Source organism: Triturus cristatus, chromosome 7 (assembly GCF_964204655.1).
Source record: "Triturus cristatus chromosome 7, aTriCri1.1, whole genome shotgun sequence".
Lineage (NCBI taxonomy): Eukaryota > Metazoa > Chordata > Amphibia > Caudata > Salamandridae > Triturus > Triturus cristatus.
Window position 1 is genome coordinate 1,126,441,300 of NC_140590.1, and position 140,062 is coordinate 1,126,581,361.

At 41.9% G+C, this 140,062-nt stretch overlaps 1 protein-coding gene and 1 long non-coding RNA gene across 6 annotated transcripts; both read right to left on the reverse strand.

Annotated features, from left to right (window-relative positions):
* Positions 1 to 5,661: 5,661 nt before the first annotated feature.
* On the reverse strand, positions 5,662 to 6,640 carry LOC146811209 (uncharacterized). The gene is made up of 3 exons (XR_014965799.1): positions 6,576 to 6,640; positions 5,838 to 5,870; positions 5,662 to 5,688 (listed from the first exon to the last, which is right to left on the reverse strand). It is a non-coding gene; the product is annotated as an uncharacterized LOC146811209 (long non-coding RNA).
* A 15,756-nt stretch (positions 6,641 to 22,396) lies between these two features.
* LOC146811210 (uncharacterized) lies at positions 22,397 to 105,237 on the reverse strand. Of its 5 annotated transcripts, none has more exons than XR_014966699.1 (18): positions 105,089 to 105,195; positions 103,821 to 103,898; positions 97,336 to 97,376; positions 96,371 to 96,436; positions 95,994 to 96,059; positions 95,435 to 95,488; positions 90,295 to 90,336; positions 86,422 to 86,496; positions 83,864 to 83,929; positions 79,332 to 79,364; positions 68,778 to 68,810; positions 66,150 to 66,182; positions 65,665 to 65,697; positions 56,063 to 56,095; positions 55,870 to 55,902; positions 25,318 to 25,341; positions 25,160 to 25,221; positions 22,397 to 22,594 (listed from the first exon to the last, which is right to left on the reverse strand). XR_014966699.1 is itself a non-coding variant. In XM_085618242.1 (18 exons), the coding sequence occupies exons 1-17, from the start codon at positions 105,135 to 105,137 to the stop codon at positions 25,213 to 25,215; spliced, it is 768 nt and encodes a 255-aa protein (XP_085474368.1). In that variant the 5' UTR covers positions 105,138 to 105,195; the 3' UTR covers positions 22,397 to 22,594; positions 25,207 to 25,212. The 5 variants fall into 5 exon arrangements, 4 of the variants coding, with proteins under 4 accessions (XP_085474368.1, XP_085474369.1, XP_085474370.1 ...); XM_085618242.1 differs by having other exon boundaries at positions 25,207 to 25,221; XM_085618243.1 differs by lacking the exon at positions 25,160 to 25,221 and having other exon boundaries at positions 105,089 to 105,237.
* Positions 105,238 to 140,062: the final 34,825 nt, after the last annotated feature.

A 140,062-nucleotide genomic window follows, 5' to 3' on the forward strand; every position in this document is an offset into this window, starting at 1 on the left:
CGCTCCCCCTGGCACAGGGATGGCTGAGGGCAACAGACATTATGTTATATGCATATTGCGCCCAAGCTCAGTTCCTTCATCATTGGGTCCACCCTCTACCGTTTCAGACACATTTTGCAGTTGAGCAAGATAAAGCTGCACCCACACTACTACCAGTTGTTATATACCAACCATCTAAAAGAACAGATAATGAGATTGACACAGTAGAGTCACTAAGATGGGGCAGGGAAGGTCTGAGAAACAGAGCCAAATTAGAGGTCCTATATGCACCCTCTATACTGGTGGCGCATAACCCAAGTATCCCCCCGATGGAGGACGATAGAAATCTGACGCTGGCGCGCGGGGTAGGGATAAACACACATTTACAGATCCATATCCTGAGAATACATTTTGCCCCTTACTGGCAGTACAAGAAGGAAAAACACCAACTTTTTCAGAGTTGTTTCTATATCATCGAATAAAAGCGGCCTGCCAACAAGCAAACACCACATTCCCTAGGCCCCCACCCACGCTACATGTACTTGAACATTTGCCCAACTCCACGCAGACTCATCACAAGATTATATAGCAGCATGCAAAACACTGCTCCGGTGCTGATCCCAAAAGCACTGATGAGAGGGAACACTGAAATAAATCCTCCAAACTCAGAAGAGCAGTGGAAGTTCTGCTGCTCCCAGCTATGTGTGCTCTCTTGTAATTATATGCTAAAGCTAATACATTTTAAGTTCCTACATAGATTCTATTGAACACCGACCCAGCTAAACTGCATGGGACTTAGGCCTGATGCTAACTGTGGGAGATGCAGGGCTGAGCCGGCGACTTCTCTGCATCTGGCCTCGAGTTGCCTTCCCGTAGCAAAATACTGGGCTGATATCAACGGCATAATTGGGAAATCCCTAGGAACTCTGGTAGACGCTACACCTTTGACAGGCATACTGGGATACGTTAAAGATACTCCTGTGAGCACACGGAAACTACTTGCAATGCTCCTACTCCTGGCAAGGAGACGAGTGGCTATGCACTGAGGGAAGATCAAGGCACCACTGATTAAAGCCTGGTTGCAGGACATTGCCTACTGCCAGACCCAACTTGCCCTATATTGGAAACTTATGCCCCCTGCCTCAAGGCCAAAAGATATATTGGATCCAATCTTGGAATGGATACGCACAAAACAAACTGAAGATACTGATAGTACTAGTCCTGATATGGTGGAGTCAAGTACCTAAATTAACATTACTCTACACAAAAGGTCCTAAATAGCAAAATACACAAATGTTGCTTTTACTGTGGTAGTTAAATGAAGCAAAAAGTGTAAAAGCATAATCGTATAACATGTATAATAATTAAAGTGCAATCTCTTCTTCAACTTGCTCTCCTGTAAGTTAGTTGTTCGGTTGTTGTAAAGTTGTATCACATGCAGGTCATCTACTGACATTGATCGATATGTATGTTGTCATTGTGTGTGCAAAAATGCCAATAAACAAATAAAAAAATAAAAAAGGTATTCAATTGCTTGGTTTCACCTAAAGGACCCCCTTCAACCTGCAGCTCCACCCCTACTCACCTATAGCATCTTCAAAAGGACAATGCTTCAGAAGTTCAACCAGCAGCCATTTGCTAACAAAAGTGTTCATTAAATTTGTAAAGGGAGCCGTTTCATCGTCCCCTCACTCATACCAGTATTTGCATCCCCTGCCCTCTAGCCATTGGAATGCAGGTAATACACTTCAACTCTCTGGAAAGCTATCCTCATCTTCCATCTCATGCCAATGCAAATCAGAGGTATTTAAATGTATTCCACTCTGCTGTATAATTAATACTCTGAGTCGAACCTGAGGATGAAAGGTAGAATGTCTTTTTCAAAGTGTACATTATTTCCCAGGTACTTTCTCGAAATATGCGTCCAGCCATTATCTTTCACTTTTCACTTTCTGCCCTTGAGCTCATAAACTGACCTTAGTGGATCTTTTGTCTAGCAGTAGTGTAGCAACAAAGAGATGGTTTTACCTGATTCTAGTACCTATTAAAAATTTCTGATATAGCACAATCTTCACAATTAAATAATGTTGCTTCTTTATACATCCTTGCATCCTCAAACAGCATGTTGTCTCAAAAATATTCACTACAGTCCTTAAATCCGGCATTTAAAAACTTCCTTTGATTAAAATTCTGTTTGCCGCCTCTCCTTTTTTCTTCTCTCTTTCAAATGTCTCTCTTCATCCCTTCCAGGCTCTGCATGCCTCCTCTGTCTGAGGACAACCTACTATGACAAATGCATGTTTGACTATTCTCTATTTCATCAAATTTCTCCCAACTCATTTACAAGATCACAATCTTCCCTCCTTCTGCTGAAAGTCATACCTCTGCAACCTAATCATAATTAATCTCTTCTAACTCCTGCATTTAATCCCATCAACCATGTGCCACAGACCCATACAGCCATCACATACCTAATCACCGACCTATACAGCCACTCACACACATACTCTCAAATGTTACAGGATACTGTTAGGAAATAAAAAAAATGTAAACCTTTGAAATTCAGTTGAAAAACAATGTTTACAGGGACATTATGGATAGGAAATAAAATTTAACAATCCTTCAAAATTCACTTATAAAATCAAAGATTACAGTGTTGTTATAGTTAGGAAATAGAATTTAAAAAACCTTAGAAATTCAGTAAAAGAAAAAAGTTACTGGGACTTTATAGTTAGGATCAGATGTTACACGCAAAAAAACATGGATATTCAGCATTTATAGTTACCTGAGCTAACTATAACTTATACCCCCGCACTGCACTTCTTATGATCTCGCCTAGTACATCACTCATGACATGATCAGTGACATCCCTGATGACATCTCAAATGACATCACTGCTGGCATCATCTAGTGAGTGTAAGTGTTTTGTTAACATTTCTGATACTTTAGGATAAATACTAATCTACCCTCTACGTTAAATTACTATACTCTCTCTACTACTGATGAGTAATACTATTTCTAAAGTGTCATCTGAGTGGCTGTGTGACTGTATCACTGTGTGAGTGGATGTCTGAGTGGCTGTATAGGCATGTGAGTGGGTGTGTACCTGGCTGCATGGCTCTGTCAGTTGATGTGTGAGTGGTATCCATTGTTGTTTTAAAATATGTTCCTACAGTGATGCTAATTTTCCTAGGGTGTCCTTATGAGAGAAACAGTTGGAACACAGCGGCCTCAGCCACGTGTGTTCTGACATTGCAAGCCCTACCATGCTTGCCTTAACCACACATATGCCTTGACAGTGCATATGCCTTAACCACGCATATGTGTGATCAAGTTGCTGGCTAGCTGGCCGAAGAGCAGGAAGCAGGAAGAGGAAGGATTGCAAGGCGGTGAGGTAAGTGGGGTTTTGGGGTGGTGGTAGTTTGTAGGGGATGGGGTAGTTATGGGGGCTAGGATAGTTTTGGGGGCTTGGGGGTCTGGTAGTTTTCAGGGCTGGGGGGTCATGAGTTTTAGGGCTCAGGGTAGGCGACATCAAAGGGAATGTTTATAGGCTGGGGGGCCGTTGGGCTGGTGCAGGGGGCAGGCGGGGGTAGGTTTTAGGTGGTAGGACTGGTTTTAGGGCTCAGGGTGGGTGGCTGGTTTTGGAGTACTTTTTAGGTGGCTGGGTTTTAGGGCTCAGGCCAGGGGACAGGAAAGGGGCAGCTTACAGTTCGAGGGGGCAGTTGGGCAAGGGGCAGGGGGAGGTGGGGAAGGTTTAAGAGGGTGGGGATGTTTTTAGGGCTCAAGGAGGGGGCTGGGGTTGGAGTAGTATTTTGAGGAATGGGGGTTGGATTTTAAGGATCAGGATAGACGTAAGGGTAGTTTATATGCCTGGGATGGATAGATTAGACAGTAGGGGGCAATTTTTAGGGATTAGGGCAGAGGGGCAGGAGTGTGATCTTTACCACACATGTCCCTTTACAGTCATGTATTTACCATAAAATTGCGTGGTAAAGGCATGCGTCGTAAAGACACGGTCATGGTTAAGACCTTGTGGTAAGGTATGAGTTGTATAGGCATACGATGTTCCATCACTCAAACTCCATATGGATACTTTTTCCTAAAGACTGGTACACCAATGCAATTTTCCTTTCCGGGAAGCTGGTTTTAGACATTTGTTTGCATCACTTACTAGCAGGTGTGATCTCCACCTACCAGTTTAAAATAATTACCTCTTATCCCATGCTCTTCTGCCTTTAATAACGTATTACTCTTTTCAACTGATTGGCTCACTAAAAGAATTGACATAGATACAGGAATGGGATGACACAGTGTGCATATATATGTACGGTATAGTCACACCTTTAGTTATGAACTTGAGCAGTAGCTTATTGATCTGCCATTAAGTGGTCTCAATACTCCTGAGCTTGAAACACGGAAACTTTGACTTTAACTAAAATCACAGGAATCACCACTAATGTAGTTTTATCTTTTTAATTTATTTAAACAAACACTGTTGTATTTAAACCACTATCCTTGTCATCAAACAGAGCTGATTTTTTGTAAAACTTCTAAAACTTCTAAAACTAGTGGATAAAATGTCATGTAACAACCAAGAGTCGTGAAGCCCTATCTCAATGGAAATATGCTGTCAACAGCCCCTACTCATAATTTTTGTACAATGAAAAGACATGAGTAATATAAATGTATAATTTATATGATATACATGTATATATTTTCCTTATGGAGACGAGAAGAAGGCACTTGTGTGAGGGGAAGGTCCATACGCTGGTAGGTGAAGCTCCCTTGGCGGGGACTGGAACTCCTCCACTAACGCCATTTCCTCACCCTGGGAACACCACCCGTACGATGGAGCTGGGCACTCTGACAGGCATTAGCCTAAGCAGCGGTGGCATCATGGGACCTGACAACTGTTTGTCAATTTGGATCACATCGGACACTGAAACTCGAATTTTGGCAGCATGAACATGCCCCTGTGAGCCCCTTTCTCCTTTTTTCATTTGGATATTTGTATTCAACATTGAACTCGTTGTCGAGCGGCACGCTCTTGGAGACAAAGGTATTTAAAAGGAGAAAAGAAAAAGACTGGGCTAGGCTGGCGACTATGCTTACATTTGATTTTATTTAAATGGGCAGAAATGCGCGATACTTGCTTTTAAACAGACATTATTGTGCTGCCTTTATTTGCAGTTAAAGGACGAACTGAGCAATCCGGTCCGGGTTTTTACACAAGAAGTGGCAAGGCATGTTGGGACTTTGTGCAATAAGTGGAATTGAAAGCATAACTTTGACCAGCACAGCAAGTGAACTTATCCAAAAGCGGTTTTATTTGCAGGATTTTCATTGTTGTGACTCGTGGTTGGAATAATGTATCTGTGCAGAATTGTTAATAATTATGATTTCCCACGTGCCTGAATTAACCCAATCGTTGCAAACAATAGTCCATCTTCTATCTTTAGTGTCTTGGAGATTTTAAAATGAGCATCAAAATGGCGCATTTTAAGTTGAGAAAGGCAGCGAGTCTGCCGAAACGCGTCCCTCCAGTGCCTGTTCTGTTTTTTTGTGTCTGATGTGATTGACATAATAAACGGGAGCAAACCCATGATGACGAGTGCCGGCTCCTTTACTACAAAAGGTTTTAGAGATATTTTCATTCTTTTTTTTCATATATTTTCCTTGGTGTCTGGCTCCTATGTTCGTAACACCTTTCTAGAGGACAGCATTAGTAGAGAGGAAGGTGTAATACTATAAAATATGATTCATTTATAGATCAAAAGCAAGCCATATGTGAGACCAACAGTTTTCAGCAGGAGTTCCCCTTCACACTTCAACGATATAGAATCCGAGATAAAGCTTACCACAAGTCCGGTTAGTGCATTTCCAATACCGCCCTGGGAACAAATACACATCAGGTTAGCAGGGAATGAGACACATTGTTAAGTCTTCTGCAGGCAATATATGTTGGCGGGACTTTAGCAGTGACATACCTATCAAAGGTGCAACAGACAGTAAGGTTGGGGGGGGGTACCTTCAGATTTCCCAATAATCATGCTGGCATATCTTGTTAAAATACATTATGAGAAGCAGAACAGGTGGGCTTAAGAGCCAATGGAAAGAGAGGATTTTTAGACGTACTTAAAACACAATAGTTTTCAAACTAACCACGTTTTAGGGCAGAGACTAGAGACAGAGAGAGGGAGAATGTCAGTGTGTGTTTGTCAGTGTGGGCATGTAAAGATCCAGGCTTAAATTTGACAGTGACTTCACCCTACCAGACTGAAAGCATCTATACCCAATTATATACTACAAATACAACCCCCTCCTCCCCCCAAAGCTCCGCCCCTGGCAGCAGGTCCAAAGGATACTGAAAATGGTGAACAATAGCAGCAGCATAGATTGTGACATAAATCTAAATATGATGTTTATATTGGTGAGGTGTAACGGCCTATTCTGCAGGGAAAAGAGAAAACAGCAATACTGGGAGGAGGGGGTGGAATATTGTAAAACATGATTGCATTATCAGTCAGAATCAATCAAATGGGGCTATCTGTTTCTTGCAGGCTCCCTCGCCTGTGCTCATTCAAGGTAATGCTTACCGCAACTCCACCTAACAAATTAGCAGCACCGCCCTGCAAGACAAAATAAAGAATAACTGAGCAGCTGGCTGCCTCACTGTAATGTCTGCTATCGGGAATCGGTGTGGGAGGGACTTTGCCCGAGGAATAGACGTCAATGGGACAGCAGTTGCAGTGGCTTAAGGGGCCCAATGCATCTCAGACATGGCTGTTTTTACTAAACAATTGAGATTTTGGGGTTTGTTTTCAATCCTTGCATGTGGGCCTATGGCACCCTTTCTGCACCACTGGAATTTGGTATCTTATGGGCCCACACATGCATGTTGTGTTGCAGTAGAGTCAACTTTTCAGTTATTGTATTTATGATGATGAACAGTAGTGGCAGGGTAGATTGTGACACACTTCAAAACATGCAACAGATATGGTCAAATGCAACTCAAGCACGAAAATATAATTTCTTCAAAATAATCCCTAATGCACCTATAGAATACGATTTAAATTTGTACCACGATTCCAGTGAGCAAATGTTCTGCACCACCCTGGAGGAGGTAAAAAAGTCTGAGTTAGAAGGGAGAACAAAACCTGTGTTGCAAAATTTCATTAAGTGCTGTAGGGTGGTCTGTCCTGTGAGAATCATATGTAGCAATGAGCATTTGTTTCACTGTGATTAACACTACTCTATTTATTACCACAGAAAAATGACCGGAAAACAATTTTAGCAGAGAAGAATGTCGCTCACTCCAAAACATGAAGGATGACCACCTCTCAAGGCTCAGATGGAATTGCTGTTGCACTGGCATAATTAGCAAAATTGCATGTCATTTTTTATACCCAAATGTGAACTATTATGCCACATTGCATGATTACATGTTGTTAGGAAAATTTGCCATTTGTGGTAAATTTGGTTACTGTGAATGTGCAGGAAGAAAGCGAATGACATAATGAGAGCAGTCTTTGTTTGCAGATTTTTGCACCATTTCATTTCCATCAGAGCAGAATGCATATTCCACTGATCTATGAACATATTTTAAATCAAAGTTGCACCCACCTGCTAAAGTTCAAACGCCACCCTTTGCAAGTAACATATCAGCATTGACAAAGTGAGAGTGACAAATTGCGAAACCTATCAGGAGATAGATACCATGTAAATGACAAGAGTGGGGTTTCTATATATTCAGCAGTGGTATTTACCCCTCTCTATGATCTTGGCCCCATTATAGAGGCCTGTATTGCAGGATCAGGTATTTCTGTGAATGTGACACTTGAATGTGGACAAACCATCATTTATGAGTAAAAAAATTCACTTGTACTCATGCATGGGGTTGCACATACTTAAATTCCTCCAGTGAGGCAGAATGTCCTGTAGGAATAACTCTGCTCATTAAGAAATGTTATGGTTAATCAAGGCCAAGGGGTTTCTACCAAATGAATGTCCTTGAAGCGTTGTGAGTACTCACAAACGTTTGGCAGGCACGTTCCGATTAGGAGATTTCTGATTGAAAACCACTGTTCCACATGAAAAGTTGCAACTATTCTTTATATGTGAAAGTTTATGCAGGTGATTCATCGTGAGACTTTTCAGTCGCAGGTTCATGAAGCAGGGCTAACATTCTATGGTCCGACTACATGGGAGCAGATTTGCTACATTGACATTATATTATCTGTAAACATCTTCTTTTCTGAACGTAAATTCACATTTTGCAAAGAACAAAGGTTGAGTTTTCAATGAAGAGGAATGTATTACACACCCATGCTCAACATAGGACTGTAAATACATTTCTGAAAGGGGCATGTTTAAATGTCAGGATATGAAGGCAACTCGTAACCATAAACATACAAATGTATATTCGAGACCTTGATGAATTCGGCGATTCTGACCATCACACAGTTTTACATGAATGTGTAATGTTATAAGAAAAGTTAAGGGTTGTGTTTTCTAAATTTAAGTCTTAATAAAAGTGCTAGGACTGGACCAAAATGACCACATTATTGTCTGTTTAATTATTCCCTCACAAGCAGAATGCCCATACGGAATAATATGTAATGCAAAAGGTTGAGACTAATACAATGTTTTGCAAAAGCATGCAGTTTAATGCACTTTACATAATGGACTTTATATAATAATGAAATCCTTATGCAAGCACCAAAAAGAATGATGTGACTTCTAGACTTTTGTTCCCAGTATTGATGTGCGCATAACAGAGGACTTTGGGCCTAATTTAGAATTTGGCAAATGGGATAGTCTGTTACAAATGTGACCGATATCTTGCCTACCATATTACAAATGCCATTGAACATGCTCTACGATAGCCGACTGATAAGGGAGTCCCTTCGGGATCTCCTGGTCTCTGGATCATCGTTCTGGCATGGATCACAATGCAGCCCCTCCATCTAGCCACGCATGTTTCGGAGTTGAGTGAGACTATCGCTCGATCTCCCATGGCAGACAGTGGAGCCAAGGATCATGGAACGGGGCATTACAGCAAGAACAAAACAGCAACAAAGGAGAGGGGTAATGCAGGAGACCACCAATTTGGCGGTGAAGCCCACTCCAGCGGGAGGGTGGTGTGCTTTGTGGCCCGGCCTGGGCTTGTCTGACGTGTGCTCCCGGGTCCGCTGATGTGCTCCCCCATGCCCAGTAACCAGTGCATAGAAGGCTGCTGAGCACCATCGGGTGTTTAGGGAGGCTGCTGCTGATCTTTGGCCTTGTGACTCCGGGTCCAATGCCAATGCCCTGCTGTGCCCAGCCAACTGGTACCAAGGACTCTATTTTGGCTGACATGGAGGCCCCAACTCAGTGCCAAAGGTGAGCCGGTGTGCCGGTGGCCCCCTCTAACTTGGACATCCCTGCGACCCAAACCACTCTGACGCTACCCCTCCCACATCTCAACCCCCAGTCTATGTGCTGGGTTCAGCAAAACTGAAGCAAACTTCTGTACCCCCATCGACACCCTACAGGCCCCCGGGCATCTCTGCTGCTGCCTTGGAGAGGTTTTGGCAAACGGGACTACGGTTGTGAAAGACATCTGAACATCACCAGCTCTAGGATTCCTCCAGGAATGCAGCCCATGAGTGCAACAGCCCCTAAAGGCCTGCCTGAATGTGCCCTTCAAGAACTCCAGCAATGGCCAGATCATGCTCTGTAAAAATGTGATATATATTTGTCCAACCCTAATCGCTTCAACTCTTCTTAAAATGTAATCATGGGTGAATTTGAATCTTGCATATATGTAACTGTAGTAGACATTTGTACTTACTACCATTATTACGTGAGTTTAGATTTTTTTGTTTCGTATATTTTATGTTATTCGAGTACTCTGAAGTCCTTATATAATGTAACTGATTCTATTGTAAAGCACTCTGACACCTTCGGGTAAAGTTTGAGCTATATAAAAACGCATTAAATAAATCAATCAAATGTGACAGATATGTGACAGATATCCTTTCCTCTTATTACACGTGCCTTTGGATATAAAGTACTTGTAATAAGGTGGACAAGACATTAGTCACATTTGTGAAGCAGTAGCCTGGCCGCCGAACTCTAATTGAGGCCTTAACCACTAGAGTTGAGTTTAAAACTCATTGTACAGAATGGACAATATTGGAGAGACTTCGCAGCAGGTGGTCGATATTCCTCACTTTCTTAATAATAATTGCAGAGGTATATTTCTTACCATGTAAAATTGTTTTAAACCAATTATTCAACTGTACATAGCACAGACTCCTGTTGTCCACTCCTCTTAGGGACCCAATGGATTTGCTTGGTGATGTACTTATAATTTTTGAATCACCTATTATGTAGTAGAGTTTATCATATATTTTTTGGAGCACTTTCTCACTTGGTCCTGATGAATTGCCACCGACCCATAAGGGCATAGAGCAAGAAACATGTCGACCTTTCTACTTCCCTAGGGAGCATTATAATCCCTCGGGGGTCACCTGTTTTTACCTAGGCTGGTATACCACCAGAATAAAATGGTTCATCGTTTGGCAATACCATACCTATTTTAACTCACTACACCATCACTCACTACACTTGTTGCACCTACCCCCACGCACCAATACGGCTGTCTCTAAAAAGATCTCCGAAAAAGAGCCCCTTCGCGGGAGCCCGTCGGGCATTGCAGCGCCGGCCCGACGAGGAGCACAGCCCTATGATGAAGCATGACACCTTGCTAGGTGTGTGAGGGCATTCTATAGAGACTAATCGCTCTCCCCCCTTTTCTTAACCCCCCTTCTCCTAGAGGAACTGCACTCCTGGTTTTGTTCTCGATTAAAAAGCTCTTGGTTCCTCCCTTTTTGAAGCGATGCAGATTCCAGGCCAGGCATACTAAAACAAAAACAAACTCAGCGTCAGCTGGTTCCTAATACCTCCTTTGTCAGCCTGCATTTTCATTGTTGCATATGTGTGTGTGCTCTAACAACCCCCTACTGAAACATCTTGTTGCTCTTTAGAGAGTACCTAGGACAAACACAATGTAGAATATTTAGCTGGATTTTGTTGCTTTTATTGCACAAAACGCAGTAGTTTCAAACTATTTTTATTAAAGGGGTGACATCAAACACATACTTTTTTTCCAATTGCAGGCCTTGTCTATGATTTTTCCCCTCAAATCTTAGCGTACTAGCGCATTTGAACACTTGCATTCTAAGCTGCACTTACTTTACTACTGCAGTCAGTGTAATCTGAGCCGCTTCATAAAAGGTAACAAAACCTGAATTTTCTAATTGCTCTCGAGGCCCATTGTTATCTGTTCCTTCTTGAATGCATTTCCAAAAACGTCTTGCTTCTACAATTCCCAATGCACGTTTTCAAACAGCAAAACTACAGCATTTAACCAAACGCCCCCTTCTGAACATCATATGTAAACATTTGCTTTACTTTTTACTGCAGACAAACCAAACCTATAATGCTGTACAGAAAGAAATGCTCTCAAAAATATGCTTTTCTTTTTTAAAAAAAAGCAAACGTGCTATGCAAGCTTCTTTAAAATAACCAAATGAAATACCAAAGCATTTACATGCGGGCTATGTCTGCTGCCCAGATCCTCTCGGACAGGCCTGGAGACCGTATGGGTATATACTAATTAGATGTCCTTAAAAATGAAAAGACATCTGACCTGAATACAAGTAAGGAGGACACATGTAATCATGCTTTTACGTTATTTTCACTCCATTTTATTACAACAGGTTAGGTTTTCCCACAGCCAGTTTTACCGGGTGTGGAAAATCCTGACTCGATGTTTGCAGCAAGTAAAACTGTAGCAGCAAGTCCCATTCCCCTTTTCTTCCATAAATCATATTTCAATCCCTGTGTGTGGTGGATCTGCTTGGATGTAATCCATTCCAGGTTGTTTCCCTCATCTGGGCATAGGAGACAAACATATATGTCTTTCTTTCTACTGCAAAGGAGGAATTTTAAGAATCGCAAGATTGTACAAAAGCCCACGGTTCATATTGTGTCTTGGCTTGGATTAGATCTCAGGAGTACAAGTGGATTACAGATGGATAAGGCAAAGTATTTCTTCAATATTTTGTCAGTTAACTCCATTGAACTTAGTGAAAAACATGGGTATGTTTAGAATTTTACATAATAAGAAATGCCAAAAAAGTGTCAGAGCTCAGTGTGCGTGCAATTGTTATGATGTAAAATGTGTGTTTTATATATTCCTTCCCACTTACACATTCGTGAGCTTTATTTAACTTTTAAACTAGGTGGAATTTCCTTTAGGTACACTTTGTTTTGGGATGTTGAACCTAAGTACCATGCTGAAATCACTAGCATTCCTGAATCCCTTCCAAAATCCACCAGGAATTAATTTCACAAGTTAATGAAATATAATCCTGTAAACTGCTCTTTTATGCCCTATTTATCAACATGGAATCTCTAGGGGGCTCCTCCAAAGACCCCCATCCATCCTCTGTTGATGGTTTGAACTCACCTGCCAAGTTTGCGTCAGTGCTTTACTTCTCCAGTCAGATTAGGATGTCAGGATAATGCATGTTTGAGAAAACAGACCCAAAAGATAGAGGTTAGCAATGGATGGGCCAGGTTGAGGTCTGGTTTAGGGTTCCAGGTAGCTGGTGTGATAAGTGCCCTAATAACCCAGAAATATTAGACACACAATTGATCGTGCGATGGAACACTAGCAAGAGAAATCATAGGACTTGTGAAGCAGTGCCTAGCACTGTACAAAATGTTAGAAGACTTTAAGTAATTCCAGTGTGTAGTTGCTTTTGAATCCTTCAGCCTCTTGCGTAGGCTCTATGAGTTACAAGTACTATCCAATTAGTGGCGGCATCCACTACATTGCTTGTTCCTGTTGGTCAGAGCTTTCAGAGCATTCATTTGACCATTGCATTTTCCCTTGCTACTCTCGTCTGCTTTTCAGGTTTCAGTTGATGGGTCAAGAGAGATACTTGTGATAGATGAGGATCATAGTAGGAGGTGGAGGCATAGATTCATTTTCATTGTCTTCAGAAGTTGATTCTAGAGGTTTAGAGCAACTCCTTGATCTTCTGTAAAAGTTCCTTGGTTTCCCAGCAGATCGAGCCTGCAAATGCTTCAGCAGGGTCCGCCTAAGCTTCAGCCATTCTCCTTTGCTCAGGGACTCCTCTGGGAAGGTGGTGTCCAGAGGTTGCCTGCCTGTTGTATGCTGGATAAATAGTGGTTTTCACGCCATAGTACAAAATATTGAGGGTCATTGTTAGATTTGTACATGGTCCTAAAGAGTAAGCCATATTGAGACACATAATGCAGAGCAGCAGTAATTAGTCTGTCTGCACAGAACTACATAGCTCCTACATGTGCCAAATTCAAGAACTGTTGACTTTGCATTTTTTTAAAGGTGGTGATGCCTGTTTTAAGTCATGATTCAGAGACACCTAAAGCATAACTTGGCATTGTATATCAGCTGAATGCTGCAGTTGCAGGATTTGTAGTGGTTACAGTAGACAGAGTATAGCTGTACAGTGCACACCAACTAGTATATTTTTAGCGGTTAAGTAGCTGAAGGCTTACTTCCATGGCTTGGTGATGATTATGTGTAGAAATCTGCTTATGCTATAGCTCTGTGAACACCATGGGATGTAATATAAGTTGCTTTATTCTTATTTACTCTGCATTCTGATGCTCTAGAAAGTGGCGTGGCCTGCACTTTTAGCCAGTGATGGGGAATGTAACCTTGTAGGTGAATGAGTGAATAGCTGCAAGATATTGTCTCTGATAAGTCTGTGTAGTATTGCTCATATAACCTCTGCAGTCATGAACTTCAGTGTGTCTTTGAGGTTCGACATGGGAGATGATGATGGTTAGGAGGTTGCCTTTTGTGTGCTAAAGAGTTGTATGAATCTCCTTTTCCACTGTACCCTTTCATATTCCAGTGGCCGCTCCTCCGCTAAGGTGGAGGAGCATTGCCCTACTGCCGCAAAGCAATGAAAGAAACAACAAATTACAATGATAATAACTCAAGGTTATTTTAATTGTATTTGTTCCTGCTGCAGTTTTGCAGGCAGGCGGGACTGCTCTCTTCCCAGAGCAGTATAAGAGTGGTTTGCCCACTCCAAGTGCACAATGATTGTTTGGCTTGCCCTCTGGGGCCATCCAAAACAGTCATGTGCACTTCTCGTGTTCTCCATGCAGGCTGCATTATAGCCTGCGTAAAGAAGATGCCCAGGCACCCATTCCCTGGCTGAGCGCTGATCCACCTCGCTCAGACCAATCACAACGCTGCATTGCAGCATTGTGATTGGCTTAGAGGAGGGAGCCGAGCTGCTTCCTGTTCCAGCCCTGGAAAGGAGAAACTGAGACGACGAGTGGGAAAGCGGCGAGAAGGTACGTTTAAAAAAAATGCTTTAGATCATGCCCACCAAGCCCGCCCACCACTCCAGATCCGTGCCGGCCACTACTGCCCTAGTCCCATCCTCTTCCTCCATTCCTTGAGTTCTGATATGCTTCAAGCAAAGCAGAGTTGCATATATTTGAGAACTAGGGTTCCTTATAGTTGGGTGGAATCCCTCCATCTCATGAAGCTTTGTCTGTGTTTTGTAAGGGCTAGAAGGAGTTGGTTTCATTCAGTTATAATATGTAGACATTATCACTGTTTAAGTATTATTTGTGCGAGTTGAATAGGTATAATACTTCATAAGCCATAAATAGCTTTAACCGAATCAAAGTCTCTATTTCACAGTCTTTTAAACCTGAAGGTCCATAAGCAATAGCTCTATCTTGTGGATTCTTCCTGAAACTGTTCCGTATCCTGATGAGGAAAAAGGGAACACATTACCACACACATTAGGATTCCAAAGCACTGAGTCTCATCTCTTTCCGGTTATGCTTTATATATCATCACTACATCCTTGTAAAAAACTCTAATTGGATACCTTCTTCCCGCTATCAAGCCTTTGAAACTTTGTCTATTTTTATTTGTTTGTTTATATGCTCGACTTTCAGTGGTTCTGTTTGTTGTATCCTAAGACAGGGAGCCAGAAAGGGTTTTGCAGGTTTCTTTATTAGCCTCTGGTTCAGGATATTAAATGTGTACAACAGACCAATAGAATGATGTTCCTTAGAATCCAGTGCTGCTCAGCCCATCTCCAACTGTCACCACTCATCCACACAGGCACCCAAGCATTCTATTCATCACAGTCACACCAACATTCCAATACCAACTCTCACTCTGGCTGAGCAGCAGGGAGATAGCTAGGCAGGGCAACCTCCATTAACACGAAGAGTATATGTCACTGTTGCTCCTTGAAAAAGGCTCAACCTTCCATTCTGTGTTGATACTCATCATGGCTACATTGGTTATTCTACCCAGGGCAATTGGCAAAGCGTCTGCAATTCACCTATACACGTTGCTTCTTCAGTGGCCGGCATCCATCTCAACCACATGCTACTGTCACACCTGTCTCTGGAGCTGAAAATGAGTGCTTCCATGTAGCCCCCCCATATTGATTTTACTGTTAAGGTGGTTTGTCTATTATGTCAATGAGAGAATGCCATAATGCCATTGTAGTTCAGATATTCCCTGCATAGAGGCTGCACTGTCCTGGAGTGTCAGCCTTCCTCTTGCAGCACTTTTAATCCACCAATGGCAAAGCCAATAGTTCCAGTATTGTCTGTCAGACTTTTGACTTTGTCATAGTTTGTTTTGTTTTGTCAATTTGGTGAAGCGGATGGGCTCTTAACAATATGGAGCATGAACATTAGCTAAAAGCAACAACATTGTTTAGACCTTGCAAAACAACCTTTGCCACAGCAGCCTCTGATAGAGAAGGGAGCTACTTTGTGTGGATGTTCTCTTTGTGAAAAAGTGGAATGCTGTCATTCAACCTAAAGTTAGCCACTGGTTGATGTGCCCCATGCTGAACTTTAATGGGCGGTAAGGACTGGCTAAAAGAAAAAGGTCTTAGTGAATGCAAGCCCTAAAAAAGTATGCAGTGCTCTAAAATGGACTCTTCAAAACAATCCAAGCAAACATTTGTAGGACCCTATTTATTTCATAGTTTACACAAACAACCATCACCTAGCAACAATTTGTGCACCTACCGACGTAGCCTATTTCTGCTTGCCTCCGTGGACCAAACCTTTTAGCCCTAAATAGCCAGGTCCGACCCTGGACCCTTTAAGTACATAAGGTTATCGATACAACATTGAAGCCAGTGGAGCACTTCAAGAGCAAAATGATAAGAGACTTTGTTTGCGTGTTAACACTATCTTTCTTGTAAGCTGTTTCTTAAAGACACAAATAGTAAGATTTCTCTTTGGTATTTCTCTCTACTCTTACTTGTTATCCAGTATTTTATGTCATTTATTTGGTGAAAGTTAGGCTGTGTTTTGTTCTCTACTTACTGGAGGTGTTATTCATCATCTCACCAGAACTCTGTGACCAACCCTAGTGTTCCTAGATCCCAGAGCAACTCTGTCTACTCAATCAGTGATTGGCTCTTACAGGTTTGTCATTGCATTGGATTATTTGAGCTTCTCAAATATATTTTCAATTTGCCTTGGCATATAATTTATTGTATTGTAATTGTATTTATATAGAGTTTAATGCCATGATGAGTTATTGAAGTAATACACAGTAAGTAGCACACTGCTCCGGAGCCCAAGGTTAATGGTTTATCCAGTGGTGTTGTTGGTTATTAGGAGTTGTCACATGTTCTAAAAACAATACATTTCATGCAGGTGCTCTAGTTCGATCTGTGTTGTATTACAATTAATGCCAGTTAGATGCTATCAATAGTGGGGGATGTGTTGTTTCAGGCAAATAGTTGATAAAAAATAGTAGGATGGTGAAGGTTAGGTATTGTTAAGTTTCAGAAGTAGTGTCACAAAAAAGTAGAGGCTGTGATCCATGAAATGAGGTGTAAGCCATTTTAAGAATTACAACAAAAGAGATTAAGATGGACAGGCATGTGAATGAGAGGAGGCTAATCTCGGAAATAGAAGACATGCAGAGAATAGAAGGTGAGGAGAGGATAACACTTAAGAAAGAACAGGAATCAATTGGAAGGAAGTCAGGGTCAATTTTGCATGCTGACTTTTAGAAGAACTGTGGGAGAAGGCTTTCTGAGATAGCAAGCAAGCAGTCTGAAGAAATACACTATAGAATGAAATAACATTATATATTGATCTCCATGTGTAGGGCAAACCACTTAACCATGCAGGTTCAAGTGTAAAGATCATATAAATATTAAAAATTGAATCCTCCTTGATGTCAAGCATAGCACATCACTTTTATACATATACTGGATACCAATCTTGGAACAGGGTCAGTACTGCATAAATCGAAGTGGCATAGAAAAAATAAAAAGCTTCAGTAAATAATCTTCTCTCACTATTCTCTATTAAAGGTTGTTTCACTCAATGACACTGGCTAGAAGCATCTTGTCAATGTGCAGTTAGAATAATACCTTGTTTAGTTACTGAATCACATGTTGTATGCGTTTTTGTGGGTGGTCACAGTGGGGTACATTAATTGTACGTATTAGTGAATCAGAGTAGTAGAAGCCTGTTCATTTTATTATAGAAGTACCTGATCTGCTCATGTGTACAAGATGAGGGTAAAGTCAGACAATGAAAGTATATTGCTGGCTGTCCTGAAGCTGGAGGGTGGAGCTCTAGACACTAAATTGGGGACAGAAGAAACAGGGCTCTGCTAAAAATTTGATTAGGTTCATTGCTGAGAAGGGGCTGCTAATCAGTCTTTTTGTACCTCTGACACTTGGTAATTGGTGGCAGTGAAGCGTGGGACAACAGTCTCTATAGTTCAGAGTGAGTAGTGTCCATTAGGTGAGGTCAGAATGTTCTCTCTTTACCGTCTGTGTGGCTGTTGATATCCAAGAGTGGAATGTTTGCACCTCTTTCTGCTTCTGTTGTGGGTACGTCAACTGGAGGTTACCTTGGTGAAGGTGTTCCACTCTGCACAAAGGCTGTGTCTGCAGAACAGCCTGCATAGTGACTTCAAAATGGTGCAAAGTGTCCTATGCATATGGGTAAGGCTCCCTAGGTGTTTCTTTCTGCAGATCCTTTAGCAAGACGGTTGACTTTTCCAACAAAATCAAAAAGATAATCATTTTTACACTGTCCCTTTAACCACAATATGAAGTCAAATTTGACACCTATTACATAGATGCTACAACAATAACTGCACACTACTATATCACTTGACTGTAGCATCCAAGATGGACTATGACTTATTACTACAGAGAACGAGCTGAGAGGATTTTACCGCAGTAGTGCTCAAATATTCCGATAACATTTGTTTAGCATTTAAAGGCTTTACTGACGGCTGGCCTGGAACCAGCACTGCTGACCTGTCTGAATTCCTTGAACAGAAGGATTAAGTGAAAGAGAAAGGGAGCATCATTAAGTAGACTCTGTCTGTACCACAATGCCACTAGAATTATATATTCAAGGATGTGCTGATGACTGGCAGGTCCCATAAGCTCTCTCTCTCTCTCTCTCTCTCTCTCTCTCTCTCTCTCTCTTTCTCTCTCACTCTCACTCTCTCTCTCTGTCTCTTTCTCTCTGGTTAACCAAGGCCCACAGAACTATTCTAAAGACTAATTTAGATGAGTTTCCTTTTTGGCTTCTGTGATAGTGATTATGGACTTATTGAAGATTAGCGCCTCCAACTGGACAATGGTTCATGTGTTTTCATTTTCATTCCCTTTCAATAAATACTGAAAATTATTTGTATTCAGAGTCATAGTTTCACACATTCGGCTACTAATTGCATTGAGTGTATTGGCAACAGTGTAATTTTGTACCACTATTTTCCGATTACATATACGCAACACTGGTTACATTTTGCCTGGACATTTGGACCAACTAACCAGTGTTTTACTCTTTTTCTTCAATTGGTGGTTGTTGAAAATGCTATTTTTCTACTAATTACAAATAGGTACTGCCCATTTAATTTATTGTTCCACTCGTCAAGTAATGCAAACGTCAAAGCAAAATTACCCCAAAATAGTGAATAGCAATACATTTAGGCCCATATTTACCTTTCTTATGCAGCGCACCACAGCTAACTACCTTGCTGTGCTGCCTGAAAGGTAAAGGGCAGGAATGTGCCATATTTAGCAGTATATGCCACATACCTGTTCTTCCCTAACACTGGGGCACTTTTGGCTGCGTAACGTCAATGCAGGCACCTCTGCATCATGATAAAAGGGTGCCTGCGTTGTAGGAAGGATTGTTTTTGTGCAGGAAGGGACACCTTCCTGCACAAGAACTATCTTGAGAGCCATTTTCCTCTTTCTGTGTGCGCTGCAGAATGCAGCACATATAGAAAGAGGGAAAGTGAGGAGAAATAAAGATATTTCTCCTCGTTGCGCCTCACCTGGGGTGGTGTAGTATTTCAACACATTTCCAGGTCTACCATTTATAGTAAATCTGGGAATGTGCTAAAATCCGTGGATGGATGCATCGGAACACCCATGCTTCACCCATGGAATTCCTTCCTGCGGCAGAGTAATGCAACACAGAAATTTGCGCTCTGTTGCGTTACTGTAGATTTATTAAGCCACTCCACGGTACACAATGTGGCCTTGCGTGGCTTGATAAATCTCATGTAGGTTCTGCGTCAACCTTGCACCCTCTTGCTTAGCATTATGGTGATGCTAAACCTTGATAAATCTGGTTTAGAATTTAGTGGGCAGGCAACTACGTCACAAACATGATGGATATCCCATCCACCATACTGCAAGTACCCTTGGATCTAATGCACTCGCAATAAGACAGATCAGGTATTTATCTCCTTTGTGGCGGAGTAACCTGGCCACTGAATTCAAAATCAGGCCCTTAGTCACACAAGGTTTGCTCCACTGCAGTCGTTTTTCTCTTTGTTTGGCTCTCTTGTGCTGAATGCTTTTCACTCTTTCCTTAAAACCTTATTTGTTGCAATAACTTTGTAAAGTGTACTGGTCGCCCTTTGATGGTGGTATGCATTTACTATAGGCATGCATTTCATGAGGGCGATGAGTAAGCCCTTTTATGGGGAACTACAAAGTGAGAACAATGTCTAGTGCAATCCATCATTACCTCTAAAATTACGAGAACATGCAAGTATGGGGTGGGAAAGAGAAATGGTGTCATTTAGGAAACTGCAATCAAAGTAGCATATTGTAAGTACATTTCTGCAGAGACAATGTGCAGTAATAGAGGCATCTTAACTAATGAATTTACTAACTTTAAAATGCTCCCTATGTATGAAAGGACAGGTGATGAAATTACACTCAACCCCCCCCCCCCCCCCCCCCCAGCTCAGAAACTGTTTGTACAATTAGGGTACCCGTCCCTCCCAATGAGAGTCTTCTGTGCAAAGTAGGTCTGTGACCAAGGTGTGGGGAAAAAGTGCCCAGTATGTGGAGGGCTATTGGAGAATAAACCTCATACATGTATATATATTATTTCCATGCTCATGGTTCCCAGAGGACAAAATGGCTACTGCCATTGTGTAAGAATCTTGGCCCTAGACGTCACCTGGGGGCACTTAGGATTTTAAGGAGAGATTCCTCTAGGTTGGTGGTATTTGCTGTTTCAAAATACCTTATGGTTGCCTGGATCTGGTCGTTCAAAGTGTACCCAAGCAACCAACTAGGAATTGTTAAGGTAGTTATGTAACAAGGATCAGATGAGTTCTTCTCCATTTCACTCTTAATTTAATCTGAACTGCAAGTAGATAGTTCATCATGAAATTTAACCCCTGATATTTATCCATGTATATAAGATAGATCTTTAATTCATACATATTTTAGCAGTGTTTCAACTCAGATGTATAGGTACATGTTATACACTAGCCAAAGAGCCAATTTGATAAAACCCTCACAAATGGATATGGCCCACTGCTACTTTGTTATGTATACACATGTTTATTGCTTTGAACCCATATGTGGGTGTTAGACGTACTAGCCCTTTTATTCTAACACTTGCACTGAAAAATTTGAAAATTGCACATTAAGGTGCATATTTATAAAAGCGTTGTGTCACTTTTGCACCACCTATAGTGCATGACGCAGGGCTCTCATAAAGATTTATGAAGCCATGCAAAGCCACCCTGCATGGTTTTGAGTGGCCTCATAAATCATGAGTAAGGGGATGCAACTCAAATCTCTGTGTCACCATACAGTGCACCCAGAGGGTTTTCTCGCGCAACACCCATGGAATTTGACACTGCCCCATATTTACAAATTGATGTAAACCGGTCAAAGCTTCAAATCCGGAGTCCTCCCGAGATGAGGCGTAACCAGGAGAAATATGTTAATTTCTCCTAATTCTTTAGTCTTTCCATGTGTGCAGCATTCTGAAGCACATATAGAAACAAGAAAATGACTCATAGGATTGTTTTTGTGCATGAAGGTGACTCTTCCTTCACAAAAACAATCCTGCCTGCAATGGAAGCCCCCTTTCACCATATTCAAACGGTGCATACATTGACACTAGGCTGCCAAAATGACACCAGTGCAGGCAGAAAAGACAGGAATGCACTGTATTGCTTAAATACAGTGCATGCCTGCACTTTCACTTTGGCGTAGAGCAGTGCAGCAAGCTGCTTTGTTGCGCTGCCCTTTGTCAAAATGCCATAAATGAGGCCCTAAGTCTTTAGAATTCACAGTTATTCACTAAGTCTGTAGAATTTACTATTTGCACATCCATTTGGGTGGAAAAGATCCTGGTGAGGACACTAGTTAAATCTACACTTTATTATTCAAACATCTGCACAGGCTAGTGTATAAGGTACCCCAGGAACAGCAGGATGTGTCCCGTGTTTAGTGGAAATATAGAATCTGCTGATGGGTTATGTGAAAAATTGGGACTTTAGTGCATAATGTTTTGCACTTTGGAAATTTTGGGATGTATGTATATGGCATCTATAGTACCAATTGGTTTTGTTTGTATTTGCACTTTTATGATCTTGGATTATCGAAATAAAGTCTTATGATGATGATGAAACAGCTCAACCCATTTCGCAGCACTGCATTTTGACACCAAGGTTCAATTTTCCAACTAGCATTATAGATCGCATTCATAAGTACCCCAAGTAGTGTGTGACACTTCCATCCATTTCTGGCCTTGTAGCTCAGAACATTGTGCATCATTGGCGCTATGGGTTTGGACCTTAACATACTAGTAAAATGTCAGAATAGCAGGTGTCAAACATGACCTGGTGTTGCCTAGTGGACATGCTCATTTAGTGTGATACAAGATATGGTGCATCGCAAGGGTACTCTGTTCTCAATAGATGTCTGGTGTTTTCAGATCTTGCTCTCTAACCCTATAAAGCATCACTAAGCAACGGAGGACCCAATCAACACCAGGGACACAGAGAAAGTGGGATGCATTAGCTATTTTATTACACATTATTTAGATGAGACAGCAGGACCACAGTAGAATGTTGGTCAATCACACGCATATCTGAATCTGTAAGCTGAGTCCTTGAATTAAGAGCCAGGAAAGAGAAGAATCAAGCAATTAACATTCAATTCTGTTCAGAATCTTCCAGGTGATGTAGATACCCGGCCAGGCGTTACTAAAAGGAAATTACAGAAATAGCAAATAATTGATTTGTGTGAAATAATAGAAGTACATACATACCTAAAGAAACTACTCAATGAAACACCAACAATCTCAGCATCAGTCAGTTCTCAATGCCTCCTTCGTCAACCAGCATTTAAATTTTTGGACGTGTGTGTGTCTGTGTGTGTATTCTAACACTCCCATACCAAACCATTTTGATGCTCTTTAGAGAGCACCAACGACCAACAACATTGATGAAAATTTAGCTAGTTTTTCTTGCTTTTATTGCACAAAACGCAGTAGTTTTAAAATATTTTTTATCATAAGGGTGATGTCAAACACATACTTTTTTCCCATTATTTCAGGTATACCAAAACTCCTTGAAGTATTGATTGTATCCAACTGCAGGCTTGTCTATGATTTTTTTCCCCTCAACTGTTAGCATACCAGTGATTTTAGACAATTACTGTCTAATCCACACTTCTAAACTTTACTACAGTACTTTTTTAAATTTGAGTCTTCATAAAAGCCGTGAAATTTCCAATTGCTCTTAAGGCCCATTGTTAGCTGTTCCTCCTTGAATGCATTTCCAAAACGTCTTGCTTTACAATTCACAATGCACATCTTAAAACAGCAAAACAACAGCATTCACTGAAACGCCGCCTTCTGAACATCATATTTAAACATTTACATCACGTTTTACTAAAGACAAACCAAACCCTACAATGCTATACTGAAATAACTGCACTCAAATAAGCCCGGGCGTAGTTCTCCGCTTCGCCCACGGAGTGTACGTAGCGCTGCCTGCGTGCCGCCCGCCGCCCGCCTCCCGCCCGCCCTCCTTTTAAAATAAGGTAAACTATGATAAAAAAATAAAATAAAAATGCCTTACCTGCGCAGCGTCCGGGGGCTCCATCTTCCTCGTTGACGACAACTTCTTTTCACAAATGCGCATGCGCGGACGCCCGCGCATGCGCATTTCATGCGAGAAAAGAAGTTGTCAACGAGGAAGAGGGAGCCCCGGGACGCCGTGCTGCAGGTAAGGCATTTTATTTTATTTTTTTATCATAGTTTAACTTATTTTAAAAGGAGGGCGGGCGGGAGGCGGGCGGCGCGTAGTGGGGCTACGCGGAGCGCGTGAGTGTGCATAGATTTGGCCACACTACGCGATGCTCCACGTAGCCCCACTACGCCCACTACGCCCAGGGTTACACTCAAAAGACTTGTTTCTATTTAAATTGTTTTTTTTTTTTAAATATATCACAATTGCTATGTAATCCTGTTTAAAATATCCAATTAATTTACAAAATACATAACAATTGACATTTGGGCTATGTCTGCTGCCCAGATCCTCTCTGAAAGGCCTGAAAACCTAATGGTTATGTAGTACTCAAAGTTGCTTAAAAGTTAAGAGACATAGGACCTGAATACAAGTAAGGAGGAACACATTTAATGCATGCTTTTATTCATTAATTTCGCTCCACCATATTAAAACAGGTTAGGTTTTCCCACATTTAGTGTTACCCGATGTGGAAGAGCTTGACCTGATTTTTGCAGCATGTAAAACTGACCTGAAAAATATCATGAGAATTTTTCTGTAGTAGCCAAGTCACATTCCCCTTTTTCTCTATGAGGGGAAACATACATGTTGTCCCTTGTTAGAAAAAAAATCCCACCCAATCTACCCACCACCTTCAACCACTTCCCATCCCATGTGTGAGCCCCTGCATACATTTACCACCTGGTCAAAGAAATAACCCATGCAGTTGCGACTTCCATATGATGTTATAACTAAACAAATTGCCCTCAAATCGTTATTACCCATGCCATGGATCTAAACTGATTTTACTACTTTGTAATGGTGCTATGACGTGAATTTACCACGTGCTAAATCCATTCCAGTACCATATTACTCCTAATTAGTTCCACAGACTGATGTTTCATCAACACCTGCTGTTGTCCACACAAATATTCCACAGTGGCACATATATTTTCTGGCTCCACCTTAGAACATCTGTGCACTGAGCCACATGGCTGAAAAGGGCTGTAATCTTTTTTTCCGTGGCAAAGAATTCTTAGAATATAAAACGTATCTATACAAATTCAATGGTACATACACATTGGGTGCAACCAGTTCAATATAATGAAGGTATACAATAGTTGACTTTGTAAATGTGGAAGCAGTGTTTATATTCAAGGTGAATAAAACCACTAGTAACAGCGAAGCTCATTGCAGATGAAAAACAATACTCTATCAACACTATGAACATATCACCTCAATATTAGCATGTGCTTGGGAAATGCATCTAAAGTAAGTTTGGAGTAATCTTCAAGGAGACCACAAAGTTTACACTAAATGTAGATTATTGTGGATTGGGTGAGGGGATTGCTTCTTGCTCTGAATTGTTAAAGTCCAGAACTGTGTCACATCACATCCATGGATCCAGTGACATTAATTCATACAGGCTGTATTGAAATATGTTTTTCTTCAATCAAGTGGTACTGTGAACAGAGCTCAGCAAAGTGAAAACAATACCCGCTCCAGCTCTGGATTTAAACCAGTGAAAATGGATGCTACCTTGAACAGTGCATTGTAATACACATAGTAAAATAAAGGTTTTTTACCGGCACTCATAAGCTCTGCAGAAGGAAAAGTAAAGGAACAAGTTAGAATCAATGTCACTTCACAGACATAGATAATTTTGGAAATATGGTTAAAAGAAACGTTTATTTTACCAAGAAGCCTCCACTGTGACCTCCCTGCAAATGGAAATATTAAGAGATCAGGGTCATTGATAGAAATCCTTACTTGGTAAATCTATTATAAAACAGACACAATCTTTGTTTTCCTTACACTTCATTTGAAGAATTATTTTCATATGAAGTGTGGCTTTCAAAATGTATTCCCATCAGAGAAGCAGTTCCCAAAGTGGGACACACAGACCTATTCCTTGCAGCATAACATATCATTACACTGTTGCTGCTCTTTCATTAAACATGATACTCTTTGGTCCTCTTCCTTTCTGTATGTACTTTGTGAGAGGTTCACCAAAGCACCATTAGCACCCTTTCCCCTATCCAGCATCTCAACAGGCCTTAACAAACCTTGAATTCTGACATTTTTCTCTTTCATACTTTAAATCTCACTGATTAAGAGACCAAGAATCTGAAAGTATTCAGTATTAAACATAGAGGAGCAATTGATGTACTCTATTAGACCACACTTTATTATTCTTATTTCTTGGGGCGTTTCATCAAGCAGGGGCTGAGAAAAAGGAAGGTTCCGAAAAGTATGTTTCCCATGTTAATTCCCATTGAGTCTTAAGACATGCCTGCAGCTCGAATCACTGGACGGAAAAATGGGTGCATGAGTGTCTGAGTGGATCTGAACTGGGTTTATAAGTGTCTCAGAGGATCTGCAAGTGGATTCATGAGTGTCTGAGCACATTTGTGAGTGGGAGCGTCAGTCTCAGAGTGGGTCTGTAACTAGACTTGCGAGTGTTTGAGTAGGTCTGTCAGAGGATTAATAAATGACTCAGTGGCTCTTTGAATGGGTGTATGAGTTTTGAGTGGGTCTGTGATTGGATCCTCGACTGTTGGCTTAAGGATTTGTGATTAATCATGAAATTGTCGTGAATTAGTCGCAATCACTGATAAACAAATTAGAATTTCCTTAATTTTCACAACAACTACTTAACAGACTTACACCGGATAACTGAAAGCATGATCTGTGAATCAAAATCTACCTTCCTTCCAAACTCGGTGTAATTCTGTTGATGAAAAAACTCTCAGGATTGTTTGTGTGTAGGTAGGTGCACAAAAACTCCTCTGCATGCAACAAAGGCACCCTAGCACCATGGTGGAAAGGTGCCAGCATTGGCGCTTGGCAGACAAAACAGCACCAGTACAATGGGTTAGGATAGAATTGCGCTGTATTGGATGAATACTGTGCGTTTCCACCCTTTACCTCTGGTGTGGTGCAGCAAGGTGATTAGCTGCACAGCGCTGCATCACAAACTCTAAAAAATGGCCCTTCTACTGGATAGTCAGTCCACAACTAGAGTGAGGATCTCTTGAGCTCTTGTCCAATGAGTGTGTATTCATGTGCTACAAGAGACCTAACTCATTTGAAAAGGCCACTGGATGATGCAGTACTTGACATCAATCTTGTTTAGATGAACAACATATTATTTTAATTACATTATTTTTATTCTGTTTATAAGTGAAATGATGAACAGAGTCACTTCCACAAAGGGCCAGAATTTTGCGGACAGAGGTGAATCCATTGGTATAACAGACTACATTGCACCTACCATAGCGAGGGTCCTCTGCCCACCAGGTTTAGAGGTGTCCGTCAGCCCAGCAGGCATTTCTTAACATTGTCAAGAACTGCTATGGCAGCAGTCCCTGTTACAGTATTAAAATTATGTTACCCTTCATTAAACTTTTTACATGTTTTAGTTTTTTCAAAAAAGAAATCTCAAAGCAGAATTTTGTCTACCACATGTTGGGAGTTGTCTCCTATGCTATGGGGGTCATTTTGCAGTTGTCACTGCCACTTATTACCAAGCTTTACTTGGTGGTTAGAGTCAGTGAAAACTGTCCATTTGATTCTGAATCTGGTGGGCAGTCGAATTGCCAAACTGTAGAAATTTCTCACTCCATTGGGCCGTCAGAAGAGCACATCAGTGAAGCTCCATCTCAATTTTCTAAAGCGATATAGAAAAACAGCTGTAAGGTATTCTACCAAATTTGACAAAAATATATATCTATACCTATATCTATATGAATCTATATCTATATGTCTATATATTATCTCTCTCTCTTTGTCTCTCTCTCTATATATATATATGTGTGTGTGACATAAATCCTGTCTTTAGTAAAATGTATTTCAATTTCTATTTTATATAATGTATAAATTCAATTTCGATAATTTTATAAGGAAGGAATATACAGTAATTGCACAGGTAGCATATGTGTATAAGTTATGCAATTTTGTTTTGTATTTAACAAGAGAACAAAGAAAATGGAAGTATTTCTTTTCAACCTGTGCCTATGTGCGTGGTACCCATGGCAGTATAAAGTAACTTTGTAATGGTGTCTACGCTTTGTGAGGGACGTTATAGTTAGTTGGATATTTCACTCATACAAAACCAAAGAAATTTGGCCATTATAGGTAGTAGAGCTAACTATAACTCACACCCCCGCAATTCACTGCTGATGACGTCACATACTACATCACTCATGACATGGTCAGTGACATCACTGATGACATCACTGATGCCATCACATATGACATCACTGATGACATAATCCAGTGAATGTGTGTTTCTTTAAAGTTTAAATATGTTTTATATATATATATATATATATATATATATATATATATATATATATATATATATATATATATATATATATATATATATATATATATATATATATGCTAAGGTGTATTGAAGAATGAGTGGGTGTATAAGTGTCTGAATGGATGATTTAGTAGGTGCATGACTGATTGTATAAGCGTATGTTACTGAATGCATGGGTTAGTGAGTAAAGTGTGTAAATGTCTGTATCAGTCTGTCAGTTGGTGTATAAGCGGCTGCAGGGGTTGGTGAATAGCTACATGAGTGTCTATATGGGTAATTGATTGGTTGTCTAAGTATATGTATGAGTGTTTGTGTGGGTGGCGGGTGAATCTGTGCATAGATGTGTGAGTGGGTGATCAACTGGGTGTATGGATTCAAGAGTGCATCTGTGATGGACTGTATGAGTAGGTGAGTATGTGTATGGGTGTGTTGGTGAGTAAATGAATGTCTCAGTGGTACATGTGTGAGTAATTACATATGTGAAAGGTAGTATATGTGAGTGTTGGAATATATAAATGACTATAAGTGAGAGTGAGTGAATGTGAGAGTGGCTGTATGGATGCGTGCTTGTATCAGTAATTGTATAAGAGCATAAGTATGTGTTAATATCTGTTTGAGTAAGTGAGGTGGTGTGTGTGTATAACTGTATAGGTGAGTAAATGGGAGTGTGATTAATTATTTGCATGACTGACTAGGTGTCTGAGTAACTCTATGGGTGATTGGCAGTGTGTGAGTGTCTATATACGTGTATGAGTGCATATGATAGTCCTGTACTGATGAGTGACTGAAAGTATGAGTGACTGTATGGGTGAGTGAGTAGATTGGTATGTAGACCTAAGAATCAGTGAGTGGGTATGTAGTTATTGGTGTTGGAGTGTCTATGGTTTTGATATTGTAGTCTGTATTTTGGAGTGGGTGTATCAAAGATTTTATTAGGGTTTGAGGAGGTGCATCAGATTATCACATGGATGATGTCATCAGTGATGTCAATGACCATGTTATAAGTGATTTAATATGTGACATCATCATCAGTGCTTTGCGGGGCGCAAGTTATAGTTACCTCTATTAAGTATAACGGACAAATTTCTCTGGTTTTGTACGAGTAAAATGTCCAACTAACTATAACATCCCTGAAACCTATGGTTTTTTCAGTGAATTTCTAAGGTTTATTAAATGCTAATTTCTAACTATAATGTGCCTGAAACCTATGGTTTTTTTAGTGAGTTTCAAATGTTTTTTAAATGCTAATTTCTAACTATAACATCCCTGAAACCTATGGTTTATTTAGTGAATTTCGAAGGTTATTTAAATGCTAATTTCTAACTATAACCTCCCTGAGACCTTTGTTTTTTTAGTGAAAATAAATAAATAATATATATATATATATATATATATTCAAGACAACAATCAATCCTTCGTAGTACAAAGACTGCGCCGAGCCCCAATTCTGTTTCAAAAGCGTGCTTTTAATTCAAGCAAAGACAAACACTGTCCCGACGCGTTTCGGAACCGTAGTTCCTTGGTGACCAAGGAACTACGGTTCCGAAACGCGTCGGGACAGTGTTTGTCTTTGCTTGAATTAAAAGCACGCTTTTGAAACAGAATTGGGGCTCGGCGCAGTCTTTGTACTACGAAGGATTGATTGTTGTCTTGAATTTGGAGGGGTCGCGACCCTGCCGGTAGCCCGCCACCCGGAAGAGGCAGAGATCTAACGCGAACTGAAGTCGAAACTATATATATATATATATATATATATATTCACTGAAAAAACCATAGGTTTCACACATGTTATAGTTAGTGGAAATTTTACTGATAAAAAACCAATGAAATTGCCCCGTTATAGTTAGCGCAGGCAACTATAACTCACGCGACCGCAATCCTCTGCTGATGCTAATACTGTATTTAGACACTTATTTGCCCATGTCTTCTTCCATACATTTTTAGCTATACATATATTACAAATATTTTTTTTTCATAAAGACACATATGTCATCAGCAGAGGATTGCGGTCGCGTGAGTTATAGTTGCCTGCGCTAACTATAACGGGGCAATTTCATTGGTTTTTTATCAGTAAAATTTCCACTAACTATAACATGTGTGAAACCTATGGTTTTTTCAGTGAATTTGCAAGGTTTTTTAAATGCTAATTCCTAACTATAACGTGTGTGAAACCTATGGTTTTTTCAGTGAATTAGTACGGTTTTTTAAATGCTAAGTTTTTTTCCCTTATAATAAGCCCTGTACATTTGGTGGCCTACGGCCACCAAAAGCACAGGGGGTGGGGTAAGTGTGGATAGTGTTTTTTTCCATTGTAATAAGCCCAGCACATTTGGTGGCCTTCGGCCACCAAAAGCACAGGGGGTGGGGTAAGTGTGGATAGTGTTTTTTTTATTTTTATTTTTTTACCGTACGCTTACCGTAAGCGTACGGTAAGCGTACCCCGTGAAATTGCCGAAAAAAAAAATAAAACCGTTTTTGCACTTGGGGGATGTTTGGGGACTCCCTCCACATGACTATGTGGGAGGGAGTTGTCAAAACAGCCCCTTTACATGTTTTTTGGCTTCCTTTTTTTAAAAATCTCTCTCAGTGCGAGAGACAAAATGGCGGCCGCCGCTTCCTGGTTTCGGCCGATTCGAATGTTTACTAAGATCTAAGAGCCAATCAGAATCGCGCTCGCGCACGCCACCGTACGCTTACCGTAAGCGTACGGTAAGCGTACCGTAAGCTGGCTCAGATATATATATTGATTTAAAGGCTATTTTCTCAGAATCTACTGAACAGATTTACACCAAACCTACAAAAGGCACTTCCTTGACCTAGGGACTACCTCTCTGCCAAATTTTGAGTAATTCTGTTCAGCCATTCGGGCTGTAGCTCGTTCTAAAGGTCCTATGGAAAAATGCATGGGAAAAACGCGTTTTGGGACCCCCCTTTTATCTCAGCCCCCGCTTGACGAATCCCCCCGAGACTTTCAGGGTAGGAGCGGAGCGTAGCGCCCCACCTATTTTGAGAAATTCGCGAGGATTCGTCGACCGGCGCCAAAGTTATTCAAAATAGAATGTTGAGGTTTTCCTATGGAAACGTGGTCCTAACTATAACTACCTACTGGCGACCGCCAGTAGGTAATATATATATATATATATATATATATATATATATATAGAGAGAGAGAGAGAGAGAGAGAGAGAGAGAGAGAGAGAGAGAGAGAAAGAGAGAGAGAGAGAGATGTATATAAATACACATTTAGAAAATAGGAGAAGGAAAGAAATTAGATCAGAAAAATACTGCCACTTCCAGAGCCATAAAACCAGTGCAAGAGAGCCAATGGCTGAAGTTCTCTGTTTGTAGCCATGATGCCATTCAGTGTGGGGAAATGGGTCGCTGATTTCAGACACTGGCTTTGGTACCAAATGAGTCCCAGCACTTTTCTGATCATAGGCACATCCACTTGAAAATAAGAGCACTTCAGCGACAGGACTGGTGGACCAGTTGTTCAGTTTTCCAATGTTTCCAATGGTTTCTTTCCTTCTCACCCTTTTATTGTAATTGTCTTTAGAGCACACTATAGCTCCCCAGAGAGCGCTGAAGGCTGCTTGCCTGCCATTTATTTAATCTGCAGTGCACCGCATCCTGCGAAGCCACAGCCTTTAGTCCAGGCGGCCGTCATGGTATGGTATTATCCATAATTACACTGTATTACCATTCGAAGATGGTCAACACATTGGTTCGTGGCGGCCAGGGCTTAAAATGTGGTGAAAAATGAGGTGGAGTTTCGTAAAGGAGAGTGGCCTTGGAAATTATGGGTCTGACTGATCTTCCTTTCACAACTCATTCATATGAAGTCTGTTAGACACTTGTGCCCTTTTTCTCTTCAAATCTTTAGAAATCCCCATGTGCACATCTTACACCCTATCTCTTTCCTCTTCAACACCATCCTTTCACTCTACTCTGACTGTATACTTCTTCAGTCTCCATCACTTTACCATCCCAGCACACACATACAAATAGCCCCCACTCACCTCTAGGCACTGTATTTGCCCATATTTTGACCTTTGTTTATCTCCTTCACACAAGTTTGCAAAGAATCACAGTTATGCAACAGACATACGTGACTAATAATATTTGCTCTCTGCAGAGAGGCCAAGGATTGGATGTCCATGTATTGTGAGCACCTTTTCACCCATTTACAGCCCCTGTGAGGAACTCTCACTTTCCTCAGCCTCGACTGCAAAACTATCAATCGTAGTCCATTATAAACATACGGATGCAACTCAGCTCAAAGTTTACAATATACAGAGTATTATGCTTCAAAAAACTACAGAAACATAACATAAAAAGTAACAAAAACTTGTAGTGAATGGACGATAAAGTAAAATATGTAAAATATTTAAAAAACGGGAAATAAGTTGCTGACTTCGATTACAATACCATGTTTTAAATTAATTGCACAGAAGTCGATCAGTGTTTTTGTCTGTAAAGTTAAGGGCATACCTAAAGGCCCCAGTGAGGACCCATTTCTATGTTAGCGTTTAACCACTACCAGGTCTGAGACTCAGAGTTACTCTGCCCTCTTAAAGCTCTGGTGGCAGCCATGAAGGAACTTCAAAACTATCAAACACCATGCACAAAACCATTGTAAGATGCCTACCTGCAGATAGGTTTATTTGTATTTATTGAAAGCTCATGTTTGTCCTATGTTTATTCTTTCAATTTATCTTGCATAAGTGTTGGAGTCTGTCTGGAAACTTTCTGTAGCTATATAAGGGTGGGAATGCACAAATGAGTCAATGGATGGATGAATGCATGAGCGCTAAGTTGGGCAACAGAGTGCTAGCATGATGAGTTTTTGAAAGCCTAGACTCATTATTTCTTAGGAGGCAATAATTTAAAAGACAGGCGTACTAGCATCCACAATCCTTTTATTTTGTTTTTGAATTTTAGATTTCTTTGTGTTTTCCTCTTCTCTCAACGCCACCCCTATTTTAACAACCCCCCTGCGCACACACTTCTTCCTACGTTCCTCCTCTTCTTAGCTCCCTCGCCCCTACCTCTCCCCTCTTTCACTGTGTACTCTGTGTCTCGACTTCCTTCCCCTGCCCATGCCCAGCCTCTTTCATCTTTCCCTCCCACACCGCCTCCCCTCTGCCCATCCATCCATTACCAGCAGCTGGTCCAAGGGAAGCTACTGTCTCCGGAGCTTGGCCTGGAGGGATGCTGCTGTGCCCAGACCTCCCAGAACAGCTACTGCACACCCTCACCAGCGACTGACCTTCCCTCCCCCCACCCGCCTCCCGCCGGGGTACCCGGGGGAAAGTGTTCATCCACCGCCTTTGTGCGCTGCGCGGACGTCGCTCCATTTCTTATCTCTCCTGCAGCTAGCTACCTGATGACTCCAGGGGCTGGAGGCATCTTCAGCGCCACCCCCTCCCCCACTGGCACCATCCATCATCTTAGCTAGAAAGAGCCGAGAAAACACAGCCCTGGGGCACTTTCCACAACTTCCAGGTCAGAAACTGATCCTGTGGCAGACAACCACTAACTTTTAAACCATTTATATAGCGCCAACAGAACGGTATCTCAAGGCTGAGAGCTGACGTTAGCATTAAAGCACTTTGGTGCTTCGTGGGCCGCCACAGAATGGCAAGTTGGCCGGATTCCAATCTGCGGTTGTATCAGCACCTCCGCAGCAGGCGCAATAACCCAGCTGGCATCCATGAACGATCTCTCCTTTGGTTAAGTCATTACTGAAATTAGTTTCATATCACATCTATAGGCAACAAATATCCACATGTTTCTGCTTTTCTTCCTATAAAGCCCTTGTCTTTACTACTTTACATAAAAAGCACTCTCCTACCTAGTGCTCAACTCCACCAAGATCCTCTACTTCCCAGCTAGATCAGCCTCCTATGCACTTGACTGACATCTTGACAACATCCAGGAACCTTGGAGTACAATTTAACGTCAAATAGAGACTGGCATCATTCTCTACAAGAACCTTAACAGAGTCATACCTTCACTGCTCAATAACGAGAACATTTTCCAATATCTCCTTTTTTATGCTAATTTGCTACTGATAAATATAGTGGTCTCCAGTAGGCTGGACCACCACAATTCCCAACTGGTGGAATTTTCACATATTCATTTTTTTCTCCCTAATCAAATTATACATTATTTCAACATGAATCTTCAACGTCTGCCAAGACACACACAATCCTCATCACACCAACATCAAGTAAGTGGACAGATGGCAGACAAATCACTTGCATGGTACAGTAAAAAGAATCCAGCCTGGTGTCTCAAGCCATGAACAGTACATCTCCATCCTACCCCTCACAATCTATGAGGCAATGCCTTCCATTACACTCAGCCAACCTTTACCTGCTTACTCAAATCCCCCTTTGCTCCTCCTAAATTCATATATTTCAAGCTCTCTGCCACTTCATTGAAACATTTATTCTAGCTTCAATCCATCCCCTCCCTCACTTAGTTGAAAAACTCAAATCATGTCCACCTGGTTCAAGAATGATAATGCCAGAATAATCTCTCTCCTCTTCCCACAAATACTGCATTGCATAAATATATACCTAATGACAATCTTAGTCAACACGTCTACCAACACCTCCCACACATAAAGTTCTTTAGGGGCCCATTAAAGGATATGAGAATACTACAATGCTCATTGGTTAGCCAGAATGCCCTTATTACGTTGTTTGTCTTGTAGAGCATGTATCTGGAGGTCACCCACCTGGCTTCTATCACCACAATTTCTTTGAGTTACCGAGCAATGCTGTGTTCTGGTCTTTGGCACTGCATTTCCAACTATGCACACAACTTCTGTTAGGACAGGTATCTACTCCAGTCAACTAATGGACAAAATAAAATAAATACTCCTGCTTTCTACCACAGCAAATGTATGCGTTTCCACAATGGAACGCAGCCTGTGGAGGACACTTCTGCAGGCGCATCACCAAGAAACAGTGAAAACCCTGTAAGCAACAAACTTGCAAATGCAGAAATTCCATTGTACGCTAGTTTTTCTGTTTTCATAAGTGCACCTCAGATGCCCCTCACTCCACCTGGCCAGGTGGCTGGGCTGATATTTATTCTACTCAATAATATCCAACAATGCTGGGTTGATATGTCTCAGGTCTGACATATCCCTCTCAATTACGCGTTTGTCCCCTTACCAGATTCTAATGTGCGGATGTTGATTCTTACAGAACCAAAATCCACATGTCGATCAGTAAGCCTGCCGAAGTTTATTGTACAAAAACCAGAGGAGTGCCGTTAGCTGTGAAAAATCCTAAATGCAATGTGTACCGGAATAGAAATTACTGTACAATACCTCAACTGCAATACGCAACAAGTTTTTCTCTGCACACTTGCCCCTGATACACATGCAGTCTCTCTACATGCCCCCCAGACACACATGCAGTCTCTCGACATGCCCCCAGACACACATGCAGTCTCTCAACATGCCCTCCAGACACACATGCAGTTTTTACACATGCCCCCTGACACACATGCAGTCTTTACACATGCCCCCGACACACATGCAGTCTTCACGCATGCCCCCTGACACATGCAATCTTCACACATGCCCCCTGATACACCTGCAGTCTTCACACATGCCCCCCTGACACACATGCAGTCTTCACTCATGCCCCCTAACACATATGCAGTCTTCACACATGCACCCTCTTGCTTTGAACATGCTGAGCATTTCAGATCTCACACTCCATACTGTCAGCAGAGTAACACACAATGAGAGCAAACCCTGCAGAATGCGAAGAAGGCCCACTTAGTCTCCCATATCGCACAGATAATCATTGGCCTTGGCTGAATGAGGGCCACTGAAGGATCTGGAGGCTCCTGGAAGCTGTGCCCTTTGTACACTCCAGTCTCTTACACACATTTACACATGCTCCTCACAACTGCTGTTTCTGCAGATGTCCCACACACTTTCCCACATTATCTCCATACATACCCTAAGCACCACTACCTACACTGCCTCTACTCGTGCTTCTCTCTGTATACCCTTGTCACACACCCTCGTACTGCCTCTACCTGCCCCTAACTCCTTAAACACACTGCCTCTATACCTCCCTCATACTGCATGCACCTGCCCCTCACATACCTGTTCACACTGCCTCTACACCTCCCTCACACTGCATGCACCTGCCCATTGCACACCTGCTCACACTGCCTCTACACCTCCCTCACACTGCATGCACCTGCCCCTCGCACACCTGCTCACACTGCCTCCACATCTCCCTCACACTGCATGTACCAGCCCTCGCACACCAGCTCACACTGCCTTTACATCTCCCTCACACTGCATGCAACTGCCCTCACACACCTGCCACAAACAGCCTTTATGTTTCCCTCACACTGCATGCACCTGCCCCTCGCACACCTGCCACAAACTGCCTCTATGTTTCCCTCACACTGCATGCACCTGCCCCTCGCACACTGCCTCTACACCTGCTCACACTCCATGCACCGGCCCCTAACACTGCCGCTACACGTCCCTCATACTCCTCACTCTGTACGCACCTTCAACTCACACTCTTACTCATAATACCTCTACACGTCCCTCATGCCCCTGCACATTCTGCCATGGCAAGCACCAGAAGCTTGCAAGCTTGGGTGACATTACCCCTCAACACTGCTCGCAGACTCTGGGTTATGGTAAAGCCTGTTCACATCAATCTGTACAGATAGAAGGGCGCAAACATGAAGTCATCTCCAGACAGAGGGGCGCTTCTGAGAAGAAGAAGGGAGCGCTGCTGCGAGCAGTCACGGTAGCCTCTGCTTCCCACCCACAGCTGTGTGCCCCACACTGCCCGCCGCCCCGCAGCCAACCCTGCCCCAGGATTTACCTGCACACTGTGATCAGGTTCTTCCACTCCACTGTCGCATTCCTGCTGATGCTCTTTTTGCGGAAGAAGCTGAGGCTCAGGGAAGCCATCTCGGACCGCAGTCTTTGTTTCTGGCGCTGGTGCGCTACCTCCTCCCTGGCTGGTGGAAGGGCGTGATACCTCAGCGCTGAGAGGCAATGGCTAGCACGAGGCGGGGGCTGGAGTGGTTCACTGGTGTTTGGAGGAGCCCCTGCCGAGCACTGCTTTGTGCGGGCTCCCACCCGCAGGGCAACACAGACAGGTTCTTCTCTGATGCTCCCTCTACACACCAGCTAATCCCCGGGACTTGTCAGGTGTCCCTCCTCAGCACTCAAGTGCTTTTTTCACTGTTATTACATCCAAGCAGCAGGGTTGAAACACAGTTTTGAGTGAGCTACCTTTCAACAGCATTAGTGATGCACTAACCGCTCAACACATTCAATGTCTACCACAAGCAGCCCAGGATCCTACGGCGGACAGGTCATCTTCGCTATACTGATCAGTTGGCAGTTATTGAGTACTGTGCTTGCTCTGCAAGGGTCCAAATACTGAGGTTGCTTTTTCATTCTGGGATTGCCCCCGGGACATGGCCCGCCTGGGGGCCTCATTAAAATGAAGCACGGGGGTCTGCACTTCATTTAAAAAAAATGTTTAGTGGGATTCGCAACCCCCAACGTCAATTCCGCCGAAACTATTTAAAAAATCTATATTTTTGGCCCTAGGGGTCCTTGTGGGACCCCCTGAGCAGGCCTAGGGGGTCAGGGTGTTTCTACCCTGCTTCCTTTTCTTCTTTTTTAACTTCTTTTTCACTGTTTTCTTGTAACTCAGGTCTACTTCCTGGTTTGGAGTGTTAGCAGCCAATCAGAGAGAAGCTTGTGCCTGGGAGGGTTCGTGAACCCTCCATGGTGCTCAGATATATAAATGTTTTCTTTCTTTAATTTTTCAGCAACTACTCAACGGATCTACACCATTTAACAAAAAGGGCTCTTTCTGAACGAAGGACTAACTTTTCGCCAAATTTGGTGTAATTCTGTTTAGCAGTTTGGGCTCTAGCTTTGTCTAAAGTATCCTATGGAAATTTACATGGGGAAAACGTGTTTTGGGACCCCCTTTTTTCTCGGCCCCCACTTGAAGAATCACCCCAAAACGTTCAAGACAGGAGCTGACCGGAACGCTACACTAGTTTTGAAAAATTCGCAAAGCTTCGTGAAACGATGCAAAAGTTATTTGGGAAAAAAACGCTATTTGAATAGCAACAAGGTCCTAATTAAAACTACCTACTGGTGACTGCCAGTAGGTACTATATATAAATATATATATATTCACTTAAAATACCATAGGTTTCACACATGTTATAGTTAGCTGGACATTTCCCTCGTAAAAAAACAATGAAATTCCCCCGTTATAGTTAGTGCAGGCAACTATAACTCACGCGACCGCAATCCTCTGCTGATGACGTCAGATATTACATCACTGTATTTAGACACCTATTTACCCATGTCTTCTTCCATTAATCTTTAGCTATACATATATTACAAATATTTATTTTTCAGAAAGACACATATGTAATCAGTGATGTAATATCTGACGTCATCAGCAGAGGATTGCGGTCGCGTGAGTTATAGTTGCCTGCTAACTATAACGGGGGAATTTCATTGTTTTTTTACGAGGGAAATGTCCAGCTAACTATAACATGTGTGAAACCTATGGTTTTTCAAGTGAATTTGCAAGGTTTTTTAAATGCTAATTCCTAACTATAACGTGTGTGAAACCTATGGTTTTTTAAGTGAATTTGTACGGTTTTTTAAATGCTAAGTTATGTATTTATTATTATTATTTTTTTTTCAGGTTTTTCACCGTGTGCGCTTCGCGCACTGTGCGTGTGCTGTGGGCGCTCGATGCGCTTCGCGCACCGAGCACCCACAATGCGTTGTGCGTGCCGTGCGCGCACGGTGCGCGTACCCCGCGCTTTTTGTCAAAAAAATAAATGTTTTTTTCACCATTGGGGGTCCTTCAGTGATCCCCTGACACAGGCTAGGGGGTCAGGAACTGTCCACCCTACCCCCTTTTCACGTTCTCCACCTTTGTTTTTCACTGCCTCAGACTGCGAGAGACAAAATGGCGGCCGACACTTCCTGATTTCGACCGATTCGAATGTTTACTGACATCTAACAACCAATCAGAATTGCGCTCGCGCCCGTCACTGTGCGCGCACCGTGCGCGCACGGTGCGCGCCTATAGATATATATGTACTTTTAACTGAAATTTTCTCAGGAACTACTGAACAGATTGACTCCAGATATTCAAAAGGCACATCCCTGACCTGAGGACTACCTCTCTGCCAAATTTCAAGTAATTCTGTTCAGCCGTTCGGGCTGTACCTTGGACTAAAGGTCCTTATGGAAAAATGCATGGGGAAAATGCGTTTTGGGACCCCCCTTTTTTCTCGGCCCCCGCTTGACTAATCACCCCGAGACTTTCAGGGTAGGAGCGGAGCGGAGCGCCCCACCTATTTTGAAAAATTTGCGAGGATTCGTCAACCGGCGCCAAAGTTATTCAAAATAGATTTTTCAGATTTCCTATGGAAACACGGTCCTAACTATAACTATCTACTGGCGACCGCCTAGTAGATAATATATATATATATATATATATATATATATATATATATATATATATATATTCACTGAAAAAACCATAGGTTTCACACATGTTATAGTTAGCGGAAATTTTACTGATAAAAAACCAGTGAAATTGCCCCGTTATAGTTAGTGCTGGCAACTATAACTCACGCGACCGCAATCCTCTGCTGATGCTAATACTGTATTTAGACACTTATTTGCCCATGTCTTCTTCCATACATTTTTAGCTATACATATATTACAAATATTTTTTTTTCATAGACACATATGTCATCAGCAGAAGATTGCGGTCGCGTGAGTTATAGTTGCCAGCACTAACTATAACGGGGCAATTTCACTGGTTTTTTATCAGTAAAATTTCCGCTAACTATAACATGTGTGAAACCTATGGTTTTTTCAGTGAATTTGCAAGGTTTTTTAAATGCTAATTCCTAACTATAACGTGTGTGAAACCTATGGTTTTTTCAGTGAATTTGTACGGTTTTTTAAATGCTAAGTTACTTTACGCCATTCGTGGCGTGCGCGCCCACTTAACGCAGTTCGTTCCGTGCACGGTAATATTTTAATTTTTCGTAAGTTTTATAAGCCATGCACAAATGGTGCCCTTCGGGCACCATTTGCACACGGGGTGGAGAGAGTGTGGATAATTTTTTCTTTTATTGTTTTTTTTTTACAATATTTAGTTTTTGTCATCTCTAATAAGCCCTGCACATTTGGTGGCCTGGGGCAACCAAAAGTACAGGGGGTGGGGTAAGTGTGGATAGTGTTTTTTTTATTTCTATTTTTTTTACCGTACGCGTACCGTAATCGTAATCGGCACAATTACCGAAAAAATAAAAATTCCGTTTTTGGCCTTGGGGGATCTTAGGGGACTCCTCAACATGGCTATGTGTGTGGGAGTTGTCTACAAAGCCCCTTTACATGTTTTTTGGCTTTATATTTTAAAAATCACTCTCAGTGCGAGAGACAAAATGGCGGACGCCGCTTCCTGGTTTCGGCCGATTTGAATGTTTACTAAGATCTAAGAGCCAATCAGAATCGCGCTCGCGCACGCCACCGTACGCGTACGGTAAGCGTACCGTAAGCGCACCGTAAGCTGGCTCAGATATATATATTGATTTAAAGGCTATTTTCTCAGAATCTACCGAACAGATTTACACCAAACCTACAAAAGGCACTTCCTTGACCTGAGGACTACCTCTCTGCCAAATTTCAAGTAAATCTGTTCAGCCGTTCGGGCTGTAGCCCTGTCTAAAGGTCCTATGGAAAAATGCATGGGAAAAACGCGTTTTGGGACCCCCCTTTTATCTCAGCCCTCGCTTGACGAATCCCCCCGAGACTTTCAGGGTAGGAGCGGAGCATAGCGCCCCACCTATTTTGAAAAATTTGCGAGGATTCGTCGACCGGCACCAAAGTTATTCAAAATAGAATGTTGCGGATTTCCTATGGAAAAGGGGTCCTAACTCTAACTACCTACTGGCGACCGCCAGTAGGTAATATATATATATATATATATATATATATATATATATATATATATATATATAGTACTATAGTATTTATATGTATTACCTACTGGGGGACTGGGGGTCATCCGTACGTAGTTATAGTTAGGACATAGAGCCTGATTATAAGTTTGGCTGTCTTACCACCATACTGCCACTGCTGCAGTCTCCTGCCCGCCGTATCAGGATGTTCTTGCTGGGCCAGCAGCTGTGTTTTTGATGGCAGGGAATATTTTTTCATATGTGTTGATGTATTTGGGTATATTTTGGTTGCACAAGTGTTAAATGTACACAAATGCATGACATATGAAAAAATACCTACTACCACTACTTTCCTATTGCTGTGGTCCGGATCATATGTGCCCAGTCCAGTCAATGGATACATACTGAAAAACTGACTTACCTGGACTTCGGCACCAACAGGGTCATTTTCTTTGGGGTGAAGATGCTGCTGTGAAAGGGAGCCCTGGAGGAAGGGAGCCGTGTGGGAGACTGAAGAGAAGAAAATGAAATGGGTGAGTATGCACCCCAATTCCTTCGACTCTGCCAACTCAAAGCAGGCAGTCTTCCTGCCATGGTCGGCTCGACAGAAAACCAACTCGTAATTCCGATGGTGGTGAGCTTGTCAAAACCACCCTCTAACAGCTGCTTTTACCCTACCGCCGGCAAGGCAGACGATGAATGGCTGGTGGTGGCAGCAGTGCTCTGGCAGTCCTTCGTTCTACAAACCGCCAACATCTTAATATGGGGGCAGACCGCCAACTAGGTAGCGGGGTTTCCGGGTTTAATGGCAGTTCCCTTACAGTCAAACTCAAAATGAGACCCTTAGTTTCCATAAGAAAAGCGCTTTTTGACTTGCCTATATATTTAGTGCCATTTGATGAATATTCACGATTTGTTTTTAAAGTCCACCAGTGATTCTCGTTGGGTATGGTAAGTTTGGGGGTGATCTGTCAAGCGGAGGCTGAGAGAAAGTAGGGGTCACAAAAGTGCACTTCACATGTTAATTCCAATAGGTATTTTGACCACGACTACAACCCAAACCACTGAACGGAATTACACCAACTTTGGCAGAAAGGTATCTCTTGGTCAATAAGGGGCCTTTTTGTTTTTTTGTGTAAATCTGTTCAGTAGATTAATTGAAAGGAAACCAAATTTGTATCTCTAGGGAAGTGACCGCTCAGCGAATCCCCCTATCTCGTGCAGAGATCTGATTGGGTGCCACCACTTCCATCAGAAAGTGCTGGCAGCCATCTTAGGACTCGTAATTAGCCAAGTCCCAAGCAAAGAGCTTACAAAAAGAGAAGGGGCTGGGTAGGAATACCCATATACCCTAGGTCTGATGCTGGGGCCCGTCAGGAATAAATAACTTCATTTCTTTACATTTTTGCCGTGAAACTTGTGATAGATTCATGAATTAACAGGATAGCGCTCCGGGCAGGCCAGTTCCTGGTAGTTAGTGGCAATGCAAAATTAAAAGGAGGGGGGCAAATGGGGGCCTCCTCCTAAGGCTCCTTTGTGCCCCAGAGGCCACCATCTCCGCTGTTTTTTTTAAAACAAGTACACTGGCTAGATGCGGCCCATGTGGGTGGCTACTGTACGTGTATGCACCCCTTTTATTCTTCCATGTAGGCTGTTTGCTGTGCATATGAATATACTCCTTTCTCTCCTGTGAATGGCATCAGTGTGCGTGCTTTGCTTGTAATCCTTTCTCCCAAAGGAAGTTTTAGCTGTGCTAGCCATTTTTTTTTTCCTCCCAAGTAAGTTGTTACTGTGTGTGCCCATTAATTCCTTTCTCTCTCACAAAATGAGGCTTCATATTACCTTCATTGCACTGACGCACAACGGTGATTGGCAGTGTAGCTAGGGACCCAGCACAGCCTCTCTTGCAGACCCATACTGTGAGGGAGCACACGGCCTGGGGACGGAGAAACAACATTTTTGGAAATAGTCTCTGATTGAGAACGGTGCCTCATCTCATGCTGTTACCCCAGATAGCCTACAGGCTGAAGCTTCTGCCTCCAGATACAAAGAGAAGGATCTTATGCTGTAAGGTAGGACATTTATCGCTTTTCTTTTCTGTGCTCCACCTTTGTTAACACATAGACAAAGGCATGTTACAAGTCAACATGCAAAAAGATAAAGAAGGGAACTCCTTTAAGAACAGTGCATCCCACTGGAGTCTTTCAGAGGCAGGTAAGTGGGGTTGTAAAATTCTTTCCCATAGGCTACACAAGGACCTTCCCAGAAAGACCCGTTTTTGTTTTTTGTTTCTTGGAGTCCTTAGTAAAAAATTGGTGATGGCACCACAGACATCCATACTTTGTTCATGCCCAGGAAACATTTCTTACTTCCAACTTCATTCAGACTGTCTAAGAATGCAGAGCCTGCTCATCTCCCATAAGACACCGACAGCTGAGGCTCCAGTCTGCAGTGTCCAGTGTCTAACTTCACCCCTCCCCCACCAAACTGTGCAAGTTAAGAGGGTTCATGGGGCTCATAATAATGGTGCATTTGAGATAGTGAAGCTCATTTACATTCAGCGCACATTACAGACTGAATGGTCTTTGGTGCCTTAGCAAAACGTTTTAGTATGACAAAACAGGTCACGTTCTATCACTTCAGAAGAGCAGAGATTATAGGATACTGGAGATAATAAATGGTGGGTAGCCGCAGCGCTTGCAAGATGTTTTATGGCCTTGAGGCACTGAACACAGAAGGTTTTATTGTCATCAATTTCAAATCTAGTCAGTTCATTGGCTTCCGAAGCTTACTTGGCTTTTTGGGATTAGTCCTGAAACTGTAGATTGGACATGGGTTTGGGCACCCAATCCGCAACCCATTGACATGCCTCCTGATCTAAGAAGGCTTCAGAAAAGTAGCCACTGCAAATGGCACGGGTGTTTGTGCTAATACAATGTATTCATCTGATTCTGTAAATGTTCTGCTTTGAGCTATTTTTAGCAAAAGGGCCTTTGTGTTGATGTCTAGTTTCCCAAGTGAAAGATCGGAACATACACATAGTTTCAGATTTTTGAGGTAGGATTAAAAGGAGACTCTCTGGGGAATTGAAGGCTGTAACTCCACTACAGGTCAGGCGGGAGACGAGGATGGGCAGACGCAGACTGCCCCTCCTAATGAGATTCAGGATGGCTGCCTTCATGACTGCAAATGGAATTGTCAGCGACAGGTAGGACACGCACTGCAGTGGGAGGGTTCCATCCAGCGGCTAAATTGTAAGAAACAATAGAAGTACAGACGTACTTTCACACAGGATGCTGTACAAACACACACCTACATGCCGTCGAAGCAAATTCACAATTATTTTCCTGCCATTAAAATTGCCCATACCTGCAAAAACAGGAGGACTGTGGCAGCTACTTTTCCTGATAAGGAAAGGGAAATTTCACTACATTTACATTTCAAATGTCTTCCAGGCTGCGCTTCAGAACCAGCATTTGTGTAATGATGCCCCTCACAGCAGGGCAGTCTCCAGACTGGATTGCTCACAATAGAGGCACAAAGAGGTGTGGCTGCTCTGCACTGAAGTGTAATTAAGGTAGACAAAGGCTTGGGGGCGTGGCCGGCCGAGCAGCAAGATGGACGCTCTTTGAGAGTCTCTGCTGGCCGCAAAATAATTCTTCACAATCCTAATAAACTGGGAGCCTAAAACTGCCCTGGATGTAAAGCTTACATCAGCAACAAAGGCCGGAACCGGCTGCGGCACGTATAATTGAGGAGCAACTGCACAATTGTCTGTAATCAGAGCGCAACCCCCGACCGGCCTACGTAGTCAGAAGAAATAGGCAGATGCGTTGCCGCTATGACGCCAAGGCGGGCATGAATATCCTGTTGTAAAGATGACTGGGTGGGCGCAGGCGAGTGCCCACCCGTGACAGCTGCAACTGTTATTGAAATAAGGCCGCTTAACAACTAACTGGCCCTGCCGGAGCCCAGGGGTGGCGTGAGAACGAGCAGTGACTGCTGCGGAGACACCCAGAGATAGAGGCCTAATATCGCCAAATGCCGATGAGGACTAGGCACCTACCTGTGTGCGTTTAATAGGCTGCAGACTGCATCGGAAGTCCGGTAAGGAACGGCTGAGAGTGCCAAAGAGGTCCTGGGACCGTTTTCCACCAGACTGTGCGCGTTAACCGCGGCCGCCGCATTTGACTGCTGTTGCTCTGCATGTTCACAAAAAATAACAAGGGCCCCCTGTCCAATAAATGTACAATTCCTAGGGCAGGGTACTATGCAAGTAGAGTATATTTCCCTAGGCAATATGGTCAAGAAGTTTGTAATCTATCGATATATATGCGCCCCTCTGGTGCAATTTTATTTCCAAGAAACAGAGTGCAACAATGTAAAACCCAAATAACACTTACTAAACTTAAAAACATTCATTTAATGACATATTAAAAAACATTTCATAATACACTTTAAAATGAAAATATAGAATATTAAAACATATTATTACTCTTTTTCATCAATAAACACAATTACATAAGTGAACATTTCTTGGTGGCAGAAAAGGCTGCTCCCAATGTCGGCGAGCCCTGCTGTGGTCCCCCGCCGGGCAGGAACGTTGAGTCTGCAGAGTGAGCCTCTGAAGGGAGAGTGGAGACTGCTGCTGAAATTTGGCCGCTAAACAACTGACCGACCCTGGCAGAGCCCTGGGGAGGCACGTGGCCTGCCCGGGGACGTGAGGTGACTCCTGCGGAGAGCCCTGGCGGTAGCGACCTGATTTCGCCAAATGCTGATGCGGACTGGGTGCCTACCTGTGTGCGCTGAATAAGCCGAAGATTGCATCAGAGGTCCAGTAAGGAGCTGCTGAGAGTGCCAGTGAGGTCCTGGGACTGAATTCCACCGACGATGCGCGCTCGCAGCAGTCACTGCATTTGACTGCTGCTGCACTGCATGCGTCCTGCGTCCCTGGCAGGAGGCTGTTCTCACCGTCGGTAATCGCTGCTGTTGTCCCCTCGGGCGGGATCATTGTGACTGTTGGGTGTGCCGCCTAGGGGAAGTGCATAGACTGCTACTCTGTTGCCCCCGCCGGGCGTGTGGAGATACAGGAGTGAATATTGGGGCTGGGAGCAGGACGTGTCATATAGACCCAAAGTGTGGATTTAAAACATCAACACTGCCAACAAAGAAACAAGTAGTGACGTATTACAGAAGGCCCTAAATCAAGATCTGCCTGCAGGGGCCCGTAAAGGAATTGTCAAGTCATATTGGGCTGGAGAGGAGGCAGAATTGAGCGACACGAAGTCCTAAGCCCAATGTGGACATGCCTGAGATCTGCTCCCCTTCCTCCTTTGACTTTCTGATTGGGGAATTGAATTACAAAATCCTGGCGCCATGAGAAAACATGATACCAAGCAAACAAAGCTAGCCTTTGAAAATAAAAGACTCACTCGCCAGTTGGATGCGGATACAGATGCGGAAACTGACCAGGGTGCTCAGAATGAGGCAGTGGGTGGAAACAAGGACCTTAGATCCCTACTTTTAGACATGAAGTCTAGCCTAAAAACAATGGACAATAAACTCGATCTTCTTACCTCCGAAATGGATCAGGTCAAGAAACAAGTAGACTCCCATTAGACCCAATTAGACCTATCAGACACTCACGCAATGGAAGTGCACAAATTCCAACTTGAAGCCAAGGAACAGCTGCTTTCCATGGACAAACTACTTAATGTAATCAGAGTCAAGAATGATGATCTTGAAGCGAGATCTCACCGAAACAATCTACGTATAATAGGCATTCCGGAAACTACAGCGATCTCCAAGATGGAAACATTTGCTATGAGACCTATTTGGCACAGAACTCTCTGGAATGTTGATAGTAGAGAGAGCCCACTGGACACTAGGACGTAGCCCATCGGTTGGTGCCACACCAAGACCAATTTTGGCACAGTTACTAAACTACTGGGATCGAGACACAGTCTTGCGCCTAGCCAGAGAACGAGGCATCGTTGATTACAAGGGTAACAACATCTCCATGTTCCTGGACTTCAGCCTGGCGGTCCAGGCAGCCAGGAGGGAATTTGTGGCAGTTAAGCGTCTCCTGAAATAAGCAGAGATAACCCATGCTCTTCTGTACCCGGCAAAACTAAAAATAATGCACAAGGGTTCAGTGCACCATTTTAAAGACGCAAAATCATCCATGAAGTACGCAAAACATGTTGGGGGCCACAAGAAAGTGACCAGAGCAGCTGTGGCTGCATCACCTGATGTCAGAATTAGTGATAATGACTGAATCGTGTAGCCTGGCACCGCCAGGTATTGCTAAATTGTCACTAACTTGCTATAAATTTAATTCTGCTATTGCTCAGTTGCAAATATCTCTAAAATGTTAGAATAATGTATAGTCGGCCACTAGCCGGTACTGCCATTTACATTTTGCGTTGTTATATTGCAGGTAGGCTCTCAAACACCTGTGCGGCCACCCCGCTGCAATGCGGGGTTGTACGCTGGTGCATCTATACCTCAAGGGAGATCTCCCATTGAAGTTCGCAGGGCCCTTGATTGGGGATCCTACTTTAGTTTAAAAGATGGGGTGTCGTATACTCAACCTGTTTGGGGGGTTGTTGTTTGCAGACGTAGGGATGGTAATGTTAATAAAGTTATACAGGACAGTAACAAAATGATAATTAAATCTAGAGTAGGAATCCAGTAGAGGATAAATACAAGCTTGAATTTTACACTGGGTTCACCGTTTCATATACCACTAGGTCACATCAACAAGAATCGTTATTGTAACTACCCAGAGACAATAGGCACACTAGATTCTTCACCTAATGCTAAAGCCTCTCATCCATGACGACCCTTAATCTACTTATTTGGAACATCAGAGGAGTAAATAACCACCGTAAAATCAGAATGGTACCAGCTTACTTGACAAGACACAACATAGATATATGCTTTATACAAGAAACGCACTTAAGCAGCATTACGCAAACTAAGCTAAATAACAAGTGCTGGAGCTCAATCAACTCTTCTATCTATTCTAACTTTGCTAGAGGGATGTCCATATTGATCCGACTTGGCAAATATTGGACACATACAGACCCAGAGGGCAGATATGTGGTCCTGGGTAGGAGGCTACATGTGACAAAAGTTACACTCACTGCTATATATGGCCCAAATGTTGCCTCGCCAGATTTCTTTCAAACTGTGTGGGCTAAAATCACCCTGGTAGGACATGACACAGTCATATGGGGCAGAGACTTCAACGCTCTAATAGATAACCATATGGACAGGAGGGGAGGGGCTCGCAGACTGCACCCAAGATCTAACGAGACACTTAACGCCATAATAACAGAGGGACATTTATTAGATATTTAGAGACACAGGCATCCGGATACATCTAAGGGCACATGTATATCAGCACATCATAATGCCTGGTCATGCTTAGACTACTGGTTGGTGTCACCAGACATAGCAGCTTGGACGACAGAGGTCAGACACCTATCCTGAACCTTGTCGGATCACGCTCCTGTCTTGTTGCGACTGACCATGCGCGAGGGTCTCCCTAAGGTTAATAATTGGAGATTCCCTTCTCATGCGCTAACTGATACCATCTTCAGGGAACAAATCATAGGGGATATAGAAGATTAATTCAACACAAACGCAGGAACGGTGCAATTCCAAGCTTCTTTATGGTAGGCCTTCAAGCGGTTATACGAGGGCAGTGTATTTCCAGACAGGCTGGGATATTGAAATCAATTAGGCTGACCATCCAAAAACTAGAATCTAACATAAGAATGCTGGAACTACAGTATTACAGAACGGGAGAACTAAAACTCCTGGGAGACATTAGGGAGCTAATTTCTGAATACGAAGCAGAGGCACCCAGAGAGGTGAAATTTTGGGGCAAATATGCACAGGCTAGATGATATGGCGAGGGAGACAGACCCAGTAAAACTCTAGCTCATATGCTGTGCCCACCTGGTAATGCTATGTTCATATCCGAGATAGTGGATGATAACCACAATGAGGTCAGAGGCCCGCAAAAATTTGAGACCAAGTTACAAAATTCGACACCACATTATATTCCTCCTCCTCACGTACAATACCGGTGGAGGTGCTGACCTATTTAGATTCAATTGAGCTTCTGTGGTTGAGCAAGCGGCACTGGGCCTACCTGGATGAGCCTTACACTGTACAAGATGTAAAACAAGTAATAAACAGCCTGCCCTCGGATAAAGCCCCGGGGTCGGACAGCCTCACAGCTGCATTCTATAAAAGCTACGTAGACCTGTTAGCCCCCCAGCTCCTGACGCTGTAAGGACAAGTGCAGGAAACTGGGATTCTACCCCCCACAATTAGAGAAGCAATCATATTATTACTACTCAAGCCAAGGAAACCGCCCAATGAAAGAGCCTCATATCACCCTCTATCTTTAATTAATACCAATACCAAAATGTATGCTAAATTATTGGCAAACAGAATGCAGCCCCTACCTCCCTGGATCTTCAGTCCCGATCAATCGGGCTTCATCCCAGGTAGAGCTACAGAACACAATCTACGCACCTTTTTCTCAGTACTGCATTATTTAAATCCCCAAACACAAGCCTTGGTGGTGCTTTTAGATGCCACCAAGGCCTTTGACTCGCTAGAGTGGCAATATATTTTTACTATTTTAGCAAGATTAGGATTTAGCCCAACATACATTAACCAGATCAAATTACTGTATACAAGTCCCTCTGCTAGACTTAGATTAAATGGATTGGTCTCTTCGAAGATACCAATCACCCGAGGTACACAACAGGGCTGCCCCTTGTCCCCCCTGTTGTTTGCAACCGCTATGGAGCAATTAGCTGCTAGATTGACGCAGCACCACGAGGACAGGGGACTGGGTTTCTCCACCAGGGGAATCATCGTATCACTATACTCAGATGATATCACAATGTTTATTATTGACCTGCAGACAATTTAAACCCAGTGCTGTGGAAAATCCTAAAATTTGGGGGACTAGCAGGTATACAAATAAATTGGACAAAGTCGGTTCTATTCACACTCACGAGAAACACCAAGCCCTGTCAAACGGAGTACCCTCTGAAATGGGCTGAAGGACCTGTTTGATATTTGGGAATATGGCTGAGCAGCGATATTCAAGAACAGTGTGTCATGAACTATGGCAGGGCAGTGACATGGCTAGAGGGCTTACTTGGAATAGACTACCTTTGTCTTTGGCCGGCCGTATAGCAATAGCTAAAATTGTTATTTTGCCTACATTTTTATATCTATTTATAAATATTCCACTTACACTAACACAGGCTTTCTTCAAGACACTTTAGTCCCTATTAACGTCATTGATCTGAGTTGGAAAACAAGCTTGGGTCTCATGTGAACTACTGATGCTTCCCCTGACACAGGGAGGTCTGAAGGCATCAACCATTCCGTCATATACATAGTGCGCCCAAGCTCAGTTCCTCCATTATTGGGTCCACCCTGTACCGTTTCAGCCTAATTTTGCAGTTGAGCAAGATAAAGCTGCACCCACGCCACTATCAGTTGCTATATGCCAGTCATATAGAAGACCACATAATTAGATTGACACAGTTGAGTCACTAAGATGGGGCTGGGAAGGTCTGGGAAACAGAGCCAAATTAGAGGTCCTATATGCACCCTTTATACCGGTGGTGCATAACCGATGTATCCCCCCAGTGGAGGACCAGTAAGTGTGGTGCTGGGGTGTGGGCTAGGGATAAACACACATTTGCAGATCTATATCCTGAGAATACATTTCGCCCCTTACTGGCAAAACAAGAATAGTTATTTCTATATCATCTAATATACAAGGCCTGCCAACAAGCAAACACCACCTTCCTAAGGACCCCACCTAAGCTACATGCACTTGAACATTTGCTGATTGGCCCAACTCCACTCAAACTTATCACAAGATTTTATAGCAACATGCAAAACACTGCTCTGGTACTGTTTCCAAAAGCACTGATGGAATGGAACATTGAAATAAATCCTCCAAACTCAGAAGAGCAGTGGAAGTTCTGCTGCTCCCAACTACATGTGCTCTCTCTCAATTACAGGCTAAAGCTAATAAATTTTAAGTTCCTACATAGATTCTGTAGGACACCGATGGAGCTAAACTGCATGGGACTTAGGCCTGATGCTAGCTGTTGGAGATGCAGGGCTGAGTCGGTGTCTTTTCTGCATCTGGCCTGGAGTTGCCCACCTGTAGCAAAATTCTGGGTTGATATCTACGGCATGATTGGGGAAAAACTAGGAACTCTAATAGACCCTACACCTTTCACAGGCTTACTGGGATACGTGAAATATACTCCGGTGAGCACACGGAAACTACATGTAATGCTCCTACTCCTGGCAAGGAGACGAGTGGCTATGCACTGGGGGAAGACCAAGGCACCATTGATTAAAGCCTGGTTGCAGGACATTGCCTACTGCCAGACCCAACATGCCCTATATTGGGAACTTATGCCCCCTGCCTCAAGGCCAAAAGATATATTGGGTCCAATCCTGGAATGGATATGCACATAACAAACTGAAGATACTGATAGTACTGGTCCTGATATGGTGGAGTCAAGTACCTAAATTAACATTACACAAAAGGTCCTAAATAGCAAAATACACAAATGTTGCTTTTGTTGTTGTAGTTAAATAAAGCAAAATGTGTAAAAGCATAATCGTATAGACATGTATAATGTAAAGTGCAATAAAACTCGCTGGCTCGATCTCTTCTTCGACTTTCTGTCCTGTAAGTTAGTTGTTCTGTTGTTGTAAAGTTGTATCACATGCAGGTCACCTACTGACATTGATCAATATGTATGTTATCATTGTGTGTGCAAAAATGTGAATAAACAAATGTAAAACAAACTAAAGGTAGACAAATGCTTGGTTTCACCTAATCAATCAATCAAGAAATATGTAAATTGCACTACTCACCCTTGAGATGCTGGGGGGAGGGGTGATGCTACTGCTCGAATAGCCAGGTCTTGAGTAGCCTCCTGAAGGTTAGTAGGTCCTGGGTCTGCCGTAGGAGGATGGGGAGGGTGTTCCAGGTTTTGGCGGCGAGGTGGGAGAACGATCTGCCGCTGGTGGTCGCTCTTTGGATGCGGGGGACGGTGGTGAGGGCGAGGTCGGCGGAGCGGAGCTGGCGGTTAGGGGTGTAGAAGGTGAGTCGTCTGTTGAGGTATGCTGGTCAGGTGCTGTGGAGTGCCTTGTGTGCGTGGGTGAGGAGCTTGAAGGTGATCCTCTTGTTGACAGGAAGCCAGTGCAGGTCTATCAGCTGGGGTGCAATGTGGAAGTGGCGAGGGATGTCGAGGATCAGGTGTGCAGAGGCGTTCTGTATGCGTTGTAGTCATTTCAGGAGTTTATCCGAGGCTCCTGCATAGAGGGCGTTTCTGTAGTCCAGCCTGCTGCTGACGAGGGCCTGGGTGACCGTTCTTCTTGTTTCGGTGGGGATCCACATGTAGATCTTGCAGAGCATGCAGAGGGTGCTGAAGCAGGAGGATGAGACGGCGTTGACTTGCTTGGCCTTGGAGAGTGTTGAGTCGAGGATAAACCCCAGGTTGCGTGCCTGGTCGGTGGGTCTTGGTGCTGCTCCCAGTGCGGTCAGCCACCAGGAGTCGTCCCAGGCTGAGGGGGTGGGGCCGAGGATGAGGACCTCCGTTTTGTCCGAGTTCACCTTCAGGGCCCCATTCAACCTGCAGCTCCACCCCTACTCACCTACAGCATCTTCAAAAAGGACAGTGCTTCAGAAGTTTAACCAGCAGCCATTTGCTAACAAAAGTGTTCATTAAATTTGTAAAGGGAGCCGTTTCATCGCCCCCTCACTCATACCAGTATTTGCATTCCCTGCCCTCCAGCCATTGTAATGCAGGTAATACACTCCCACTCTTTGGGAAGCTATTCTCATCTTCCATCTCGTGCCAATGCAAATCAGAGGTATTTAAATGTATCCAACTCTGCTGTATAATTAATACTCTGATTCGAACCTGTGGATGAAAGGCAGGATGTCTTTTTCAATGTGTACATTATTTCCAAGGTATTTTCTCGAAATATGCATCCAGCCATTATCTTTCACTTTTCAATTTCAGCCCTTGAGCTCATAAACTGACCTGGCTGGATCATTTGTCTAGCAGTAATGTAGCAACAAAGAGATGGTTTTACCTGCTTCTAGTACCTATTAAAAATTTCTGATATAGCACAATCTTCACAAGTAAATAATGTTGCTTCTTTATACATCCTTGCATCCTCAAACAGCATGCTGTCTCAAAAATATTCACTACAGTCCTTGAATCCGGCATTTAAAAACTTCCTTTGATTAAAATTCTGTTTGCCGCCTCTCCTTTTTTATTCTCTCTTTCAAATGTCTCTCTTCATCCCTTCCAGGCTCTGCATGCCTCCTCTGTCTCAGGACAACCTACTATGACAAATGCATGTTTGACTATTCTCTATTTCATCAAATTTCTCCCAACTCATTTACACGATCACAATCTTCCCTCCTTCTGCTGAAAGTCATACCTCTGCAACCTAATCATAATTAATCTCTTCTAACTCCTGCATTTAATCCCATCAACCATGTGCCACAGACCCATACAGCCATCACATACCTAATCACCGACCTATACAGCCACTCACACACACATACTCTCAAATGTTACAGGATACTGTTAGGAAATACATTTTTTTTAAACCTTTGAAATTCAGTTGAAAAACAATGTTTACAGGGACATTATGGATAGGAAATAAAATTTAACAATGCTTCAAAATTCACTTATAAAATCAAAGATTACAGTGTTGTTATAGTTAGAAAATAGAATTTAAAAAACCTTAGAAATTCAGTAAAAGAAAAAAGTTACTGGGACTTTATACTTAGGCTCAGATGTTACACGCAAAACACCATGGATATTCAGCATTTATAGTTACCTGAGCTAACTATAACGTATGCCCCCGCACTGCACTTCTTATGATCTCGCCTAGTACATCACTCATGACATGATCAGTGACATCACTGATGACATCTCAAATGACATCACTGCTGGCATCATCTAGTGAGTGTAAGTGTTTTGTTAACATTTCTGAAACTTAAAGATAAATACTAATCTACCCTATACGTTAAATTACTATACTCTCTCTACTACTGATGAGTAATACTATTTCTAAAGTGTCATCTGAGTGGCTGTGTGACTGTATCACTGTGTGAGTGGATGTCTGAGTGGCTGTATAGGCATGTGAGTGGGTGTGTACCTGGCTGCATGGCTCTGTCAGTTGATGTGTGAGTGGTATCCATTGTTGTTTTAAAATATGTTCCTACAGTGATGCTACATTTCCTAGGGTGTCCTTATGAGAAAAACTGTTGGAACACAGCGGCCTCAGCCACGTGTGTTCTGACATTGCAAGCCCTACCATGCTTGCCTTAACCACACATATGCCTTGACAGCGCATATGCCTTAACCACGCATATGCGTGGTCAAGTTGCTGGCTAGCTGGCCGAAGAGCAGGAAGCAGGAAGAGGAAGGATTGCAAGGCGGTGAGGTAAGTGGGGTTTTGGGGTGGTGGTAGTTTGTAGGGGATGGGGGTAGTTATGGGGGCTAGGATAGTTTTGGGGGCTTGGGGGTCTGGTAGTTTTCAGGGCTGGGGGGTCATGAGTTTTAGGGCTCAGGGTAGGGGACATAAAAGGGAATGTTTATAGGCTGGGGGGCCGTTGGGCTGGTGCAGGGGGCAGGCGGGGGTAGGTTTTATGTTGTAGGACTGGTTTTAGGGCTCAGGGAGGGTGGCTGGTTTTGGAGTACTTTTTAGGTGGCTGGGTTTTAGGGCTGAGGCCAGGGGACAGGAAAGGGGCAGTTTACAGTTCGAGGGGGCAGTTGGGCAAGGGGCAGGGGGAGGTGGGGAAGGTTTAACAGGGTGGGGATGTTTTAGGGCTCAAGAAGGGGGCTGGGGTTGGAGTAGTATTTTGAGGAATGGGGGTTGAATTTTAAGGATCAGGATAGACGTCAGGGTAGTTTATATGCCTGGAATGGATAGATTAGACGGTAGGGGGCAATTTTTAGGGATTAGGGGAGAGGGACAGGAGTGTGATCTTTACCACACATGTCCCTTTACCAGTCATGTATTTACCATATAATTGCGTGGTTAAGGCATGCGTGGTAAAGGCATGTGTCGTAAAGACACGGTCATGGTTAAGACCGCGTGGTAAGGCATGAGTTGTATAGGCATGCGATGTTCCATCACACAAACTCCATATGGACACTTTTTCCTGAAGACTGGTACACCAATGCAATTTCCCTTTCAGGGAAACTGGTTTTAGACATCTGTTTGCATCACTTACTAGCAGGTGTGATCTCCACCTACCAGTATGAAATAATTACCTCTTATCCCATGCTCTTCTGCCTTTAATATCGTATTACTCTTTTCAACTGATTGGCTCACTCAGAGAATTGACATAGATACAGGAATGGGATGACACAGTGTGCATATATATGTACGGTATAGTCACACCTTTAGTTATGAACTTGAGCAGTAGCTTATTGATCTGCCATTAAGTGGTCTCAATACTCCTGAGCTTGAAACACAGAAACTTTGACTTTAACTAAAATCACAGGAATCACCACTAATGTAGTTTTATCTTTTTAATTTTGTAAACAAACACTGTTGTATTTAAACCACTACCCTTGTCATCAAACAGAGCTGATTTTTTGTAAAAGGGATGGTGACATCTTCTAAAACTAGTGGATAAAATGTCATGTAACAACCAAGAGTCGTGAAGCCCTATCTCAATGGAAATATGCTATCAACAGCCCCTACTCATAATTTTTGTACAATGAAAAGACATGAGTAATATAAATGTATAATTTATATGATATAGATGTATATATATTTTCCTTACTGTAGCTCCGGCTCCTATGTTCGTAACACCTTTCTAGAGGACAAATAGAGGACAGCATTAGTAGAGAGGAAGGTGTAATACTATAAAATATGATTCATTTATAGATCAAAAGCAATCCATATGTGAGACCAACAGTTTTCAGCAGGAGTTCCCCTTCACACTTCAACGATATAGAATCAGAGCTAAAGCTTACCACAAGTCCGGTTAGTGCATTTCCAATACCGCCCTGGGGAACAAATACACATCAGGTTAGCAGGGAATGAGACACATTGTTAAGTCTTCTGCAGGCAATATATGTTGGCGGGACTTTAGCAGTGACATACCTATCAAAGGTGCAGCAGACAGTAAGGTTGAGGGGGGTACCTTCAGATTTCCCAACAATCATGCTGGCATATCTTGTTAAAATATGTTATGCCCTGCATTGTATTTTCATATCTTGCAGTTTACTAGTTCACCTGCTGATCAGCCACAGTGTGTGTTTGGAGTAGAATGTTGAGAATGCTGTGATGCTTAGAACGTTGGGAGTCTGACTGGGTGAGGTATGACAGTTACAGATGGGCTGAGCAGCAGGCAGGCTGCTCCTGGTGGGGTTAGATACTACCAAGGTCTGACTACTGGGCTAACCTACAATACCTTAACTTGTTACCTGTACTACCTGTTGGATGTACCAGTAAACCAACTTGCTGTACTACTGGAATAAAGGTACTAAAGAACTTACATGGTTATCAGCGTCTACTTCATGTAAGAGTACAACATATTTTTGGCGACGAGCGAGAGTTGGAAACGTACTCACTGCCCTGGAAGATGGTACAGTAACAAGAACAAGAAAGAAGAAGAATTTTCAAACAGCGCTACTAAAGAAGTAACTCAAGATGTCACTAGCAACAGAAGAAAGTGGCACAGCACTCTTCGCAACCCCACCAGTGTCCTGTATATCGGACAGCCCAAGCAACAGAGTGCTGTACTGTGTGGTTGTGCGTACACCCACAAGTTCTGCGCCTAAAAGGAAAGTTAAAGTCTTGGGAACATTTATCTTCATGTTCTTAGGCGCAGCAAAGATCAAGACAAACATGGACTGCTGTTCAGTGCCATATTCTGAGGATTCCTGCTGTTGGCGCTACTTTGGAGGAGCTTGATGGAGTAGTTACAATTTACAGTGCATTTTGTATACAGCACAAGTCAAGTCTGACATCTGGTGGTGTTTTGAAGGCTTTGAAAATACGTTTTTGCCTCATGATTTTACGTCGATTTTATAAGGATTTGCAGTGTTTTTGATGCATTTATTGGCTGTTTTCTCTCACAACGATGTGATTTAAAAGTTTTGTGAGTATTATGGGCCATTCTCAGCGTGGAGAATTCACACGAAGGAAAGTGTGTGAAGTGTAGTTGCAAGTTGGGGACGACTACGAGTTACGTGGTGTGGCAGGTGAGACATATTTTTGTTTTGTCTTTTTCACATTGATTTTTAGTCCGTTTTGAGACCCCTGCTCACGGTGATTCTCAACCGCCTATTTAAGTTTAAATTCAAACGTTGCACGAGCTGTGCTTGGTGCGTGAAAGCCTACCTTCACGAAGACGCTCGCGGCTTCTTGGGTCTTCTATTACGTCTAACGAAGTCTTCATACTGCTGGTTGTTAGACGCTGGGCACACAGAGCGTGCCGTGAGCCACTCGACGCGGCGTGTAAATACGTGCTGCCATTTTGAGAGGTTAACATTTATTTTTGCCAACCACGTAATTGCCATTGGAGGCGCGTGCCATATCCGCCAACCACGTAATTTTGCCAACCAAGTTTTTTTTTTGTTTCTCCACGAGCGCAGTTCCTTCGATAAAGTTTTATGTAGCAGGAAGATGTTTGAAGTGACCACAAACACCAGCAGATTGTGGTTAAAGTCGAGTTTATTGCTGCTCATCTCATCAACAGCTTCCAGGGAATGAGCTTGTGCTTCAAGCACATACATTCCATCACCCTGGAGCCCATAGAACATTCATGGTGCCATGACAACACCACATAAGCTATTACAATATCTCCCTTCTCTGCATAAATAAGAACAACAAAACAAAAAAACAAAACAACAACACAAAATAAATACATTTCAAAAAAGAAAAGAAGAATAACAAATAGATGCGCAAAAAGCACATCAATAAGCTTAAAACATCCTACAAATACTGTGGGCTGTTACAAATCCATACGTTTGGGAACAATTCTTTTGCGTGTACTCCTCCTGATTGAAACGGAAGATCCCTCTGGAGACATTTCTTTGCAGGACCGACTTTCCCCATCCAAACCAAAATTCCCACCTACTGGAAAGGAATTACTGGGACCCGAAACAGAATTGTCCTTCAAACCCATTCGACACACAACCTTATCAGGGATTCTATAAACTCTGGACACATTCCACCAATTTTTCCCCTTGACTCTCACAGCATGCCGCGAGACAGAATCTACACACACAGGTTGACTGAATTTGGAAAAACCTTTAGGTACTTTGTGTGGGATCTTTATCTTAATCCAATCCCCTACTTTGATATCGTGAGACCACCTCTCTTTTGAACCCCACTCCTCTTGATATACAGAGGTATTACCGCCAACACAACTTTTATGGTTTACCTGAGAAGAAGACAAACCTGAATTAGCTAAAAGTCCCCACTGCCTCATCCAAGCAGGACACATGTTGAACGTGGCAACTCTCCCTCTCAGTAATTCAAATGGACTCTTTCCGAATTCCAAACATGGTGTAGTCCGATGGGCCCACAACATGCTCTGAACAGCTCCCCCAATATCCATGCTACCAGCAACAGCCCATTGCACACAATCAACTAAGATACGGTTCATGCGCTCAATGAAACCATTGCCCTGTGGGTGATAGAGAGCCACACGTTTGTGGACAATACCAGATTGACTTAAGAAACAAGACATTTCCTTGGAAACAAATTGCACTCCATTGTCCGACACCAACTCTTTAGGAAAGCCTTCCCTAGCAAACAGGCTTTCCAAAAATTTGATAACTTTGGTAGAATTAGGCTCAGTCATAAAACACACCTCCCACCATTTACTGTAATAGTCCGCAACCACCAAGGCGAACCTATGCTTGCTGGATAAAACATTGAATGGGCCAATGAAGTCTAAGGCCAGTTTCATCCACGCCCCTGAAGGTAACTCGACTCTTACTTTGGGAGGAGACACAGTCTTGATTACTTTGTCACTGGAACAACAAGTATAGCAATTTTCAACCATACTTTCTATATGCCGATCCATTGAGGGCCACCAATAAATCGAACGAACCCTGCGCTTAGTGCACGTCTGCCCCAGATGACCTTCATGCCCTGCCTTGATTATGCGATCTCTCAAACTCGCTGGAGGTACAAACTTGTCACCACGCAGAATCATTTCATCTTCCTCTAAAGATAATTCATCAGCCACTTTAGCAAAAGGTTGTAATTCAGAGTCCAAATGTTTCTCCTTTGGCCACCCCTGAATAATACACTTTTTAACTTCTTTGAGAACAGAGTCTGCTTTCAATGCATCAAACCATTCATCCTCCTTGAAACACCCCTCTTTACAAACATCAATACTTGCGATCAAACATTCTTCATCTTCTTCTGCAACACATTCTTCTTGTCTCACCGGCAACGGCAATCTAGACAAAAAATCTGGTCTAATGTTTTTCCCCCCAGGAATGTGTTCAACAATGAAATTATACTGAAGAAGCTTGGAGCTCAGCCTAGCTATCCTGGGCGTATGATCTTTTACAAGCACACCATTAAGAATGGGAATAAGAGGTTTATGATCAGTCATAAGCTTGAACGATCTGCCCCAAAGGAAACCTTTGAACCTCTCAACTGCCCAACAACAAGCAAGAAGCTCCCTCTCGATCACAGAATAGTTTTTCTCACTGGGACGCAGTGATCTGGAAATAAAACCAACCGTTTGTTCTGACCCACCTCTCATTTGAGTTAACATGCCACCTAAACCATCCAAACTAGCATCCACCGACACTATGGATTCTAAAGCAGGATCATATGGAGTTAAAATGTTGCAATGGTTCAATTCATTTTTGATTTTTTCAAAATCATCTTGACATTCTTGATCCCAAAGAAACACAGTTCCCCTTTTCAAAAGTTCCCGAAGATGGGCGGTCTTTGCTGCAAAGTTGGAAATGAATTTGGCATAAAACTCACACATGCCAAGGAAAGATGATACTTGTTCCTTGGATTTGGGGGACGGAATTTTGACAATAGCTTCAATCAGACCCACTCTAGGAAGAATGCCTTCACCTGAAATACAATGTCCAAGGTACTCTATGGACTGCACACCAAACACGCATTTACTTAAGTTCCCTACGATACCCTTATCTTGTAATCTGTTCAACACCTCAGATAAATTTTTATCATGCGAAGACTTGCTAACCCCGGCTACTAGAATGTCATCCTGAAACACTACTGTGTCCTGCATGCCCATCAGAACTTTTTCCATGACACGCTGGAAAACAGAGGCAGCGGAAGCTAACCCAAAAGGCATCCGTCGAAACTGGAAAGTGCCAGATGGTGAAACAAAAGCAGTCAAGTGTTTAGATGATGCATCTAACTCCACCTGATGGTATGCTGATGACAGATCTATCTTTGAAAACCATTTGAACCCTTGAAACTTTGATACTATGTCATCAATACGGGGTAACGGGTGAGAATCCACCCAGATATTTTTATTGAGGCTGCGTAAGTCAATGCAGACTCTGAGGTTTCCATTTTTTTTCCGTGCGACGACCAAAGGACTTAACCAAAGGGATGATTCAACTGGTTCGATCACCCCTGTTTCACACATCTTTTCCAACTCCTCTGCTAGGTCATCCCGAACACTCAAAGGTACATTGCGTAGCTTATGTTTACAAGGAATGGCTCCATCTTTTACCTTAATAAGGTGTTTAAAGCCTTTGATTAATCCCAGTGACTCAGAAAAAACTTTTGGAAAACTGCTTCCCCAACTGGAAAAGTCTTTTTCACTCCTTGACTCATTAACAATAGAGACTGGTTCCTTAGTGCCTGGCCTAAGAGTCATTTTAAACAAAGCTTGGTGGTACCACCCAAGGATGTCTAATCCCTTAATAGCTACATAAACTTTCCCCGTGATAATTTTTTCCTTGAACATCAATGTGCCTTCAAAGAAACCTTTAAGTTGGATCCTCCTTCCTTCATAAGACACTGGACTTCTATCAGGAGGTTCCAAATGTCTGTCACCCCAAACAGATTCAAACAACTCTTCCGTGATCATTGTCATGCGTGCTCCGGAATCAACAAGCAATATTAGGACTTTGCCATCCACAACTATGTCTACAATAGGATCTGCACAGTCCTCACCATCATCCTTCACTACTAACATAAGGTCTCTCATGGAACTCACAACTTCTGTGTTACATTCTAGAATGTCACTCTCCTCCCACACAACGTTGACATTCCTTCTAGAGTTACATACTTTAGCAAAGTGACCTTGTTTACCACAATTCCTACACATAGCATTACGAGCAGGACAAACTCGTGAATTAGGAAAATGTGCAGAATAACCACACTTTGAACACAAATTCTTCTTCTGTAGATAGAATTGTTTCTTATCTTGTTTTGCAACTTGCGACTTCCCTTTAACCTCATTGCCGTTTTTCTCACCAGTATTTTTCTCAGGCAAACCATTCTTGTCTGCACTATTTTTACTATCACTTACAGCCCCCACCATTGTTTTATCAGATCTCAGTTCGTTGGACGATGACTGCGATAATTCAATGCTTTTGACAATAGAAATTGTTTCTTCAAGAGATGGGTTTTTTAAAGTTAATAACTTCTGTTGCACTTTTTTGTCTCTGCAACGTACCACAATTTGATCTCTTATGAGTTGAGATGTAAACATCTCAAATTCACAGTCAGATGCTAGGATGCGTAGAGAAGCGACATATGATACAATGCTCTCAGAGGTTTGTTGTTCCCTCGTGAAAAACTTATGTCTTGCTACTACTAAACTTTTTTCCACATCAAATTGTTTTTCTAGCATGTGAATAGCTTGGTCAAAATCATTGAGCGGCTCAACCCCCTCTGCTAGCTCAGGCAAAGGTAAATGCTCAAGAACTGCCTGCCCTTCAAAACCCAAATTATGTTCAAGGATAAATCTTTTACGTTCGGCGCTAAATCTGAGACCTCCAATGGCCCCTAAATACTTGGTAAAGGCTCTATACCAAACTTTCCACTCTACTGGTGGATCCCCTGGAAGCTGTAGAAAAGGAGAAGGGGCTTGTACATTTTGCATGGTGAAAATTAAGATAGAATAATCAATCAACAAATAAATAATAAAAAAAAAAATACCACAAAATTTTCACTGCAAATGTGAGTTTCCCTGTTCTCCCTGAATATTAGAGTAACATATATGTATCACAATATAATTTTTGTTACAATACACCCTATGTATGTGCTATTTTCCCTTTTTTTTAATATAATACCTGAACATGTAACCTGTAATTCACTAAAACTGCTATGAACAATGACACGCTGTAACTAACGAGCATCCACAAGATGGCGCTAGAGTATTAATGAACTGCCAATGTTTGAATCCAATACGAATGAAAATAATAATTCTGTCTGTTGACTGTGCTTTAAAAACTTGCACAACATAAAGCGAAGAGTACCTTGACCCAACAGACTGTCACGTATAACTTTACTGTTCAAACGAAACATCCGATTGTTTCCGTGGCATTTCTGACGTAGAGGAGAAAAAACGGAGTCTTTGGTGTGTTGCCTCGTAGATTCCAAGCGTAGACGTCAGCGCGCACATAAGCGTGTGCCGTGTGGCTCAAAGCACGCTCTTGCTGCACTGGGTGAAGAATCTGGATGACAGGGAACAAACACCATGGAATCCTTGAGGTGGATGACGCGCGCGACTCAGCAACGGTGAGTACGCGAGCACTTTCAAAAGATAATAAATGTAACAGGTATTACCCGCTGATGTCGCTGAAACATCCAACCTTGACCACAATTAACGAATAGATCACCAAGTCTCTGCTGACGAAGAGTCAGACCTTTACAGTGCTACTCGCACAGGAACGTCGATCACCATTTGTGCACCTTGTAAGCGTGCCGTTTGGTTTACTTTCCAGAGGTCAGACGGTGTTATTTGATACATCGCCGGTGAGTTGCAGTTTTGATGCTGATCCTTTCAGTTGCAAAAGCATTTCGAGGCAGAGTTTTGATGTCGCTTCATGTGAACTTGGGGAAAGTCAGATTTTCGGAGGTTGTTCCTGGTACACGACTTTGGGGCTGAACATATCTAATTGGAGAGTTGGAGACTGCACAATATGAATGGCGTAAATGTTTTCGGGTGAGAGATCGCTCACCGGTGTGGCATACAGTTTTAAGATGTTTTGCATTTAAAATGTTTGCAAATTTTATGTAATGTTTTTTTGGAGTGTGATTTTCCACAGTATTTGTTTCCCTTCATATGGGTAGGACATGTAATGTCGGGGTGGTAATCACAGGTTCATCTCTAGTTTCAGGGGTGTGGTTCAGTTAACGCTCATCGTATAGTTACAGTACCCTTAGGCAAGGGATGCCCTATTAGTGTTATTGGGCAGAGGCTACACGTATGCCTGGTTTAGTTAGTGAGCGTAAAGTTGAGGTGTTTTGTCCTCAGTGGTTCATTCTCCACAGGTTTAGTGCCCTTACGCAAGGGATGCCCTCTTAGTGTCTTTGATGGGCTGTGTTTACACGTTCCCTTATTTTAGGGATGGGTATGGGTTTGATTCTAGTTCCTTCCCATTTAGAGTTATTGGAACCCCTGTTCTGGGGTGGGTATGTGGTCATGTTACACATTAAGCGGTACACGCGGCCTTTTTATTGAGGCGAGTTGGTGAGTGAGATTTCTACTCACAGTTCCCATATTTTAGGGATGGTCATGGTCTGGGTACGAGCCCCTTTCCATAGTGCGTTACACGCAGCCTTGACTAAGGTGGGTTTATGGGTATTGTTCCCATTCATGGTTTACAGATTAGTTCTTTTTGGTAACCCGGACGCGGGTCATGTTTTCATGGTTTCCACCAGTTAACATAACATTGTACCCTCTCACAGGGTTGGTTTAGATTTATGGGTACGGTTCCCCTACACAGGGTGTATATGTTAGTTATATGGTCCCATATTCATTGTTATAGTCTTGGACCCTTACATTAGGGTGGACTTTAGGGTCATAATCCCGAGTTTCTGTACCTCGCATGAGGAGTGACGGTTTGGTTTTAATCATCTTCACAACGTAGGTAAGTTTCCTTTTGCTAGGAACTGTGCTTTTCATTTGTTCCCTTTCTTTTGGGATTGTACTATAGGGTTGGTATGTGTCGGTTGGGTCCCATGCTTTTCAAGGTCATTCCTACTCAGGATGTGCATGCATGGGAGTTAGACTCAAATACAGTGGCAAGGTGGTTACCTTTTGTCTAACGCAATGACACTTTCTCATTTTGTTTTTGGGAGAGGATGGGTTGTTGTACTCAATTTTACAATTGTTGTATATTATCCGTTCTCTACTTTGAATGGTTCATTATCTCTCGTGATGTTCTTAATTGCACATCCCTGGTTTTGATTCATTCTTTTCATGGGTAATTTTGCTATGTTTGAGATTTGGCAATATGTGCATTATGCTTCAGAATGTTTTTTTAGATTGAGTTGGGTCGTGGGGTTTGTTTCCCTTTTTGCTATATGCTACTTATTGTCTCATTCTGTTTTGTTTTTTATTGCCTTTGAATCTTTCGTGTTGTTTAACACTTTTAGGCATCTCTGAGTTTTGAATCATTTTATTACAAGTGTATTTTCGTTTGTGTATGGTTTGCTCATATAGCATTGTTGTATTTCCATAGTACAAATGTCACTTTCGTTTTTCATTTTAAAATAAGGGGGATATGTTATGCCCTGCATTGTATTTTCATATCTTGCAGTTTACTAGTTCACCTGCTGATCAGCCACAGTGTGTGTTTGGAGTAGAATGTTGAGAATGCTGTGATGCTTAGAACGTTGGGAGTCTGACTGGGTGAGGTATGACAGTTACAGATGGGCTGAGCAGCAGGCAGGCTGCTCCTGGTGGGGTTAGATACTACCAAGGTCTGACTACTGGGCTAACCTACAATACCTTAACTTGTTACCTGTACTACCTGTTGGATGTACCAGTAAACCAACTTGCTGTACTACTGGAATAAAGGTACTAAAGAACTTACATGGTTATCAGCGTCTACTTCATGTAAGAGTACAAAAAAATACATTATGAGAAGCAGAACAGGGGGGCTTAAGAGCCAATGGAAAGAGAGGAGTGTTAGACGTACTTAAAACACAATAGTTTTCAAACTAACCAAGTTTTAGGGCAGAGACTAGAGACAGAGAGAGGGAGAATGTCAGCGTGTGTTTGTCAGTGTGGGCATGTAAAGATCCAGGCTTAAATGTGACAGTGACTTCACCATACCAGACTGAAAGCCTCTATACCCAATTATATACTACAAATACACCCCCCTCCTCCCCCCAAAGCTCCGCCCCTGGCAGCAGGTCCAAAGGATACTGAAAATTGTGAACAGTAGCAGCAGCATAGATTGTGACATAAATCTAAATATGATGTTTATATTGGTGAGGTGTAACGGCCTATTCTGCAGGGAAAAGAGAAAACAGCAATACTGGGAGGAGGGGGTGGAATATTGTAAAACATGATTGCATTATCAGTCAGAATCAATCAAATGGGGCTATCTGTTTCTTGCAGGCTCCCTCGCCTGTGCTCATTCAAGGTAATGCTTACCGCAACTCCACCTAACAAATTAGCAGCACCGCCCTGCAAGACAAAATAAAGAATAACTGAGCAGCTGGCTGATACACTGTAATGTCTGCTATCGGGAATCGGTGTGGGAGGGACTTTGGCAGAGGAATAGACATCAATGGGACAGCAGTTGCAGTGGCTTAAGGGGCCCAATGCATCTCAGACATGGCTGTTTTTACTAAACAATTGAGATTTTGGGGTTTGTTTTCAACCCTTGCATGTGGGCCCATGGCACCCTTTCTGCACCACTGGAATTTGGTATCTTATGGGCCCACACATGCATGTTGTGTTGCAGTACAGTCAACATTGCAGTTATTGTATTTATGATGAAGAACAGTAGTGGCAGGGTAGATTGTGACACACTTCAAAACATGCAACAGATATGGTCAAATACAACTCAAGCATGGAAATATAATTTCTTCAAAATAATCCCTAATGCACCTATAGAATATGATTTAAATTTGTACCACGATTCCGGTGACCAAATTTTCCGCACCACCCTGGAGGAGGTAAAAAAGTCTGAATTAGAAGGGAGAACAAAACCTGTGTTGCAAAATTTCATTAAGTGCTGTAGGGTGGTCTGTCCTGTGAGAATCATATGTAGCAATGAGCATTTGTTTCACTGTGATTAACACTGCTCTATTAATTACCACAGAAAAATGACCGGAAAACAATTTTAGCAGAGAAGAATGTTGCTCACTCCAAAACATGAAGGATGACCACCTCTCAAGGCTCAGATGGAATTGTTTTTTGCACTGGCATAATTAGCAAAATTTCATGTCATTTTTTATAATCAAATGTGAACTATTATGCCACATTGCATGATTACATGTTGTTAGGAAAATTTGCCATTTGTAGTAAATTTGGTTACTGTGAATGTGCAGGAAGAAATCGAATGACATTATGAAAGCAGTCTTTGTTTGCAGATTTTTGCACCATTTAATTTCCATCAGAGCAGAATGCATATTCCACTGATCTATGAACATATTTTAAATCAAAGTTGCATCCACCTGCTAAAGTTCAAACGCCACCCTTTGCAAGTAACATATCAGCATTGACAAAGTGAGAGTGACAAATTGCGAAACCTATCAGGAGATAGATACCATGTAAATGACAAGAGTGGGGTTTCTATATATTCAGCAGTGGTATTTACCTCTCTCTATGATCTTGGCCTCATTATGGAGGCCTGTATTGGAGGATCAGGTATTTCTGTGAATGTGACACTTGAATGCGGACAAACCGTCATTTATGAGTAAAAATATTCACTTGTACTCATGCATGGGGTTGCACATACTTAAATTCCTCCAATGAGGCAGAATGTCCTGTAGGAATAACTCTGCTCAATAAGAAATGTTATGGTTAATCAAGGCCAAGGGATTTCTACCAAATGAATGTCCTTGAAGCGTTGTGAGTACTCACAAACGTTTGTCAGGCACGTTCCCATTAGGAGATTTCTGATTGAAAACCACTGTTCCTCATGAAAAGTTGCAACTATTCTTTATATGTGAAAGTTTATGCAGGTGATTCATCGTGAGACTTTTCAGTCGCAGGTTCATGAAGCAGGGCTAACATTCTATGGTCCGACTACATGGGAGCAGATTTGCTACACTGACATTATATTATCTGTAAACAACTTATTTTCTGAACGTAAATTCACATTTTGCAAAGAACAAAGGTGAGTTTTCAATGAAGAGGAATGTATTACACACCCATGCTCAACATAGGACTGCAAATACATTTCTGAAAGGGGCATGTTTAAATGTCAGGATATGAAGGCAACTCGTAAGCATAAACATACAAATGTATATTCGAGACCTTGATGAATTCGGCGATTCTGACCATCACACAGTTTTACATGAATGTGTAATGTTATAAGAAAAGTTAAGGGTTGTGTTTTCTAAATTTAAGTCTTAATAAAAGTGCTAGGACTGGACCAAAATGACCACATTATTGTCTGTTTAATTATTCCCTCACAAGCAGAATGCCCATACTGAATAATATGTAATGCAAAAGGTTGAGACTAATACAATGTTTTGCAAAAGCATGCAGTTTAATGCACTTTACATAATTGACTTTAAATAATAATGAAATCCTTATACAAGCACCAAAATTAATGATGTGACTTCTAGACTTTTGTTCTCAGTATTGATGTGCGCATAACAGAGGACTTTGGGCCTAATTTAGAATTTGGCAAATGGTATAGTCTGTCACAAATGTGACCGATATCTTGCCTACCATATTACAAATGCCATTGAACATGCTGTACGATAGCCGACTGATAAGGGAGTCCCTTCAGGATCTCCTGGTCTCTGGATCATCGTTCTGGCATGGATCACAATGCAGCCCCTCCATCTAGCCACGCATGTTCCGGAGTTGAGTGAGACTATCGCTCGATCTCCCATGGCAGACAGTGGAGCCCAGGATCATGGAACGGGGCATTACAGCAAGAACAATACAACAACAAAGGAGAGGGGTAATGCAGGAGACCACCATCTTGGCGGTGAAGCCCACTCCAGCGGGAGGGTGGCGTGCTTTGTGGCCCGGCCTGGGCTTGTCTGACGTGTGCTCCCGGGTCCACTGATGTGCTCCCCCATGCCCAGTAACCAGTGCATAGAAGGCTGCTGAGCACCATTGGGTGTTTAGGGAGGCTGCTGCTGATCCTTGGCCTTGTGACTCCGGGTCCAATGCCAATGCACTGCTGTGCCCAGCCAACTGGTACCAAGGACTCTATTTTGGCTGACATGGACAAGACATTAGTCACATTTGTGAAGCAGTAGCCTGGCCGCCGAACTCTAATTGAGGCCTTAACCACTAGAGTTGAGTTTAAAACTCATTGTACAGAATGGACAATATTGGAGAGACTTCGCAGCAGGTGGTCGATATTCCTCACTTTCTTAATAATAATTGCAGAGGTATATTTCTTACCATGTAAAATTGTTTTAAACCAATTATTCAACTGTACATAGTGTGCGTGTGTGTGTGTGGATGCATGTGTGTAGAGGGGTTCAAGGAGGGCTAGTACTCGGAGGTGTTGCAACGCATATAAATGAGAGAGTTTGTGACAAATTATTTTTTAAATTAGAGACTGATCTTACCACAAGGCCTCCTGCTGCATTAAGAATGCCTCCCTTCAGGAAAGAAACAAGAAACAATTAAAGAGGGAAACCTTTCACCTCACCACACAGAAATATGAAACTGCATATGAATAGCATTTTCAGCATTAGAACCAGGCAAGTTTAGAACAATAATGGACAAGGACAATAGAATTAGAAGGTTTAAAGGACATTTTTACAAAATGATGACAATGTAAATGTCAACACGAAATGTTGGGATGTATACTTGTATTTTTAATGATGCTCATGTCTTCCTTCTCCATGGAGCTAAACTGGTAGAGATTCTAAAGAAGGATCCTAACACCATAGAAATATTGCATCCAAGCCCCTAAGCTTTCCTGCAATGATGCTGCCCAAAACATTCTACCAACTTGCAGGTATATTCACACCATATAATATATGTAGGGGCAAACCCTATGTGTTTAAACAGACAGAACTAATATCATGTGGCAGTGTTGCTTTACTCTCTCTCTCTCTATCTCTGGGTATATATATATATATACATATATACATGAATATATATATAGTTATGGGTTGTGGCCATGACAATACCTGCACTTTAACCTTTCTATGTTTCAATGATTTTCTTGGGAAAATATATAACATCTAATCTTTTTGGGAGGGTACAGCTCCCCCTCTCCCACCTCATTTGTTTTAACCCTCTCCATCTTTCTACCTATAATCGAGGAATGTGTGTGTGTGCATGTATATATATACATATATGTATATATATGAATATATATATGCAAAGAATGTAAAAATCAAAGGTTAAAGCTTAGTTACAGTTAGGAAAACTATATTTAACCTTTCTTTTCTATGTTCCAATGTTTTTGCAGTTTAACTTTTGTTTGTATCGAAACAAAAGATTAAATACAGTTTTCTCAACTGTAACTAAGCTTTAACCTTTGATATATATATATATATATATATATATATATATATATATATATATATTCATTCACTGAAAAAACCATAGGTTTCACACATGTTATAGTTAGCGGAAATTTTACTGATAAAAAACCAATGAAATTCCCCCGTTATAGTTAGTGCAGGAAACTATAACTCACGCGACCGCAATCCTCTGCTGATGCTAATACTGTATTTAGACACTTATTTGCCCATGTCTTCTTCCATACATTTTTAGCTATACATATATTACAAATATTTTTTTTTCATAAAGACACATATGTCATCAGCAGAAGATTGCGGTCGCGTGAGTTATAGTTTCCTGCACTAACTATAACGGGGGAATTTCATTGGTTTTTTATCAGTAAAATTTCCGCTAACTATAACATGTGTGAAACCTATGGTTTTTTCAGTGAATTTGCAAGGTTTTTTAAATGCTAATTCCTAACTATAACGTGTGTGAAACCTATGGATTTTCAGTGAATTTGTACGTTTTTTTAAATGCTAAGTTACTTTACGCCATTCGTGGCGTGCGCGCCCACTTAATGCAGTTCGTTCCGTGCGCGCACAGTGAGCACGCGGTGCGCTTCGCGCACCGCGCGCCCACTTTACGCAGTTAGTGCCGTGCACGCACGGTGGGCACACGGTGCGCTACGCGCACCGCGTGCCCACGTTACGCTAGATGGGCCATGTACGCACGATGCGTTTCGCGCACCGTGCGCACATGGAGGACATATTATGCGCTTCCTTGTGATAGGTAATCTGTTGAAATTTTTTGGGGAAATGCTGTGCTCTTATATGCCATGCACAAATGGTGGCCTTCGGCCACCATTTGGACACGGGGTGGAGAGAGTGGGGTTTTTTTTTTTTATAATTTTTTACCGTACGCGTACGGTAAGCGTACGGTAAGCGTAATCGGCGACATTTTCGAAAAATAAAAAATTACCGTTTTTTGCCTTGGGGGATCTTTGAAGACTCAACTAACATGGTTATGTGCATGGGCGCTGTCTAAACAGCCCCTTTATATGTTTTTGGCATTTGTTTATCAGCTCCCCCCTCAGAGTGCGAGAGAGAAAATGGCAGCCGCCGCTTCCTGGTTTCGACCGATTCGAATGTTTACTAAGATCTAAGGGCCAATCAGAATCGCGCTCGCGCACGCCACCGCACGCGTACGGTAAGCGCACCGTAAGCGCACCGTAAGCTGGCTCAGATATATATATTGATTTAAAGGCTATTTTCTCAGAATCTACTGAACAGATTTACACCAAACCTACAAAAGGCACTTCCTTGACCTGAGGACTACCTCTCTGCCAAATTTCAAGTAATTCTGTTCAGCCGTTCGGGCTGTAGCTGTGTCTAAAGGTCCTATGGAAAAATGCATGGGAAAAACGCGTTTTGGGACCCCCCTTTAATCTCAGCCCCCGCTTGACGAATCCCCCCGAGACTTTCAGGGTAGGAGCGGAGCGTAGCGCCCCACCTATTTTGAAAAATTCGCAAGGATTCGTCGACCGGCGCAAAAGTTATTCAAAATAGAATGTTGCGGATTTCCTATGGAAACGTGGTCCTAACTATAACTACCTACTGGCGACCGCCAGTAGGTAATATATATATACATATATATATATTCACTTAAAAAAACCATAGGTTTCACACACGTTATAGTTAGGAATTAGCATTTAAAAAACCTTGCAAATTCACTTAAAAAACCATAGGTTTCACACAGGTTGTAGTTAGGTGGACATTTCCCTCGTAAAAAACCAATGAAATTCCCCCGTTATAGTTAGTTCAGATAACTATAACTCGCACGCCCGCAATCCACTGCTGATGACGTCAGATATTACATCACTGATGACATATGTGTCTTTCTGAAAAATAAATATTTGTAATATATGTATAGCTAAAGATTAATGGAAGAAGACATGGGTAAATAAGTGTCTAAATACAGTGATGTAATATCTGACGTCATCAGCAGTGGTTTGCGGGCGTGCGAGTTATAGTTATCTGAACTAACTATAACGGGGGAATTTCATTGGTTTTTTACGAGGGAAATGTCCACCTAACTATAACCTGTGTGAAACCTATGGTTTTTTAAGTGAATTTGCAAGGTTTTTTAAATGCTAATTCCTAACTATAACGTGTGTGAAACCTATGGTTTTTTAAGTGAATATATATATATGTATATATATATATATATATATATATATATATATATATATATATATATATATATATATATATTTATATATATATGTATATCTCAAAGGTTAAAGCTTAGTTACAGTTAAGAAAACTGTATTTAATCTTTTGTTTCTATACAAACAAAAGTTAAACTGCAAAAACATTGGAACATAGAAAAGAAAGGTTAAATATAATTTTCTTAACTGTAACTAAGCTTTAACCTTTGATTTTTACATTCTTTGCATATATATATTCATATATATACATATATGTATATATATACATGCACACACACACACACATTCCTCGATTATAGGTATAAAGATGGAGAGGGTTAAAACAAATGAGGTGGGAGAGGGGGAGTTGTACCCTCCCAAAAAGATTAGATGTTATATATTTTCCCAAGAAAATCATTGAAACATAGAAAGGTTAAAGTGCAGGTATTGTCATGGCCACAACCCATAACTAACAGAATAGTCATACAAACAATAACATGCACACCACTAACAATGCGTATGAATCCACAATATTTATGTCAATAAATAACATCTCATACAAACAAAATGTAATTAAATAACATATAATCAAACCAATAAATGATTTTTCATTCATAGTTGCTCCTGTCAGAGTGTGGGGGGTGGACAAGTGACATGTAATCTCATCTATACTGTGGTTTACCACCATTGAAATTACATCTTTCTTATTTAGGGTGAGCTCATGAGCATTGCATTTGGTTTTTAAGTTAAGGTTTGCATATAAAAGTGCCTGCAAGTGTCTGAAAAACAACACATTAGCGCTCTATTAAACGATGAATGATTCAATTATTTACTGAACATCAGTAACATTTCAACCGGGAAACATTCACAAAAATAGCGGTATCAAAGCACAGAGCGGTGGGGATGAGGTGTATATCCTAAAATATTCAACAGCTAGTGATGGGTACATTACACCAGTAGTCTAGATAGCACTGGAGAAGACATCATTAAATAAACATTCACAGATTAGGACGTTGTATCTGGGGAGTGTACTTTGTAACTGATTAATTTCCCAGTTAATGGTGAAAGAATGAATCCAATCTTTCAGCAAATTCATGTGCATTTTCCCCAAATATGAGTACATAATTATTAAGGGAAGCCTGATTCACAAACATCAACGTTAAAAAATATGATGTGGGTTCTCAGATCTTTTTGTTGTTACATGTTAGGTATACAGCCAAGATTTAGTCACACAAAAGTGAGACAAACTGGTGGACGCGCGAGCGCGCGAATCAAGATGGCCGCCACCCGGTGAGCTCCTCCGCGTTTTCGCCCGTTTTTTTTAAATAAAACGCCGAATGTCTGTCGAAATTTTGTTTTAAAGGAGGTCGCTGCTCAAATTACAGGCTTACCAGCATTGTGAAGCGGTTTCAACTCGTTTTCATCGTGGGAAGTCGTGTTTCTGGCTCCCTGGTTCCTGCTCCGAGCTCTGCATTGAGGGACTGCCTGGTTAGTCTGTCAGGGGGGCGGAGCATACTTCAGGAAAGGGCCTGGCTTGGGCCTAGCCACACCCCTAGTCCAGTTTAGCTGCTGCACCAGTATTTTGGAGGATTGCTTTGCTTCTTTTCGCTTTTTTTACTCATAATCTATTCATTTTTAATCAAATTTTATTATCTTTTCTCAAAAATGGATAATAAAAATAAAAGAAAACAGCAGATTTCACCGCCCCCAATAAAATCAAAGGTGGTGGAGTCATCTGAACCCTCGCTTTCTTTAATTTTGGAGGAAATTCAGGCTCTTCGTGCTAATACAGAAACTATTGCGACTGAAATAAAAAATGTACGAAAGGAAATGGCGAGTATGTCGATGAAAATCTCAGACAACTCAATTAAAATACAAGACAATAAAGTTAAAGTCGATGCTTTTACTCCACTTGTGGCGAAAATATCACCTCTGTGCTCACAACTTCTGGACATGGAAAATCGCAATAGACAATATAATCTTCGCATATTTAATTTACCAGAAGAGGTTGAGGGATCTAACTGTCGACTATACTTAGAGAACTTACTTCCTGGTCTTTTAAATGTCAAATTTCCAGAAAAATTTGAAATCGATAAGGCTCATAGAATTCCTTCACGTCGCAATCCTCAACATAGCAAGCCTAGACAAATGATATTTAAAGTTCTCCGTCACCATCATTTGGTTCTGATCAGAAAAGCAGCTAGAGAAATTCCTTCATTGTTGGTCAATGGTCACAAAATCTTTATTCATCAAGATTTTGCCAAGGAAACTGTTGCAACACGTGAGGGATTTACTGATCTTCGCCCACGATTGAGAAGCCTTGGATACCAATATGGCCTTTTTGACCCTTCAACTATGCGCATTTGGAAAGATAATTTTTCAAAATCCTTTCAGCGTCCTGAAGATCTACGACAATTTCTGGATCAACAAGTACAGCAATCTATGGACACTCAGGGTCCTATCACTTGATTCTTTCATGTATGATCTTCTTTGACAGATTTATATAACTCATAATATTCTGGGCTCCAGCGGTTTCTGGCCATGCTTGTAGAGCGTGTGTGCGTCCCAATCTTCATATTTATGTGTTTTGTTTGTCTTTTTTGCTATGTTTTATTTCTTCCATTCCCTTTTGTGTGTTTTGGAGCTACTTTCTTCTTAACATTTGTGTCTTTTTCTGACCTTCTTCTTTCTAACCCTTCTCTCTTTTTATTTTGTCATGGCTAATATTAAAGTAGTGTCACTGAATGTTAAAGGTTTACGCCATCCTGTGAAACGTACAAAAATTTTGGATTATTTAGGTAGTTGCAAAGCTGATTTTTGTTTTTTGCAGGAAACTCATATAGATGATAAAATTTTAAACTATATGAAGAAAAAATGGGTTGATAATATTGTTTCTTCTCCTGCTAATGGCAAGAAAAATGGTGTAGCTATATTATGTGCGAAAAAAGCACATTGCCAAGTTTTGAGCAAAATTACAGATACGGATAGGAGATATTTAATTGTTAAGGTTAAAGTTCATGATTCTATCTTATTTTTATTAAATGTTTATGGCCCTACTGCAGATGACCCTGTTTTTTGGGCTACTCTTTCAACGGAGGTGGTTAAAATTGGTAATGTACCTTTAATTGTTGCAGGTGATTTTAATGTCATATCTGATCCTTTATTAGATAGAATATCTCGTACTAAATTCCACCCCCCTAAGGTTTATTTTGCTTTTAAATTATTTCTTCAAACCACTAAGTTAGTTGATATTTGGCGGTTACACTACCCTACAGAAAAATGTTTTACTTTTTTTTCTAACCCACATAATTCTCATTCTAGGATCGATCATATATTAGTTTCGAAACAGCTGATCAACTGTGTTAGTAACCCCAAGATTGGCAACATTGATGTCTCTGACCATGCTATGGTTTCTTGTATTCTAAATTTAAATCCAACCTTTACTAACCAGCCTAGATGGAGAATGAATTCTGGTATAGCTCTCAATGAACTTAATAAACCAAAGCTCCTCTCTGCCATTCATGATTTTTTTCAATTTAACCCTGAAGGTACTACTTCATTGGTTAATAGACGGGATGCTTTTAAAGCTTATATTAGACGGGAAACTATTTCTATTATGGCTCACGAAAATAAGACCTTTAATGCAAATATTAAAAAGCTAGAAAAGCAAATAGCGGAATATGAACGACTTTTTATTTCGTCTAATGACCCCCAATATAGAAGTAAGTTGCAAAAGCTTCGATATGAATTTAATACAATTCTTAGTAATAGAGCTGGTGTTCAGATTTCTAAGGCCAAAGCTAAATTTAGTTTTAATGCAAACAGATCTGGAAGATTGTTAGCGAATTACTTACGTATCAAAAAGGATAAAACTCAAATTACTTCTATTCATGGATCCAATGGTAAAATTGCTTTATCTCATAAAGATATTGTGAATGAATTTTTGGATTTTTACTCTAAGTTATATGATAAACCTGATTTTCATAATGAATCTTTAGTTGATTCTTTTTTATCCTCATGTGGTTTACCTAAAATTTCTCCATCAGATAAAATGGGGCTTGACTCTCCAATTACTAAGGAGGAAATTTTGACCGCCATAAAATCTCTTAAAAAGAATAAATCTCCGTGTCCTGATGGTATCCCAGCGGAGTTTTATAAAGAGTTTCAATCCCTTCTTTTACCCTTAATATTTCAACTTTTCACAACGTTTGGCTCTACGGGAATTACTTCAGGATCCTTTACTGAAGCTTTAATTATCGTTCTTCCCAAACCTGATAAAGACCCCACCCTTGTATCTAATTATCGCCCTATCTCTTTAATTAATCAAGACTGTAAATTATATGCCAAAATATTAGCCACACGATTATCCCCTGTACTAGACTCTATTATACATTCGGATCAATCTGGTTTTATGAAGAATAGACACTCTGCAAATAATACAAGAACTTTATTACATGTCATTGAACAAGGTCTTACGTTAACTACTCCTTCAGGAATTATGGCTTTGGATGCTGAAAAAGCCTTTGATAAATTGCATTGGCAATTTTTATTCCATGCTTTATCATCTTTTAACTTTGGAGATAATTTTATTCGTATGATTTCAGCTCTATATTGTGCTCCTACTGCTCGTTTATTTATTAATGGCAAATTTCAAATCAATTTTCCCTTTTTAGAGGTACTAGACAAGGATGTCCCCTTTCCCCGCTACTGTTTTTAATTGGCATTGAACCTTTTCTTACATCTATAAGAAAATGTGATAACATTAAAGGAATTATTATTAATGAGATTATTATTAAAACTTTAGCGTATGCTGATGATGTACTTTTATGTATTAGTGACCCCTTATCCTCATTTCCTTCTTTATTAGAGATTATAACAAAATATTCTATGGTGTCTGGCTCTAAATTAAACACTAATAAAACTGAATTTTTCCCTTTAAACATTTATTGTACTCCTGATATGATACCTATGAATGAAATTGTTTGGCAAAAGACTAAATTAAAATATCTTGGTATTTTATTTTCCTCATCTATAAAATCTACAATGACTTTAAACTGTAATTTTGTCTTAGATTATATTAAAGATAAAACGTCTAAATGGGCATTGCTGCATCTTTCATGGTGGGGTAGACTGGAATCTATTAAATGAATATTGCTCCAAAAATATTTTATACTCTTTCCATGATTCCCTCTCAGTTCCCATTAAAATTTTATAAAGATATTGATAAACTTCTCTCCAAATTTCTTTGGAATAACAAATCACCTCACATTAGTTATAAAAAATTAAAAATGTCTAAATGTAATGCTGGATTTGGTATCCCAGATTTTTTTCTGTATCATAAAGCTTTTATTTTAAAACAAAGTGCCATATGGTTTAGTCATTTCCCTTTACATAATCCACCCTCTTGGCTCCTAATTGAAAAATCTATGGTGAAGCCGTTCCCATTACCAACGCTGTTAACTATGTCTAACACCTCCTCAGTTTTTCATAAATCTATCGTTCTCAAATCCACTAAATTGGTTTTTAATGATTTAGATTCTATTTTTCTATACCCCATGTATAACACTGTTGAATTATCATTATGGTATAGCAATATCATTAAACTAAATAGGAACATTAGATTTTGGTCTTCGTGGATCAAAGCGGGTATTTTTTATCTTAAAGACATTTATTCCAACAATACCTTTATACCGTTTGAGGATCTACAAACAAGGTTTGGTTTAACCCAATCTGATCGTATTAAATATGAATATTTAATTAATTCAATTTTAGATTCCTTTCCACAAGCTATTCCGACTAGTGTTACAGCTGATCTATCCGTGTATATCCAAACTATATCGCTGAAAGCTAATGGTGTTTCCATTTTATATAAAAAATTATCTAATACGTTAGGAAGTAACATATCGATGATTGCAACCTTCTGGAATAATGAACTTTCACTTACATTGTCTAATGATTCATGTGAAATTATATGGATTAGAAGTATTTCTGGTTGGTTACCTGTCTCACTTTATCAAACCAATTGCTATATTTTATTTAATTCTTTATGGACTCCAATACGTTTATTCCAGGCTAAACTCCTTCAATCTGACACTTGTTGGCATTGTAAATTGCATCCTGGTTCGTTACGACATATGCTTTTTGATTGCCCTTTAATTGCAAAATTCTGGACAGAAGTTTGGGATTTTATTAAGAAATTGTTGCATATACATGAAGACTTATCATATAAAATGTTAATTTGCAAATCAGTTACATTATCACAATCTCTAAGTTCTTTTGAATGTAGGCTTTTTGATTTTTTGATTTCTGCTGCGTTAAAATCTATTACCTTTTGTTGGAAAGATGTTTCTAAGTTATCAGTTCATGCCTGGTGGTCTTGGGTTATCTTTACAAGAAGAGGTGCTCAATTATCTTTGTCTGGGGTTAATCATAATCCTATTTCCTATCACTCTTTTTGGAGTCCTGTTGATCTCTATTTTGCATCTTAGGGGTATGTTTATGTATTGTAATGCTTTTTACGATTTTTATACTAATTAATATGTCATAGTAGCTCTATTTATTGCTTACTCAATAATTTGTTATTAGATGTTTCCCTTCCCCCCCTCCTTTTAAGTTTATAAGAATATGACCAATTTCTTTTCTATTGGAATGAATTTGATAATTTTTGTATGTCTATGTTGTTGATGTTCATTAAAAAATTTCAATAAAATATTTTGAACACAAAAAAAAAAAGTGAGACAAACTCAGCACAAAGTATTGTGCTATACTTTACTTTCCAACTCAAATAATGATTTGCATTGGAATGTTGCCTAAAATTACACGTTGTGCTTCTTTGCATCAAGAGGATTTACTATGGGTGGTACATTGGAATTCCCATGCAACCGTCTATGAGTTTTGACACAGCTCCTTTCGTACTAACATTTGTAGACAAGTATTTGTGCCAAAACTTTATGCGTCTTCTAGGCCTGCGTGAAAGTCACAGGAACAGACATTATTACCACTCTGCAAGTATTCTGCACCGTACAGCACACATAGGAAGCTGAAAACGTATTACAGCATGGTTTTTGTACTGGAAGGGTCCCTTTCCAGTACATAAACTGTGCTTGACAGAACCCCCTTGCACTGTGATGCAAGGGTGTGAGCTTTGACGGATGGCAGTCCAAAGTGAGCCAGTGTGGGGTGAGAGGAGAACACTGCCATATCTCAGTATACATGGTGCTCTTCTGTTCTCCTCTTTCATTCAATGCAGCCACACTGCTCTGCATGAAAGGTTAGTAAATCCGGCCTGAGATGAATACCTAACACTTAATGAAACACAAATGTGCCCAGGAGAGGAAGTGCATTTTTATCAGAAAGCCTTACTGAGAAGATTTAAACATTTATAAAGTGATTCTGTCTGTGCAGGCAAACAGTAAACGTCATCATAAATTGGTTCAAACAATAAAGTGAACTTTACCACAAGACCTCCAGCTATTCCTGCAATTCCTCCCTGAAAAGAAGAGAGAACATTAATTAGAAGTACAGGATTTCAAAGAGAAAAGCCCTTACACAGTCATAGCCGGTTATGGAAAAGGCACAGAGACAGATTCAGAAATTACAAATAGTGTAAGCCTTTTTCAGGTGAACAAGATTTTAAAAAATACACAAAGCAAGGCTCTTTAAACCAAATGAAAAATCAATGGCCTTGAGGCAAAGAGGAATTTATGTCACAAGAGACCAATGCGCTTTTATTCCTGAATGATGCAAGAAAAATATATGTCTAAGTATGGAGGATTTAAGACTACTGATGACCCAGTAGCTCTTTGGCAATGGATTGCCAGGTCAAAAGTTTCAAAAAGCAGAGTCTCCAAAGGCGCCACTCCCTGAAACCTAACATCATCCCATCTCTAAATGAAGCAGAGGAATGGCATGTGTGGAGGGATGGTCGCCCTGCTGATTTATGGGGAGGCTCCTGCTCTGCCAAATCCTGAACAAGCCCCTTGGTCTCTCACTTTATGTCTATTCCTCTCCAGTATATATACCACTCTCTCTCCCTTTTCTACACCATCCAACTCTAAATGAAGTCTTAAATGAAGATCCCAGTGGCCCATCCTCTACCTGGGTCGTGAACACTACCATAATCTTCTACTTGTTAAAGGAACCTGAAATGTATTTCCCAATTAAGGCCCAGATGTACAAACACTTGGCATCAGGCTTGTGTTACTTTTGTAGCGCAAACTCCAAGCAAAGCATTCAGGTGGTATCTGCAATCTAACGCAAAGACCGATTTTTGTTGAATTGTAACCTACAGTAACACAGAGCTGAGCAATGGGCTGTCTTGCATTTATTTAGGTCAAGGGTGTGTGTCATGGGTGGCGCATGGGCATTCCCACGCAACCACCTGTATTTTTTTGCCTCAAATCCCTATCTACAAAGAATTATAGACAGGGATTTTCACCCAAATTCTGCACCTCCTCAAGGCAGGTATAACAAGAAGAAATGTTTTCATTTCTCCATGTTTCTCCCATTTTGCATGTGTCCTGCATTGTACAGCACTCATGCAAAGTGGGAAACGCCTTAAAGCATAGTGATCCGGAAGAGAGTGCTTATAGTATAACACCTATGCTTTCCACAATGCAGAAACCCTTGCACTATTTCACAAGGGTGTCTGCATAGGAGAATGGCAGCTTTAAGTGCACCAACGTAGGGAGAGAGTAGAACAGCGTCATGTCTTAGAAAAATTGTCACTGTTCTGCTCTCTGCCCTCCATGCAGAGCAACTTTTCTGCTGCCATGCGCAACTTAAGTGATATGTAAATCAGGGCCTAGTTGTATATCACAGAGCAAAATAAAAAGTCACAAAATATTATTGTAGGAAGGTTGGATCTGACTGTATGGTTACCCCCACTTTTTGCCTGGTGTTTTTCTGGTTTTTGACTAGGCTGACTGGGATCCTGCTAGCCAGGACCCCAGTCTATCTGCTTTCTCCCTAAAATTGCAATGCATGTACTTTGGCACACACTCCATATTGGATACTTGGGTAACCTTATAAGTCCCTAGTATATGGTCCCCATGTACACAGGGCATAGGCACCCCAGAGGCCACCCATGGGCTGAAGCATGTATTATGCCACCCATGAGAGACCATGCAAAATGGAACTACAGGTCTGCTACTGCAACGTGTGTAAGCTGGTGCTTATACCACTTACCTTAGACATAGGTTCACTATATCTATTTGTCACTACACTTAAAATGTATAAGTCACTCCTATAGCAGGCCTTAACAATCCTGAAGGCAGGATGCTGTGTTTTATGTGAGAGAGTGGCCCTGCATGAGCAGAGCCTCTCTGCAGCCTTCGTGGACCATTCTCCCGTGTTGTCTGTGACTCAGCTAGACACATAGGTAGAGTTGCATTATGACCTCATGGTAAATGCTATCTCGAAAACAGCTGCATAGAAACATATCGTGTTTGGTATCAAACACCTTGGAATCATATCACCACACCAGTAACTGGTGTGGGAGGTATGATTCTACCATTCTGAAGCGACCTTCGTGGGGTCACTGGTCTAAACGGTGCCAGCCTTCTCGACCCGGACACCACAAAATAGAAGCTGCCAACCAGAGACATATTATTGCCCTCCTGCTGCTGAGCCAAGCTCGAGAAGAGGAAGGCAGCACAATAGGCATCCTGTCACAGGGAGGTGTAACCATCTCCCAAACAGGATTTAGTGGATGAGGCTGGGTGGGTGCACTCTGAGAGTGTCTGAAAGTCTGCACTTGTGCCACATTTGGTGTCCCTATGCATAGTCGAGCTCAAACCAGTTCTGGGAGCCATTGGTTCCTGCGCTGGCATGAATCTGGACAAAGGACATGGGTATAACCACCCCTGTGTCCTGCACCTCCCCTAGGAGGGTCCCCTGTATCTGTCCAACCCTCTCCCCTGGGTACAAAAGGGATTACCTGGCTGTAAGATTTTAGATTTTACGTGGACAAGTTTCTACAAGAAGAAACCACTGACATTCAACAGTCTGGACACCTTGGACATCGCTGGACCTCGACTGGGCTCAACTTTGTCACCCTTTCCGTCCGAAGCTTAGTTTGTGCGTTTGCTACATACAGGCTCCGTGCAGGACCTGTGGTGCACTTAAGACAACTGAAGAATCTCCCTTGGAGTGAAGGAGTCACTCCCCTGCATTCGCAGGCACCAAACCCCAACTGACTGGTCTGCTGCTCATGAGCTCCTGTGGAAGATTTCAGCAACACAGGAGATAGGTTTCCAAAGGTCCATGAGGTCGATCTGCCCTCTCATCAAGTTTGAGGCCAACATCTCTCGTAGGGACTGCATTACCCAAACCCCTGTGCACCGCGTCCATTTGCAGTTGCATATGCTTGTTGGCAATTCCTGAACTTGTGCATTGGACTCCTTGTAGTCCTCACCCTGAGCAGTATTTGCACCTAAGGACTCTGGCCTCCTCGCACCAAGTGCTCCGTGGGTTGGTACTTTGCATTCTTGTTCGTGGTCCCCTCGCGACTTCTGGTCATTCGGCCTATGGGTCCTTCTTAAGGTCATCTTGATTTTTCATGGGCTTTCCTGGTTGCTCCAGACATGCCCTGACTCCCCATTGTTTGGTGAGTCCCCTGGACTTTGCTGGTCTGCACCGTAACCTGTTTAACCTTCCTGCATGGGTGGCTTTGCCAAGGATTGTTGGTGCTCCCGCCGGACACCGACCCCCAATTCGACACCGAATTGGACCTTCTACGCTCTCTGCCGCTGCCAAGGCTTGTTGGTGCTCCCACCGGACACTGACCCCTCAGTACTCGACATCCTTCGTGCGACAGCTCGCCTCCTTCTCCTGGTCATCCTAGACGGCTCCGGGTCCTCGCAACTGAAGAGTCAAGATCACAGTCAACACACCTGAAGCACCCGACATCGGTGGGCATTTGTCTACCGAGCCCCTGGTCACTCCAAAGTGACCCGGACTCTGTCCCCTCTGCTTTCAGGCTCTTCCCATCTAGAATCCACGTTTGGATTCCACCGGACTCTTTTCGTGCTTCCAGCAGCAGCATTTCTTTGTTGAGGATCCGAATCAAAGGATTTCATAGGTTTAAATAGGTTTTGTATAAATAATTTAAGGACAACAATTAAGCCCTAGCAAGATACAATCTCCCTAACAGAAGGTTTCTAGTGTACCAGTCCTTCTGAGTGGCATTGGACATTTTTTAGTACTCAATGAGCTTGATATTTGGTAAAATCTCATGTTTGAATTTTGAATTATGTAGCATCTTTTTTTGCTTCGTACCTACCAAAACCGTACCTGGTGCCATCTGACATAAATATATTTTCCAAAATATTGTTAACATAAATATCACCCCATTAAACTTAATAATAGACAAGCTACTCCTAATCAGACATTATTTTTTCAAACTTATTTCGGACAACATATTTATGCAGACGATATGCTGGCATACTACAGCCTGGTTCATTTGGTCTTGTGCCAATCCATTCAGTGATCATAATATTGTTAACCAGAGTGAATCCATTCTGTGCTATAGATACATGCTCTGGAAATACATTAAAAACATTAAATTCCCGGAAATAGATTTGCAGCAAACAAATAAGTTACTATATAGTTATGGTAAGAAAAAATGCTGCATTGCTTGCTGAAGTTCATCTACTCATTTCATAATCTAGGTTGGGCTGTTGCAGTGGACAGGGGTGAATCTTATGCATATCTACTTGGAATTTGAAAAAATATGTTATGATCAGACGAATGACTGATAGTGAAGCTTTGGTGTGATTGGGTTTGAGCACTCTACATTTTGTAGTGTGAAGAGTATCTCAGATGATGAGAAGTGGAGGTACATAGGGGTCATATGAAAATCACCTCTTGGCACTTAGTTCTCACTTCTGCCAGAATCCACTAGAAAATGTTTGCCTTTCTATCTTTCGATGTTTAAATTAGTAGGCATTGAACAGACAGGAATGTATGTATTAAAGAAAGAGCTTTTACCAATATTCCGGTCAAACATAGGCCAATTTCACCAGCAGCAAGTCCAAGGCCATGCAAAACTCCACCCTGTAAGAGGACAGAAGAAAATAAGCCACAGACACCTTCTAGTAGAAGTAGACCAGGCCACCCAAACAACATCTATTTGAACATTCAGATTGGTAAACTGGCTCCATATCCCACAATTGCCTGTTACATCTATGGGCAGATTTTCTCACAAAAGTTACACAAAATGTGTTTTGTGCTGGAAAGTTGGCTGAAACTAATATCCATTGATTTGCGGCAAGGGGGATGTTCCATGGATAGTACAAGGTTGTTTCCATGCAACCACCCACAGTTATTCATGCAAAACCTCATCTCCTAACAATAGTAGCCAACGTTTTGCCCCAAAAAATAATGAATCTTTGAGGCAAGTGTAAAAAGAAGACACATTTATATTTCTCTAAACTTTTCCAACTTTGCATATGTGCTGCAGACACATCCAAAGTTAGGAAACGTTTTAAAGTTTGTCTAGGAACAGTATTTTGCAAAAGAAGGGTACTCTTCCAGTACAAAACCTGTGCTAGAAATGATGCAGAAAACTTTGTAATAAGGTGCAATGGTGTGTGTATGTGGAGCTAGGGAACTTAAATGTGCACCAGTGCTAGGGGAGAGCAGGATATTTTAGAAGATATGGTGGTTTTCTGCTCTCCTCCTCTCTCGCAACACAGCCAGCAACTTTGGTTGCTGCACTGCATTCGTGACATCTTTGTAAATCTGAGCCTATTTACCTTCTAAGAACGAGGACTTGCACTGTCTGCAACACGTTTAAAAGCATGAAATGCAGTCATTGTTGTCAGATCTCTCATATACAGGCTACTTCGCCACAATGAACAGATCTGTGATTATGTTGTTAGTCACTTTCTTAGACACACTGATAATTCAATAGAGTCACTTAGCAGTCATTTCTTGGTTTGGTATCAATGATTATGGCCCTCTTAAAACACTTATGAGATTCTGTGCTCACATCTGTTTGCTAATCCTAATTTCTAGACTCACATTTGCAGAGTCTCCGTAATCACGAGAGATACCACTGTCTGAGGAAATATGAATACCACAGAGCTCAGTTTATCCCCTTTGCAGTATTACCTCCCAAACCACAATGTGCAGCTTGAAATGTGAGATAAAAGTTTAATATGTGGCATGTTCTCACATCTTGCATTGTATAATTTAGAGTGTTGCTATTTTTCTCCACTCAGCATTTGCCAGATTTTGTCTGATGAAATTTGTTTTGGAATTTTTCACAATGTGTAACACAATATGGGAGCAAACTGCCATGTGCACTCAAATCCAGGTAACCAAGGCACTTCCAGCAGTGTCGCCTGCCATTTTTTCCAACAACACAATAAATATATGTCTCTGTCAGACCTGGACTGCAAAGTGGATCTGTATTACATTTATAATAGGTATTCTCTACATTCCATGTTCTAAATACATGTATTTTTATATTGACATATATTTCATGTTAACATGTGTATCTAGACCTGTATAACTCTAATGATGTTTGTAACATGTTCTGAAACCTTTCAGAGTTTGAAACAAGATGAAGAAGACATCATGGACCTGATCAAAGTACTGGCTATATTCCTCTTTGTTCAACTACCAGTTGTATGACAAAATTCCAATGGCAACGAGGGATCCATCTTCCAGCAAGTGGGCTCTGCTTTCAAGAGCTCTGATGAAGATCGCTTTGATAGGTCACCCCCCCTATAGTCTAGTGATTCAGCATCGTATCCCAATGTTTTAAGGTTTCTCTAAGTAGTACTGCAATATATACAAGTGGTTTGCACTGGAATATGCCTCCTATTGGCAAGTAGGTTCCGTAGGTTACTCCTCCATCTTAATGTGTGTTGGATTTACTGTTTCCTTTTGGTGAATTCATCTAACACCCATTTAATAGTTGTACAACTAAATATTAAAGCTCAGAATATCGAGATACAAGAATACTGTGGACAAACATCGTAGACCAAAATATCAAAAGTTAGTACACACAGCAGACGCATAGATTTACTATTCCCAACTTCACAGCTACATACCAGGAAGATGTATTTATCACAAAGGAACATATGCATGGAGTTAGGTACAGAAAATATATACTCACCTTTGGATAATTTGGATTCAATGTTTTATCCTCGAGATTTGTACACTATGAATATTCTGGCTTTGCTAATCAGAGGGCATACCTGTCTAATTGTTATTGATGTGCATAAGAATGTTTGCCTTTTTACGCAGACTGAATGAAAGCCCAAGCTATGTGAAGTAGTTTGCTGAGTGGTGGGTGGCAAGCAACCTAACTTTTATGGTGAGAAATATACACTCAATGTTGGCAGGTGTGCGACTGACAGGTGGTAGACAAACTTTACGATCTGCATCTTCTTGTAAAGTTCAGATATCACACTAAAAGGTTATCATGCATTAAGTGTATTGAAGAGTTTGTAAATGTAATGCAAAAACAAGTTTTATAAGTAGAGTTAATCAAGAAATTATCAAGCGCCATTTTTTTTGTAAGAAAGTTAACCTACCAGTGCTCCTCCTAGACCAGCAAATAAACCATCGCAAGTACGTTCCACGTATGCAATGTCTCCATAATTTCCAGACTAAGAACATTTTAGAGAAAGAGACATTATTGATTGTTAATTGATTACATTATTTTAATACCAGTTGAATAGATAGTCTTAAACAATTTTTTTAAAACATCACAACACAATGATCCTATGCTGCTTTGATGAAACATGGCTAAACATCTGTTTTCTTATTACACCCTCGTTATGAGAAGATGCAAGACCAAGGTAGGGCTTTCAAAATTAGGAACATACTGATTACACAGAGAGTGAACATTACAATTTGTACATCACCAAGATCATGAGCCAAAGATTTCTCTTTAGAAGAGTAACAGCAGTCATACCACATTGAAAGTTATTCAATAGGCAAATGAAAAAAATATAAAAATGAAAAGTCAGATGTAGGTATTTAAAAATGTCGTAAGTGGTGCCACCTAGTGCTGTTAGAACTGAATCACTGATCAGAGATAATAGAAAATAAGCATTGGCAAATCCAATAGGTCTGGCCTATTGTTAGGGGAAATGTTTGGTAACGATTTGCTGCGTTTGTGTCAGCCCCTGCTGTAATAGAAAATGTCATATAGAGAGAAGAGCCATTTTGTTGATTACACTGAGTTAGTAGAAGTAGGCTTTACTCTCAAACAAGAGTGTTATGAAAAGGAGCCAGAAGATGAAATTGACAATTTAACTGATAAAGTTAAAAGGTATAAATAATGAAATAGTGCATAGTATATATTTTTCACAAAAGACCAGCATTGTCATTGTATCTTTAAGAAAGCCTATGTGTGTGAATGTCTTTACTATATAAAGAAAAAAGGTTGCAAATCCAACATGTTGGTATGGCAGTTAATGAGTGCCAAAGAGCAATTAGTGAATGGCACTCTGTCCTTAGGGAAGGTATCAAACAACAAGCAACTCCATAATGAATAATCAATAAAATTTCCATTGAAATGCTGCCATTTCAGCAAAGTAAATACATTGGCATTTGTCTAATAACAGGACGACGCATCAGTCATTTCGAAAAGCTGTAAATGATAAAACACATATTGCTCACTATTTAGCAGTTTGGTAGGACAGGTAATATCGACCAACATGCATCACCTTTCTGTCTTGAGGTTGTATTTGTTTGTGATATGCTTAAACCTCAGTACCAAACCTAATATGTTTCAAGCGTTCTGATATTTGATTTTTTGAGATACTGCTAACACATGTTATGGAGAATATATCACCTGCATATCCCCAGCAGTATTTATTTTCATTTTGCTGTAATGAACTCTCAAGTTATTCAATCTTCTCTCCCTTCACAGTGAGTGCTTGAATCTGGCATTTTTGGAAATGCTGTCATCAGATCTAAACATTTCAAAAATGTCAGTTTAATGCGGAGTCTTTTACTTTCAATAGCCTTTGATTAAGGGACTGTGCTACATGCGGTCTCCCTATACATGGATGATGTCCTTCTTTACATACATGACATCCAACAGGGACTTGGGAGCATCAACTTAGTGCTTGAACAACTTAAGAATGTCTCAGGTCTGGGAGTGAACTGGGACAAGACTTGTCTTGCTCCATTGACACCGTAATGCCCTCCACAGCCCCACATGGCAGGACCCCACCAGGTGCACTGGGAACCATCCACGTTCCGCTACCTTGGCGGTCACATCTACCATGAAACCCATGATCTACGTGATGGCAATCTTACGAGGGCAATTACCACCTTGAGGCTACAGATATCCTTCTGCAGCATGCTATCCCTCATGGTGCAGGTGAGCTTCCCTCTCTAAGATGGTGATGCTCCCCATCTCCTGTATTACTTCCAGAACCTGCCGGTCACTGTACCACTCTCCACATTCCACACACTGCATGGTATGTTGGGCTGCCTTATCTGAAACAAACGGTGGAGACGGGTTGCAATGAGGTCGCTCCAGCTGCCTTTTGTGTTGGGGTGACTAGGGGCTCCTAACTTCGAGCATTATTATCTTGTGGCGCCGTGGCCATCAAAATGGCGGGCGGTCAACATCTGGCTGAGCCGGCTCTTCCTCACTGGGCCGAGCTGCTCAAATAATACATGAACTTCTGTTGCTGAATGGTAAACTCCCCCTGCATTCCAATACCCTATTGAGCTTCACTCCGACACATGTGCCATGCATGCCGGACATCAGAGTTAGATCTATAGGACCTTTTCAGGCATCTGCTCTGAAGTGAGAGGGTGGAACTTTGAGAGGTGGGAGTGGCAGTCACACTGGGCACCTTGTTTCACTAGGAAGATCTTGCACCCTTTCAGCACCTACACAAACATCATGAGAACCCCCCCCCCCCGCGATTACCTAGTGCACCGCACAACACTGGCTGAATTACAGCGGCTTTGGCATATTACAAGAACCTGAGACACATCCATTTTTCCACGCAGTCTACGTGAGGGATCACATGGTTCACATGTACGATGGCCTCTAGTTTTTGGGACTTGATGCAGCCTACAAAATTACATTGGGAACGAGACATTGGCTGTGAGAGCACTCCTAAAAATTTAGATAGGGCTCTCATCTAACCCCGTAACAATTTCAGCAATGCAAAGTTCCAATACATCCAGCTCAACATCTTACACTGGGCCTATTTTACCTCTGAGAGACTGCACCGCAGATGTGAAAGCGAGTCTGTGTGCCCCAGATGTGACTCCGGAAATTCAGATATGGCACATATGCTCTGGAACTGTCCAGAGGCACATTTATTATAAGGGGCGGTCTTAGATGCCTTGGCAGAGGTTACGGGTAGAGTGGATCTCAGCACCCTGGAGGTGGAATTATTGGGGATTTTCTGACATACTAGATAGAGAAGCCCAACACTCCGATTCATAGGCTTAGTCCTAATAATAACTAAACACGCAACTGCCATGAACAGGAAAGGTGCCTACCTTCCGAACATGTCCTACTGGTATTTGGCAATGTTAAAATGGAGTAAAGCTGAGTCCACAGCGCTGTGCAGGGAGGAGCTGAGGGGCCTATGAAGGGTCCCAATCATGCAGGAGTGGGATATTTTTGTGTGTGAGTTACAGGTCCACTTTGAGGGGACCAGGGAAAGGGTGTCCAACAGTGAGTCATGACTCTGTTCCCCCACTCTTTCTTTGTTCCCAAAGCCAGGCATGGAGTGCCCCACCACCTTGGTTCATTCCCCCTTCTGAGTGTAGCTGAAGTGGTGCTGGAACGCTGTGCATGTGCCTGCTGTGGGTGATAACAGAACTAAATATAAATTGCCAGGCATAGGCCCCTCTGCATAGGAGACACAGATCTTGACTCTGGAACTGTTAGTGCTGTGCCTGTTCAAACTGTTAACCATATCATTTGTCACGGTTACGTTAAAGAATAGACCAATGTCCCCTTCAGATGTTTCCTCTACTATATGTGATAGAGTGACCTAATGGGACATTACACATTGATTATCTGAATCATTAAATGATACTGTACTATGTACAATGTGCATTGTGCTCATGGTAAAGCCTAATAAAAGCGTTCCTGAAAAAAAATCCAAGAGCATTTGATATTTTTTTTAAGGTGAATTTTGGTGTGTGCGTGGGGAAACAGCCTTTTTACCGCAACCGTTACAACGCATGCGATTACATCGCATGCCGGTGCAACGCAAAAGGTGTGCAGCAGTGGGTAGAAGGTGTTGGATGTAACGTCACATATTCGCACATGCAGGGGCATTACTAATGCCAAGCAAAGATAACTCAACTCTTACTTTAGTATCTCTCATCCCTACATGAAATGAATTTCGAAACATGCCACAACAGTGCAACTATTCCTAGATTAGCGATAGTAACATACAGGATGGCAAACTTACTTGAGCAATCCTCACTAGTTCCATGTAAATGTTGTAGTCATTCTGTAACAAAATAAAACATATTTTGAGCTTCAGGTTCAGACAATGGCGATTAGTTGGCACTTGCCTAATAATTGGACCAGTGGATGGTTTTACAGATTTGAGAAATTGTAATAGGCGATATGAAGGAACATAAAGCATGCATAACACATCAATCACATGATTACATGAACTACATTTTCTAATTTGATCATTAGAATAAACCAATCGAACAGAATGATGGATGGCAAAGGCATGTTATGTCAGTGAATACATTGCAATATTGGGAATCTACACATTTACCTAAATCCTGATTCACCAATTCACATGCGGCAGGAGGGGGTTGAGATGACCAATATATGGTCCATTCTTTTGTGGACTACAAAACAGAAGATGAGGTCAGGTATATGAGGCTGAATGTAAGGCCAGTGAGATGAGAATAATCAAAGAGCCCGCAAATAGATGTTGGTGGAACTAGGGCACCCTTTTAAAATTAATTAATAGTTAATACATTATCTCTTTCTTTCCTGCCTCATTCAGAGTGTAGGGGAAGCCAAATTACCTAATTTTGCAATCACCACCAGCTCTACAATCAAAAACTCTTTTTTTGTTGACTTCAAAAGGGCCATTCAATTTAGTGTGTGTCCTCCCAGTTCTGTTCCTACTAGTGTATTTTTTGCTGGGTCTGCCCTTTACTCCATTGCAGTTTCAGACAGAAAAGTTCAGAACTGTCCCATGCACACTGAAAGAAAATTAGAAGTATGTGAGGAAAATTAGTTATATTGTGTCTGAAGAAGAGAAATCTGTATCTGTAAATCTGTCTTAAAAAAATGTAAATGATGGCATGTACAAAATCGCAGTTAACAACACAGACAATTTTAAATTTGGTGGGCCTGCCACACTTGCTTGTGGCGCACCAGCAATATAGCCATGACCCTAACTCACAATTTAGACAGTCTTTGATTTAGATATGAGTCACCGGAAGTGGGAAATTTCTCAGCAATGAGATGCAGGTAGACAGGAAGTCAGGCCCTCACTGAAACTTACCCAAGGAGATGAAACTAAATTACTCATGTACAAATTTACAAAGGCTCCCCCAACTCAGGGAGCCATACATATGGTGGTGAGCTGGGCCGAACCAGGGATGTGGTGCATCATGACCTTTCTGGGGAAGGTCAGTGCAGGATTGGCTGACCGGTGGGGCTGTACCGGAAGCGTTCGGGTACTTCTGGGCCTGTCCCAGCAATTTTGTCAGCTTAGCCCATAAAAGGTGCTGAGAGGCGGCAAGTGGGTCTCTTTTTCCCACTGGCCGCCTTGGACAGGATGCCACCTCTCTACCCCATGTGCTTGGAACCCAGAGTATTGCCCGCATGTTTCTTTGTTTCTCTGTTTCTTTGTTTTAGGTTCCTGCGGGCCAACGCTGATTACTGCCAGCACTATGGTAAAGGTCTTGAATATCCTTTTTCAGAATCTTCACATCCAACTTGGCAGCCAAGGTCCAGCAAATGCCTCCGTGAGCCACAGGGGCTTGAGAGCCATTTCCCGCCCTACCCAAGTGCAATTGCGGTATTCCAGTACTCAGTGGTGGCTCCGGTGGGCACTTCTAGGCTATGGGGGTGAGGGGGCACTGGGGGTTTTTGGGGTTCCTTTGTTTGCGTTGTTGCACCAGTATCATTAATTACTTGGTTTTGTCTGCCTTGGTCTAACTGGAATTCAGGTGAAGCGCTCCAATGCATTTGGCCGAGTTTTCACTAATGTAGTTAGTCCGGCAAGAGAAATTGATAAGGCTATTTTGTGGCTGAGTGGTTTGTATCAAGCAAACAAGCAAGGGCTCATGCACGTAGGTATACAACTACAGAGCACACCTTAAATATGGGAATGGTCTCAAATATCCCCTTTTTAAATATTTACATTTCATCCAGTCTCTGTGAAAGGTGAAAATTCAATTAGGACCATTTATTGATGGCATCAACAGGAAGAAACCGCAAGCGGGAGCACTGCTAAGTCAGCCTTTGCCAGCAAGTCCCACAAGCTTATGCTTTCCTAGACACATTCCACACCCCTGCCACTCCCAGCAGAGGAAAAAAGGCTCTTCTCCAACCGAAAGGGCAGACTTGCTTTGTGTTGGTTGTCTGCAAGCCTGGTTGGCACGAGGAGGAGTCTCCTGAGATGGTGCGAGTGGGGTCAGCCATCGTTCCCAGTCCAAACCATGTGCACAATAGAATGGGTAAGTTGGTTAAGCCAGCTGGGGGGGTTATCTATATCCCAGAGTGCATCAAGGGTGGGCGGTTGGTTCTCGAAGGATGGGGTACACGGCCCTGAGGAAGGTAACAAAATATTCTTGAGGACTTGGTGGCATGGCTAGGACATGTCCAATGCAATTTGTTTGGGGGGAGGCCAGATAGCAGGTAAACTATACTGGCCTGTGGCTTGTGAGGTCAGGATTGGGTAGACATTTATGCTCTATATAAGGTATCCTTTTCTTTTTACACCAAAATAAGAACAGCATCACAGGACCCTCCAAGGAGTGCTGGCAGCGAGTTCAAAGGAAGTTACAGGGGCACAGGGGGTTGGGGGTGGCCTTTGACATGCTGTCCTTACCTGTCATCCACCCCTGCAGGCACACTGGGCGCAACCTAGCACAGGCCCTTGGAGAGGCAAATGATGTGTGTAGGAGGTGTCCAAGAGAGGTGTCCTAGTGGGCAGATGGGCCCCCTGCACAGGAGTATCCTGGTAAGGGAGATCCTTGTGTGAGGTCCTCCCATAAGGAGGCACTCACCCAGGTGCAGCTTTGATTGGACACGGGATGTTAAAAGGAAAGGACACTGGGGCCAGATATGATCTCACCCAAAAATGAATTTTGAGGATGCAATGGAACGGAAATGTAGTTATGGATAAGAAATAAATGTACTAGTGTCTTTGTTAAGGCTAGGCATTGATTCCTGTAAACCAACTGTACAAATGTTTGTTACTGTGCATAAAGTAAAATGTGTTTTTTGTCTCGTTTATATGTGTAAATAAATATGGTCTGGGATTTATGACCCCAAACCCAAAAAGAAGGAGCTTGCTTGTGTTTTGACAAATGTCAGAGGTTGTTGGAGTTGAGGAGGAGGGGTCAGTCAACCAGGAGGCATCGGCGATACCAAGCCATAGTAAATGCGGCCTAAAACTACAAAAGATAGAAACTTTAGAAACACAATCTATTTTGGAAAGTCTGTAGTTGGAAAAAGAACTTTGTGCAACAAAGGGAAAAGGTGAAAGCACAGAGGCAAAAGGCCGTTTCCAAGATGCAGAGGAAAACCACATTTGTGGATGAGGAGTACTGATGAGCACAACTAGAAATTCAAAGTGAAGGATGGATGCAGAGGAGACTGTGGAGACCAACAAAGAGAGTAAGAAGAACAATGTTGAAAGAAATCAGGGACATGTGCAACGGTAACAAAGTTTAAAAGTAGGAAAACATATTTTACACTTGAATGCCAAGGTAATAGGCTCAGTGACAAGGTGAACAATTGGAATTACAGCAGGAAAAGATGCTCAAAAGTAGAACACCAAGAGGGGATGAGAAAAACTTGTGAGGTGAAGACAGAAACTGCACTCTTTACCAAAAGATCCTAAAAAGAGTGAAGGAATATGTCACAGAGGGAATAGTGATGGTAAAGAAATGCAAAGGGATTACAAAGTAAGGACAGAGAGAATGTATTTTTATTTTGTATTCTTGGTGTAGTAATTTCAAGTTTAAGTGATTGTTTTATATGAGTGTGAACTATGTGTGGTAAAAAGATGTGCACAAGAAGCCAGGGATGATCCTTATTCACGGGATGATGTCCCCCTCGAAAGGCATACTCCCCATCAGAAGATTATCTGTCAACTCCTGTATGATTTGTCATAGGCATCAATTTTCGTGGTGATGCATGAATTTTCCTCATCTTCGTATTGTGTGAGCTTTTTGTAATATAAGGGCATTATTAGAATAGGGATAGAACCCATGAGAGGCAAAAACAATAAATCGTTGAAATTAGTGGTTACCATCCTCTCCTTGCAGGACAGACAAAGGTTTATCTTACGTGTCCAGCATAGATTTCGGAGGCCTGATCGATGCGAAATTTTAAGAATATACGTGTCAGATAAATTCACATAGAATGAATCAAAGCCCTTGGCTGACCATGGTCAGAGAAGTTTTAAGGCATCAGCAAAGTGGGCAATTGCCAGGGCCCCCACCGTCCAAGGGGCTCCTCGGAAAGTGGACTTTCTCTCAATTCCACCTACTTCTCTGTATTAACCTCTCACCTTCTTCTCTGTATACCCCTACCCCTAGCCCTACCTCTCTCTCGGTCTCTCTCAAACCAGTGCCATATTAAGGTTGGTTGAGCTGAGGACAGGACATATTTAACAAACTTGTTGCGATCGATTAACTGAAAGTTCAATTTATGATTAAGTATTGTTTGGCATCATCTGTGGTTGAATTATTAGAATTAGGTAATAAAATTCAAAGTTGTTATGAACAGGAGCCTTTCCATGTCATTTATTTACACTTCAATAATGGGTTTAACTAAATCACCTGTGTTGATTGGTAATCAAACACCATGCAAACAAAATGCACATGAAATGATGCAATGTATAAAAAACTCTGGATTATGCCTGAACACATATGTGCAGACCCCCATGTTCCACATTCAATGGATGATCTTTTCCACTTTGGCTCAGACCCTTTCTAATTCTGCCTCCAGTTCGTAATGGTCTTAATTGCATTATCTATTGACCTCTTGAAAATGCCATGGGAACTTGCATAAAGTTTCATAAAATTAACATCAAGCTACCCTGTGCAAAAATTGATTATGTGGGCAAATGTTGAGTTTAAAAGACATGGAAGATATCAGTTAGGGGACTGATTAGAAAAAGTCCCCTAAACAAAAAATAATGCAAAAGTTTGCTCTAGTAAAATTTGAAAAACGTCATATATTTTGCTGATGTAAAACAGTGTGCATGGGTCTAGTCATACCTGCAGGATCTCAAGTCTGCACCCAATAGGCTTCAACTATATTCAGTAACTGAGGCCTGAATCAATTGACCTATCACAGTGGTTTAAAATAGGGTAGCCCTAGAGCAAGAAAACTCTTACCTGATTAAGGAACAGCTGTTGGGTAGAGAGTCCACAGCTGGCTGCAGTAGTTTCCTGAGGGTAAAGAGAACTTGGTTTGTAGTAAATATATATTCTTGAAGACATCATCCACACTGATAACCCAGCTGTCAGTGATACATCACTTTTTCAGGAACAGATGTGCAGTCAAAGGTGCACTCAACCGGATGCGTGACTTGGTAATACCCTTCCTGTAAGACATTATTTTCTGACTTGGCTCAGACAAGCAGGTTTACGTCCCTGTAAATCTCATCTGGGTTTTATATTATGTGGAAGATATAGCAACAATGTGTGGATATAAGGACACAATGAGTTCAAGCTCCTTCCCCCTAACGCTAGACCTGCCCTGTGCGTGACTGTCGACATGCATCACTGGCATCGTTGAAAAACCCCTTGCGCAGTACCTGCCACCCCCGTGTGTCCTCTCCTCGACAAACAGCAGTGGCTGCTTCTTCTACTCAGATACACAACATACACTAGTTGAGTCTCAGAGTCAAATATCACACACAAAATATCATGACATTAAAATTGTTATCATTACCACAAATCTGATGCTGTTTTCTACAATAAATTTATAGGATTCTGCTTTCTTGTTCACAGGCCCATTCTGAAAGAAACAAAGATTAGAGAGTTACTTCAGTATTTGCCTGTAAAGTGTTCAGGTGGGTAGGTTTTCGGTGATGTGCTGTGTGCCAAGTGGCTCTGTGTGAGGAAGGAAGTTGCAGGGGCCTTCATGTGATGGATATAGGAGGGACACCAGCCTGGTCGTTTGTAAATGAGCTACCCTGGTGTAAAACCAGAGCACAGGTGCATCAACGCATTACCTTCCCATCCCCCTCTCATTGCAACAGAGCACCTTCAGCCACCCTCACCCCGCGTATTGGATTTGGTGTTAAAGTAAGATGCAGAGACTCTTACCCGGACTGCATTGTAGAGGCAGACAGACCCTTGGAATAAATAGGCAAACATCTGTGCTTGATCCTTCTGCAAGACAGTTTAGGAATAAGTCAGTACATTCCTAGATCAAAAAGCAATTTTATAAATATCCATCTGAAGCCTAATTTGAATTAATATACTCAGTCTTTTCAACTTTGCCACAAACACCAGGACCTAGGTTAAATAAAAATTACTCCTGGCAGTAAAATACTGTTCTGCTGAAATTAGTACTGAGCAAAGGTGTAAGTACTTTTTGGGGAAATTACTGACAGACAGTAAATACTACAATCAACTGCATAGGTTTTGCCATTGTTTTAACAGTTAATAAATGAACTAGGAATGAAATTAAGCAAAATACAAAAAATCTAAATTTCAGGACCACTTCAGAGCAAAACACACATCCATTTTTACTTCATGCTGCAATACCTACTAATTTCAAGTTAACCTCAGAGGTGTTCCTGGGGTCCTTCTCAAAATGAGGCCATGAAGTCAAGATCTTGAATCAACTCTAATATACTATTGAAAGGGCTTTAAGTGTGATAAACTCTGCCCTTCAAATGTACTTTATAAATATAAAACCCCCTGAAAGATTACTAGAAAATACTAAGTCCTTGAACTCCTCACCCACCAGTGATACCAAACAATTAAGCAGAGAACTTCTCACTGCACCAAACTCCCACAAACACCTACAGATGGAGTAAGGAGAACCACAGCAAACTCTTCAATCATAACCACTCAGACCTAATGTGAAGCACCACACACTATTCCACAGGTACACCACTGACTTGTAGTTTGACTGGTGACAGACACTGCTGGTTTTTATTTTGTTTGCTTTTGTCAGCACTGTTCACCATTTGTTCCTACAGCGTAAAAGCTGCACCCCATACCCCTTTACTTTCCATGCACCCCTATGTGTCTTAAGACCATATGCTTGCCCTGTTACTTACGGAATACATCTTCTGTTCTTTAACACTTCCCGTATATCCACCTGGAATGAAATAAAACATTTAGCATATCATAGCAGCTTAAATAAAGTGTGTGATCTGGTCTCTTGTGTGAGGTTGGCTGGAAGGAAATGCAAGGAGAAGCATCTCTGGTGGTGGACTTTACTCGTGACTGGCAACAGTAGTATTGTGTTGCGACACTCCTGTTGGGTTGATCGACTTTCACAGAAGCAATGCAAATATAGGACTGTTAGGGTTGTAGTTTGTTAAATTTATTCTCCCAGTTCTGGTTGTGGTATGGGCTGTACTCTGCTCCATGACAGGTAAACAGTAAGGAGTAACATTGGTAGATATAATCTTAAAATGTCATATGGTAACTTCTCAGGAATAAAATAATGAATGATTGTTTGTAGGTGCCTTTGTGCATTGTATTCTGTACCCAACATAATAAATACATATCCACTAAGAGGTTAAGGTAATAGAATCCTTTATGTGTCCAGAATATTCAAAAGTCAGAGACCATCCAAAGCTGCATTTTAATGCACCATTAGTTGTGGTACATTTAGCGTTTGGACAAAGTGAAGAATTGACATTTAAAATGGAAGTCCCAATTGTCGATTTTTGTTATGAAATAGCTCTGATGAAGCCACTATGCCTTTGTATTAAAAGGATGAGCTTTTGGCTTTGCCAAATCTTGTCTATATAGAAATATCAAAGCATGCGTCAAGATGCATGCACACGCATGTTTGACAATGTTGAAATTGATTTCCTATTTAGGGATACCCGTTCTTCTATGACTACCATGATTTATCATGCATGCACATACACAGGTCATAATAGGATCGCCATTTCCTTTTTTTTTGTATTTACTGTTCCAAGATGGCAGATGATTACTTTGGAGTAGTTCATTAAAAAAATGTGTGTTAAGGCTCCTTTTGAGAACATTGTGCTGCAGTAGCAAAATACAGCAGCCGGGCCCACAACTCAATACATAAATAAACTACTTTAAAATCAAATAGATGTCACAGGGATGGGAGGGTGTGGAATGGGAGGGGTGGAGAGTTGGCAGGAAGAAAACACTGTTGATAGGAGGGAGCGAAGGGGAAGACACAAATCAAGGCCTATATTTACAAAAATATAAGTAAGAAATAAAAGCTGGGAGTATCGGGGAAAGCAACATGCACATTGGTGAGGCAATGTGAGGAGAAAATGTGAGGAGAAAAAGCAGCGTACAGGCAAGAGTGCCGGAAAACATATTTACTCCCATGAAGTCCTGGAAATAAAAGAACATTGTAGTTTCCTGAATGCAAGCACAAGGAGATGATGGTTGGAATGTCGAAACTTAATCATCAGCAGAGGACGGATACAGGTTACCCAATCAAAATAATGTGAGACCGAAATGCTCTAGGGTGGGTCAAACACAAAAATAAGAAGGAAAACCATTGAATCAAGAGGAGGGAAGGGAGATAGACTACAAATCCCTTCAATCATGTGTAATGAAGTAACCCATAAGCCATTCTAAATATTTGTGAAACAATCGGCCTGGCGAACAGACAGCTAAAAAGTTCTGTAGGCAAGACCCCCAAAACATTTTTAGGCTTTTTTTTTTACAGATTTATACAGCGCAAACTCGACCCGAAGCTATTGGAGCGCTTTACATGAGCACCAGTTAAGTTTCACAAGGACACATTCATTTTTTTGGGTAGGCACGGGGAGATTTCGTGATTTTCCCATAATCACAGGATGTGGAGTAGACCCCAAAGCTCGAACCTTGGTTTCCCAGCTCCAAGGTCGGCAGTCTAGCTGTGAGACCACATCCTCTCCATGTACATGCCTCAACTTATGCCTCAACTACAAGAAGTGTGGAGCGGATTTCTAGTGCAGCATTCTGCTTACCATTATTATCAGTAACCCGGTGTTCATATCCCCGGAAACTCCAGGTGCAGTAGCACTGGACAATTTTGCCAGCTGAAAAATCTACATTGGACCACTGTACACATGTCCTGCCCCCCCACCTGATCCTTAGCGTAGGCATGGTGAATGCGTGTAATTCTCCTCCATTAGATGACCTTCTCTCCTTCCCTTTTCCATCCCTTTACACAGAGGTGCTGCAGATGTTACCAGTGCTTGGAGCAGGTGGTAAATACCTGTCTTAAACCCCTTGGAATCAGGAATAGTGTGTGAAATTGTGAAAGGTGATGCAGGTCTGCAGACTTTTCCCCATTCGGAAGGGTTTAACTCATAAATGAAGGAATTCTGTGTCACAAAATTAGCTAGTACCAGTAATTCCGCTGCTTGGAATAAACACACAGAATTCATCAAAACTCATAGTGGGGCTTTAGGAAGGGCCGTACCAGTGCCAAATATTGGGGGTTCTCCTGTTTGGGATCGCAGACATACCAGAGATTGGCATGGGCCTAGTGCCACTGGTTAGGAGAGGAGAAGGGAGCTGGAGGGGGGGGGGAGGTGAAGTTAAAATGAGTTTGTGTTTTTCCTTTCCTTTCTTTTTCCTTTCCTTTAATGCGCCAGCCAGGAGGTTGTGGGGGTGTATGTTGTACTCCTTTTGCATCATAAAAACGAATAATATAACATTGATTCTAAAGCATAGAGAGCATGTAATTGCTCTGTTGTGGAACATGGCTCTAACTGATGATACATTTCTTTACTTTTTCAGAGTTTGATATAAGTATTTGACATGGTGTTTTAACCGTTTTTCAAGTTTTTAGAAATTGTGGAGGAGGACTTGTTTTTTACATCACAATTCATTTGCTCCTCATTCGTGTTGTGTCATCTGTATTGCCAGAATTTTATTTTGTGTATATTATATTGGATACAGTAATTGTAAACTGAATTTTAAGTGAAATTCGGTGTATATACATTCTTAAACAGCATGTTATAAATGAAGGGTTTTGTGTTTTATGTTTTTGTTTATCAAGTTGATATTGCAACATTTTGCAAGAACTATGTCATGAAGAGGCAGTCTCCCAACAGTGTGGATGTCTACCTTTGGTATATGTGGTCCACGTGTTTGCAAGATTTTTAGAAGACCCACAAAACACCCCAACAATGCATTTCAATGGGAATCATTTACCCAGTCACGTGCTATCTTGAGCGTCTGACATGAATCCGCTTCATGTGAACCAGTGCTGGGCACCTCTACCATGAGATCACTCTTGAATGAATCTTCTTTTACAACAATCGAGAGAAAAATACTCTAAATGATTCACTGTCTAAGATGAATAGATAGTGGATCGAACACGTTTTATCACATGGAGGAGGTGTATTACTATCTGTCAATCATAATATTTTGTAGAAATCGTAAGGGGCTGGGAAATTGTGTAGATAGAAATTATCGCTTATTATTATAAAAGGTAAATATACTGCAGAATTTTTACCATACTTAGTCTTTATTCGATTCAACAAAATCATAAAAGACACAAACATAAATCAAACATTACATATAGAAACACATTAAAATTTTTAGATTCATCAATAAATAAGTTAAAAAGGTATTTCTAAAAAGCATTAACCTGATCGAACTAACAGCAATTTTGAAAATACATAATTAATAGACCCCCATCAACAACTACAGCGTTTTGTAAAATCATTTTATAGAGTTTCACGCTAGGCAACAGCAATATGGGTTGCGTGGAGGGGAATTATCTATAATTTGGTGCAGACTTTCACCCTTAAGGTCCATGCCCAACCCAAAAATGTTGCTAATGGGATAGAAATGGTTGGGGAAGTGCTGGTGCATAAAATTCTTAGAGCAACGGCACTGCTCGTGGTACCCAGGTTCCTGCACAATGGTGACAACCACACTCGCCTAGGAACAACTAATGCTGGGCAGACAAACAGAAAATGGGCAATAGATTCTGCTTGTACCCCACAAGCAGGGCAGATTTCATCACTAGGACTAGACCACCTGCCTGTAAGAGACTTAATTGGAAGAGAACCTGCTCTCAGGTGCAGAATTGTATTGGTGTCTGCAACGACCTACAAGACAAGCTACTATATTGTTTTACTTTTATTTTATTTCCTTTGGTGAGCATTGATATAGTGCTTGAAAACCCTCATGCCTTGTTGTCAGCCCCCTGCAGAGAGATGTGTGAAAGACAAGAGTCTGGATTGTTCTATTTAGGAAACTCAGGCATAAGACTGAGAAACAATATTAAGCAGAACAACCAGGTTATATTGTACACATTGGGAATGCAGGCATGCCATGACATTTAAATCGCAATGCCTTGTTTTGTGCCGATAACCCCCTAAGAGAGAGCAGCATTTTCCCACTTGGCCTGAATATATAGTTTATTTCACTCCAAATGTGTTATAACACTTTTGGGGACATACCTAGTTCACCACATTCTTCTATTGTTTGACAAAATAATCATTGCTGTCCTGCAAAGATTTGGGGCTTGAGTCGCTTTAATAAAATAAAAGTACAGAAATATGTTTATGACTTGGCCTGTACCTACATATGTGTGTTTGTTCAATTCACAAACATTGCCAACAGTACAGCTGAAAAGCAGCGCCACAAAGGAAGTTGCCAAGCTTACTACTGAAAGTGTCAATGTACCTCTCCCAGGAGCTCTTGTTCACGGTTTGCAAAAATGTAGAAAAGGTGAAGTTCTGCACAGGAGGAGTAGAGCCAGCTGTGCGAATGCATATTTCTTTTTTTTCTCAGTGAGCAGAGCCGGCTTTCGCGCTGTTGGAGCACGTGTGACAAATGACAATCATTTTTGGCGCCATCCCATGACCTCCTCCTCAGATTTCCTCATGACCACCGGTCATAAGTGCCCCATATCTCTCCATAGCCCCTCTCTCACATACATTTTTTTTGTTTAAAGCACTGGTAAAGGCTGATTTTACTAATAAGAATGTATAGCTGCCCAAACAAATCCTTTTCAGCAACATTAGGACTAGATAACAAAGGACCAACCAGCTTCTTTTGTTGGGGGGACTCTGCAGTACTGGCAGAGCTTGAAATGGAAAAATAGAAGTGCAGGTACTCAGTTGCAGAGTACCTGCTTATTTCTGAGAAGTGCCGGTACTCTCCAGCTAAAGGTATTGAATTTCTCTTGAGAAGTGCTGGTACTCTCCCCCTCAAAATAAAAAAATTCTGGCACTCAGTTTCGAACAGTACTGGCCTATTTAAAGCACTGAGTACTGGGAGGTCTGCCCTTAATCTAATTATTCTCCTTGTTTCTTTGCAGTAATTCTTTCTGATTGACTTTGCAGCTGCCTCTGGCTGGCAGGGAAGGGAACAGCCAGAGCTTTAAAAGGTATGATGTTCTGAACAAGCAATGCACGAAGAGACGCAGGGCCAGAACCATTGAAGCGCTGTGTGCTCGCAGGTGAGAGTAACTTAATGGCCTCATTTTGGGGGAATTGTCTAGGGCAGCGTTGAAAGTGTTCTTGCTGCACTGCTCAACATCAATGTGAAAGGGCAGGAATTCATCAAATTTATGAAATACGGTGCATTCCTGTCCTTTCCCACTGCGCTGGCATACAATTTGCTGCAAGTGCCAATGCAGGCATCTATGCATCATGGTGCAAGGCTGTCTGTGTTGGATGCTGGATTGTGTTTTGCAGCAAGGGGGCACCTTCCTGCGCAAAAACAATCCCAAGAGGAGTTTTTCTCTTTCTATGTGTGATATTCTGCAGCACACATGAAAAGAGTAAAAAAGCGAGGAGAACTAAAAATATTTCTACTCTCTGTACCTGCTCTGGGAGACAAAAGGTTTTGACACTGCTCCAGGTTTACGTGATTAAGTAATTCCAGGACAGTGTCAAAATCCATGAGTGTTGCATGGGAAAACCCACCACAACGCCAATGGAGCGCCTTCCTGCCATTGAGTAACGCAACACAGTGACTTGCACTGCTTTCTCTTACTCCTTATCTATGAGGCCATGCAAATCTAAATTGTTATTTAGATTTTATGAATAAAAGGTTGGGGGTAGGAGGGAGGGAGTACCAGACAGGACAGTGAGAGGGCAAAATAGAAATGGTACCTCAATCACAGCACAAGCAGAGGACGGACACTCATTAACTTAAATAAAACTGTGCTTGGTTCCTGCTCCACAGAAGGCAATGGAAGTGACACTTGACATGCACTGGCCAATTAAGAGGCAGTGAAGAAAAGTGCCTCTAAAACCAGCAAATAGTAAGCAATAGGCGGGCTCTAAGCCCGTTATTGCAAACAATAGTGCCTTGCAAGCAAGAGCATACTCTAGCGCATTTTCACGCAGGCTCGACCCTAAAAGAGAGAAACAATGTAACCACTTTTATTAAAATGTGCAAAATACGCAAAGCCCAATAGTTGAATATTAGCCAGTTAAGTTGGGCCAATTCAGAGGTAGGGAGGAAAGACTTGTACTTCCAAACTTGTCTTTCTACTGTTTGTTTTCTCTCTATTTTGGTGAAATGAAAATGTAACATTTATAGGAACACGTCTGCCCTATATGTCCAGGACAGCCAGCATCTTTACCTGAAGACCCGCCTTGATAGTAGGTGTACTTCACAGTCTGCACTTGTCTCCGGTCCCTTCGAATGCTGTTTACGGTACCTGCAGAAGAAGTTTGAAATTATGTGTCTGAAGATCAGTTGCACCTTAAGATTAAGAGCTAAGCAGATTTTCATGTTTAGCACCTCCTCCGTGTCTTTCTGCAATGGGATTTGAGGAATTGCTCTGTTCTTTTTGGAAATCAAAACATTTTGCAGAAAAATTATCCTCACCAACAAGGATTTCAGACATGAACCCACAAATGTTTCAAAGTCTCCCCGAATTTGCTTTTGCAGAGTCAGACCTTACATTTTAATTTTGATGCATAAAGAGAAGACTTAGCAGTCCTAAATGATTGTTTACACCACCGAAGACCCTGCTGTCAGAGGACATGTTTAAGGAAGGGTATTCGATATGTAATGTGCCTGTGACAGAGGCAGGACCTCAAATGAAGTGATAAACTGAGTTACAAACAGACAACATCCTGCTGGGTGAGTGTGTCTGGCAGTCAAAGTGGAAGAAGGATGGAACTGAATCAACTGAATGGAAAGGATGTAAATATGTATATGATATACCTGTTTACATTTTTGCATTTTTATTCGTCATAGTTGCTCCTCACTGCTTTCTTAAAAGTGTTACCCAATCAAACGTTTTATGACCGATAGACTGCCCTCTTGAGCTAGATTCATCACGAAATGGTTCATGTCAAAATCCTTCTGCCAATTAATAGTAATTATATACATACATAGATACATGAATAGATAGACAAAGAAATAAATAAACAGAAAAATATGTATTCAGGCACAGTGGCTTCTAGATTTGAGATTCAATCTCAGTGTTCTGATCATGCTGTTTGCAAGTCAGTAGTTACTGGAAGGACAGAGCTGCAGTCTTTTTTTGCCAAGCTCGAGGCATTAACAATGTATAGAAGGGGTGTCCAGCGTAGTTTCAGTGGCACCTGATCCATGCCAGAACTTTAGGATAAGCACAAACAATGTAAATTAGTTCTGCTAAAATTCATTCCATGTAGACTTATATTTCCTGGCATGGTTCTGGCCCTCCTTGACCTACGTTGGACACCACTGATTGGACCCAGCATGATTTGGTTCAGTAGTTTGTTACCACCCTCAGATTAATGAATGGTGCAGACAGTAAAGTTACCTCTGGTTGGACAGGACACAATCATTTCTGAACTAACTAGAATTTGGATTAACTTTATCAGGGAATCTCTAGAGAGAGAATATGCTTCTTACCAAGGGAGCAGCAGAGAGCCACTACGAGGAAGGCAATGACCATCTTCATGTTGGCGAGAGGAGAGTTTGTCGATGTCAAGCTTAACCTGTTTGGATCTTGATGACAAGCTCTGGGCAGAGACCCTGTACTTGTACCAATCTCGGATGCTACAGCTCAACCCCCAGAGTGACGTGGCAAGGCAGGTGCTATGGTCAGCAAACAACACACATCCTAGAGTGGTGAATTAATGTGCTTCATTGCAGTCAGATGTCAAAACCAAACATCTAGCACTTGACACTAAACCTCTAAGCAGAAAGTAAACATTCCCAGGGCTCTAAGATTTGAGCTGACGTTTGCTTTACCTACCACCTTCTTTTCCCAGCAATAATGACTATTGCCATATCTAAAAGATATTTTGAGTCGTGAAAAAGTAGCGTTTTTTAAATTACTGTTCCTGATAATTCCAGACTTCCTCCAGTTGCAGGGACAATACCCATATTCTCCAGATCGGACAGTTAACTTACCTGCTAGAACCAGAGGATAAAAAGCAGTGAAAATATTGGTTGCACTATATTGTTTACTGCCTTCTGGAAGAGAATGGAGGGGAATGTTCAAGTTATTTTTCAGTGGCCGGGAACCCTCTGATTACTATGTGGCTACCCCTCATTGCAGAAGGATCAGTGGGCACATTTCATTCCACTGTCTAGATGAACAAAAAGATAGTGCTCTGCCCATGGCCTAGTGTTTTCCGGATTCATTGAACAATGAGGAAATGGAAGCCGCTGAGTCAGACTGAGCTCCAGAGGTTGTCATCACTCTGAGTAGGAGTGCACCTCCCAGGTTCATGCCGAACCCCACAGTTGAGATAAATAGCGTCATGCCCTGTGTCTGATTGAACTGGTAATGTTGTGTATGCAAAGATACCACCATCTTGAATTTAATGGTTGTGAAAAGGAACAGATTAGTGAAATATTGCATTTTGTGATTTCTAAACGTGAGTCTGAAACCAAATGCCAGATTTAATGAATTCTTACGCAACGCAGCACAGTAGCCACAAATACTGTGCCCCATTGCATGAGAAAGAGAGAGCAGGAGAGCGTCATATCTAGAGTTATGGCTCTCTCCTCTCCTCTCCCTAGCGCCAGCACCGAATTTTACTGCCGAGCGCCATGCACACACCTTTGTGCCGCAGTGCAAGGGTGTGTGCATATGTTTAGCACAGACTTCTCTTCCATTACAAACTCTATGCCTAGAAAACGTTTCCAAATGTCACTGTGTGCTGTATAGTGCAGCACACATGCAAAGTCACAAAAGAAAGGAGAAATGAAGCCAGTTCTCCGTCTAACACCTTCTTTCAAGTGGCGTTAAGTTTTGATGCAAAAAGCTGTCTTAAATTTTTGATAGAATTTTGTGTCTAACAGCATGCGTGGTTGCATGGAAATGCCCATGTACCACCCATGTAATGCCCCCTTGATGCGTAGCACTGTTTGATGATACTTGTTGGCAATTTCTAGAAAGTAAATAACAAAAATAACATTTTGTGTTGATTTACATCACTTTTGTCATGCAAACACCGAGCAAAATGTCTGTAAATCTGACCCTAAACGTGAAAATAAAATACCACTACAGTTTTAAAAGCCCTGAATCTTTCTATTCAGCCACAGGATGCACAATGCGTCTTTTCAAGGCGGTTTAATTGTTGCCACTTTAAAAGTATGTTGTGATCACCAATGGGATGAAGGCAAGGCTTGAAGATGATTCCTCATCCTTGCTTCACCTTGCCATGGGTCTTTAAGGAGGTATTAGTGATCCAAGTGTACTGCTGGAGACCAAAAACGTTGTGAGGAACCTTTTTAGAAGAGGTTGAAATAAAAATGTTTGCCAAATTGACATACTTAACACTTCCAGAAGGTTGCAAATATATGTACATTTCATGTAACATAAAGTGGGTGAAAATTCTTGCAAACAAATATTTTGCAGAAGAATTTCTCTCAGTGAGTGAAAATTCTTGAAAAAAAATATTTTGCAGAAGAGAATCTCTCCCCTAAATTTTAGCAAGAAAATTCAAGCTCTATTAAAGTGTTTTGGTGGATTTGTTTTCACAGTTTAAATTCCATAATCTTCACCAAGTTTGCAAAATTTTGAACAGAATGTTACATTGGATTGTTATCAACTTTGCAACTTCACACACTCAAAGTCCACACCCATGCCCTCATTCGAGGCATTAGTTTTGCACACTTCAGAAAACCTCACAAGCTGGTCTGCAGATCCACCTCTTTACTTCTTTGTTAGTGGGCTTGGCTCACCAACTATGAGGGTCTTCTCAAATTGCTTCTAAGTACTAGTTTTTAATCAGCAAGAAAGCCATATGACTCCAGCTGAAATGCCTTCCTGAACACATTCATCAGAGCTGCAGAAATGAAGCGAGCAATAACAGTGATGTTGAATTTGGCCTTTTATATGAAAATCCTCTAAATGGAGAGTTAGGGCCAGATGTAGGTAGACAATTTGAGATCGCAAACGCAGAAATTCGTAGAATCACGATCGCAAATAATCCATGTGAAATGTAGATATAGAAAAAGCGATTTGCAAAATAAAGAATCGCTAAAATTAAAGGAAAACAGTTAGCGATTCCTTATTTAGCGAATATGCCACACCAACTCCCTAATTTGTGATTCGCTAAATAAGGAATCGCTAAACAAAATCGCAAATCAATGTACAAAAAATCGCAAATAGTGAATTTTTGAAAAATCGCTATTCAGGAGTCGCAAATTAAAACTGACTCAAAGACGGTGGTAACCAGGCTTAAACTCTGTTCACTGATCCTTTCTACTTTAACCAGGTGTAGGCAGGCAGTTGGTGTTCCAGCTCCTGGTAATTTCAAATTCTGAATACCGCTCCTTCAGACTCATAATGGGGGCCAAAAGTAAATACATTTTATACATGAGCTTTTTCGCTGCATTAATAAATATAGAGTCTGGTGATTACTATTATGGGCATCATGTAGCAAATCATTTTTAAGCATGAAAAGTATCCTCCAGCAGGCCTACTTTATTTACTCACAAATGCTATTCATTAACATGTGGGTGGTGAGCCCCATCTATGCCTGCCCCCTCCCTTATGCGTGAAGATTTCAGCCACAAGTGCAGCGAACACTGCAAAAGGGGATATACATTTTCTGATGAAAATGTTGAAGGATAACGGAGAAGTGGTTGGTTAATGAGAATATCTACTACTTAATCGGAGGACTGAAAAGGAAAACAAGGAGACGCCCAGCTAGGCACATGCAAATGTATTACCACTCCTACAAAAGAGTAAGACGAATGTCAAAGTTACACTAACATCTACTTCAAAAGTACTGCAGACTGAGCACGCTCAAATTTACTCCAACCAACTCTTGAAGTAACTCAAGCACTGCAGATGGCCAGTCACTGGTCCTGCAAGGGGGTCTCATGGGAATCAATGGAGGCAGGGGAATAGTACTAACAGCACCTAAGGGAAATAGGAAAAAAGAGAAAAAGTTATTCACATTTTATTTGAGATAGTTTTTAAACTGCTTTATGAAAACCACTAATTGTGTTTGCTTCTGTAAGTAATACATATAGGGAACACACCTTCATTCAAATCCAAGACTCCTGCTAATGCAAGGGAGTGTGGAAATCAGCAGTCATGATGCCAGCAAACCCATTTCCAACTAAACATCACTGTAAGATCAATCAGTCACACACAGCCTACCCATGTAATAAATCAAAATGCAGAACAAACATATTTTCCTCATGTTTGTGAATATTGTTGTCTCATTGCCCTTCATTTTGAGGAACAATTCCTTGAGGGTGGGAGAAGGAGGGACAGAATGTACAGGCAGACAATCATTATGACGGGAAGGTCCAGGTTTATTATGATTTATGCTTCACACCTGATTTGATTCTTGATATCACATCAAAAAGGTGATAGGAGAATGCTTGCAATAAGTCTTACATCTGGCAATTGCTTTGAGTAGCATTCCAAACCATTGTTCTTTTGTCCACAATGCCACCTAGGATTAGACGCAAACACATTCAAATCTGTCTTACCCTTGCTCAAATCGGAACGGTCCAACCTGAACTGCCAAGCGAGGTCCTCTCTGAACAGGGACTAAAGCTACCCAAGACCAGTTTTGCCCTGATTGGGGCTCTTAAGTTGGGTCTAGCTTAGTTCCAGAAGCACAGTGAGCATGAAACCCACATCAGTACATACCCTAGGCCACTTAGGCTAGTAAATCAAAACACATGAAAGGTAAGGAGAGGATGCTTGCAATACATCTAACCACTGACAATTGCTTGGGTTAGCATTGCAACCCATCGTTCTTTGACCACCAAGACACTTCGGATTAGACTCATATGCAAATCATACCTTTTGTGTGTTTGGTATATTGCCGTAAGTAGCAAGGTTATGCCCAGACATGGGGCCCATGCTCATTGTGTCACTGGAAGTCACTACACTGGACTAAAGAGCACCAATCAGTGTGAAACCAATCTTGGGTTGCTCCTGTTTCAGCTCAGGGAGGGCCTGACCTGGCAGTTCAGGCTGAACTGTTCCCATTAGAGAAGGGTCAACAGTGACTTGCATATGGCCGGGTCCAAACTGAGGTGGGATGGTGGGTAAAAGAACAATGAGTTGGAAGTCTACCCCGAGTGATAGTCAGTGTTTAGATAACATTGTAAGCATGCCTTCCTCCAACTTTTGTGTGTTTGATATGGCGCCTTAAGTGGCAAGGGTATGCACAGATATGGTTCCCATGCTCACTGTCCACTGGAACCAGGCTAGATTTAACTGTAAACCCTCAATCAGGGTGAAGCTGGTTTTGGGTTGCTTGTGGTCTGGTTCAGGGAGACCTGGCCTGACAGTTCCGGCTGGACTCTTCCTACTGGAGCAGTATCAAGACTGATTTGCAAATGGCTGGATTAAAAATGAGGTGGGATAGTGGGCAAAAGAACGGTTGGGTTGGAATGCTACCCTGAGTAATTGCTAGTGGTTAGGAAAATTACAAGCATGCCCCTCAACACTTATTTATGTTTGATTCTTGACATCACATTCATCAATATGTCTGGTTGCAGACCGGGAGGAGGTGCTCAATTCACCTACAGCCTGCTCCCTGGTCACCCCAGCCCATGTAAAAATACTGGCTGCACTCTATTTGCTGGTCATTGAATCTTTCTAGAAGGTTACTAAGTATACTGTAGGGATCTTTTATGTAAACCAATTACAATGCGTGCAACAGATTTTGAGATGTACACCAGTTAATCACTGTTAGACATGGCCGGTACATGTGGATTTTCCCAGGTAGTGAGGAACTCCCCACTAGGGCTTCCCCTGTCTACACGTGCAGCTCTTCCTAAGGGATACTCCTGGGATGTTGAAGATTCTCTTGTGTGGCCTCTGGGCACTTTCCCCCATAAATATAGTGTGAAAGTGTGCATGCCCTTCCTAATCACGTTAGGAAGGGGCAAAGACTTGATGTTCTGAAACAGGGGCTGGTCTGCCATTGCAGATCATTGTGTGCACACAGGCTTTGCGTGATTGCTCCTTTGCATCATGGTACAATTTGCGCACCCCTTAGCATTGATTGTAGTGTTAACACTACAGTCAACACTAAGTAAGCGTGCTCCCCTTACTGTTGACACTACAGTCAACACTGAGGGGAATGCATGTTGTGCAATGGTGTACCGAGATGCAAAGGAGCAAACTTTTCTGGGATATAATGTAGTGTCTGGCCACACACTTTTCCCTGCCTAAACTGATTTTTATGACCTCCTCTACCATGTATTACACATTCCTAATGTTCCCTTTTGTAAAAATTGCATTCTGGTCCATTGATTACACTCCATCCGGACCTAGCCGGAGAGTACGACCGGGCCGGAGAGTACGGCCTGGGTGTGGAGAGTACCGCCCGACTGTGGACATAAAGATACGACTCGTAAATGATCTCTGTGAATACCATAGGTCGTATAGTTAGAATATGTCTCAGATTACCTTTGTGAATCAGCCCCTGTATGTCCAACCTGCCATTGCAGATCTGTGTGTGCACTAGCACTCGTGCACCCAGGTAAAGAGCTATACCTTGTCACTACTTATGAGGCTTGCTCTTCCTATAGGTTAACATGGGGAAGTGATTGACATAACTTCGGGCTCCAATAATGGACTGAAGTGGAGCACTCTCATAATGCTGTCTATCAATGGATTCGCATGCCAAACCCTTTTCAATGATAAAGGGGGGTTTTGGCATAACTCACTTTGGAATGCTACTTTTAGAATATGGACATTTCTAGGCTGTAAGAGTATTGTTTGCCCTGGTGCCTGGCTCCAGAGGACACCAGGTGTTGGGGCCGCATATCTGTGCATTCCCCAGTCAAAGTCAAAAGCCATGGGCATATCATGAGAATGACAAACCTCTGCCATTTGAGGGCTGGATGGGATGGATTGGAGATAGAGGTTTTGACACTTAGCCTCTAGGGGCCCGATCATGGCCCACTAAAGATTAAGATGTACATTCCACAGCCCCATGGTAGACAGGCCTACAAGTTAGGGGAGATATCTGTGGTTCAAAGGGAAACCCCCTAAACCACCCCTAACTTCAAAGACACATGACTGGTGCTGGGAAACAGCCTGAACAACAAAGTCAGAAGCACGCAATATCTTAAGCACGTAGTCTGAACAACACGAAAATCTTAACCACACATGGTTTAAGCACACAAATTGATTAACCACGCACGACTGAACAACGCATTAAGCACAGTAAGTACATGATGTATTATGCATATTTAACCATATATATTACACTAATAATAATTTGAAAAAGGAAAATAAATAGGTGTTCATAAAAGACTTACAATGAAAGCTAGATGGCAGTGTTTGCTTAAGATACTGCGTGCTTCTGAGTTAGTTGAACAGGCTGTTGTTTGGGCAACACGACGTTTGGTGTTACCTAGGATGAAAATATTTCTGGCCCTTAATCCACTTATTTTTACTTTCATGCCTCACATTTGTTTAAATAAGCATTGAAATTAGTACAATAGCACAGTTGGGTTTCTTAACTGATTTGCAATATAAATATTACGATTCAGATTCGTAGGGCGTGTTAAATTAGCAAAATTCAATATTATCACTTCACATATCCATTGCATTTCTATCGCAGATTGCACCCCAATATAGGTTTGCATAATTACTATGCAAGATAGATTTATTTTGTGAATGGATTAATTTCTCAGTCTCAGTGCTGCCATGTTAGCAACTAGGTAAGACCGAGCTGACATTACTGCACTTCTAACTCAAAATGCACAAATCACGGCCACTAAGATTCTCCTGGGAAACTTAGACTAGAGCATATTCAAAATGTCCTGAGCCCTCCGTATGATAAATGTAATACTTTTAACCTGGAACCAAATGTATGTATATTTTGGACAAGATATTATTATGAAGAGCAGCTCTTTAGATTGACAGAAACATAAATCATGTATATTGAAAGGAGGGGAATCTCCACACATATAGATTTATGCAAATGCCTGGACACAGGAAGGCACACAGAAAGCTCTGACGTGGATGGTATTAACCAATTGTGAGTGCATATATCTGCCAACTAGTAGGAGTATGCATCTTTGGGAAACAGCCTGAACAACGAAGTCAGAAGTGTCAGGTTATCAGTAGCACAAGAAAATAATTAAACGCCACTAACCTGATCAAGTGACCAGCAGGAACGATGGTTAGATGTGAAGTCTCCAAATTCCCCTGAATGCACCTCCCAACAGAGTAATAGGAACTCTACTGCTGAAGGTAGCACCCCGGGGGAAAGGGGAAGGGATAAAATAACAAACGATGTGCAGCTACGCTTGTTTTGTCCCTGGTCTGGTCTAGGGTTGGGCTGACATCCTTCAGGGTTTCAGTACTACAGAGCGAAGAGAAAACAACAGGAGTGAGTTGCACCTCAAGTAAACACATATCAGTTCATTCAAAGTGAAACCATACACACACTTACAAGGAGCCCTGCTGCAACCTTCATTTGAAGTATATGGGGATACTGAAATCTTTCGGAAGGTCCACCACATAAGGGGTAAAAACAGGGAGAACATCCAAATCTCACAAGAAATACAATGCAAGATTTCAAGTAGCATCAAAATTCAAATAATATCCAAGTCTGAAAAGCGCTCCTAATCGCTGTTACAGTCACAGCCCAGAGCCAGCAGGAAAGGTAGCCACAACAACAGTTTATCGTGGAAGTGCAACAATCAGCTGAACAAAGGAGCGATAAACGTGTTATCGAGCACTAATAGCAGTTCCGTGACCTACGGAATGTGCCCAACTGTAATCCGCTGTTAAAGAAACACAGTGCAAGTGTAAAACAAAAGGAAAAAGCAATGTCGCGGTTTAGGAGGGAAGTGCTCCGGCGCTCCTCCTTACTGTTAATTCACAGCGCAACTGTAAAAAAGGAAAACAAAGTCGCGGGCGGAAGGGAAGCGCTCCGGCGCTCTTCCCTGCCTGTTACCTGGCTAATCCTAGGCTTGGAATGCCCGGTCGGAGGACAGAAACGAAGTACAGCTCTTGGCCATGATCGGGCAGCGCAGAGTCTTCGGGAAACATGAGAGACACGGATGATTCTTTAGCACAGGATCTGGCGGGTAATACCATCCGCCTACGACGAGGCTCCGATCCAAGATTGTCGAGAACTGTTCCCCGGAAGAGGAAGTGCTTAAGTAGGGGCCGGGCTACAACCAACGTTTGTTTCTGTGATATCCCACTGCGTGCTGGGAAACGTAGTGCAGCGGGCTATTGCTCCATTTGTACCGGTGTTAGGACATGGAAAGAAGGGTGTTACAGTGTGTGTTAGCCTGCCTTAAGGATTCCCGTAGTGTAATCACTACAAGAAGCTAATGGAATGCGTGGTTAAGGTACAGTTAATATATTAGCAACTATTTGCATTGTTCAGACATGCATGCTAAACACTTCCGTGGTTTAGGCATTGTCACAGTTCTGCTTGTTTGGTTAAGGCATGCGTGCTTCACGCAATTGTTATTCTGTCATACAAGCACTGGTGCCATCCTTCAGCAAAGGGTGAGATGAACTTCCGGGGACCAGTAAACCAGGAGTGCGTGGTGTATATTGCCAGAGGACTCTGTTGTGCACATGGAGGATTACTGCCCATGAAGGGTACTGTGTGCCCCTTCTAGTGGCTGGCCTGGGACAAAGCCCTGCTGAAGTATGGTGCCCTGAAGTGTGCTCTCCAAAGGCCTGTTGGTTGGCTTCCTGTTTCATGAAGATCTCAGGGGCATCAAAGGTCTCCTGCGAGGGACCTACAACATCTACCTGTGACATCTTGAGAGTGGTGCCTTCTCAAATGCCCATCTCAGCTACTCGATCGAATTGGGTAGTGCGGTGTGAGCATGAAGCTAAGATTTGTGTCTGGAGGCCAGAATGTTTGGTCTGAAGCCCTTGAAATTTTGCCTGCATTTAAGGGGTGTGGAGCTTGTATCGCAGGAACCCTGACACTCATAAGCATCTAGTTGGTGGTGAGCGGATTCACCAGTTGTGGGACTTTGTGTGGACCGTTTTAGTAGCAGCGTCTCTTTCTACCTCATGCTCTGCTGAACTTGCACCTGTGTGTTGCCTGGTGCAACCCATTCTAACATGCACTGGTCATTGTGCCTCATTTCCAGGGAGGTATGGATTTTGCCACTCTTCGTGTTTGAGACCTGAAGTGTCTGGTGTGATCCATACCAACGTGCACCAGACACTGTGCCCTGATTGCCTGCCCATGACCCTGATCATTGTGAAAGGGGGGCCTCCCCCTGTCTTACTCCCCATTCATTGGTTCCTCCCTTTTGACAATCATCACAGAACACTAACTGCCCTTTCCACACCTAGGCCCTCCTTAAGTTATCTTGGTATTGGGTAGTAGCATGAGAGAGATTGACTAGGTTGAAGGAACACTTTTGAGACAGTCAGAAGTGGGTCAAGAGACTGCGTGCCTCCATTGTGTTGTGGAACCTGTGGGTGAATGTACCTAGTGGCTGTAAACTCCCCTTGTATATGTCTAACTCCTAATTAAAACTTGTTAAATATCCCCACCTGCTTCCTGAGGACCCAGACTAAGTGTGACTTTGGCCGCGTGCAGCTTCATATCTAGGTGGACGGGCTGGGAATACAGAGTCAGCAGTATGTTATCCATTGATCTGCTGGGCACCAGTAGTACAGCATTAGGGTGCTGAGTGCGTATGTATGCAAGAGAGCTCCGTACAGACTGGGCTGGTACCTGTAGTAACGGGTAGCTGAGCGGAGTAAGTGTGTGTGAGTGGGAGTGGTAGCCTGTGGACTGCCTGTGATTCACGACACTGGCTGGTGGTGCTGCTTTATATGTTGTCATATCAAAAGCACAATACATTTGACATTGGGTTTGCCCGTGTGGCTCCGGCCTGCAGTGCTGCCAGAAAGTGTTATTGTTTCATTTCTCTACATATCATTGATATTGTTGTGAGTCAGGGTAAACACTTTAACTGTGTGGGATTGTATTTTCAGAATTGCTATGGTAGGCCTGGGCTGGACAGCGTATCACACCGCATAAGGGTGCTCTCTCTCTCTCTCTGGGTGGAGGGGAATAGGAATTGTCCACAGCGTGCATACTATTGATATCATAACCATACAAGTGGGCCTAGTACTGTTAGTAATATTTTCAAATGGGTTTTATGCGCAAAAGTACATAATGTTTATGTGATAATGATTGAATATGTGTGTTGAATGTAAACGTTATTTACATACATCCTGCGTGAAATCTCTTTTGTGACACTCACTATATTTATCGCATGTGACTACTGTGCCTTTGCTTTACACATTGCCTCTGTGGAAAGCCTGACTTCTCACTGCCAAGCTACTCAAGGGTGAGCACAGGTTATACAGCAAGTGTATTCACCCGTTCTTAATGGGAGTGGTAGATTCTACCTGACTGGGTGTATCCCTTCAGCCAACCAGAAAGTGCTGGTTCCAACAATCACCATGCCAGATTCACTGTTAGAAAAGCAATGTTTGGCATATGAATACAACACCTCTACCCAGTTTCCTCCGGAACTAGATGAAATTGATTCCGCATTTGGCACTTCAGCCACCCAGCCAGATAGAACAGCATTTCCAAAACAGACACCACTGGCACTCCTTCAGTTTACAAACCGTCTGTAATGACAGGGGCTGCTTCACACAATAGCTCTATTTTGCAACATTCCACATGAGTTGGTTGCTGGGGATGTTGGTGATATGTGGCTAAGGTCAATTTAACCTACTTACACTAGGTTTGCTTGTATACCTTGGGTATGGATTCACAAAGGTATTATTTCATAACTTCACCCATTCACAACATACATTCATGAGGCAAAGATTGAATGTAAAGATTTATACAATGTCTGCTATATTCTCAGGGTAACTGCATGAAAAATATCATGTCTTTCCTGCATGTGATGCTGTATATTCGCTCTCTTTTGTTCCATTTCCTCATCCTCTTCCATTATCCAATCGCACAGCTTCGACGAAGGTACAACAAGGCACACACACAAATGCAAGCCATTATTGAATGAACTTTTGGCATCCGTTAAGCCACCCTTCAAATATATTTATCATACAGAAAGGTGGTCAATGACTCCCTAGAATTGCACAAGATCATTCTAGTGTATTGTCTTTGCAATGGTGCTTACATGTAGACTTTACCCCTAAACTGCGGCTCCATCCATGATCCCAGGGTAGGACATAGAACAGCTGTCAGGGTCTGCAGGTGTGTCACAAACTAGTGACCTCACTTTTCACCTGACTTGCAAGTTTGGTTGGTGAATCACAAAGATTTGACAGCTTCGAGCGGATAATGAGTTGTGAATGTGACACCATCCTCATATACAATTTTAAGATACTACTGTTGCAACATCATTACATAATTACCAAATTTGCAATTCTAAATGTAATATGTATCAATTGATATAACCTTCCTTTATTCATCAACATATTCCATATTACAAGTGGATACATGATTCATCCACACTTGTAATTTCCATCCTGCTGCTTGTTTTGTTCCAGAAACCCCCACTTGGCTAAGGCAAAAGAAGATAGGATCCCAAGTTTATACCTGGAGGAATTAGAGGATATCAGAATAAGGTCCTCAAAAATAACCCCAGCTTTTCAAGGGACTAAAAAGCCAGCTGAGTAATGCAGCACGTGTTCAAATCTGGGAGGACATTGACATTACATTGGGAGTTCATAGCAGTTGAGCGAAGGAGTGGTGCTTGCACTGGGAGGACGCCCGGTGCTGAGCATGCCTGAAGACACAGGATTTGTTAGTTGATATCCTTCAGCCTCATACGCGCTTCTTACCTATTTATCAACGCCGTGAGGGGAACGGCTGGCTCCTACCCTCGCCGCTCTGGTTCTCTGCTGTCAGCAGGGTTGTTCTGCTCCTTGCCCGATTCCAAGCACCGCCGTGAGGGGAACTGCCCGGACCTGAACTCTCCTTCCCTGAAGGCTGTGCGCGGGACGCGCCGGACGTCACTAGAGGGCGCCAGAGGCCCACATAAGCGACGAGCGCTTCCCGCAGCGCGGGACGCGCTTCTTACCTATTTATCAACGCAGTGAGGGGAACGGCTGGCTCCTTCCCTCGCCGCTCTGGTTCTCTGCTGTCAGCAGGGTTGTTCTGCTCCTTGCCCGATTCCAAGCACCGCCGTGAGGGGAACGGCCCGGACCGGAACTCTCCTTCCCTGGAGGCTGTGCACGTGACGCGCCGGACGTCACTAGAGGGCGCCAGAGGCCCACATAAGCGACGAGCGCTTTCCGCAGCACGGGACGCGCGCGGGCTCGCCCGGGCCAAGGGCGGGCCTGTCCTTGCCCGTCAGAGGCAATATTTGACTTTCGAATATACGTCTGTAAGTACTGATGCCCCGTCTAGGATAAGCATAGAAGCAACTTATTCCTGCTATCCACAGTGACATTATCATTAAATTGGGGCCAGCGGATCAATTATAATGGGAAAAAGGAAGCAAATGGAGGGAGGGGGCCCACTAGTAAGTAAAAGAGGGAGGAAAGCTAAAAAAAGTTTCCCATCCCGCCAGCAATTGTGTTTTAACCAGGATTGAGGGCATTGTGAATGACTGTGAGGACATTTTGGCTGCCAGTACTGACTATACTCCAGCTGTTGACGGGAACCGGTCTGTGGATATGCCAGCACAAGCTCATCCCCAAATAAAAGTTGTTCCCGCAATGTTTAATATGAAGCCACCCATGAACCTTTCTACTTGTGCGGTAGCTAGATCAGTGGAGGGTACTCCTGGGTCTTCTTCTTCAAAAAACAATTTAGATCAAAGTGCCGCTATTGAAGCTTTTAGCGATTGTTTATCTGTCCAACTACCCTGTTCAAATAGGTATGCTATCTTAGATTCCTGTAAAGGTACCAGCCTAATCGCCACCCCTAGCAAAGCAGGAACAGCCAAGCCCCCTGTTAGACCACTAACATGTAGTCGTTGTGGCCCCCAGAACGATGCCCTTCGACAGAGAGTGGAAATTCTTGAAAGGGAACTGGCTCTGCTGAGGGAGAAGGTGGACTTGCATGGAAACAGGCCCTCTGGCCATCCCCCCCGCTATACCGACTAGTGTCAGCTTAGGTCGGGAATTGGTGGGTAAGTGCTCTGAGGAGGCTGGGCATGGTTTTGTGAATGGCCAAGTGTTCCAAGCTCGGACATCTACCGTCAGTTCTATCTCCCATAGACATTCTAACCCACATTTTGAAAGGGGCTTTGGTAAGGATAACAGAGGTAGCGAACTAGATAGGCTCCCCTCAAGAGCTATCTTAGACAGTACAGAGCAGTCTGTCTGGCCTCGTCCAGGGTCCAATAGGGGCAGATTACATACAAGGGGCCCATTTTCCACAATTTACATGACCAAGGTCCCAAAATACACTAGTTCCTACCGTTATGAAAGCCAGGAATCCCTTCTTAAAAAAGTAAACCATTGGACAAGATACGTGAGGGGATGCAGGTCGGTAATACGGGAGGATGTGGCAAAAGTCACGAGGATTAAAAAAGCTGGTTCGCTGACAGACTGCATTGAGATTAAGGTATTCAATGCTGTAATTGCTGAAAATTTGGTGGCACTTGAATTTCGCACTTCCCCCCCAGGGCACTTGGCAATCCAATTTCGCAAATCCCCATTACGGTCATCGGAGGGCGAAGGAATCGAGTCCGGCTTAAATACAGTAGACTGACTGGATACTACTTCATCATCAGGCCCTGGTTTTAAAACCAAGGTGGGGAGGAAAAATGATACAGCCTCTAGTTCTTCCCATAGGGGGACTGGGCTAGAGGACCCAGGGTGTTTAGTGGCCGATTATAACAGGCACACAAGCGTAGGAGGCACCGGAATTGGGGACAACAGTTCAGGGAAACTACGCTTTCTTTCCTGAAATGTAGCTGGGCTGAAAAAAAAATTACTGCTTCCCGAGTGGATCAGGCAAAGGCCGTCCAGCAGGGGGGCTTCACATTTGGCTAAATATTTCCTTAAACTGGTCAATGCTTATGCACACAACCCCCTCAAACGACATCCTATATCTGACGGTGAAAGGCCCTAAAAATGGGTTCAACTTGGACATATTTAATGTCTATGCTAGAGGGTCTCCCGGGGCACAATCTTCCCCTACCCTAGCAATATTGGAGAGAGAATTATCCAATAACAACCCTAACTCAGTTGTTATTGTGGCAAGGGATTTTAACTGTACCTTTGAACCTCTCTCCACTGAGGACGTTCTGGGCATTGGAGATCCAGATACTAAATTTGCAATTCCCCCCCTTAGCCTAACTCCAATCAAGAAGTGGACTCAAAGGGCTATACAACTGAGTGCCCTCACATTGGAGTATAACTTAAGAGCTGTCATTGGAAGGACACGCTCTGATTTGAGTGGGGCAAACACTCACAACAGACTCAGTTGTCCGTCAAGGATTGATTACATTTGCTGGTCATACGGATTTGGCATGACTTGGTGGACATGGTAATCCTTCCATCCCAGGATAGTGACCATAATCCACTTTGTATGCTTTTAAGCTATAATTGGTGTGCTTCTAAATCTCACACTGCAACAAAACTGTCAACCAAAGAGGTAGCCCCATCTCACTGTAATCGACGCCTTAAGTGGCACAGGGTCTCACATGAATAGGATACATTGTGCAAAATTAGAGTCCTCGTTGAGCAGAAGTCCCAGGAGCTTGACCTTCTCTGCCAACCCCCTAAGGAAGCCCAGTTTTCTTTTTTTACAAATCATTACCAAGATTTTATTGCAAAAATGGGACTGTTTTTTACCATACCTGAGTCTCGCTCATTTAGAAAAAGCCCTGGGCCCTCTAATATGTGGTACTCAAGAGCCTGCAGGGAGAAGAGACGCATGTTAACAGCAGCTCTCCAAAGTAGCAATACTCTTTCTGTTAGACACGCCAGGAATGACTACGCTAGGACCATTAAGGAAGCCAAGCGTACATGGGAAGAAGTGTATTGGCAGGATCTGAAGTCCGCCGCTCTTTTAAAAGACGGCACATTGTTTTGGGGTCTGATTGATAAAGGTAGCCGTACGGGTGATGATCCGATCCCCAATCATATCAAGGCACAGCAGTGGCACACACATTTCACTGGCTTATACAGTGCTGACAATAGACATCCACTCCTCAATAGTGATATGCCTCCCTTACTCTCGGAAGATCCCCCTTCAGATGTGACCTCCGAAATTACTAGCTCGCGTGATTTTTTCAAGCTTAATGAGGTCTCCCTTGCTATCACAGGGCTAACATCTAGGAAGGCGGCTGGCCCCGATGGTATCCCTGGAGATCTTCTTCTCCACGATCCAAAATGATGGGCTGATTTCATTCTGCGTATACTGAATTTAATTGCTAAAGGTCACCCTGTCCCGGACTCTTGGATAGGCGCCGAAGTGGTAGCTATTTTTAAAAGAGGGAATAGGGAGGATCCTGCCAACTATAGGCTGATTAGTTTAATCGATGTCATACAGAAGGTGGTTGGTAGGGTCCTCCTTTTGAGGGTCACGAGGTGGATGGAGGATGCTAATGTACTTTCACATTGTCAGGCGGGGTTTAGACACGGGGTGGGTACGATGGACCAGGTCTTTCGTTTTTTATGATCTACTGGAAAGTAGTAGTCATTGGGAAAGGCAGTCTATATCTGGCCTTTATCGACCTTAAAACCGCATTTGACCTGGTCCCTCGTGCAAAACTCTGGCTGGTGCTGTCTGATTTGGGTTTCCCACCCCTGATCCTTGATATTATTAAACGCCCTCACGAGGGGAACTTTGCAAAAATTAGATGGGGTAATCAGGGCCAGTTGACAGAGAGGGTGGCGGTGGATAGGGGAGTTCGCCAGGGTTGTGTGCTGGCCCCAACCCTGTTCTCTCTCTATATAAATGGGGTGGTCGATTACTTGAGAGAGGTTCCATCGGATGCCCCAAGCCTGACAGGGGAGAAAACCCCAACCCTCCTCTTTGACGACGACACCCTTCTGATGTCAAAAAGCCCAAGTGGTCTTCAAAGGCTGCTTGACAGGTTTAGTCAGTTTTGCGAAGCACGGGGCTTAGTAATCAACACTTCTAAAACAAAACTAATGTTACTATCCCCATCCAAACGCTTTAGGAATAATATCTCACTTAATGGCATGCCTCTAGACACCGTGGACTCTTTTGATTACCTGGGCATCAGGATCACTAATACGATGAAATGGACTGGCCATTTAGCTAAAATGCTTCTCAACCATAAAAGGGTGGCGGGGGCGATTTTAAGGAAACAACGGCTCTCTTTTAGCAAGCCAGTCGTCTCGGCCCTAAAGGTTTATGATGGGAAAGCTCTACCTTCAGTGCTATATGGGGCGGAGATTTGGGGGTTTGAGAATACCTGCGATCTGGAGAAATCTGAGAATCACTTTTTAGGAGGTTTGTTCTCTCTGCCTTCTTCTACCCCCTTGATACCACTCCGCATGGATCTGGGCAAACACTCCATTAGGGACTTAGCAAGATTACGCCCATTGCTTTATTGGGTCCGCCTGAGACGCAATTGGCCAGTTATGCAGATGCACTTAACGAGGTCATCAATTTAAATTCAGGTAATAAAATCAAATGGATCTGTAAATTAAGCAGCTGGTCACAGACATTGGATATGGGGAGGCATGGACTAACCAGACACCATCAAATAAGCAATTCATCAAAAAAGCCTACTGGGATTGGGTGAAGGGAGAGGCAGCTCATAATTCCAACCGAGGCACCCTCACTAATCAGTTCTTCGAGCATAAGTTGGTGGCTAAATGTGAGCAGTATTTGGACTATATAAAATGTCCCCGCGAAAGAACCCTTTTTATGAAGTTCAGGTTCGGAACCCTGCCGCTTAATACTCTGGTAGTGAGGTGGAAAAACCAGATCTCATTATCTGCAGACTGCCCTGGTTGTCCCACCCCCATCGAATCGATTCCACACTTCCTCTTTGCATGCCCGGCATACAGGGCGGCTAGGAGGAAGTGGCTCAGCCCCATCTGCAGAAATCTGGGCTTTGTGAACTATAGGGTGGCGCTACGTTGTTTTCTAACTGATGTTTCCTCCCTGGTGGTAGTCTGCGGGCTTGCCAAATTTTTGGGTTGCGCCTGGTTGATACGTACCAAAATGCTAGGACCTCACAAGAGTTTGGACACTTGAGATATACAAGCATTTTGCTTTGTTTATGATGTGTTTTCTATTGCTCCAATTTGTATACATTTTATCTATTTATTCAACTTTTTAACATTACACGCTGTATTATGATGAACTTTCTTAAGCTGATCTGATACTGTTCATACTTTTATGATATTTTATATCGAATAAAGTGATATTCATTCATAGTTGATATCCTTCAGCCTCATACACTGTAGTGCACACAAGGGTCCTGAAAACATCTTGATCTGAATTTTCTACTGAGCTGAGGGGTCATGAGTAGCAGCATGGCAGTAAGTTTTACCATATAAAAAATAAACATGTATCTGTGGATTGAAAATGTGTTTAAAACTGTTTCAACACACAGAAACTTGCTAGTGAAAAATGATCAGTGTTTTGAAAAAGTTCAGGTCACCTTTGTCATATGGCCTTTTTTATTAAGGTTAATTAGATACTATTGTTAAATACACCTAACACATTGATCTAGCTAAATTCTTTCATGTCAGACACACATCATAAAGAGTGTGAAACACATGTTGTGGCAATTTTGACACAGTAACACACATAATATGTCATGAAAGCTAACTTAAATCTTGACTGTGTTATGCTAAGCTTCTATCATATTATGCTGTATTAGTAACTACAAATATAACCCCAAATGCATCGTCTATTTGACTCACATACGAATGTTGTTTTATTTTAATTTGAGGCATTCTGTAAAAGTAAACCTGTTTGCTAACTTTCTCTAAACAGCCCAGAAGTCATGGGACTCAGAGTTGTACCTTTCACATTTCACAACCGCATAACTCAGTTTCAAACCTGGCAAGTGAAAGCGGGATTTTGTGAGATTCATTAATTATATTTTCATCTCAAATTCTTTCAATACTTCCATGGATGGAAGATCCTGCCACTTGACATTAGATACACTTTTGCAAATTAATTTTCACAGAGATGTAGGGAGAGAAAACATATATTTCTAATAGGTTTATTTTCTACAAATGTTAGCACATTGCTCCAACTGACTTATTTCTTCTAGCAAGCACCATGCTCACTCAAAATGACACTTGTCTTTGATCCTTTCCTGTGCTACTTGCTATTTTAAATTAAACACTACTTGGACTTTAGGCTTACCAATTTGTTCTGTTTTATTTTTAACTATGTGAATGTCAGGGTGACACTGCTTTAAGGAGTCAGAGTATCCTGTGTGCTAATGTCATATTTCTCTATGTAGATCGTAGACAAATAATTATATTCAAATGGGTATTAATATGTTCTTTTGCTGCACCTTTCTCTGTCATACCCACCCACTGTCAAAAGTAGCAAATGCAAATTATACCATGCATGGGAAAGGAGAGAGTTGTATGTGACAAAGTCACTCTGTCATTGAATATTTTAATGATGAAGGATATCTACTATAGATGGATTGGCACTTGTATAAATGTGAAGAGTCAATCCTCTTCCGTTTTTGAGCAGTAACTGTACTTCAATTTATTTGTATTGAGTATTCATCTTCCAATGCTCCAGCTAACACATGTTTGACTCAAACCCATAAGGCCAAGGTCTCTTCAAGGCTCCAAAATGTAAATACCATGTTATGTTTCCTTGAGTCAAAGCAGCAGCATCAATAGGTAGAATACGTTGATTTGGTCATTGATGTTAGGCTTTATCATAGATGTATCCCTCACCTCTTCTGCATGATCATGATCAAAACAGTGCATCGTGGTGGACAGTATATCAAATTCCACTTCTTGTTGAGAGAGTAGACTTCTGGCAGCATCTTTTGTCCAGCTGCAGCTCCCATTCTTTACTTATTTTGTTGTTTTATTTACAGAATATTTTATAGCCTTTTTTATTTGGAATATATTTTCTCAAATGGGCTAAAAGGAAACCTGACTTTCTTGTTGCATCGGCCATATGCCCCCTAGCACCATGATTTATTCTTTAGCCTATAACACCGTCTGACTTTTCAAACTCGGTATACCCCTGAAAATCAAAACTTAGAGAGGAGGCACCTGACAATTCGATGAACCCCAAAATTTGCAGGAGTATTTGATTTCGTGATTCCAGAGACAGATAACACATCAAAAATGAATTGTTCACGTGCCTTCGTGCTAAATATGTTCCAGAAAGCTGACCTGATGTATTGTCAGCGTACGATATCCCTGCTATTATGCCCAGTCCTATAATTTCTAAATGATGCTTACTCTCTGTAGCTCAGCCAGTTTCATAGAACAGGTGGATGAGTGACTATTGGCTCTATAAGTTACCATTATTTCCTGTAACTAGCAGAATTCCTCACCTTGTATGCTTATCTACCACAGTGAGTAACATTGTTAAACCTCCATTTCTCTTGTGGTATACATGTTTAGCTCTTGTAAATCTGTAACGTAACAGAATTTTCTGAGGTGAAAGCATCTGTTTTAAGCTTTATCCATTTATAATTTATAAATTATTAATAAATAGAATAATTAATGTATTTATATGGTAAACATTGCAAGCTTATTTGGTACCTAGATGCCTTCAAAATGGTAAAAAAATATATACATACCACAAAATCAAACTACACTGTCAACTAAACAGAAAATTGCAGGGCTGCACGTAAACAATCGACCCTGCAGCGCAGGCACCCTTGCAACATGGGTCAAGGGTGCCTGCACTGATGCTAGGCAGTTTTTTTAATGCTAGCGCTAGAGGAAATGTAGGGGTGCAATGTATTTTCGCAAATATGGCTCATCCCTGAATTTTCAAAATGTCAGGGTGCAGCGTTGCCAGATTTGGCGTTACACCGCACTCTAAAATTTTCTTGTATATATCCCCTAAGCGGCATTATTACAAGGGGATCTCGTCATCAGAACTTCAATTTTAGTGACGTTCAGGTGGCGATATCCCCTTCTCCTTTTTTGCAAAGTGGCGTTAAGCCACTTAAACTAAATATAATATGATTCAATCAAGAACGTTTAGTTGAGTTTCTCTCCACTCACCCTGAGGCCATGCTCATGCCTGCTGATATGCTGTTACACTGGGCTGCTGTTCTGTTGGATTTCTAAGGCCCTTGATCCAGACTTTCTCGTTTCATGTTAAATAATTTCCCATGTTAGTACTTTAGTCCTTGTCTTTAATCGTGTGAAGTGAATCGCTTGTATTTAGTCAAGTGAAGCATTTTATGTTGTGTTTTTTCTCCTTGTGGTTTAATAGAGTGCAGATTTTCTTGTTTGAATCCTTTTATATGTATTATTTTAACATGCGCTTTTGTAAGTTTTCAGTTATTCCTTGTATGTTTTGTCTCTCCATGTTCTACTCTTTTATTTGATTAATTTCCTTTCTTCGTGATCACTGTCATATTTTGATGTAAAATAAATACCATCATTGTGCTGTATACCATTAATAGCATTTGTACATAAAATATATGATATGGAACTGAAGAAGCGACATGTTGTTGTGAACAACGTGTTGGCCTTACTAGATAATACCTCTTGATTTAAGAATAAATCAACATCGGATAAATACTGAGAAATTGAATTTATATATTGCTTTTTAGTTTAAGACCTAAAAAACAGTCAGTGTTTCTGGGAATGAACATAGGACAGGAGGGTTTAGTCCTGTAATTCTTTTGAGGTCAAGTGTGAAACCCATTAGAGAGCCTCTGTTGCCCTTCCCTCTCAATTAGAGAAGACATGTTTTTCTATTGTTTTTAGGCAGCTGTTCCTCAGATCTTTAGTGTAGTTCTTCAATCAGGATAATGCACAGTCAACAGACCCCTGCCTTGTAATTCTTCAATTTTTAGAGGTAGAAATAGGGCACAGAGTCTCATATTTATTTTGTTTATGAATTGTCGCTGTTTTATTTAGTGCGACCCCATCCAAAGGTTTTGGAGTACCTTATATGAGCAACAGTTACATCTTACAAGACCACATTCTTTCTTGTTTTTCTTTTCTTTTAAGCACAGGGAGATTAAGTGATTCGCCCAGAATCACAGGAAGTTGAGCTCACACCCAGACTCAAGCTTTGCTTCACAGTGTCTTATGGTTTTTACGAATCAAATAGGACTGTGCATCTGGACAACATAACCATCAGAATATGGAGACTGAGTCCACACATATCAGCAGAGTATGTTGACCTAATTCCTAGCTAGTTCACAGTGCCTCATCTGTACCCTTAATGTTACCAGGGTGCCAGATGGTATCTATAACCTCAGAACATGAACACTCTCATTCCCCATTGAAAATTGTGGATAGAGATCTCCTTGTTTGTTGTTACTCAGGCATGCCCAAGGGAGGCACAAGAAAGATACACTTTGGATTTTCAAACATTTATTAAAACAATTGTATTCTTGTGTAAAAAGTGTTAGCTGGAATTATTATAATACGAAGCAAAGGATTGTAACCAGCATTACAAGAATAGTCAAAAAGATATACAGTTCACTCATTATAACATTGATGTGTGTTACCATGATTATATAATTCTATTTATACTCCTATCCAATACTGCCTCCACTATCAAGATCATAGTGTGAGTACCCTCTGCCAGATCTAGTGGGACAACACAACCCCCCTTACCAGTGTATCAAGTATCAGGAAGCCAATATGATGTTTAGCAGGCTATTGCCCTTTGCAGGATGAAGATTAGAGCAGCAGGACTGCATCTCAGTCACAGTGCACAGCTTTCCAGGATACTCCCAGCAGAAGTGCTCCTCTGCAGAATTTTGCACAGATGCAGTTTATGTAATAAAAACACAGTTCCAATTGCACTGTTTCAAACGTGCAGACCTGATGTGATTGTTTGTCTTGAGACTTGGAAATATCTCCAACCAAAAGCAAGAGCATTGCATTCAATGTTGCTAGCCTTGGACAGAGGGTACAGGCAACAATGATAATATGCCTACTAGGACATGTACTGCATCAGAATAATCTCTAAGTCAGTTCTAAGTCAGCTGCGGCCGGTATGACTTGCGAGTGGAGGGTTAGGGGGTCATGTTGGGAGGGGGTCGCGCATGGAGGGGGAGTTAATTTAATTAAAAAACAAAGACATTTTTAAAAAGTACCTTCGCCTCCGGTCCTGGAGTCCCGCATCGCGTTTCCTGCTTAGTGCTCACAGGGAGCAGGCAGCCTCCCTCTCCTCCCCTAAGCCAATCGCTATGCTTCAATGGCAGTATTGTGATTGGCAAGTACGCCGTCAGTACAGGCATCTATGGGGAGGCCGTTTTCTCCATGCAGGCTGCGCAGCAGCCTACATGAAAATACAGAGTGTGCTATGACTAGTTTGTTCGGCCCTGAGGCTGACCAAGCAGCCAGGGCCCAGAACATTGTCTAGCCACTCCTCCCCGAGCCGCCCACCCGCCCACTCCTAACAATGCATACCCTTCTTCTGCTTTCTAGCAGTGCGAGAAGCAGAAACTTAAGCTGGTATTTATACCATTTTACATTTCTGCTTGTTGCTCTGTGAGAAAGCAGTGGGGTGACGCTCCGATGCCCACGTGGAGAAGCAGTCCCTGCTCTAAGTATGTTATCATGTAAGTGCAAGGCATGTAAAAAGTAATCTATTGGCGGCCATGCTCCGTTAATGTTTTACAAAATACTGTGTATCTCAAGAGTACTCTGTTCCCTAAATATGTTTGTTGTTTGCAGGTCTTTTTGTCTAACCCTATAATCCATCACCAGCCACAGTGGGCCAATGAACACAAGGAGCATAGAGAAAGTGGGATGCCTTAGCTATTTTATTACACATTATTTAGATGAGACAGCAGGATCACAGTAGAATGTTGGTCAATCGCATGCATAACTGCATCTGGAAGATGAGTCCTTAAATGAAGAGTCAGAAGAGAAAAGGATCCGGCAATTAATTTTGATTCTGTTTAGAATTTTCAAGGTGATGCAGATTCCAGAACAAAACCAGGAGTGCAGTTCCTCTAGGAGAAGGGGGGTTAAGAAAAGGGGGGAGAGCGATTAGTCTCTATGGAATGCCCTCACACACCTAGCAAGGTGTCATGCTTCATCATAGGGCTGTGCTCCTCGTCGGGCCGGCGCTGCAATGCCCGACGGGCTCCCGCGAAGGGGCTCTTTTTCGGAGATCTTTTTAGAGACAGCCGTATTGGTGCGTGGGGGTAGGTGCAACAAGTGTAGCGAGTGATGGTGTAGTGAGTTAAAATAGGTATGGTATTGCCAAACGATGAACCATTTTATTCTGGTGGTATACCAGCCTAGGTAAAAACAGGTGACCCCCGAGGGATTATAATGCTCCCTAGGGAAGTAGAAAGGTCGACATGTTTCTTGCTCTATGCCCTTACGGGTCGGTGGCAATTCATCAGGACCAAGTGAGAAAGTGCTCCAAAAAATATATGATAAACTCTACTACATAATAGGTGATTCAAAAATTATAAGTACATCACCAAGCAAATCCATTGGGTCCCTAAGAGGAGTGGACCCGCTGTTGCGGTACCTAAAAGAAAAAGAGAAAAGAAGGACAACACAGACACATAAAACATTCCAGCATTTAAAATTAGGTGCTGTTAGGCTCCTGTAGGAAACCGTGCGTCTATTGTGATAGCCAAATCAATGGGTGCTCACACAGAAAATCTCAGGAGGAGATCGTGCCTTATCGTATCAGGGTTACCAAAATACGTGATACTGTGCAAACACCATGTGTGCCAATTGCTATAATGTGCCCTACTGCCGCAAAGCAATGAAAGAAACAACAAATTACAATGATAATAACTCAAGGTTATTTTAATTGTATTTGTTCCTGCTGCAGTTTTGCAGGCAGGCGGGACTGCTCTCTTCCCAGAGCAGTATAAGAGTGGTTTGCCCACTCCAAGTGCACAATGATTGTTTGGCTTGCCCTCTGGGGTCATCCAAAACAGTCATGTGCACTTCTCGTGTTCTCCATGCAGGCTGCATTATAGCCTGCGTAAAGAAGATGCCCAGGCACCCATTCCCTGGCTGAGCGCTAATCCACCTCGCTCAGACCAATCACAACACTGCATTGCAGCATTGTGATTGGCTTATTGGTGGGAGCCTAGCTGCTTCCTGTTCCAGCCCTGGAAAGGAGAAACTGAGACGACGAGTGGGAAAGCGGCGAGAAGGTACGTTTAAAAAAAATTCTTTAGATCATGCCCACCAAGCCCGCCCACCACTCCAGATCCGTGCCGGCCACTACTGCCCTAGTCCCATCCTCTTCCTCCGTTCCTTGAGTTCTGATATGCTTCAAGCAAAGCAGAGTTGCATATATTTGAGAACTAGGGTTCCTTATAGTTGGGTGGAATCCCTCCATCTCATGAAGCTTTGTCTGTGTTTTGTAAGGGCTAGAAGGAGTTGGTTTCATTCAGTTATAATATGTAGACATTATCACTGTTTAAGTATTATTTGTGTGAGTTGAATAGGTATAATACTTCATAAGCCATAAATAGCTTTAACCGAATCAAAGTCTCTATTTCACAGTCTTTTAAACCTGAAGGTCCATAAGCAATAGCTCTATCTTGTGGATTCTTCCTGAAACTGTTCCGTATCCTGATGAGGAAAAAGGGAACACATTACCACACACATCAGGATTCCAAAGCACTGAGTCTCATCTCTTTCCGGTTATGCTTTATATATCATCACTACATCCTTGTAAAAAACCTCTAATTGGATACCTTCTTCCCGCTGTCAAGCCTTTGAAACTCTGTCTATTTTTATTTGTTTGTTTATATGCTCGACTTTCAGTGGTTCTGTTTGTTGTATCCTAAGACAGGGAGCCAGAAGGAGTTTTGCAGGTTTCTTTATTAGCCTCTGGTTCAGGATATTAAATGTGTACAACAGACCAATAGAATGATGTTCCTTAGAATCCAGTGCTGCTCAGCCCATCTCCAACTGTCACCACTCATCCACACAGGCACCCAAGCATTCTATTCATCACAGTCACACCAACATTCCAATACCAACTCTCACTCTGGCTGAGCAGCAGGGAGATAGCTAGGCAGGGCAACCTCCATTAACACGAAGAGTATATGTCACTGTTGCTCCTGGAAAAAGGCTCAACCTTCCATTCTGTTTTGATACTCATCATGGCTACATTGGTTATTCTACCCAGGGCAATTGGCAAAGCGTCTGCAAATCACCTATACACATTGCTTCTTCAGTGGCCGGCATCCATCTCAACCACATGCTACTGTCACACCTGTCTCTGGAGCTGAAAATGAGTGCTTCCATGTAGCCCCCCCATATTGATTTTACTGTTAAGGTGGTTTGTCTATTATGTCTATGAGAGAATGCCATAATGCCATTGTAGTTCAGATATTCCCTGCATAGAGGCTGCACTGTCCTGGAGGGTCAGCCTTCCTCTTGCAGCACTTTTAATCCACCAATGGCAAAGCCAATAGTTCCAGTATTGTCTGTCAGACTTTTGACTTTGACATAGTTTGTTTTGTTTTGTCAATTTGGTGAAGCTCTTAACAATATGGAGCATAAACATTAGCTAAAAGCAACAACATTGTTTAGACCTTGCAAAACAACCTTTGCCACAGCAGCCCCTGATAGAGAAGGGAGCTACTTTGTGTGGATGTTCTCTTTGTGAAAAAGTGGAATGCTGTCATTCAACCTAAAGTTAGCCACTGGTTGATGTGCCCCATGCTGAACTTTAATGGGCGGTAAGGACTTGCTAAAAGAAAAAGGTCTTAGTGAATGCAAGCCCTAAAAAAGTATGCAGTGCTCTAAAATGGACTCTTCAAAACAATCCAAGCAAACATTTGTAGGACCCTATTTATTTCATAGTTTACACAAACAACCATCACCTAGCAACAATTTGTGCACCTACCGACGTAGCCTATTTCTGCTTGCCTCCGTGGACCAAACCTTTTAGCCCTAAATAGCCAGGTCCGACCCTGGACCCTTTAAGTAAATAAGGTTATCGATACAACATTGAAGCCAGTGGAGCACTTCAAGAGCAAAATGATAAGAGACTTTGTTTGCGTGTTAACACTATCTTTCTTGTAATCTGTTTCTTAAAGACACAAATAGTAAGATTTCTCTTTGGTATTTCTCTCTACTCTTACTTGTTATCCAGTATTTTATGTCATTTATTTGGTGAAAGTTAGGCTGTGTTTTGTTCTCTACTTACTGGAGGTGTTATTCATCATCTCACCAGAACTCTGTGACCAACCCTAGTGTTCCTAGATCCCAGAGCAACTCTGTCTACTCAATCAGTGATTGGCTCTTACAGGTTTGTCATTGCATTGGATTATTTGAGCTTCTCAAATATATTTTCAATTTGCCTTGGCATATAATTTATTGTATTGTAATTGTATTTATATAGAGTTTAATGCCATGATGAGTTATTGAAGTAATTCACAGTAAGTAGCACACTGCTCCGGAGCCCAAGGTTAATGGTTTATCCAGTGGTGTTGTTGGTTATTAGGAGTTGTCACATGTTCTAAAAACAATACATTTCATGCAGGTGCTCTAGTTCGATCTGTGTTGTATTACAATTAATGCCAGTTGGGGACGCTGTTTGTTTGTTGGTCCTGGCCGACGCTGCAATAGGGGACGCTGTTTGTTTGTTGGTCCTGGCCGACGCTGCACCTGTGTGAGGGCTGCTCAAACCCACGACTTGCGGAACCCGCTTCGCGGGTCCCGCTGCGGAATCCCCTCACCTGTCAGATCATATAAATATTAAAAATTGAATCCTCCTTGATGTCAAGCATAGCACATCACTTTTATACATATACTGAATACCAATCTTGGAACAGGGTCAGTACTGCATAAATCGAAGTGGCATAGAAAAAATAAAAAGCTTCAGTAAATAATCTTCTCTCACTATTCTCTATTAAAGGTTGTTTCACTCAATGACACTGGCTAGAAGCATCTTGTCAATGTGCAGTTAGAATAATACCTTGTTTAGTTACTGAATCACATGTTGTATGCGTTTTTGTGGGTGGTCACAGTGGGGTACATTAATTGTACGTATTAGTGAATCAGAGTAGTAGAAGCCTGTTCATTTTATTATAGAAGTACCTGATCTGCTCATGTGTACAAGATGAGGGTAAAGTCAGACAATGAAAGTATATTGCTGGCTGTCCTGAAGCTGGAGGGTGGAGCTCTAGACACTAAATTGGGGACAGAAGAAACAGGGCTCTGCTAAAAATTTGATTAGGTTCATTGCTGAGAAGGGGCTGCTAATCAGTCTTTTTGTACCTCTGACACTTGGTAATTGGTGGCAGTGAAGGGTGGGACAACAGTCTCTATAGTTCAGAGTGAGTAGTGTCCATTAGGTGAGGTCAGAATGTTCTCTCTTTACCGTCTGTGTGGCTGTTGATATCCAAGAGTGGAATGTTTGCACCTCTTTCTGCTTCTGTTGTGGGTACGTCAACTGGAGGTTACCTTGGTGAAGGTGTTCCACTCTGCACAAAGGCTGTGTCTGCAGAACAGCCTGCATAGTGACTTCAAAATGGTGCAAAGTGTCCTATGCATATGGGTAAGGCTCCCTAGGTGTTTCTTTCTGCAGATCCTTTAGCAAGACGGTTGACTTTTCCAACAAAATCAAAAAGATAATCATTTTTACACTGTCCCTTTAACCACAATATGAAGTCAAATTTGACACCTATTACATAGATGCTAGAACAATAACTGCACACTACTATATCACTTGACTGTAGCATCCAAGATGGACTATGACTTTTTACTACAGAGAACGAGCTGAGAGGATTTTACCGCAGTAGTGCTCAAATATTCCGATAACATTTGTTTAGCATTTAAAGGCTTTACTGACGGCTGGCCTGGAACCAGCACTGCTGACCTGTCTGAATTCCTTGAACAGAAGGATTAAGTGAAAGAGAAAGGGAGCATCATTAAGTAGACTCTGTCTGTACCACAATGCCACTAGAATTATATATTCAAGGATGTGCTGATGACTGGCAGGTCCCATAAGCTCTCTCTCTCTCTCTCTCTCTCTCTCTCTCTCTCTCTCTCTCTCTCTCTCTCTCTCTCTCTCTCTCTCTTTCTCTCTCACTCTCACTCTCTCTCTCTGTCTCTTTCTCTCTGGTTAACCAAGGCCCACAGAACTATACTAAAGACTAATTTAGATGAGTTTCCTTTTTGGCTTCTGTGATAGTGATTATGGACTTATTGAAGATTAGCGCCTCCAACTGGACAATGGTTCATGTGTTTTCATTTTCATTCCCTTTCAATAAATACTGAAAATTATTTGTATTCAGAGTCATAGTTTCACACATTCGGCTACTAATTGCATTGAGTGTATTGGCAACAGTGTAATTTTGTACCACTATTTTCCGATTACATATACGCAACACTGGTTACATTTTGCCTGGACATTTGGACCAACTAACCAGTGTTTTACTCTTTTTCTTCAATTGTTGGTTGTTGAAAATGCTATTTTTCTACTAATTACAAATAGGTACTGCCCATTTAATTTATTGTTCCACTCGTCAAGTAATGCAAACGTTAAAGCAAAATTACCCCAAAATAGTGAATAGCAATACATTTAGGCCCATATTTACCTTTCTTATGCAGCGCACCACAGCTAACTACCTTGCTGTGCTGCCTGAAAGGTAAAGGGCAGGAATGTGCCATATTTAGCAGTATATGCCACATACCTGTTCTTCCCTAACACTGGGGCACTTTTGGCTGCGTAACGTCAATGCAGGCACCTCTGCATCATGATAAAAGGGTGCCTGCGTTGTAGGAAGGATTGTTTTTGTGCAGGAAGGGACACCTTCCTGCACAAGAACTATCTTGAGAGCCATTTTCCTCTTTCTGTGTGCGCTGCAGAATGCAGCACATATAGAAAGAGGGAAAGTGAGGAGAAATAAAGATATTTCTCCTCGTTGCGCCTCACCTGGGGTGGTGTAGTATTTCAACACATTTCCAGGTCTACCATTTATAGTAAATCTGGGAATGTGCTAAAATCCGTGGATGGATGCATCGGAACACCCATGCTTCACCCATGGAATTCCTTCCTGCGGCAGAGTAATGCAACACAGAAATTTGGGCTCTGTTGCGTTACTGTAGATTTATTAAGCCACTCCACGGTACACAATGTGGCCTTGCGTGGCTTGATAAATCTCATGTAGGTTCTGCGTCAACCTTGCACCCTCTTGCTTAGCATTATGGTGATGCTAAACCTTGATAAATCTGGTTTAGAATTTAGTGGGCAGGCAACTACGTCACAAACATGATGGATATCCCATCCACCATACTGCAAGTACCCTTGGATCTAATGCACTCGCAATAAGACAGACCAGGTATGTATCTCCTTTGTGGCGGAGTAACCTGGCCACTGAATTCAAAATCAGGCCCTTAGTCACACAAGGTTTGCTCCACTGCAGTCGTTTTTCTCTTTGTTTGGCTCTCTTGTGCTGAATGCTTTTCACTCTTTCCTTAAAACCTTATTTGTTGCAATAACTTTGTAAAGTGTACTGGTCGCCCTTTGATGGTGGTATGCATTTACTATAGGCATGCATTTCCTGAGGGCGATGAGTAAGCCCTTTTATGGGGAACTACAAAGTGAGAACAATGTCTAGTGCAATCCATCATTACCTCTAAAATTACGAGAACATGCAAGTATGGGGTGGGAAAGAGAAATGGTGTCATTTAGGAAACGGCAATCAAAGTAGCATATTGTAAGTACATTTCTGCAGAGACAATGTGCAGTAATAGAGGCATCTTAACTAATGAATTTACTAACTTTAAAATGCTCCCTATGTATGAAAGGACAGGTGATGAAATTACACTCAACCCCCCCCCCCCCCCCCCAGCTCAGAAACTGTTTGTACAATTAGGGTACCCGTCCCTCCCAATGAGAGTCTTCTGTGCAAAGTAGGTCTGTGACCAAGGTGTGGGGAAAAAGTGCCCAGTATGTGGAGGGCTATTGGAGAATAAACCTCATACATGTATATATTTTATTTCCATGCTCATGGTTCCCAGAGGACAAAATGACTACTGCCATTGTGTAAGAATCTTGGCCCTAGACGTCACCTGGGGGCACTTAGGATTTTAAGGAGAGATTCCTCTAGGTCGGTGGTATTTGCTGTTTCAAAATACCTTATGGTTGCCTGGATCTGGTCGTTCAAAGTGTACCCAAGCAACCAACTAGGAATTGTTAAGGTAGTTATGTAACAAGGATCAGATGAGTTCTTCTCCATTTCACTCTTAATTTAATCTGAACTGCAAGTAGATAGTTCATCATGAAATTTAACCCCTGATATTTATCCATGTATATAAGATAGATCTTTAATTCATACATATTTTAGCAGTGTTTCAACTCAGATGTATAGGTACATGTTATACACTAGCCAAGAGCCAATTTGATAAAACCCTCACAAATGGATATGGCCCACTGCTACTTTGTTATGTATACACATGTCTATTGCTTTGAACCCATATGTGGGTGTTAGACGTACTAGCCCTTTTATTCTAACACTTGCACTGAAAAATTTGAAAATTGCACATTAAGGTGCATATTTATAAAAGCGTTGTGTCACTTTTGCACCACCTATAGTGCATGACGCAGGGCTCTCATAAAGATTTATGAAGCCATGCAAAGCCACCCTGCATGGTTTTGAGTGGCCTCATAAATCATGAGTGAGGGGATGCAACTCAAATCTCTGTGTCACCATACAGTGCACCCAGAGGGTTTTCTCGCGCAACACCCATGGAATTTGACACTGCCCCATATTTACAAATTGATGTAAACCGGTCAAAGCTTCAAATCCGGAGTCCTCCCGAGATGAGGCGTAACCAGGAGAAATATGTTAATTTCTCCTAATTCTTTAGTCTTTCCATGTGTGCAGCATTCTGAAGCACATATAGAAACAAGAAAATGACTCATAGGATTGTTTTTGTGCATGAAGGTGACTCTTCCTTCACAAAAACAATCCTGCCTGCAATGGAAGCCCCCTTTCACCATGTTCAAACGGTGCATACGTTGACACTAGGCTGCCAAAATGACACCAGTGCAGGCAGAAAAGACAGGAATGCACTGTATTGCTTAAATACAGTGCATGCCTGCACTTTCACTTTGGCGTAGAGCAGTGCAGCAAGCTGCTTTGTTGCGCTGCCCTTTGTCAAAATGCCATAAATGAGGCCCTAAGTCTTTAGAATTCACAGTTATTTACTAAGTCTTTAGAATTTACTATTTGCACATCCATTTGGGTGGAAAAGATCCTGGTGAGGACACTAATTAAATCTACACTTTATTTTCAAACATCTGCACAGGCTAGTGTATAAGGTACCCCAGGAACAGCAGGATGTGTCCCGTGTTTAGTGGAAATAGAGAATCTGCTGATGGGTTATGTGAAAAATTGGGACTTTAGTGCATAATGTTTTGCACTTTGGAAATTTTGGGATGTATGTATATGGCATCTATAGTACCAATTGGTTTTGTTTGTATTTGCACTTTTATGATCTTGGATTATCGAAATAAAGTCTTATGATGATGATGAAACAGCTCAACCCATTTCGCAGCACTGCATTTTGACACCAAAGTTCAATTTTCCAACTAGCATTATAGATCGCATTCATAAGTACCCCAAGTAGTGTGTGACACTTCCATCCATTTCTGGCCTTGTAGCTCAGAACATTGTGCATCATTGGCGCTATGGGTTTGGACCTTAACATACTAGTAAAATAGTAAAATGTCAGAATAGCAGGTGTCAAACATGACCTGGTGTTGCCTAGTGGACATGCTCATTTAGTGTGATACAAGATATGGTGCATCGCAAGGGTACTCTGTTCTCAATAGATGTCTGGTGTTTTCAGATCTTGCTCTCTAACCCTATAAAGCATCACTAAGCCACGGAGGACCCAATCAACACCAGGGACACAGAGAAAGTGGGATGCATTAGCTATTTTATTACACATTATTTAGATGAGACAGCAGGACCACAGTAGAATGTTGGTCAATCACACGCATATCTGAATCTGGAAGCTGAGTCCTTGAATTAAGAGCCAGGAAAGAGAAGAATCAAGCAATTAACATTCAATTCTGTTCAGAATCTTCCAGGTGATGTAGATACCCGGCCAGGCGTTACTAAAAGGAAATTACAGAAAATAGCAAATAATTGATTTGTGTGAAATAATAGAAGTACATACATACCTAAAGAAACTACTCAATGAAACACCAACAATCTCAGCATCAGTCAGTTCTCAATGCCTCCTTCGTCAACCAGCATTTAAATTGTTGTACGTGTGTGTGTCTGTGTGTGTATTCTAACACTCCCATACCAAACCATTTTGATGCTCTTTAGAGAAAATTTAGCTAGTTTTTCTTGCTTTTATTGCACAAAACGCAGTAGTTTTAAAATATTTTTTATCATAAGGGTGATGTCAAACACATACTTTTTTCCCATTATTTCAGGTATACCAAAACTCCTTGAAGTATTGATTGTATCCAACTGCAGGCTTGTCTATGATTTTCTTCCCCTCAACTGTTAGCATACCAGTGATTTTAGACAATTACTGTCTAATCCACACTTCTAAACTTTACTACAGTACTTTTTTAAATTTGAGTCTTCATAAAAGCCCTGAAATTTCCAATTGCTCTTAAGGCCCATTGTTAGCTGTTCCTCCTTGAATGCATTTCCAAAACGTCTTGCTTTACAATTCACAATGCACATCTTAAAACAGCAAAACAACAGCATTCACTGAAATGCCGCCTTCTGAACATCATATTTAAACATTTACATCACGTTTTACTAAAGACAAACCAAACCCTACAATGCTATACTGAAATAACTGCACTCAAATAAGCCCGGGCGTAGTTCTCCGCTTCGCCCACGGAGTGTTCGTAGCGCTGCCTGCGTGCTGCCCGCTGCCCGCCTCCCGCCCGCCCTCCTTTTAAAATCAGGTAAACTATGATAAAAAAATAAAATAAAAATGCCTTACCTGCGCAGCGTCCGGGGGCTCCGTCTTCTTCGTTGACGACAACTTCTTTTCACAAATGCGCATGCGCGGACGCCCGCGCATGCGCATTTCTTGCGAGAAAAGAAGTTGTCAACGAGGAAGAGGGAGCCCCGGGACGCCGTGCTGCAGGTAAGGCATTTTATTTTATTTTTTTATCATAGTTTAACTTATTTTAAAAGGAGGGCGGGCGGGAGGCAGGCGGCGCGTAGTGGGGCTACGCGGAGCACGTGAGTGTGCATAGATTTGGCCACACTACGCGATGCTCCACGTAGCCCCACTACGCCCACTACGCCCAGGGTTACACTCAAAAGACTTGTTTCTATTTAAATTGTTTTTTTTTTTAAATATATCACAATTGCTATGTAATCCTGTTTAAAATATCCAATTAATTTACAAAATACATAACAATTGACATTTGGGCTATGTCTGCTGCCCAGATCCTCTCTGAAAGGCCTGAAAACCTAATGGTTATGTAGTACTCAAAGTTGCTTAAAAGTTAAGAGACATCGGACCTGAATACAAGTAAGGAGGAACACATTTAATGCATGCTTTTATTCATTAATTTTGCTCCACCATATTAAAACAGGTTAGGTTTTCCCACATTTAGTGTTACCCGATGTGGAAGAGCTTGACCTGATTTTTGCAGCATGTAAAACTGACCTGAAAAATATCATGAGAATTTTTCTGTAGTAGCCAAGTCACATTCCCCTTTTTCTCTATGAGGGGAAACATACATGTTGTCCCTTGTTAGAAAAAAAATCCCACCCAATCTACCCACCACCTTCAACCACTTCCCATCCCATGTGTGAGCCCCTGCATACATTTACCACCTGGTCAAAGAAATAACCCATGCAGTTGCGACTTCCATATGATGTTATAACTAAACAAATTGTCCTCAAATCGTTATTACCCATGCCATGGATCTAAACTGATTTTACTACTTTGTAATGGTGCTATGACGTGAATTTACCACGTGCTAAATCCATTCTAGTACCATATTACTCCTAATTAGTTCCACAGACTGATGTTTCATCAACACCTGCTGTTCTCCACACAAATATTCCACAGTGGCACATATATTTTCTGGCTCCACCTTAGAACATCTGTGCACTGAGCCACATGGCTGAAAAGGGCTGTAATCTTTTTTTCCGTGGCAAAGAATTCTTAGAATATAAAACGTATCTATACAAATTCAATGGTACATACACATTGGGTGCAACCAGTTCATTATAATGAAGGTATACAATAGTTGACTTTGTAAATGTGGAAGCAGTGTTTATATTCAAGGTGAATAAAACCACTAGTAACAGCGAAGCTCATTGCAGATGAAAAACAATACTCTATCAACACTATGAACATATCACCTCAATATTAGCATGTGCTTGGGA

Coding starts and splice junctions, on each gene's coding strand:
- LOC146811210 (XM_085618245.1), bottom strand. CDS start 105,137: ATGAAGATGGTCATTGCCTTCCTCGTAGTGGCTCTCTGCTGCTCCCTT. Junction 96,060..96,370: donor GCCTCTACAATGCAGTCCGG/GTAAGAGTCTCT, acceptor TGTTTCTTTCAG/AATGGGCCTGTGAACAAGAA. Junction 90,337..95,434: donor AACAGCTGTTCCTTAATCAG/GTAAGAGTTTTC, acceptor ATTTTGTTACAG/AATGACTACAACATTTACAT.